Genomic DNA, 143,361 nt, shown 5'->3' on the forward strand with positions numbered 1-143,361 from the left:
CAGTTAAAAGATAACCCAAAATAAATGTGACACGCATTATGCACGTGCTTAATGTTGGTTGTCTTCTCCATTAATATCCTTTTCAAGGATTTTAGGAAGACTTAAAATCTTCCAGACCAATTTAATTCTTTGCGAATTCACAAACATTACCAAACTTCAATTCACCAGGTCTAATTAAAGAACTCATCGTGAAAATGAAATTCGTGAGGCACTGGTTAAAAAGGTTGCTACCATGCAATTTGAGGCAGCTCGTCAATTATGCAACGCCATAAGGGTGAATATTAGGAAATATAAATCCCAAGTATTCTGGTATGTGAATAAGTGTACTCATTCTCCTGATACACCTTTAGAGGAGAAAATTGCCGCCATTGGACCTGGCTTTCCTTTTAAAATGCAAAGCTAGAAATGCCAAATTATTTTGGATCAGTGCTATCCACTCTTGGATCATATCATTTTAGTAGATACAAAACCCAGAACGCTTCCGTTTACTTCAAGGTATACCTTCCATTTGTACTGGCCTTTATCTAGCAAACCTTTTAAAGGTTGGATTTCAGGAGTGAACGCAAAAGCATGGTTTTTGTGCATGCAACCTTTTCATGACAAATAATGGACCAAGAACAAGATACTGTATTTCTTGAGACTAGCTTATTATGAAAGTATTCCCTTTGATGGAGCTATATCCACTGCCTTGCTGGTTTGTTGGGATGCTGCCATCAATTGTTTCTTGTTCAGATGGGGACCAATGACTGTAACATTGGCTGATATTGCCTTTATTACTAGAACTTCTCCAACGGGTAAATATGGGATTGACCTCTCTATCTTCTACCATGTGAAGGAGTATAACCAGCTATACAGTCAACATTTGTCAAATTTTCGCCATATTGCTAGTCCTTCTGCTAGTGCTAGCAAGTGTGGCTTTCAAAGGTTTGTTGATTTCTTCACCAATAAGGATCCTAGTGAAGCAATAACTCCCCAAGAGGAGGTATTGTTCCTCACTTTTGCACTCTCCAAATTGATGATGTCAGGGCTGGAGGAGTGGTAACATTATGGCTACCTCTAGCTGTTAACATCTCCTGTACTTCTGAGGAAGTGATCTTATTAGCTCCTGTTCTCCTAGGACAACTTTATAGATGCCTCTTTAGGAGTAGAGAATCCTTCAAAGATTTTGTAATCTATACCTTTGAGCCCCCTATATTCTCTACTGATAAGGGATTTGGACCCTTGTGGCTTTTGACTTGCTGGGGCCACATATATCTTTCCACTTTGATGGTGATCAACCCTTCTTCTACTTTTGAAGCATCCAAGGGTTAAGAGGAAAAGAACCTTTCATTTGATCCTCTTTCATTCCTCTCCAAACTTGAAGACTGTAGTTGTTATTGTGAAGTAAGCTTCAATCTTATATCTCTAGATGAGGTTTGGTATCCAAGTTTACTCTTCTCGTACTTCTTGGTTTTACCAGACAACCCTAGCATCTGGAATATCTTCCCAGGTAAACCGGTTGTTTCTATTGAAAAGGACCCTTGCGCCTTTATGCAATGTCTGCTTGGCTGCAATCCCTAGACATTCACTCTAGTTCCCTAGGGAGTGGGAACTTTTGGAGTAGTGTCCTTAGGCCCAGGGATTTGATAGCAGCTGAATCCAAGTACTTTGGCTTTAAAAACTATAATCCATAACTGGTAGCTTGAAAATTTGGATTGATCCAAATATTAGCTATGCCTTATTTTCCTGACCCGCAATGATCCTCTTATGTCAAAGGGTCGTTTCAAGGAAGGCAAAGCCCTTCAAAGCAACACTCTTAGCCTTACCCTTATGTCCATTACTCCTTGGAGATGGGTCACTAATACCGTTCGAGGCTTCCAAGTATGGTGGGATCATGTGTTCCAAATGATCAATAATATGATGATGCTTTGGCGCACTTTGAGGATCAACTCTTTTTGGGTTGTAGGTGATTTCTTTCCATAGTCATTTATAACTTTTAAGAGGAATGAATATTACTTATTTCTTCCTTAAACCTATTGTTGTTTTTTCAGCAAAGGCTGGCATAAAGAAGTTAAGAGTCCATGGGGGAACAAAAGTAAATTCTAGATATGGCAGACTATACTGGACCATTGTAAGCCAACGGATTCCCCCTCCTGTGTCTTCAGGAGATGAGGATGATGCTTCCCATGATCAAGGGATTTCCTATAGAGATGTCCAAACTGTGGAGGACATTCAAACCATGGGACCAATGGAGCAGTTTGATCCTTTTAAGAGAGCTGCAAGAAAAATAGATAATAATTGTCTCCCTGACTTCAAGAGCACTCCATCCCAGTAATTAGTGGAGCAATCTGAATTTGTTTAGAAAACTACCAAAAAAGAGAGATATTAGCACTCCTGAATCCTTGAAGCATTTCTATAGGAAACATCCTAAGTTAGAGCATCTTCTGAGGTCCAACATTTTAACATCTCTTCTGATGAGGATGATGCGAAGACCATATCTCAAATCTTTCCCAAAATCAAACTACATGGAGGTAAAGCATGTATGTATACCTTCTTCCACTCTCTTTGCAAGAAGTTTGATTTCTTTGGAGCGTTAACCTGTTTTTATTTCAGGTTCTTTTGGTTTCAAAGAGTCGAAGAATCTTAGTGATCCTTCATTTGAGAAGTCATCAACTCTTGACTCTACCAATCAACCTTCAGTAGATATTCCTATAACAGTTGATCCAGGATTAATTCTAGAAGGTGGTTCTGCTGATGAACCCACACTAGTGGAAAATATCTCATCTGGGAAAAAAATCTGATGCGGCCTTCTTACGGAGCGCATCAGATTAAAAAACTGATGAGATTCTCTTAAAATTCGATGTGGTTCCTAGGACCGTATCAGATTTTTTTATTTTAAAAAAAAAAAAAAGAAACCCAGTCCAGTCCTCGTGGCCCAGTCCGCTCCTTTCCCCTTATAAACCCAGCCTAGTCCGCTTCTTCCTCTTATAAACCAGCTTAGTTAGCTCCTTAACCCTCTCATATCCAAACCCTAAAAACCTCTCTCATAACCCTCTCCCCTCTCTCTCTCATAACAGCGCCTCTTCCCCCTCTCCTCTCACAGCCCAGTCATCAACATCGTCGTTCTTCATCAACTCCAACCAAAAATTCGTTATTTTCATCATCATCAATTAGATCTCGTTTGTAATAGCCCGCACTTTCGAGTTGCTAGCTAATCACACTTAACATTTATAAATCTCAATTAACACTTAATAACCTCGAATTATATTCACTTGCAGCGGAAACATAATCTATAATATGATCCTGGACCTGTGGGTCAGAACCCACAACTCAATAGCCTCAAACCAGATATCATACTATAAAATACTTTACTCGATTTCCAAACAAAGAATATTTTATAGTATGATATCTAGTTTGAGGCTATTGAGTTGTGGGCCCTGACCCACAGGTTCAGGATCGTATTATAGGTTATGTTTCCGTTGCGAGTGAATATAATTCGAGGCTATTAAGTGTTAATTGAGATTTATGAATGTTAAGTGTGATTAGCTAGCAACTCGAAAGTGCAGGCTGTTACAGGTGGTATCATAGCATGGTTGTTTGAGAGTTGTCGTGTTCTTCATATCATGACATATGAGTTTAAGAAAGATATTTGGGATTGTTTGACACTAGTACAGAAAAGGCAATTTGCGTCGGATGTGAGGCGCCTATTTGCGTCGGACCCGGGTGCGACGCCAAAGCCCTCGACGCAAATGACTCAGATACGATCTGCGTCGTATGCAGAAACGACGTAGATCTTTTATCTATTTGCGTCGCACGTTGTATACGATGCGACGCAAATTCCTCTTCACAGTCCACAAACTACAAACTATAAGGGGAATTTGCGTCGCACATCGCACAGAGTGCGACGCAAATCATACAAAAAAATAGAACCTGCGTCGCACAGTACTGAATGTGCGACGCAAATTTGTAATTTTATTACAAAAAGAAATCTCATATTCAAATAAAAATGAAATACACAGAAGTAATTTTATATACAAACAAGAAATACAAGAACAAAACCATTGATGCATTAATCTGAATCCAAAGAAGTACAAGAATGAAATGAGCGAGGAACGCAAATCTGAATCGAAATTACAAGAAAATACAAGATTGTTCTAACTAAATCGAATTAAGGAGCGAAATATAAAGTTTGTTAGTGCTCGTTGCTATGTCTCGTGAACCACCAAAACCGCATTCTAGATCTGTTTGTGGCTGCTGCTGCTACTGTTGTTGTGGGCGCTGCTGCTGCCGCTCTAATTCAATCTTCCTCCTCATGCTGCTTGTGTTTTTTAAACGAAAAAAAATGAAAAAAATGAAAAATGAAAAATGAAAAAAATGAAAGGTCATCAGTAGAAAGTTTTTAGTTTTTAGATCTAAAAATGAAAAAACGCATTTTTTAGATCGAAAAATTAAAATTGAAAATCAAATCTAAAAATTGAAAAAAAATAAACCTAAACGAATCAGCACCGAATGGCGATTTTACTAAAAAACCCTAAAAAAATCGTACCTATGTAGTCGCCGTAAAAAAAAAGAAGACACCAAAGTTGTGCGACGTGATTATAAGACGAATGGCGATTTCGGTAGAGTAACTTCCTTACTTGCGATGGCGATTTCGGTAGAGTAATTTTTCTATTTGTTGCTCTCCTTTCCTTCAGAAACTTCTGCTTCGTTATCCTTGTGAAACCCAAGCTCAGACATGTCTTGCTTTGCCATTAAAATCCTTGTTGTTGTCGTTGCCGGAGTTTGACCCGGAGAAGACGGACGGAGATGGCCGGCGAACAAACTGAAATCAAGCGACGAACGCAGATGGCCGGAGAAGACGAACGCTGCACACCTTGGCGCTGAGTTGAGAGAGAGAGAGAGGAGAGGGAGAGGCCCTGAGTTGAGAGAGAGTGAGAGAGGCGCTGAGTTGAGAGGCGTGTGAGGGTTTAAAGAATTTAGGGTTAGGTGGGCGCGGATGGATTATTATTTTGGAAGCCCAATGTGCGTCGGATGGAGGCCTATGTGCGACGCACATTGGGCTTAAATCTCCAAATTGAGAAGCGCCATTTGCGTCGCACGCCTAGCTAGGTGCGACGCACAAAGCTAATCTGCGTCGCACTTAGATACAGTGCGACACATATAGCTCGTATGCTTATATGAATATTGATGTTTTGCGTCGATTGCTCTTTGGCCTACGACGCACAAAGGTAATTTGCGTCACTTCCTTGTCTATGCGACGCAAATGTGGGGACGCAAATCATGCTTTTTCTACTAGTGTGAAATTGATTTGGGTTACTAATAGTTAAGAATTGAGGATTAGATTGAAAATTAATGGTTAAGTGTTGTGAATCGAAGTTGAAAAAGTAAATAGTACTTTTGGGATTCTATCTTGTTATATGAGTGATGATGTGAGGAAATCATGTTATAGGCGTAATGGAGAGTTTTGATTGAGGCTTAGTGATTATAGAATTGAGGACTCGTTAACCTTTTGAGGTTGTAGAGTAAGTTATGAGTATATCTACTTCGAGTTTTTCTAAAACGTTTTATGTGATCTATTCATTTTGGAATACTCTAAAGTTTTTTTTCGTTTTTAAATCTCGATGACGAAATTTCTTGTAAGGGTGGTAGTATGTAATAGCCCAAAATTTAAACAGCTTTGATTACAGGTTAATTATATATTATTAGCCTGATTATCTAAATTTTTGGAAATTGCTTTAAGAAATATAAACTATGGTAACTTTTATTTCTTAGTTTACATTTGAGTTTTTAAAGCAACATTGTAGAATTATAATTGTGAACCTAATTGTTTATTAAAAAGAAAAAGAGAAAAAGTTTTCATGGCTTAATGTGGACAAGCCACAAGTTCACCTTGTTAAATTTTTAGTCTTTCCTCCAACAAAACTTGAGGAGCCCAAAACCCTCATTTACTTCTCCTCTGTTCACGGTGGCTCTTTCCTCTCTCCATCCTCTCTTCTTGCGTCTCTTTTGACCTGCGATTCACAGTCCAAAATCCGATGTGCACCTCTCTAACATCCTTAATTTCGGTTCATGAATTGTGGGTGTGTGTTGTTGTCTTCATTTCTCTCTCCTCTATTTTCATCAATCTGTTGCTGCAATTTTCTCCAACATGCAATCCAAATTTGCTCCTTGTTTCTTCATCAAAGTTGTATATCTCTTCAAGTTATTGAATTTAGGCACAAAAAATCACCCAATTTGGAGTTGTGAGCTAAAAGATATGCCCTTTGCAAGTTCAGCACTGCTGATGTACTTTGTATTGCGTTGCTGCCGGGTTTGCTTTGTTTACCAACGTTGTTATTGCTAGGTTGTTGCCTTGTTACTGCTATTGGGTACTCTCATTGACAGGAGTAAGCTAAGTTTTCTTCCTCCTTTTTCAATTTCACGAATTCAAATACCTCATGTAAATGGGTTCTATTTCAATTTTCTGATTTCATGAATAAATTGAGTTATAAGTCTTGCTTTTGATATGCAAAAAATCAGTTTGTGGTAAATTGTTAAACTTAAAGACTGAATCTTCCTCTTTATTTAGTGGATTAAAGCTAAGAATATGTATTAATTCTTCTTATGTCATTTTATAAAATATGATTTTTGTCAATTATGTTGTTGATAAAGTTCTCTATAAATTCAGACTTGGGATTAATTAAAGTTAGAGATTAATATTGTTAGATTGGTTTTAGAATAATAGTTGATTATTGTTATTATTGAGGCATGAAGTTAGCTTGTAAGGATGTGTAATTAGTTCATAAAAGAGTTTAGAAAGTATACGATAGTCAATTTATTTTTTCTGAATTGTAGTGTTTGAGAATGATTGTTAATTATTGGTATTGTTGTGAGGTGTATTATGGTTATCGATCTTTATGGAGCTTGGATATTGAATATAAATCGAAGTGGTAATGAGGATCAAGTGAAGAGGTACACACAAGTTCTTCCACTTTCGAACTATATTATTTATATTTTCGATTGATTTTATAAGTTATATAAGTTGATCTTGATATGTTTTCACAAGTTAAACTTGTATTGTATTAGAAGTGTGATTTGTGTATTACAAGACTTGTGAAATACATGTTTAGGAATTTTAAATCAAAAATAGAAATGAATCATATGTTAAGTTCTACTGACTAAATTTTTCATTATGAGTTGTGGTAATTTAAGTTATTTTGTTTTTGAAATTCAATAGTATAAATTGTTCAATAAACCACTTCTGAAATATGTAAGTCGTGGATTTTTGGTTACAAAAAGGAGTTTTTGCTATTTTTTTCAATGTATTCGTAAAATTTGTTTTTCTATGTTAGTGAGCTATAAACTCAGGGAAATGGATAAGTTTTCGGAGCTTAATTATGATTTAAGTTAAATTCGTATACATATAGATACAAGTATATAAAATTTACAAAAAGTTCGATTATGTTAAGCTACTGAGAATCTGAATATATTTTGTTAATCCAGCGATTCTGATTTGAGTTCTGTACATAACCTTGCATATGATTATAGAAAGATAAGTTCTTAACTAAGTTATTTACCAACTTTAAGAAATATGAATTTGAGTGTTGTAAAATATGAGTTTGAGAATTTGGTTACAATGTAGGATCTTGGAAAATGTACATGTGAGTTTTGAGAGTTATGGACTTAAGTTCGAAAACACTTAACCATTGAGACTCGTGGAACAAGTTATATCTTCAAAGAAATACAATTAATTATATGTGTTTATGGACTTGGGAATTCAAGATAAAATGGGTGTGGAATGAATTAGGTACATGAGTTCTATTTAAGAAATACAATTGTCACTTGAGGGTATTATTAAAAGTAGATTCTTATCATAAGAGTTATTTTGATGGCGTATTAATAAAGGTCGAATTGTGTCATTCGAAGATATCTTCAGGAATATTAAGGAGTTTGGTTATATGAGAATGAATATTTATCTTGACATGATTGATGGATAAAGTGGTTGTTGAGAGGTTCTAACTAGGAATGAAAATGTTGTGTGATGGACTTAAATTAGGAGATAGTAATATGAAAGTGAATTTCAAAGGTCAAATATTGTTCTAAGGGTTGATAAAGTTGTTACAAGAGTTCTGTGAGTTCATATAACCAAAATAATTATTACAGATAGGAGATATATTGAAATTGGGAGGTAAGATTTGAAATGTGAATGTCGTATTAGTGAAATAAATGACTAAGATTGGATTGTGGTTTAAAGGAGTATCTACTACAGAGATATGATTATAATACTCAACTGATGAGAGATCATACTCGAAGTTGGGTCAAGGAAAAATATTAGAGGTACAAGTTTCTTTATTTGATAAGTAAGGTTATATAACTGGAAGTTGGGAAAAATGTACTCTAGTGTAATAGAGAGCTTGGGAATTGGTGACATGCGCTCACAATAAAACGTATATGGTGTTAAGAATAGTATGAATATTGAGTTCAAGTACTTGGGAAGTATGATTATGAAGTATGAATTTAAGATTGATTAGGACAGTTTGTTTATGTATTTGGAATTCTAATCCTCAGACGAAAAGTTGCATCATAAAATATTTATTTATGACATGAAAATACGAAGAAGTGAGATATTTTTTACTTACAACAATAATCGTAGGTGATTTATATAGTATAATATGGTCACAAGAGGTCCCAGGTATTATAGTAAAAAGATAGAAACACGAGTTACATTCCAGCAACATTGAGGTAATGTATTGGGGATACGAAATCCGTCAAACTTAAAGAATCTATGTCATGAGAATTTTGAAGTCTATAATACAGTTGCTAAAGGTTAAGGAAGGAAGTTCAAGAATAGAGGTTTGAAATCGTGACAATGAGGTGCAGTTGTGAAACCATGATCTAGGAGATGTTATAATTATAGGTTATGAAGATAGAATATTACAGGTTATTCGTACTTGGTGTTTGGTGTCGGAAACATTTAGGCAGATTATAAAGTTTTTAAGAAATATATATTACATTTGGATTATGATATGGGTTTTGACTGCAAAAGACATTTGATTTAAATACGTTTTATGCAGATTATTCTCTTTTAAGACATTTGTGGCAAGCAAAATTATTTTAAAATTTGAGTTGGAGTTGTAATAAAAGTATTGAGATCCAAGAATGTTGAATGTGTTATTTGATTCCTAATTCAGTTCTTCTATAAATTGCAAAGGAAGTTTTAAGTTGTTATATACTTCTGAGAATTGAATATGTAATACGATATTTGAAAACAAGGATATAAGTTTGAAAAGTATATGTTTGTGTTACTAAGGAAAGAAGTATTATGTTTTAGTTTTGTTTTATGGGTAAAGTGAACAATATTTGTGGAGCAAGTTGCTCATTAGGTGTTATGAAGTGAATATTGCTCCTTTGTGTAGGGTCATGACCTAAAAGTCTTGCAAGACGAATATGAAAGGTGGGAAGACATCCCTCAAATGTCTAGAGACATGGCTTATGCCCCTCTATATTCGTGTTCTCTTCCCTTATTATGTATGTGTGTGTGTTTTAAGAAAAGGTTTTTGTGAAAATTAAAGAGAATTCTTTTCGCAAATTTGTACTTGTAATTTTATTTTGGATTATGGTACTAAGTCATAAGCATATGAAAACTTATATATCGAATATTAAAGGAAATTGTACGAGAATGTAATTGAATACTTAAGTAAGTTTTGCATATATCCACATATAAATACTAATGTTAGGTACATTACAAGTTCTTGATATTATGGCTAGGGGAAATACCTTATTGATTGTGAAGTATTTTGATTCTTATGATTTGAAATTTATTTGTTTAAATAGATTTAATTTATGTTTGAACTGCTTGTTGTAATATTTTAATCGATAACTTAACAGTGTTTTAACTATTGAAGCCACTAAAAAGAATTTCTGGATGAACAATATGTACTCGGTTTCACTTATCTTGTTCTTGGAACCTGTCCTAGAGTTCAATGTTAGTGTATTTGCAGGTTTTTCTTGAAGCCTCAGAGTGGATCAGAGTGAGAGTTTAGTTAGAAGATTGTAATTATATTAGTGATTCAGAAGTTGTATCTAGAAGTACTTAAGTGTTTCTATGAGAATTAAGTATTTTATTATTTGGGATTGAGTAAAGTATTCTATAATTTGATATTTATTGGTTAATTGGTTTCACGTTGTTATGTTGTGGGCCCTGACTCACAAGTCCATAGTCGATTTGTAAGGTTATGTTTCCGCTGCGAGCAAATATTTAATTTGAGGTTTATTAAGCGTTGATTGTGATTAGTGAATCTTAAGTGTGTTTAGCTAGTAGCTCGAAAGTGCGAGATGTTACATATGGTATTGTGATTGTGTCACTCGCTTCAACGAGCTCGGTTTTGGAATTTCAAAAATTGAGGAAGATGGTAATCTCTACTATATAAGGGAAGAGTGAGCTATGTTGTCCCGCTATAGATTTACTTAGTTGTCAATCAATAAATCAACTACTACTAGAAAAAGGAGAAAAAGAAAGTCAAACTCAAATATAACATTAAAAATTAAATTAAATGGGAACGCAATCAAGTTATAATTGAACCCAAAATAAAAAAAAAAACATTGACTTTAAGATTTAGTACATATATGCTGAAAAAAAGTAAAAAGGAATATTACATTTATCAACTATCTTATCAATCAATTCATAAACACAATCAAACATTACATCAAAACGAAAAATTGGATCAAATAACAAAGTGAGATGAATTACTTAACACAAAAACTATGTTAATACAACATAAAAATTCGTAAATAAATTCACGAAAAACATTATTGTATCATTCATCAAGTTCAGTCTTAAAAACCTAAAAAAAGAGTAAGTAAAAAATAAAAAAGGATTAAGTAATTAAGGCTTAACATACAAAATTTAGCCAACAAAATGTCTAATATTTAAATTTTTACCTTTATATCTAAAAAGACTAGAATTTATGTTTGAAAAAAAAAACTGACACACACCGAATACATAATTTGCTAGTGTATTGAAATCAAACGAGATCAGTGAAAAGAAAGATATAAAATAAATATTACTGCTAGTCCATTTCTAAATTCCAAGTTAAATCAATTAATGATTCCTCTTATAGGACAATTGTAGAATCTTGCGTTGTCTTTTACTTCATATGTGTACAAGTGTGGGAATAATTGAGTGTTAACCTGTTGTAGGTTAACCTGGCATTCAATATATATAGTGTACATTACAGACCTATGACTATAGTAAAGTACCATTCTACCCTTTACATAATAATATTATCCCTTTACATATAATAATATCTAATACACCCCCTCAATCTTTACGGGGTGAAACGACGGATAGATTGGTATGATGTTTAGTAAACAAGTCAGTAGATAGGCCCTTAGTAAAAATGTCTGCAACCTGAGACTGAGTAGGAACATGTCGAACAATAAGTCCTCCCTTGGCAACCATTTCTCGAACAAAGTGATAGTCAACATCGATATGTTTGCTACAATCATGATGAACTGGATTAGCAGTGAAATAAGTAGCAGAGACATTGTCGCAATAGACAATCACAGGACGACGGAGAAAATGGCCAATGTCAGCAAGAAGTTGCTTGAGCCAAATGGTTTCTGCAGCTGTGTAGGCAATGGCCCTGTATTCAGCTTCAGTGGAGGATTTGAAGACAGTAGGTTGCTTTTTAGAATGCCAGGAAATTAAATTCTTCCCAAGAAAAACAGCATAGCCAGTAGTAGAACATCGTGTGTCAGAACATCCTGCCCAATCTGCATCAGAATAGGCAATAACAACAGTAGGAGAACTGTTGTTATATAAATAAAGTCCAAAATCCAGAGTGCCCTGCAGATATCTGAAAATTCTTTTCACAGCATGAAGGTGAGTAGTACGAGGAGCATGCATAAACTGAGACACCATATTAACAGCATAAGCAATATCAGGATGAGTCATAGTTAAGTACTGCAATGCACCAAACATACTACGATAATCTGTGGGATCAGCAAGAAGTTCTCCATCAAGCAGAGACAATGTTACTCTAGAGACAACAGGAGTGGTAACTGGTTTAACAGTATGAAGATGGAATTTACGTAGTAAATCAGAGACATACTTATGTTGAGATAAAAATAAACCAGAGGGAGTACGCACAACCTGCACACCTAAGAAGTAATGAAGATCCCCTAAATCCTTCATAGCAAATTGAGAAGAAAGAACAGAAATGAAATTGGCAACAAGAGGAGGACTACTACCAGCACTACAAGAAAATAGGTTTTGGGCAACAAAAATATTCGTCGCCCAAAGGGACAAGTTCGTTGCACAAAGGTTTGGGCAACGAGATTTTTGCGCACCAATTTCGTCGTCTTAGGCTCGACGCCCATTGTATTTGGTGCGTCGAAAATTGTGATCGTTGCCCAAACCACATCTTGGGCATCGAGTTACATTTGTTGCCCATAATGGTCTTTTGTGCTACGAGCCGTGTATCCGTTGCACATTTATGGGGACAGTTGGGCAACGAGTTTCTTAAATCGTTGCCCATACTTGACTGACTTTTGGCAACTACTTAACTTTCGTCGCCAATATCACTGAACTTTGTGCAACAATTACTATTTTTTGTCGCCCATTATATTTTTAGTCTTACATGACATGATGTTTTGGGCAACACCAGTTTCGTCGCCCAAAATACTTTAGGCTACGAATTATTGTACATATTCTTCAATCACGCGCTAAATTGAAATGACAATGTGCGAACCCTATTTTGTTGCCCAAATTGGTATGGACTACGAATTATTGTTATCGTGAATCTATAAGATTTTTTCCTGTTCGTATATATTAGATGAACCTATTAAAAACAAAAATATGAGATAATAGAAGAAGTATTTGTGGAATAACAAATTGTATATAATCAAAGTACTACAAAAATAATCTTCAAATTTGACATTCAATGTAACTTGAATAATTCAAAGTAAATCTAAAAAAAAAAACTAATTAGCAGTACCCATAATCTACGAAGAAATTCACATAATCCAAGCCTTATCATAGTTTTCCTCTGCTAATTTCGGAAAATAGTCACGACCCATTGTTCCTGATAAAATAAAAAACGTTATAATTAGATACCCATGTGATTAAAAAATGGGGGGAATTAATGATCTTGTTACTCTTTCTCCCGAAAAAATATATAGGTGCACCGATATAACAAGTATAACTACAATGGCAATGAACTGGACATAGAATCTAATGGGTAAACATGATATAAGAGCGTAAGGAAATATCTGCTCCAATAACACAGCTCATCAAGACTCACAAGAAATATTACAGTCAACAAAGTTACATATAGATGTCATTCATTCACTAAGCCCCACAGTCCTAATTTATGAAATTTCAAAACTGGTATCATGAAAGTATGGTTCAGCACACATGTGACTTTGAAATGCGCTATATTGACATTAGGCTATCCAAAAGCCAAATCCTCATATTTCATACACTCTCATGCGAGCAATCAAAATAAAGATGACAGAAGTTGTGCAGCTCCTTGTAACCAGCCAAAAGTTAAAGGGCATGATAAGCTTTACCAATCCAGTAAAAGTCAAGTTGTAACAATAGAACATTTGGTACAGATATAGAATGATGGAATCCTTACAAACTAACTGCATGCCTAACATAGGTGAATTAGAGTGCTACATAGTGATATCTAATAGTCCACATTACCTGGTACTTAACTACAATCATGCCAAAGCAATGAAAAACTTCAAGTCTGACAAGAAGGGGATTCCTCTCTAACATCAGTAATTTTAAAAGAGAAGATAATGTCATATTTTCCTGATGAAGTAACAATTTGTCATAGAGCACGAATACCACAGCTAAATTTCATGAATTGATCAATATTAATTAAGAAATTACTTTAACTATATATCCTCCAGAATTTGACAATGCATCTCAAAAAATATGTATGCCTTTCTTACATTATCTAATTACTAGTAGTTAAAAAAACTAATAGATGTTTATCCCTTAGAGAAAGGTGAGAGATGCTATATACCCACGATGCTGACATGACATTAAGAGAGATGTTTATACCAGCAACGCAGTCAAGCATGCAAGTCAAAGGCTAGTTGTACAAGATAACTATTTCCTTAGAAAGACCATCTGTTAAAGACATCACTCAAGCTCCAGATGGTGGAATAAGTGGCTCAGGTATCTGGTAACAAAGAATTTAACTAAAAGGGAACATGTGTGCGTGTGAGCATGATATTTTTGTAAGTTTCTTAAAGTTAATGTGACATCATACATACAAAAAGCTACGCAGCAAACAGATAAAGGAAAACAGAAAACTCAAAAACAGAAAGGACTTGTTCAGGTGAGGAGATAGACATGGAAGAAAGATGCATATAAGGATTACAAAGGATAGTACAGCAAATTCAGTTATTATCAGTAAAATTTCAGTCTTTACAAGTGGAAAAAAAGTTCTAATCAGGAAAAGAAAAATTACCAGTTTTAGTCAGTATTATTTAATAAGATAGTTTCAACTCAGTAAAAATCAGGTGAAGAGATAATCAACATTCAGCTTCTTCATAGCAACTTTGATGAGCTTCAGTTTACTTACCACCTTATACATTGGGACCCTAGTAACCGACCTATCCCAACAAGATCTTATAATCTTATTATTATAGATTTCAACTACTACATAATATTTAGTAGTTTCTTGGGATCTCCTTATATTGCAAGTTCTGTAAGGGTGGTGGCAGTAAGGGGGGTTTGTAGGGGGGTGGCAGTAGAGTGAGTGTCTACATGGGGTGGTGGCAGTAGGGAGAGTGTCTGCAGGTGGGTGGTGGCAGCAAGGGGGAGTGTCTGCAGGGATATCCTGTATGATGAAACAAAGGGTTGCGGATAGCAATTAGCATAATGACTTTCAAGAGGTACTATGTGCAAAACAGAACCTGGTAATTCATCTTAGAGTTGTTATGAGACGAGGGTACATGTATTATGGGACTTGCTAGTGCTTTGTGTCATGTGAAACTGGTCTTATTCTCTTGTTCTTAGCTTGCTGTAGAATTCGTCTCAAATTCAGCGAGTTGTTTCAAAGATTCAATACTCTTGCTTATATGACTTCTAACTAATTCATGGCATATGGTAGAAACTAGAAACTCACTGTCAAACTAGAAACTAAAAAAAACGTTCAAGAAATTACTCCTCAATCAACCTCAGAAAATCTTTCAAGATTCAATTGGTAAAATCTTGAACTATCAACAACAACAAAAAAACTCCACAGCTTCACAATCAAGCGATTTACAAATATTCACAAGAAACTCCACACAAATCAATCGATTTCACATAAAACATAATAAAGATACATAATATCTTTCATATCTTATATATACTCATATTATCTTAGAGATATCCTTCCTCATCTCTTCTGATCTTGTATCTTTGTTTATCTTGTATATCTTGTATTATCTTTACTTACTCTATTAGTCTTCTCCTTTGTACTATATATTTTTACATGTAATGCTTCTGAATATATGAAACTCAACCTTTACATGGTATCAGAGCAAGCTTTCCCCGACCTCTAAACTGATTTTTTTTTTTCCCTGCCATTCGCCATGCCGTCCACCACTATCCCCAATGCTGCCGAACCCGACCACCCTCTCACGGTTGTCAACCTTTCCGGCATCATTAAGCTAACCTCCACCAATTATCTCTCTTGGAAGCTTCAACTCCAAGCTATCCTTCTCGGCTACGGTTTATCTCACTTTATTGATGGCACCCATGAACCACCTTCCCCCACCACCACAACCACTACCTCTTCAACCACCACAGAAACGCCTAACCCCAAATATACTACTTGGCACCGCCAAGATCAACTTCTCTTTGGTGCCATCATTGGCACACTTGATCCCTCTATCGTACCCTTGGTGTCTCGTGCATCCACTTCTCATGAAGCATGGGATATCCTTGCTAATACCTATGCTCGGCAATCACGTGGCCATCTCAAACTACTTAAAACAAAATTCAAAAATCTCACCAAAGGTAACCTCTCCATATCCGAATATATCAATGCAGTACGCGTTTGTGTCGATCAACGTCTCATCCTTGGTGACACGGTTCTTCCCGAAGATATTATTGAACAAGTGTGTGATGGTATCAAAGATCCCGAATATGCTACGGTTATCAATGGTGTCCATGCTCGTGATACTCTCATCTCCTTTGATGAGCTCCATGAGAAGCTCCTTGTCCGTGAGATAAGTCTTGGTCAACAAACTCCTTCCCCTACTCTTCCCGTCACGGCCCACTCCACCACCACACGTCCATATCATTCCCCTGCTCCTCCTAGTGCTCCCCACCATGCTGCACCTACTGCCCTACCCTCCTCTAACTCACGTCCCTCTTATGCCTCCACTTCCAAGAAGCCTACCAAGGGCTACCAAGGTAAGTGCCAATGGTGCATATCTTTGGTCATTCCCTTCATCGTTGTCCTCAATTTCAAGAAAAATTTCCTACTGCCAAACCTACTCCTCCACCTTACTCTAACTCTTCCCGTAGCCCTCAAGCCCACCTTGCTACCACTATCAACCCCACGCCTAACTCTACTCCTTGGCTCTTAGACTCCGGTGCTTCGCATCATGTCACGCATGACCTCTCCACTCTCTCTCTTCATCACCCCTATGATGGTCCCGAAGAGGTTGTTATTGGTGATGGTACGGGTGTTCCTATTACTCACATTGGTGCTTTGTCTTTAACTCTTCCCTCCTCTAAATCATTACTTTTATCCAATGTTCTTTGTGCTCCCTCTATGTCTCGTAACATAATTTCCATCTCTCAATTATGTGCACAAAATAATTTGCTAATTGAATTTTCTTGTGATTCTTTTCTTATGAAGGATCGTCTCACGGGGGCACACCTTTTTAAAGGACCTACCAAGCATGGCATCTATGGTGGCCTTCCACCGCTTCCGCCTTAGCTCTCTCCACTACCACAACTTCCGCTCTTGATTGGCATCACAAATTAGGCCACCCTTCCCTTGCTATTCTCAAGTCTCTTGCTTCTCGTTTTAATCTTAATGTATCTCATTTTAATTCCTTTAATTGTGATGCTTGCCATTGTAATAAGAGTCATAAACTCCCTTTTAATAAATCCACTTTAGTTTCATCTTCCCCCCTTGACATCATATATACTGATTTATGGTCATCGCCAATTTCTTCTATTGATGGTTTCAAATACTATGTTATTTTTATTGATCATTTCACTAAATATATTTGGTTTTATCCTCTCAAATACAAATCCGATACTAAGCCTATTTTCATTCGATTTAAGGCCTTAGTTGAAAAATACTTTGAGACTCCTATTAAAACCTTATATTCTGACAATGGTGGGGAATATGAAGCTCTCACTAATTTTCTTACAGTTGATGGTATTTCTCACCTTACTTCCCCTCCTCATACTCCAGAGCACAATGGTTTTGCCGAGAGACGTCATCGCCATATTGTAGAGACGGGTCTCTCTTCTTTCTCATGCAGTCTTCCTCTTGAATTATGGAGTTATGCTTTCTCCACCGCTACATATCTCATAAATCGCATGATCACTCCCACCCTCTCTCACAAATCCCCTTATGAATGCCTTTTTAAGACTTCTCCAAACTACTCCAAGTTACATAGTTTTGGATGTCTTTGTTATCCGTGGCTTCGCCCTTATAACTCTAACAAACTTGAACCCAACTCTCTTCCTTGCATTTTCATAGGCTACTCAAAATCCCAAAGTGCATATTATTGTTTGGATCCTACAACTCACAAAGTATACACTTCCCGTCATGTACGATTTATTGAAAATGCCTACCCCTACCCCACCCTTATTAATCCCACGCAACACTCCTCTCCTATTCCATCTCCTGACCAATGGTGTAGTATCACTCTACCTCTTGTTGACTTTCCTTTGCCTACTCCTACACAAACTCATCCTACCCCTCTACTTACTCCTCCCTCCACTCCAACTCCTACACCTCATGAGTTGCCCAGCCCACCTCCATCTCCTAACCCCTTGGCCTCGCCACATAGCTCTCCCTCATCCACCTCTCACGCTGACTCCATCTCTCCTCTCTCTACTAGCAGTTATGAACCCACCATTCCCACTCCCTCCTCCACGTCTCTCCCACCAACTTCCCCATGTCCTCCTCCCCCTCCTTCGAGTATTATCACACGCTCCAAACATCACATATATAAACCTAATCCTAAATATGCCAACCTCACAACCCTCACCTCAAAACATGTTGTTCCCACTACTGTTGCCCAAGCTCTTAAGGATCCTAAATGGAAACTAGCCATGGATGAGGAGTACAATTCTCTCACTAGCATGGGTACATGGCACCTTGTTGAACCACATACTGCTAAAAATATTATCAAAAGTAAATGGGTTTTTCGGGTTAAATATAAACCCAATGGTGATGTTGAGCGTTACAAAGCGCGATTAGTGGCTAAGGGCTTCCAACAACGTCCTGGTATCGACTATACCGAGACCTTTAGCCCTGTGGTAAAAGCGGCAACGGTTCGCACCATTCTTACTTTAGCTACTACAAAGGGTTGGTCACTTCGTCAATTGGATATCAACAACGCATTTCTTCAAGGTACTCTCCATGAAGAAGTTTATATGGTACAACCTCAAGGGTTTGTTGATCCCTCCGCTCCTCAAGCTATATGTAAACTCAAAAAGGCCATTTACGGACTCAAACAAGCACCCCGTGCTTGGTACACCGAGCTTATGAATTTTCTTGTTGGTTTTGGGTTTACACGCACAGCATCTGATTCTTCCCTTTTCATTCTTCATGGAGCTCATCCTATTTATCTTATCGTCTATGTCGACGATATAATCATAACCGGTCCTAACCATGTTCACTTGGATGTGTTTGTTCAAAACTTAGCTCAACGTTTTGCTTTAAAAGATTTGGGCACATTATCTTACTTTCTTGGCGTTGAAGTAATACCTACTGCCAATGGTATTTTCTTGAGCCAACGTAAGTATATTTGTGATCTTCTTGACACCATGGGAATGCTTAGTGTTAAACCTGCCACCACACCTCTTATAGTCACAGTTCCTCTTCTAGCTAGCTCCGGAACTCCTCTTGACACTCCCAAGGATTATCGGGCTGCTCTTGGTAGCTTGCAATATTTAACGCTAACTCGTCCCGATGTTGCGTTTGCTGTTAACAGGTTGTCTCAATACATGCATTGTCCCACCACAGAATTGGCTTGCTTTAAAGCGTCTATTACGCTATCTTAGTGGCACTATTGATTATGGTATTAATATCCTACGTGATTCTCCCTCTTGTCTTCATGCATTTACGGATGCCGATTGGGCGGGTAACAAAGATGACTACACTTCTACCATGGGTCATATAATTTTCTTGGGTCGCAATCCTCTTACCTGGTGCTCCAAGAAGCAAAAACGTGTAGCTCGTTCGTCTACCGAGGCCGAGTATCGTGCTATTGCCCATACCACTGGTGAGCTCTTATGGTTGAAGAATTTATTTCATGAAATGAGGCTTCATATTACTCAACAACCTATGCTCTTCTGTGATAATCTTGGTGCTACCTTCCTCAGTTCTAATCCGGTTTTCGACTCAAAAATGAAGCACCTAGCTCTAGCTTTCTACTTTATACGTGAACAAGTTCAAGATGGTTTATTGCGTGTGGTTCACGTCCCTACAGGTGATCAACTAGCTGACTTCCTCACAAAGCCGTTAACTCGGCCTCGCTTGGACACATTACTTCTCAAGATTGGCATGACTAATCGCTCGCCACTCTTGCGGGGGCATAATAAAGATACATAATATCTTTCATATCTTATATATACTCATATTATCTTAGAGATATCCTTCCTCATCTCTTCTGATCTTGTATCTTTGTTTATCTTGTATATCTTGTATTATCTTTACTTACTCTATTAGTCTTCTCCTTTGTACTATATATTTTTACATGTAATGCTTCTGAATATATGAAACTCAACCTTTACAAACAAACCTTCCAAATCTAGTGCGATTTAAGGAAATCTTACCAAAACAGACAAAAAAAGACTTCGCACAAAAACCTCAGCAAGCAAGAACTTGAAAGTTTTTTTTACCAGAACACCAAAAACTTCACACGAATATTCAGCAAGCAAGAACTTGATATGATACCATGTTATAAGAAAATGGTCAATTGTCAAGCAAAAAAAGTTCTTTACCTTGAATTATTAATATGAATTCGCTAGCCTCACTGTTATCTCCGGCAGCGACCCACATCACCACCTGCGTAATTTGAAAAAGTTAGGGCAAAGCATAAGAGGGTAACAATTGACCATCATAATTGAACTTGTCACTTGAGAGACGTCCAGGTTCTCGTTAGAAGTCACCAATTCACCGGGAAAAAACCGAAGAGGAGGCACCACTGAACCACCGTGAACCGAAGAGAGTGAGTTGAGAGATATGAGCAGTTGAATGTGAGATGAGGGAACGTGATTTTGGAAGGAACGTGCTTTTGTGGGAAATTTTTGGAGGGAGTTATTTTTCCGCTATTTTTTTGTTTGGTATGGACAACGAATCTTAAATTTAACTGGCCCATTTACTAAATAAGGGCAACAAAATACATTCTTTTGTCGCCTAATAAAAGAATTGGGCAACCTAAACTTATTTCGTCGCCCCATTATGAATTTGGGCAACAACAAAAAGTTTAGTCGCCCCATAATGTACACTAGGGCAACAAAATCAACTCGTCGCCCTTGTTTTCGATTATGGGCCACGAAATTCAGTTTTGTTGCCCTTTTGTTTCAAATCCGTCGCCCAAAACCTATTTTCTTGTAGTGCAGTAAGGACAATGTCATCAACATATAATAGAAGAATAATGAGATGACCACGATATTTGAGAGTGAACATAGAAGTGTCGCAACTGTTGCACTTGAAACTAATAGATAAAAGAAAGTTGCTAAACCTGGAGAACCAAGCTCTAGGAGCCTGTTTCAAACCATAAATGGACTTATGGAGACGACAAATATGAGTAGGTTTAGATGGATGAATAAAACTCAGAGGTTGACGCATATAAACCTCTTCATTAAGGAAACCATGAAGAAATGCATTTTTGACATCTAACTGACGAATAGACCATTTAAGAGAAACAGCAATAGTAAGAACCAAGCGAACAGTAGTAGGTTTAACAATAGGACTAAAGGTTTCAAAGTAATCAATACCTGCCTGCTGATGATTGCCAAAAACAACAAGTCTGGCTTTGAACCGCTCCACAAAACCGTCAGAATGATATTTAATCCTGTAAACCCACTTACAACCAAGCAGATTCTTATCATAGTCGCGAGGTACCAACTCCCATGTGTCATTTTTAATCAAAGCATTATATTCCTCTAACATAACTTGACGCCAACGTGAGTCTTTAGAAGCTTGTTTGAAATTAGTGGGTTCAGACTCAACAATTTCAGTATTTAAGTTCATTAAGACACGGGGTTTAGACACTCCATCTTTAAGACGGGTAACCATGGGGTGGTGATTTACAACAGGGGGAGACGGACACGGGGAGGGGTTGGAAGACACAAGACTAGAAGGTGTGAGAGGCAATGTGGGGCGAAGAGACACGGACGAGAGAGGAGGGCTAGCATCGGCTGGTCCCTCGACACGGGTAGACGGGGGCGTGCGGGGCGAGAGGCTCATGGCAACAGGGGAGCTGGGCGACGAGGCTGCTAGGGATCCAGCATGTTGGACAGCAGGCGTCGCTGGGGACTAGCCGACGCAAGACGCACATCAGGCGACACTGGGGAGGGGGACTGACCTGCCAGCACGCCATGCACTCGCTCGACAGCAGGCAAGGCAAGAGGCGTAGGGGAAGGAGACGCGAAGCTCGGGGGAGCATGCGGGACAGAAAGCGACGAAGGAGCAACAGTGGTGGGAGACCAGTCCTAGGTCAAGACCAAGGGGGAACTATAAGGGACAGGGGATGCAGAGCCAACTAAAGCACGATATGGAAATTTATGTTCATGAAAAAGAACATGACGACTAGTGTAGACTTTTTTAGTAGTAGGATCAAAACATCGATACCCTTTATATTCCAATGCATATCCAATAAAAACACAAGTTTGCGATTTAGGTTGCAGTTTGTGATTTTTAGAGTTGAGAAACAAAGGAAAGCATTCACATCCAAATGTTTTAAAAAATTGATAGGAAGGAGGACGATGAAATAATTTTTCAAAAGGTGAAACACCCCCTAAAATCGAGCTCGGTAATCGATTGATAGTGTAAGTGGCAGTATATGATGCATCAACCCAAAATTCCGCAGGAAAGTCAGAAGGAATAATTGGTAGGCGTGTCGCGCACCTATCAAAAGTAATTACCTAACTAACTTCCTAACTATGTAGCAGAGCAAGTCAGGGTCGAATCCACAGGGACAAACAGTATCAAGCACTAGATATCTTGACTCAATTTAACTAAACGAGTGACAAACAATGATGAAAAAGGTGTTGACTAAGACTAACACTAAACTACGATAATTACTAAGAACACACAAGATATAATCAATTAATTAAAACATCTAGAATTAAGCATCACCACTAGCATGACCAATACATGAACAATTTCCATCCCAAATGATATATCAAGAATTCAAGAGGAGTAATGCACCCTATAATTACCAAAGATCTCTCCCGAGTACCAATGGCTACTCTAAACAAGCAATCAAACCTATTCCCATAGAATCATGCAAGAAAGAGGCATTAAGCATAGCATCACAATTAAATTCCTAGCAATCCCATCTAACTACCCATAGAAGATATTCATACCATTGATTGGATCAACAAAACCATCTAGATTCAATTCCCATTGAAAATAAGATATACGGAGTCAATTCAAAATCACCTATCCCTAGTATGATAATGAGCATAAGAACAATCCAATCAAACAAGAACAATTGATCATATAAACTCGGGATTAATGGAGGAATTCACATATTAAATCATTGCTAGGGTTTTACTTAACCCTAGATTAATAGACTACTCACTCATAATTGAGATAACAAAGCAAATAATGAACAAATTAAGAGACATAATTATAATGAAAGGAAAGAAGAGATTAAGAAAACTTAGTCTTTACTTGAAGGAATCAAAGCGTAGTAATCAATGTTCAACAAAGGAATAAACTCAAAAGCTCTCTAAAAAGTTATAAAATGTATTCTCTAGTAAAAAGGCGTAATTTCTAATTCTAAGAAAATAGGTATTTATATGTCTCATAAATCTGGCGCAACACGCGCTTAAAACGCTCAAAGATCGTCTTGCCCGACCGGTCGGGCGAATTTCGCCCGGTCGGGCGGTCGTCAGGTATTATAATCCTTCGTCGCGCCTGACCGGGCGCCTTTTAGCAGGTCTTCGTTCGCCTCGCCCGACCGCCCGGGCGGATTTCGCCCGGTCGGGCCCGCAAATGAAATCTCCTTGGCTCTTTCAATCGTCTGAAATTGACTAAGTAGAACTCGCCCGACCGCCCGGGCGGATTTCGCCCGGCCGGGCGGTCGTCAGACTGCACAAAATCTCAATCTTTAAAACGCCATAACTTCTTCGTTATTCGTCGGAATTAGGCAAATGACCACTCGTTGGAAAGCTCATGAAATGTAGAATCTAACACAATTGAAATCACTCTATTTGGATTTGTATAACTTGAGATATAATCAAAAGAGTGGACTGGAGTCATTTTTCTACTTCTTTTATTATTCGCTTTGCTTTAAAAGTCTTCCAACTCAATGCTCGTGCTCTCGAAAGTACATCATCTCTTGTAGTGATATAAATGAGTAGGAAATGCACTAAAATATGCAAATTCCTACAATGATCAATCTGAAAATACAAACACACTACAAGGAGCACATTAGTACTAAAAATGGCTCCGAAGAGCGCATTTAAAACCAATAATGAGTGAGGGACGGAGGTAAAATCTCTGTATAAAATAGACATATCAATAATCATAGTACGAGCCATTTCAATGATATGACGATGTTTGCGTTCTGCAACACGGTTTTGAGCTGGAGTGTGGAGACAAGATTTTTGAAAAATAATACCATTGTCAGAAAAATGCTGAAGAAGAGGAGAATTGTCAAATTCCTTTCCTCCATCACTTTGAAATATTTTAATTTTGCAATTAAAAATATTTTCAACCATCTTTTGAAACATAAGGAATTTGAATAAACTTCCGATTTTCGACGTAATGGATAAATCCAGGAATAGCGTGAAAAATCATCAACAAACACAACATAATATCGAAATAATTGATTTGACAAAACAGGAGATTGCCAAAGATCACTATGAATTTTATATAATGGATATGTAGAAAGATGTTCAACGGAATCAAAAGGTAAACGATGTATTTTTCCTAGCTTACATCCTACACAATCATCATGAAACTTAGAGGTACATGTGATGTCTTTATTTGAACATAATTTCCTATAATGCTAGAAGATGTATGACCCAGACGGCATGCCACACGTCACCCGACTCCTTATGGCTAGGAAAGCAGGAACTGAAGCTCAGGAGGGACAATGCTGGGTGAGAGGGTAGACACTTGCTTACTGGTTCCCTGAAGCAGAACTTCCCCCGTTATCTGGTCCTTAACATAAACAGAATTTTTATCAAAACTCACAACACAATCATTTTCATGACACAACTTGTTAACTAATAATAAATTATGTTTTAAACTAGGGACATGACAGACAGATGATAAACGGAGGGGACGACTTGTAGTTTTTAAAGTTAAATTGCCAGTACTTTTAATTGGGAGTAAGGTACCATTACCAACTACAACAGAACTAGACCCAGTATAAGGAGTTTTAATAGAGAACGTACCATCCTGAGGAGTCATGTGAGATGAGCTCCCGAATCCGGGTACCAGACTGAGTCATTAGCTTCACCACCAACGACAGTGCAGCTAAGGCGCGAGTGACACTTTCTAAGGAGGAGGGAACAAAGCTAGTATTGAAACGCTGGGGACGGTAAACAGCTTGGTGACCTGGAAACCAACACAAACCACATGTATCGGAAGTAGGGGTAGAGGTAACATTGTTACTATTTGATGGATTACTCCCTGCAGACGACAAATTATTAGATAAATTCTAGCAAGGCATACTATAGGATGCAAGTTAGAAAATTACTTATACCATTTGAGCGTCTCCCGATTACCATTGTTGTTGTGTTTCCTCCAGAGCCACGATTATTACTGTTTCCACCATTCCCACCATTATTATTCCGAGCATTGGTGTCCCCATGATTATTATTACCACCTCTGTTTCTGTTATTCCTTCCCCGATTTCTCCCTCCAGAATTATTCTAGGAGGAGGAATTTGAACCAGTACCAGTAGATTTAACGGCAAGTAATGCATGATGGGATGAGGGTTCAGATGCATCCTTAGAATTGATCAATCTTTGTTCATGCAGTAGCAACTTGGGACGCAAATCATCAAAACTAATTGGGAATGGATAATGCAGGAGGGTAGTAACTATATGATCGTACTCAGAATCACGATCTAATCCAAAAAGGGTATACTGCACTAAATCCTGGTTCGACACAGGACATTGAATAGCAGCGAGGGAATCAGCAATCACCTTAATCTCACGTAAATATCCATCCATGGTTTGGGAAGCAGTCTTTTTAATACGAGTTAACCGACCCTTTAATTCCATCGATCTGGCCATACTAGCATGTATAAATCTATTGTAATCGAGTCCAAATATCCACATGGTATGTAAATCATGAACATCCACAAATACATCACGTGATAAGGTGGCAAAAATCCAGGATTTAACTTGTTGATCAACACGCAAATATTCATAAAAGTGAACATTGGGAACAGTATTACCAGATTCATCAATAACAGTGGCAGGAGGAATAATAGCAGTACCATCAACAATACCAAGTAATTGATGTGAAAGTAGCATGCAAGTTATTTGCGTTTTCCATAATAAATAATCTTCAGGAAAAGATAAAGTAATCGTTACCAGATTCGTCGGATTAGGGGCTGATAAATGGGGAAAAGAGGTTGGTGAGTTGAATCCCATGGTGATGGCTGCATATGGGTGACCGTGAGGTATGTGCGCCGGCGACGAGGAGGTCACGGCAGGTGGGGCCGAAACCGGCAAAACCAAGGCTGGGGCGTCGAAACCAGGGGAAACCGAGGCTGGCGCGTGAGGCTCGACGAAGCCGGCGAGGAGAAGGACGCCGGTGAGAAGCCGGCAGCGTGAAGGTGCTGCGAAAAAAAAACGAACCAGCTTTAGGTGGGAAACCGACAGCAGCATCGGCGAACGTCGGGGCGACGAGCGACGTCGGCGAGGTGGTCTGGGCGCCGGAGAAGACGGCCGGCAGTGGCGGCGTCTGTAGAGACGGTGGAAGACGTGGGCGTGAAAGCCATGGCCAAGATTCAAGAAACTGCCGAAGGAAGAAGAAAGAGAAAAAAAGAAGAAAAAAAATGAGTTTTTTTTTTGTGTTTTTCTTTTAGAAAAACCTAGGCTCTTTCACGTAAAAAAAAAATTGAGGCTCTTGATACCATGTACAAGTGTGGGAATAATTGTGTGTTAACCTGTTGTAGGTTAACTTGGCATTCAATATATATAGTGTACATTAGAGACCTATGACTATAGTAAAGTATCATTCTACCCTTTACATAATAATATTATCCCTTTACATATAATATTATCTAATAATATGTTAGCCAAATAGCTAGACTCCATCTTAGCAAGGGCCAAGATCCCCGTCAAAACAAATCCCCGTAAAGAAAAAAGAAAACAAATCTCACACATAATTGTACAACTTTATAAATTATACATGAACCTTAAACAAATTGGCCCTACGCACTTTAAGCCTGAGGCTATTGCTAACATGGTGGCAAAGCAATTGGCTCACTGGCGACGATCCTGTTAACATCTCAATATCTCATCGACGCAAACAAAAAACATAAGCAAAACGTGGAAACCGTAGCATTAATTGAATGGCGACGACTAGACTTTGCAAGATTTCTTATCTCTAAACTTAAAAACCCTATTAGTAACAGCTCAAAGCAATACGATCAGAAGCTATATTTAACATTTTATCTGATATTCCTTAATCTGTTTACTGAAACAAGAGCTTATTTTAATGAAGTTTCTTACATGCTAATCAAGAAGAACGCTATAATTTAGAGCCATAAAACATTACTCTTTGTTCCATGATATAGTGCTCGTTTTATTTTGGGCACTAAAATTAAGAAAATCATAATTGTAGTGTAAATGTGTAGGGAGTTGTTTACTTTGACATTATTGTTATTAAAAAATGAAAAAGAATTGAGAACATTAAATGGGATAATATCGCAAAGCCTATATATACACTAGGTGTATGTGGATCACACATATACTAGGTGTATGTGTTGCTACTAAAATTTATACCTTGTATATGTTTAAAAAAGAAGGTAAAAGTAAAATAAATGTAATTAAGGGTATTCTTGAAAAATGAAATTTGTTGTCAAAAAAAAGAAATTTATCCTACCAAAAAAGTATTTTGACTTCATATATACAGAATATAGATGTATTCTTATATTTCTTATTTTTTAAAAAAATTAAAGTAATATAATAAAAAGGTGAAGTGTAAATGTCATCTAACTTAGTTGGAAACAGGGGTATTCCATATTTACAATTACGTGATGTATACTTCATTATAGTTAGTCGCTCATGGATCGAACGTCTGGCTAGGACGCTCCATGTGGCGAACGTCCAGGCCATACGTTCGCTCATTGCCCTAAAAAATTTCCACTGCTTCCAGGTGGGTGGTGGATGAGGTGGCGGTAGCAGTGGGTGGTAGGTGATGGCGCGTGGTTGCAAGGGGTGGCAGGTGGTGGTGGGTGGTGTGGAAAAGAGGAAGGGTAAAACAATCTATAAAAATAAATTTGAGGCAATTTTAAGTACTTTTGAGGCGATGTTTAACAATTCTCTTAAGGTATATACTATTAAATTTCACGTTGGTCAATACCCAACTTTCATAACAAGACCAGATTGGATCACTATACCACGCGTGAGTAGCGACATCAGATACATTAAGTCATTCGGCAAATAATTTACCAACTCAAAGAGAAATGTGTGTATCAGATTATCGTTTAATTTGTCTAAAGGACATTACGTACAAACTACGGTAATAGAGTACACTACAGTATTTACAAATAAATCGCAAACTTTAGATGGCAATCTTTCACAAAGTCTATATGAATTACAAGATGCAAATCAATCCTTGTGAATTGAGCTCAACTGTATTTCTAGAGTATTGTGATTGTGTCACTCGCTTCAACGAGCTCGGTTTTGGAATTTCAAAAATTGAGGAAGATGTAATCTCTACTATATAAGAAAAGAGTAAGCCATGTTGTCCCTCTATAGATTTACTTAGTTGTCAATCAGTAAATCAACTATTACTAAAAAAGGAGAAAAAGAAAGTCAAACTCAAATATAACATTAAAAAATTAAATTAAATGCGAAAGCAATCAAGTTATAATTGAACCATAGAAAAAGAAACATCGAATATAAAATTTAGTACATATATGCTGAAAAAAAGTAAAAAGGAATATTACATTAAAAAACTATCTTATCAATCAATTCATAAACACAATCAAACATTACATCAAAACGGAAAATTAAATCATATAACAAAGTGAGATGAATTACTTAACACAAAAAAAAACTATTATAATACAACATAAAAATTCCTAAATAAATTCACGAAAAACATTATTCGATCGTTCATCGAGTTTAGTCTTAAAAACCTAAAAAAAAAGAATAAGTAAAAAATAAAAAAGGGTTAAATAATTATGGCTTAACCTATAAATTAACCAATAAAATGTCTAATGTTTAAATTTTTACCCTTATATCCAAAAAGACTAGAATTTATATATGAAAAAAAAATCTGGCACACACCGAATACATAATTTGCTAGTATATTGAAATCAAACAAGAGCAATGAAAAGAAAGATATAAAATAAATATTACTGTTAGTCAATTTTTAATTCCAAGTTAAACCAATTATATTAATGATTCCTCTTATAGGACAATTATGGGTAATACTACATCTACCCGGTGGGTAGTTAACCCACTAGAAATAGAGCATTAAAAAACTATTAGAACTGATGAGTTGGATTCCATTATTTAATTATTTCTATTAGTTGTGGGTTGTTGACCCACTGGACAATTATAGAATCTTGCGTTGTTTCCAAGTTAAACCAATTAATGATTCCTCTTATAGGACAATTATAGAATCTTGCGTTGTCTTTTACTTCATATGTTAGCCAAATAGCTAGACTCCATCTTAGCTTATAACATCTCACGCATAATTGTACAACGTTATAACTTATACATGAACCTTATACAAATTGGCCCTACGCACTTTAAGCCTGAGGCTATTGCTAATATGGTGGCAAAGCAATTGGCCCATGGCTCACTGGCGACGATCCTGTTAACATCAAAATATCTCATCGACGCAAACAACAAACAACAGAAACCAAAACGTCGAAACCGAAGAATTAGGAATGGTGACGACTAGACTTTGCAAGATTATTTCTTATCTCTAGACTCAAAAACCATATTAGTAACAGCTCAAAGCAACGATCAGAAGCCATTATCTGATAAGTATTTCTTAATTGTTTATCGAAACAAGAGCTTACTTTAATGAAGTTTCTTACATGCTAATCAAGAAGCATGCTATAATTTGGAGCCATAAAAAATTACCCTCTCCGTTCTATTTTATAATTCTCGTCTCATTTGGGCACGAAAAATAAGAAAACAATAATTGTGATATACATGCATAAGGAATTGTTTATTTTGACATTATTGTCATTAAAAAATGAAAAAAAAATGGGAACATTAAATGGGAAAACATCGCAAAGGCTACACATACACTAGGTGTATGTGGACCAGGTGTAGATGTTATTACTAAAATTTATACCTTGTATATGTGTTACTACTAACACTTATACCTTGTATATGTGTTACTACTAAAATTTATGTTATTAATAAAAAATATTACAAACTTACAATGTTTCGACAAATAATTGTGTTTTTAATGATTTGTTCTTTATCTCTGTTTAAAAAATCTATTTTACGAAATTTTCTTTGTTTATATTTGTATGATCCTTTGTTTAAAACTAAAAAAAAAAAAAAAATTGTAATTTTTTTTTAGATTATATATTAGCTTCATCTTATTCATCTTCACCATTTTTCTACTATTGATTTTTACAAAATTTTCTTGTCGCTTTAATTATTTAATTTGTTTGAAGAATAATAATGTTATATTTTCATCCCTGGTATGTAATAACATTCAATTTGGAATATAGTATTTTAATCCTTTATGTATTATGTAAATTCAAATATCGTTGAATAACAAACAGGTTCAAATGTTTCTAAAAGTTTTAAAAAAGGTAAAAGTAAAATAAATGTTATTAAGGGCGTTCTTGAAAAATGAAATTTGTTGCCAAAAAAAAAATTTATCCAACCAAAAAAGTATTTTGACTCTATATATATACACAACATAGATGTATTTTTATATATCTTATTTTTAAAAAAAAAAACTAAAATAAGGATAATAAAAAGGTGAAGTGTAAATAATGTCATCTAACTTAGTTGGAAACAGGAGTGATATTCCATATTTACAATCACATGATGTCTACTTCATTTTAGTTAGTCGCTCATTACACACACAAAAATAAAATTATGAAATTAAAAACAAATGATCCAATCATCAATTTCGTTTATTTCAACAAGGTAAAAGTTATTGTACATCCAACATCTAGGAGCATTACTTTGATCCAAAAAGTAGATATCGGATTAAGGCTATGTTTAGTTCACCTGAAATTTTCTGATTTGAACTTATTTTTTCTGATCTGAACTTATTTTTTCTGATCTGATCTGATCTGATCTGATTTGATCTGGTCTGAACTGATATGATTTACAAGATCTTAGCTTTTATAAAATATATTATTACTATTATATTATTACTTTATAATTCATTATTATGCAATACATTATAAGATCTTCTCTATAGTATTACTATTATATCATTTTATTTCTATTACAACTTTTACACAACTTTTATTAATAATAATAATTATTATCATTGTTATAAGAACAACAATAATAATTATAATCATAATAATAATTATTATTACTAAAAATAATTATATAACTCAAGTCATTAATTTATAAGAGCACTTATACAATTTTTCACACTTTCCCTTAAAAAAGATGTTTCACACTTGAAAAGTCGGCAGACTCAACTCTTTTTTTTATGTAAAATAAAATAAAATATACAAATAACTATGACTTGCACATAAAAAAAATAGCGTGCAACTTCAAATAGCTAGAGAGATTTGAAATTCGGTAGTAAGAGGTGTACCGAATCTAAATTTATAATTTGTATCTCACACTTAGCTTATTTTGAAATGTAAACTGAACTTAGTAGTTTCGTTGTCATGGATTTGAGCTATCATATTATATATATTTCTTATTTTTGCGTCAATCTTATGTTCTCAACACGTGGCTTTTAATTTTCTATTATTTAATAACAACAAAATAACATAATATAATGATAACAATAACATTTATAATGGTAACAACAAGATTGATAATAATTACCAATATTAATAATTAATAAACAACCATAATAATCCTTGTGAACAAATGTACTTAAATAATAATACTCCCTCTGTATTTTTTTATCTTTCTCACTTAGAATCTTGACACTATTCACAATTAGAGAGAATCTTTTAGATTTTTCTCAATATATAAGAAAAAATATAGTCATGTGGGGTCTTGTTTGATTCGTCTCAATGAGTATTTTATTAATATTCAATTAGTATAATTTTTACTAATATGTAATGAAAGATATTTAATAGTAATAATGAGTTTTTAAATATAAGCATGATCTGATCTGAACTGATTTGGTCTGATCTAATCTGATCTGAACTTATTTTTTCTGATCTGATCTGATCTGAACTTATTTTTTCTGATCTGATCTGATTAGATCTGAAATAAGTAAAAATAAGGTGAATTGAACATAGCCTAAAAAAAGTTCTACTCGCCAAAATCCCTATTTATAGAACATAGTGCATAGCCTGGGACTTAGCATGTACTCATCAACCTATCCATTTGTTTGCAATAATGGCAACCTCAGAAGCCACAAACACAAAAACTCAAGAATTATTGGAAGAGGAGTCCAAAAAGCTAGAACAACTCACCCTCCCAAAAGATCAAATCATGTGGTTTGAATATCCAATGCAACTTTATCAAGGTTTTTGGCGCCTAAATATGATTTCTGAGATGGTTCCTGCATTCCAAACCCAATTTCAAGCTCTTGATACTGATATTATCTTAGCCAGTCTGCCTAAAACTGGTACAACATGGTTAAAATCCCTCCTTTTTACTATTGTCAATCGCAAGAAATTCTCTGTGTCTGTTAATACTAGTATTTCTCAACACCCTATTCATACCCAAAATCCTCATGAGCTCGTCCTCCACTTCGAGTTCGAAGTTTACAAAAATATCCACAGAAATGATCAACCAGACTTAACTAAAATACCCATTCCTCGACTTTTTGCTACTCATATACCATACTCATCGGTCCCAGAATCGATCAAGACTTCCCAATGTCGAATTGTTTATATTGGTCGAAACCCTTTAGACAATTTCATTTCATTCTGGCATTTTTGTCTTCAGTTTGATGAATGTAAGAGCATTAAGCCAAGTATGGAAATGATGGAAGAATATATTGGTATGTATTGTAAGGGCGTATTCCCATTTGGCCCCTATGAAGATCATTTGTTGGGGTACTGGAAAGAGAGCATGCAAAACCCACAAAAAGTGTTATTTTTGGAATATGAAGGACTTAAGAAAGAGCCTAAAATGCAATTGAAAAGGTTGGCTGAGTTTGTAGGTTTCCCATTTTCGGAAGAGGAGGAGAAAGGTAATGTAATAGATGAAATAATAGAGTTATGTAGCCTTAAAAGTTTGAAAGAAATGGAAGTCAATAAGAATGGTAAGTTTTATCCTTGGGTTGAGAATAAGGCTTTGTTTAGAAAAGGAGAGGTTGGTGATTGGGCCAATTACTTAACTCCTTCAATGGCTAAGCAAATTGATGAAATGCAAGAAAAGCTTAAGAAGGATGGATTTTCCTTTACATACTATCAAGGAAACCTATAATTTAAAGATCCGAGTTATACGTGTATGAAAACTCTCTTATTTGGTTTCTTCTAGTGTAAGAAAACTCTCATTTATGAGGGAAATGATTTCTTATGATAGTTCATGTTAGCCGATTTCAATATATTTTGGAACTAAGGCTTTGTTGTTGCAGCCGAAAGGGTAAATAAGTATTATGTTAATTTTGATTGTAAAAAAAATAACAGGTGTCTAAACGTCTTAGTCCAACTTGAGATAAGGCAACCTACTACTTTATAATTTTTGTTTGTATATTTGCAATTTCATGGCACTAAAATTATTCCTAAATCATGTACCTTCTGAAAATTTTGGATGGAGTCATGGATGAGAACTAATGCTTATACTACCGCCGTTTTCAAAAGTTTTTATTATTTTGACTAATTTTCTCTCATAAAAAGATTCCAAATTATAAAAATAACAAAAGAAAATTGAAGGAGTACCTTTTTCATCTCTTGTATGTGCAAGGAATATACTTCGGAAAAGCAAATCAAGATATGCTTTCATGCGCCTCTTGATAGCTAATTGAATTAGATGTATCGGATTCTCTATATATATGTTGATGTATGCACAAGAACCCCTTCTAAGCGCTTGTTTTTTCAAGTCATAGAGTAGAAAGAAAATAAAATTAAATAAAGTATTGAAGGAATGGCAATAATAATTATTTCCTTTATTAGATTATTGGTTCCACACTATCAAGATGAAACACTAATAGCTAATAAGTGTGGGATTGAGAAATGTAACATAATCAGCTCACATGGATAGGATTGATAGGATAACTATATCCATCAAATGAAAACCATTACCTCGCTCATCACTTATTAACGCATCCAACAAAAAATATTTATTTTCCAATACTCAAAAATCTTACAAATTCTTAAATATTCCCAAGAGCACATATAAATATGTGCTCCCAAACACATTTTCATGCATATTAGTCACATTTGTCAAATGAATAATGTAAATGTGTACAAATATAAAATGTGCACAGAAGTACTATAGAGACTTTGCAAAAATCTCATACCAAATAAAAATTTGAAAAAACTAATTAAAGGAGAGAGAAATAATGAAGCTTGTGGTAGATACTTGTCACTCAAGAAAAGATTTATGATTCATTATTCCATCAAAGATATTAGTTTACTATTTGTCATCTAATTTTTAACTAAGAGACCCTTGACGTTTTACGAAATGTATGAGGTACATCCCTCCGTTTTTAAATATTTATCATATATCTTTTAAGTTTGTATATTATGTACCGGATACCTTTAATAAAAATGACAGTGCTTATATTTATTAACTTCGATGATAACATGAAATCACTTAAGCTTCAACCTCATTCACCGATTAACTAATCACATGCGATGGTGGTGGTGGGGAAAGACAGAAGATTCGGTGGTGGTGGTGGTTGATGCATTGTTGCGGTGGAAATGGTGGTTTTGGGGTGGTCTCGAAGGGGAGGGTGTTGGTTTCAGGAGTGGGGGAGGGAAATGGGGTGTTTTCCCATGGGCAGGGGTGGGGGAGGCAAAAATATTTTCCGGTGGCGATGGCGGTGGCGGTGGTCGATGGTGGTGGTGGTGGTGGTGGTGGCGGTGGTCGATGGTGGTGGTGGTGGTGGCGGTGGTTGGCAGATGGGAGCTGTTTGGAATTGGGATATAAAATTCTTGGATAATTAGTGTAAATATTATTGTATTTAATTAAGCTCCTTAACCCTGTTTTAAGTATAGTCTCCAATTTTCTCTCTATATAAATATCTTGACTTTTGTACCACTTCTATTTAGAAACGAAGGGAGTACTAGATATTGATGGTTCTGGTAGAATATCACACGTTCCTTTACACACTATCAGAATTATACGTAGTATAAAAGGTTATATGAAGCGTTCGACTCAATTTGTACTAGAGGAATACTGTAATATACCAAATATGTATATTCATCTTTAAATATTTGATAAACTAGACTATACTCCATCACAGTTGGACGTTCAACATAAACAGTACAATGAGCTTAAAGCTATAAGTATTGGTTAACTTTGGTAACATTAATTTGTAACACATCTTAAGCAAGCTTCAATCACACATTTTAAAGACTTCTTTAACCAGTCTAGTTTTTCCCTCTTGTTTACGGAACTCTTGAATGAATTCCCCGAAAGTATAGCTCCTATACAAAGGAGGATGATTTTCATCAACCAACTCTGATATGGGGCTAACACAATCATGCTCATTCGGGCCAACAAACATAGCGAACGAAACCCTTTTCTTCGCCACATTAGTCACTGCCCTATGACGTACACTCTTATACCTGTCATTGCTTAGAACTTGCAATTGATCACCCACATTGATCACAAGCGAATTCGGAGAAGGATTAACATTAATCCATTTCCCATCTTTGAGCACTTGAAGGCCTGTTACTCCTTCCTCTTGTAGTAGTAGTGTAAGGATATTGAAGTCTGTGTGATCGCGCAATCCTAAGGTAAGCTCAGGTCTTGGACATGGTGGATAGTAATTTGCTTGTGCTGTGTATGTAGGATTTAAACTTTGATGTAGGAAGTCTTTGTGTAAACCAAGTCCTTGAGATATTAAGCTCAATATTTGAGTGTTAAGAGTGCCAATTTGCTTGGCATATGTACCAACAATTTCCCTGCAGTAAGTTGATCAGGGAACCTAAATATCAATCATAATGGTAGATTGGAACGCACATTATCAAAGTCCAACAAAGACCAATTCCAATAATCCAATCCAAAACAATTTGGGTTCTAAATTTGAGTCATCATTCAATCCGAACTTTATTATAAGTCTAATTGAATTCAGTAAAAATAGTTTTTATGAAAGTTCAAATTCAATCTAGTCTAATCTAAATTTCACATTCAGGTTCTTTTTCCGATTAGGCCTACATGAACCTTTGTTCTTAAAAAAATATGCTAGAGATACCAAAAAAAACTAATAATATATCATTTTGCTTTAATTATAAATGTCTTGGTTATATTGCCAAAATCATGACCATAAACTCTCCCTATCATGCATTAAAGGTATACTAGTGTAGAATCTTGTTTGCAATTTTTTTTCGGTATTGTTAGATTCTTTTAAACGTAAATTTTCAGAATATTAAATGTTCATACTTTTTTGAATATATACTAGAGATAATATGATCAAAGATGTATATTAGAAATTACGGGAAAAAAAACCATGAAACTCGTTAACATGTATAGAATGGCTTACGAATGGAGTTTGGGCCAAGGTTGAGTCCGAATTCAAAGTCAGCCCAAACATAATCTCAACTATTTAGCCCGACAAATTAAAGCCGATTGGGTTAGATTTCGGACTTTTCCTATATAGTCCAAAGAGATAGATAAAGCCATAGGCATGGAAGAGCAAGACAATAATTAATAATACCCCATAAATAATTGAAAATTTCCATTTCAGACCAATTCTCCCTCAATCTGGTGGAGGTCCTCTTTAACCTTGAACTGGTTAAGGGCTAAAGCGAATGTTACCCTTCACCTCAGACTTAGACCAGTCCAAAATTACTTCAAACATCTCTATTATACGGCAATTAAGAAGTTGGTGTCCATTTGAGATATCTTAAATGTCTTTTTTTAAAAAAAATATTTTACAATTTGATGTTAATATATTATTAATGTTATACATCTTTTTATAATTTAAGGGAAAAGCTATATTCATCCCGAAGGGCTGTATATAAGAAGCTAAAATGAAAATAAGTTGTATTAATTGATCATTTATTACATTGGTTAATGCAAAAATTTTCCATAAATTAACAACTTATTTCCATTTTAAATAGTGTATTTATGTTTGATATACAACTCTAGTATTAGTTGAAGAAAATAGATAACAAAAACTATAATAGTCAATTAAAGAAAATATATAACAAAAACTTTAGTAGTCAATTAAGAGGTGTTAGGCCTGTTAGCCAATTACCACACGCCTATGATATCTCTAAAATGATTACCTATTTTTGTTTTATTATGCCCAGTGATGATCAACTTTGAACATATTCTTCACTTATATTATTATAAACATTATTGTGGGAATCTTGTCATACTTTATAAAGTATAAATTTTAGCTTTTTATAATCTTTAGAAATGTAAATGATTACTATCATTTGTAATTAATAAAGAAATATATAGTCATATGAGATTTTTTTTATTTGTCTTTAACTTTTTATAATCTTTAGAAATGTAAATGTAGATACTTTTAACGTTCAAACAATACATTGACAAATAACAAAAAGGTAGAGTGTAACTATTATAAAGAAACGGAGGGAGTAAGACATACGCATACCTGTAACGAGGAGGATTCTGAGGTAAACTTAGAGTAAAACTAGTATGAACAGGATGCCAAGTATGGAAAAAGGCTTCACCCCACATAGAAATCTTCTCTTGAGTCTCTTGATCCTTAATAAAATACTTGAAAATTTTTCCATCTTCCATATGATTAGGTGAGACCAAGTGAGCTTTTTCTTCATATGGAAGTTGGAAAAAGTTTGTGATAACATCCAATACATCGTTGCATAACTCCATTGAAATCCCATGATTAATCACTTGAAAAAACCCAAATTCTTCACAAGCTTTTGCTATCCGTTGAACAAGTGCTTCATTATCTTCATTCATGTCGATGATCGGAATCGAATTCGAGTGAGGATTGATTGTGAAAATTGGTTTGTTTTCATCTGGGACGATGAATTTTGGTGTAAGTGAAAGAGGGTTCGCATCAGTTGCCCATTGAAAAGAAGTCATATTATCCAATTTTAGTAGGAGTAATATGAAAAAATGAAGATCTAAACAAATAAGGTGTTTACTTAAAATGCGAAGAATAGATCATATGATAGCTGAACCAATTTGATGTTTACTCTTTCCTAAATCCTAGTATGCATCAAAAGAAACAAACCAAACAAAAAAAAAGGAGAAAGATCAATTGAAAAATGATTAGCTATGAACTTACGAGTTACGACTTTATAAGCTTAGTTGACTTGATCATGATGGACTAGCAGTACAACTCGAATATATGCTATATTATCAACTCGACGTGATAAACGCTAATACAGTAGCTAGATTCTTTTTTTTTTAATGGGGGGAATAAAGTCTTGTTTTTTTTTAGGGGAATAAATTTCTTGTTCTTAGTAAACTTGTAAAGTGATCGAATTGGCCATATACAGTAGCTAGATTCTTTTTTTTTTAATGGGGGGAATAAAGTCTTGTTTTTTTAGGGGAATAAATTTCTTGTTCTTAGTAAACGAAGCGGTGGCCTCCTGTAGCTCTCAAAAGTCGTCGGGCCCAGATGGCTTTAATTTTGCTTTTGTAAAGGAGGCCTGGGACACAATTAGGGATGGCAATCCAATCCGAATCCGACCCTAGTCCGCTCCGATTCGAAGGAAAAACTCCGAGTTGACTCCGACAAAAAAGTAATCCGACTTCGACTCCGTTTAAAAAATCCGACTCCGAGTCGGAGGAGGGTCGGAGTCGGATCTCATAAAATAATCCGACATCCGAATCCGACTCCGACTTTGAGTCATTCAATCATTTTTTCTTATTTATGTAATGTATTATTTATGTATAATCTGACTTCGACTTTCAGCCAGTTGTATTATATAGGCTTTTCCCACAGAAAAAATAATAAAAAAATTGGAAGAAAAATAAGTCGGATCAGGTTCGGAGTCGTATGTTCGGATTTTAAGTCGGATGTTCGGATTTTAAGTCGGGTCGGATCTCGGAGTCGGATGTTCGGATTTTAGGTCGGGTCGGATTCGGATTTTCAAAGTCGGATCTCGGAGTCGGACTCGGATTTAAAATCCGACTTTCTGTAGGGTCAGAGTCGGATTATGCATAATCCGGTCCAAGTCCGACCCGTTGCCATTCCTAGACACTATCAAAGAAAATGTCTACTCAATGGTAGAAGATTTCTGGGGTGGCAGAGGGCTTCCGAAGGGCTCGAACATTGCTTGGGTTGCTCTAATTCCTAAAATCGACAAACCCGAAAGCTTCAAGGACTTCCGTCCAATCAGCATGGTCGGATGCTCTTACAAAATCATTTCAAAGTTATTAGCAAGGAGACTCCAGAAAGTAATGGCATCCCTCATTAGCCCTTACCAATCCTCCTTTGTTAAAGGAAGACAAATTTTAGACAGCGCCCTTATTGCAGGAGAGTTAATTGACAGTTGTAAACGGAAAAAAATTGAATCCACTATCTTAAAGCTTGATTTTCATAAAGCTTTTGATAGTGTATCATGGAGCTTTTTAGATTGGACGCTTGAACAAATGGGTTTCCCGGATCAATGGAGGTCGTGGATAAGGTCCTGCACAATGAATGTCGCTGCTTCTATTCTTGTAAATGGCTCGCCGACTGCCCCGTTTAAATTGAATCGTGGACTTCGCCAAGGGGATCCTCTCTCCCCTTTCTTGTTTGATCTTGTTGTTGAGACTCTCAGTCTTGTCATCCAAAAAGCAACGAGTAGGCATCTGTGGGAGGGTGTGGAAATCGGAAAAGGAGGTCTAAAACTCACTCATTTGCAATATGCAGATGATACAATTTTATTCTGCCCTCCGAACCTTGAGTATTTACTAAACATCAAGAAAGTTCTCATCTTGTTTCATCTTGCTTCAGGTTTACAGGTGAACTTTCACAAGAGTTCATTAATTGGAATATGCATGGATGATTCATGGATCAAGTATGCGGCAAGCTGCCTTCTTTGTAAAGTGGGCTCTCTCCCATTTACATACTTGGGCCTCCCGATTGGGGAAAATTGCTCTCGGTTATCCGCTTGGAATCCAATTATTGATCGCATAAACAAGAAACTTGCCTTGTGGAAAGGAAAACTTTTATCCATGGGTGGGCGTCTAACCCTCATAAAAGCATCAATGTCGAGCCTCCCTATTTATTACATGTCTATTTTTCCTATCCCCAAAGGAATTATAGAGAAGATAAACAAGATTCAAAGGCAATTCTTGTGGAGTGGAAGAATGGAGAACTGTGTTGCGCTTGCTTCTTGGAATCTCATTGAGCTGCCGAAATCACTTGGAGGTCTTGGAGTGGGGAATTTGTTTCACAGGAACTTTGGGCTTCTTCTAAAATGGGTCTGGAGATTCTTCATGGACCAAAAGCCGCTATGGAGGAGAGTTATAAAGGAAAAATATGAATATGATGGATCCTTCACCATCCATGACCTTCGGCCCATCCCAAAGGGCGGCCCCTAGAGGAATATATGCAACTTTATTCTCAGCCTCCCTGAGGCAAAAACCTTCCTAAAAGCAAGAATCAAAACTCGCGTGGGTAACGGCTGTCAATCACTATTTTGGCACGACATTTGGCTATGCGATGAACCATTAAAAATAGCCTTCCCTAGGTTATTCAAAATTGCGGCAAATCCAATGGCAAACATCGCTGCGCTGGGAAAGTGGGTTGGAGTTAAATGGATATGGGAGTTGGCATGGTCAAGGTCTCTAAGACCAAGGGATGTGGAGGAATGGGAATCTCTTCAAAAGCTGCTCGACACTACCATCATCTCAATCGACGGTGATGATGAACTGATCTGGACCGCTCACAAATCCGCATCCTTCTCCGTCAAGTCGGTCTGTTTGGAACTTGCCAAATCTCTATCTTCATCAAACCATGATGTAATTAAGGGGTTCTGGAAGGGTGTGTGTAATCCCCCACATTTTTAAAGGATTTTCATAAATATATTAAGTTATTTATGTAATTATATTTAAATCCAAATGAGTTTGGAAAATGATTTGACTTTTAAAATAGGGTTGACTATTTTAAAAGTCAACTAAAAATATTTTTCTTAGCTTAATGTTTGTAATATTTTAATTAAGCGTGTTTAAATAAGATTTAATTATTAAAAGCACATTTGAAAAGAAAACTTAATGAAATCGAAAGCCAAAAGTAATAAAAAGGGAAAGGATGATTTGATGACTAAAGTCCTAATAAGCCCATCTTGTTAGTCATCAAAGTTTTAATTATTGAAATTCCTTTTCCTAAGCCCAATAGGATTAGCCTATTTAAATATCTTAAAACCCAAATATTTTGCCCTACACTTTTTTTCTCTCTCCTCCCTTGCACGTGATTCCGATTTCTCTTCTCCTCGTTTTTCTCTCCTCTTCCTCTTGAGCGTGAGTTTCTTTTTCTCTCAAAAATCGTTTCTTCTTCGCTAAGTAACGTTTCTTGTTGAACAAGAAACGTCACGAATAATTTCTTGAAGCCAAAACCTGCTGCTGTCACAGCCGCGGCGCTGCTCTTCCTCCTCTTATTTTGGTTGTTTTTCTTTACTTCTCCTTTAAGATTCCATTAAAGTTCTAATTTTTATTGTTATTTTTTATTATTTGCATGTTCGATTTGAGTTATTATTTTATTATGAAGTATTATTTTCGGATCATATGTATAAAAGAAAAAATTTCAGATTTATTATTTTTAGTTTTAATCATGAAAGATGTGTTTTTAGGGTTTTAAATCACTGAAATGTATATTATATAAGTATGAATATGAATTTTGATTGGAATACGATTTTTATATGCATTTAAAATATTTTCAGAAGTTTAGAAAATTTTATAGTGCTGGAAATTCAGAAAGTTAATATTTTAAGGTTTTTAATGGTTTTTAATCACTAGAATAGTTGATCTATACTAGGGATTAAAAATAATGAGAGTTTAAATTATAAAAACGATTTTTAAAGAAGTTTAAAAGGGTTTGGGACGTTTTAAAGTTGCTGTATTTTTTTTAGTTCAAGTATTTACTTGATTTTTATTGTTTAGGCGGAGATTTCTTGTAGGGGTTTTAGGCTTAAAAGTGGCCTACCGTTGCGTTTATACAAGGTACGTACATAGTCTACGTGCTATATGGTTAGAAACATGCTCTAGGGATGTTTTTAATTTGTAGTATCATGTATAGGACCTTGTTGTTCATATATATGATTTACTGAGATGGCTTTACATGTTATTTGCTTGTATGCTACATGTAAACTAAGAATATGTTTAAGTAAGATTGTTTGTATGGAAGTTTGATGCAAGCAGCTAAGTTTAGTTTGGTATTAATTCGTGAGTGAATTAATGTAAGTAAATTGGAATCATGTGTTACATAGATCTTTGAGATTATTATTTATCTTATAAGAACCGAGGATCTTATTTGGTAATTTTGAGTTATACCTATATAAAGGTACAGTTTACTGTTGGCTAGGTTCAACAGGCAAGTTAGTAAAGAATAAAAGAAGTTAAATGCTAAGTTGTGAACACTTATTGATTCTAAGATTAAAAAGGAGTTTTGTGATGTTATGTGATTATTAGTTGTGAGTATTGTGTGCTTGGTTGGTGTTAACACAAGTATAAAATGAATGAACGTAAAGTGAAACGGAATAGGTTATAGACTTTAGACTGGTGCACGTCTAGAGTTGGACACTAAGGGTTGGAGTCATGGTGGTAGCCATGGCTTTCCTGGTTGGATTGATCACCTTTCTCTTTAGCTCAAAGGTTCCTCGATATCGAGGTCAATTTGGTTTACGGAGTCATGACCGTATTTCCTATTTCAGTATAGACAACTCGTCCCATAACTATTCCATTTAAAGAAGAAATAAAAGTTAGAGTCTAGTTCAGTAAGAGTCATCTGCAGTTGTTATGTTATTATTTTTATTCTACAAGTTGTGTTTAGTATCATGTTTAGGATTATTTTTTTTGATATGTAGTACTCAGCTTTGCTGATTACGTGCTTGTCTGTGTTTGTGATCATGACTTTGCCTATTGATCTGTGGTGATCCTTCGGGGGAGCAGAGTCAAGAAAGCATTGACATTACAGGTTCGAAGATGCATATCATTGGGGAATCTGGAATGGAGAGGCTTTTGTGGCATTAGTATTATTTAAGTTGTTTTCGTAGGAACATTTACATTTTAAGTTTGAGGTTTATTTAGTTGGTGTGTTAAGTTTGACATTGTCATCTGGTTTCATAAGTTTAATAAAGTTGATTTTTGTTTAATGAGTTTTCCGCTGCAACATTCTGAGTAAGCCGAAACGTTATCACACGGGCGATAATGCCTGGGTAATTCTCTAGATTTGTTATAAAGGTATTTTCTAGAAAGAGAGAATTATCGGGGTGTTACAGTGTGGTTCCACCCCGCATTGAATTATTCAACTGGCTTGCAATTCTTGGTAAAATAAACACAAAAGAGAAGTTGGTTAGGATCGGTATAATTCCCGAAAGCGAAATCAAGTGTGCTCTTTGCGGTGTGGTGGCTGAAGACTATAATCATTTGTTTCTCCATTGTCCCGTTGCAAGATCCTTATGGACGTGGTGGCTACGAATTTGGGATTTGAGTTGGGTGTCCCCTTCAAACCTGCGTGATGCTTTTGCTCAATGGCACTTTAAGCGCAAGGATTTGTTCTTCAAGAAAGTGTGGTTGGCTAGCTTTTTCATCATTGTATGGTCCTTGTGGAAGGAGAGAAATTCAAGAGTTTTTAATGGTGTCTCTCTTTCCCCTCAGCAGATTCAGGACCTTGTTCTCCTACGGCTATGTTGGTGGATAAGGGGTTGAAGGGACCCTTTCCCCTACTCTAGTGATGAAGTCCTAAGGAACCCGAAATGTCTTGCATGGGTTGCCTCGAATGGTGTCATTGGATCTGGCCCTCTATTGAAACCCCCATTATCATGGTCCCCCCCGCCAACTGGAATGGAATGTTGACGCTTCAGTTATGTCATCCCCTCACAAATCCGCCATTGGTGGAGTCTTGAGAGATCACACCGGGAAGTTCAGGTGCATGTTCTCTTCCCCAATCCCTCCTATTGAAATAAATAGCGCGGAAATATTGGCTATATTCCGAGCCCTGCAAATATCTTTGGCTAGTTCAAGCATTAAAGAGTATCCTGTAATTGTTGAATCGGACTCTCAAAATGCCGTGAGATGGTGTAATGAAGGCTCCGGCGGGCCGTGGAACCTGGCCTTCCAACTCAATTTCATCCGCAACGCAAGATTGCAATGGCTTGATATAGTGATTAATCACCAAGGAAGAGCAGCAAATATGGTGGCGGACTCCCTCGCTAAACAAGGACTTTCCAGAGAAGATGAATTCTTAGCGTGGATGTAGTCTAAATATGTATTCTCATTATCATAGGCTCCAAAGTGTGAATTACTCTTCTAAGTTTACGCTTTGTTTGAGCATGTATCTCCCCATTTGTATTGTTTTGTCTCCTGATTAGGAGCCACCATATTGGAATGAAATGGAACAAAAAAATTATCAAAAAAAAATATAGGAAAATTTTTTTTTTGGAGGGGAAAAAAGTAAGGCATAATTAGGGACAATGTGTCCATAAGTACACAAAGAAATACAACACTAGGATAATGATTTACCCAGCATTGTTCATAATCAAAAGGCACTACTCTAGCAAGATGGTGGGCAACATAATTACCACCTCTTTTAACATGAGAAAAATTAACAGAAAGGAAATCTGAACACGGAAAAATAATGCCCCACTTGGGCATGGGAAATAGGGAGGAAAATTGGGGTATAGTCCCTCTTATCTCTCTCCTCCCTTCCCTTTAATCCCATGTGTAATGTTCCCACTACTTTAATCTCCCATTCTTGCTTTTACTTAATTTTCAATTAATTTTTTTACTAGATAACCGCAATTTTCAAAAGTGTAACATGTAAAAAAAACCTGAAAAAAATATATATAAGGTTTTTTTTTTACAATTTACACTTTATTATATATATATATATATATATATATTATATATATATATATATATATATATATATATATATAGGTAGGATCCGCTGAAAACAGCTCTTAGTCTGAAAACTAAAAACAAGAGTAACTTTTACCACTTTGAGGATAACTTTACATACTTTAGGGGTAACTTTTACCTATTTTAGGGTAATTTTATTATATTAAGGATAAAGTTATATATTTCAAGGGCAACTTTATATATTATAAGGGTAACTTTTAGTACGTTTAGGATAACTTTATTATGTCATAATTAATTTTCATCTTTCTAGGATAACTTTGAGTATTATAAGCATAACTTTGAGTATTATAAGGGTAACTTAACTAAGGGTAACTTTTAACTATTTTTTTTTTTTTTTTGATAGTTTTATTGCTCAAATACCCAAAGAGGGCGAGAGTACAGCTCAGGCCATTCTCAAACATAACATCAGTACCATCAAAGAGCAGACTCTAGCTACAGCATCTAAGAAATCAGTGTTTCCATACAACAAATTCTGAATTACGAAATAGTAATTTTTCCCCAACCTTCTTCAACATTCATCTTCTTTAACCTTTGATATTTTTCCCAACCTTCTTCTCCAACTTTCATCTTCTTCACCTTTGATATTTTCCCCAACCTTCTTCTTCAACTTTCATCTTCTTCAACCTTCTCTTTCTTTCTCAACTCTCATAATCAGAAATCTAGACACCAAAAATCCATCGATATAGAGAGTAATCGAGTTCATCGAATCAAGGCATCATATAATACTGTGTTCGATTTATGCCCCAAAAATTAGGGATTGGTGCTTTATATACGATTGGTTCAATTAGTGCATTCAATTAAAGCTTAGATTTTAATTGCAATATCGATTTTCTGCAATTCGATTCAGGAATGAAGGTAATTTGGACTTAATTGAAGAACAAAACAATGGTTTCCCGAGGATTCTGATTGGAGGTGGAAGAGATGAAGCGAGTTTCAGAGATAAAGAGAACGCGAAACTCGAGGATTCTCCTTCGAGTAAGCAACCTCGATTAGAAGAAAGGTTTCCATTGACGAGATGGGAGCTCGTTGTTGCTATAGCAGTGTTCTTTGTTTTCGCCATTGGTTGGTTCAATCCACAAGTTTATCCATGAATTTCACCCAGCAGTTCTCTATGGTTCGAATTCAAGCATTAGAATACATGAATTCATCCGAAATGACATATTTTGCCTTTAAATTATGCACACCCACCATGAATTTGCTTAAGTTCCTAGAAATCAAATGGTGAGAGGAGAGAGAATTTGGGGGGTTTTGTTCTGGGGGGAAGAGGATCGAGAGGGGGGGTTATTTTGGATTTTATGAGGGGAGGGACAAAGAATTCCACCCCTTAGATCATCTTAGTAATATTATTTGATGGCTCAAATCTTCTGTTTTTCAGTTTTCACATTAATGAGTGTTTTCACAAGATCCTATTCCTACTTGCCATATATATTGAACAAGTTAATAATGAAATTGAATTAATCTGAAATTTCAATTAAATATTATATTAAGGAGAATAATTTCCTCTTAGTACCTATGTGTGAAAAAAATTTATTCAAAAATTAAATTGATAATATAACTTAATTGACACAATTAGAAGAAAAAAATCAAAATTTGAATTTCATATTAATAATTATACTCATAATATTCTAAAACCTAAATGTTGATTATTCTTATTATATAAATCAAACTCTTTTCAACGATTGAACCTAATATATATATTATTCCATTTTATTTGAGCATAGACTTTCTTCTAATGTATATTTCTTTCTCTCGATGTAACACCCCGACCTCTAAGCATCTTAATTAGGTTGATTAATCTTGATTATTAGCAGCGAAAGTACTAGCCTTTCATCGGTGCGTTACTGTCGTACTTTCCATTAGGAAAATACAAGGCAACATACTTACATAAACATATAATAACATGGAAACTTAGACGTACTAGATTATATTAATGTAAAACAGAGTTGATCTCTATTATATAAGCCAAGGGAGGAGGTGTGGTGTCCTCTTTTGAAGTGACTAAGATACCCTTAATGATCTATTAATGGAATGAAAAAAATTACAAATGCAAATCATTTAAAAATTCGCATTCCAACTTGCCATTTAAAACAAGTTTAAAATGGTATATGCATCAAATACTTCAATCAAAAATTAAATGGACAAAATATTTATACCTTATAAAAAAATGGCATATATAACGTGCACATGAAAAGTCTGAACATTCACTACCTTTGATATTCTTTAATTCAGTTAAACCAACTCATTATTTTTGTTCTTTCTGTTCAATATTCATTCACAAAAAATTAATGTTAACAATCACTTGCTTATAACCTTTTTATTTTTTTACATTAGCGAATTAATATATCTATATTCATCTAACTGTTGAATTTTTCACATTTAAATTTAATCATAAATAAAGTACGAATGGAGTATCTAATAGAATAACAAATTTTGAAATTAACGCACGCATCGCGTGCATATGAAAGCTAGTGTTAATTAAACTAAGTAACTACTTAAGTTACAAAAGCTATAAATGTTTGATTTATTCTAATAACATTTCCTCACTGCTAAGCCATGGCGTCATCCCCATCGGTACCTAAAACAGAAAAACAAAACGTCATGAGCCGAGGCTCAGTAACATACTACTCTAACAACGTAAAATTCATTTCAACTCATTTTATTTGAAAACAGGGAGAGGAGAATATCGCAAACATCATTTCGTAAACATATAACTTGATATTAGAAATCCAACCATTTTGAGATATTATCCTTTATAATCTTATATCATTTTAAATGTTAACTTGGCAAGTACAACATCATAACATCATAACATCATAATCATTAATCCGAAAGGCGACCACAACAGAGGTGACACTTGCGGTGCCCATAACATAAATCCGAAAGGCGGTCACAACAAAGGTGACACTTGCGGTGCCCATAACATATACATATCCGAAAGGCGGTCACAACAAAGGTGACACTTGCGGTGCCCATAACATATACATATCTGAAAGGCGGTCACAACAAAGGTGACACTTGCGGTGCCCATATCCGAAAGGCGGTCACAACAAAGGTGACACTTGCGGTGCCCATAACATACTGCCAAGAACCGTCTTTCACTTTCATTTATCATGTTTCGTTATTTTTATATTTAGGTGATAAAACATCTCTTAAGCATCATGAAGACCAATTCAGCATCATAAACATCATTTAGCAAAACATTTCATATCCCGCAATCCATAAGCATATATCGTCAAAACATTATGTAAAGCGTCATAAAACATAGTTGGAAGGGGAGTGCGGGTGTTAGCAGTAGACGTTACCTCGAGTCGCGATTATTATACTTGATAGCCGGGGGAGGCTTGTAATATCCCTTTTCCTTTCTAATCTATTCAAGAATTAATAAAGATGATTTATTAATATTTTATTCTAGATTTAAGCTCTACGATCCATTTCCATCATGTGTCTATGAATTACTAGAGTGTTAATGAAATTAATAGTTATGAAACCTTATTATCACCATTTATTACTTAAACTACTTCTTGAGTTTAGTAACTTGATTTCTAACTTATGTAAAAATATTTAATTAGTAATAAACATTACTTCTAAGATTCATGAAAATTCATGTTTAATGACTTGAAGGTGTGATTATAGGACTTTCATATTTTGATTAGACCTTTAATAGTAAAGTGATATTTAACTCATCGTTAAACTCTAACTTGTATTAGTGATATTTCCTACTAGTTAACAACTTAAAAGTGATACTCACCTCATTAAGCTAAAAAGTGGGACTATAATTATAGATTAAGCATACTAACATTATACTTAAAGATTCAAGTGTACTTAATTAGTATTACTTTATAATATATAAACTTAAGTTATAACTATGTGAACATGAAACTATAACTTAATTAACCAAAGATACCCTTTATATATTAAAGGTGTAATATTAGTGATTATGTCATAATTTATATTATACTATAATTAGGTTGTATAATTATTTCATAAAGTGGAATTTATAATATTAAGTTAATTAACTAAGTCCAAACAACTTGATTTATTAACCATATTAAGTTTCTATATTTGAACTTGAAAGATTAAAACTACACTTATACATAACTAAATCTACTACATACCATGTAGATTTTAAGGTCACAAAAACAAGATTATGAATCTAATTAATTTAGTTAATTAGCCCAACACATTAATGGGTCAAGTTAATTATTAAGCCCAAACTATAAAGAGCTAATAACTTAATATAGTTTTTATTTCAAAATAAGAAAAGGAGGGAAGGTATGTAAATATACCTTACTGTCAAAACAAGAGAAGGTAGAAGATGGACAGCAGGGGGGCGTCGGTCTGAGCTCCGGCGGTGGTCTCCGGGGGTTCGGCGCGCGCGGGTCATCGACGGTGCTGCGCGTGCAGCAGCGTCGCGCGAAGAGAAGAGGAGCGAGAGAGAGGGCGACGAGGAGAGAGAGTGCGAACGTGAGGGTGCTGACGCGGATCTCCGGCGGCGGGCTAATGACCGGCGAGTGACGAGGTGGGGGCGAGATTGTGCGCGGCGCAGGTGGCGCGCGCGGTGGCCGACGGTGGTCGGTTGTGGGGGTCGACACAGAGGGGAGAAAGAGAAGAAATTTGGGATTTTCCTTTGGGTTTCTTTTTGTTGCAATTTTTCCGGCGATTATTGACTGAATTTCTGTTTAGAGAGAGAAGAGAGGATGAAGGTTATTGTTGGTGGGTTCTTGATGTTGAATCTCCATGGCTATTTATAGTGGAGTTTGGAGGTTTAAAATCAGTGGTTGGGAGGAAGATGGTGAAGTAAATAATTAATCTGATTTTGTTAACTTGAAGAAGCTTTGGGTGAGGATTGGTGACAGATTTGACTGAAGAAGGAGAAGAAAGTTGTGATTGCATGAGTGACAAATGGACATGGTGGAGTGAGGAAGAAGACACCATTAATGGGGGGAAATTGGCCATAGCTTTGTTTTCTCTTTTCTCTTTTTATTTTGCAATCCAAAAATCAGAAATTTTTCCATACTAACACTCTTAAACGTGACTTAATGAAATTTTGGGTGAAATGTTGACATTTTGTACTTTAAGTGAATTATCAACTATATTAGCCTTCTTGTTTAACTCATGAAATCGTAAATTATAAATTATCGTCGTAATTTAAGTTGGTAAATTTTTATGTTAAAAAAAATTCTATAATCATTTTATCAAATGTTGCTTAATTAGTGGAAAGAATAAAATGTGTTCTAACTACATTATTATGTTAGTTATTCACTTAAATACGTTTAAGATTTTTAGGATATTACATCCTTACCCCCTTAGAAAAAGTTTCGTCCTCGAAACTTACATAGCATTGTCAAAAGGATAAAATCATGCATTCGTAAACTTGAACATTCATACATAAGATTTCAGAATCACATAGTTAAACACATCAAAGTAATCTATTCAAACAAGTGAGGGTATTTTGTTCTCATCTGATCCTCTACTTCCCAAGTGGCTTCGGATGACGTGTGATTAGCCCATAAAATCTTAACTATAGGAATTACTTTGCTTCTAAGTTGCTTTTCCCTACGATCAAGAATTTCAATCGGTTTCACTTCATACGACAGATCGTTCCTCAATTGCAAAGGCTCGTGCCTAATTACATGGCTTGGATCAGAGATGATGTACTTCCTCAACATCGATCTATGGAAGACGTTATGCACTCGATCCAAGTCTGTGGTAAAGCTAATCGATAAGCCACTTCGTTGACTCGCTCCATGATTTCGTACGGACCAATATATCTCGGGCTCAGCTTACCAGACTGTCCAAATCTCATGACACCTTTGCTAGGTGAAATTTTCAGAAAGACATGATCACCCACCATAAATTCTAGTGGCCTTCTTCGACGATCCGCGTAACTCTTTTGTCTACTTTGCGCAGTCTTGATCCTAGCTTGAATAAGTCGTACTTTTTCTGTCGTCTCTTGTATCAAGTCAGGCCCAATCATTCGTGCTTCGTCGATGTCGCTCCAACAAATAGGTGTTCTGCACATGGGATGTAGGTTTGAGGCTGAGTTCGTATCTTTTTCTTTCTGTTTCTTTCTTTTTTCCTTACTTCCTAGCTTTATTCAATTATTCTCCCGGTTCTTTCTGCCTTAATTTTTGTTCTTCCAATTTTCTATTTCTCTGATTTTCCATCCTTGTGTTTATTTTAAAATTATCTTGTTTAATTTATTGTCCCTACTTATCTTTAAAACACAATTACTTTTACTTTTTTTAAATAAAAAAGTCCAACTATAATTTTTATTCAGTTCCAAATTCATTCCTAACAATTATTAGATACAACATTTTTTTAATAAATTAGTGTACTAATATTAATGTTATTTGATGTCAAATCTAAATTTCTCATCATTGTCCATTGTTGTAATAAAATTATTTGAGGTGTACTAGACATACTACATTACTACGTACGTCTAATTAGTAGGTGTAAATGTGTAATTGATGTATCAATGAGGTGCCCTCAAATTTAAAATTCTGAATCCGCTTCTGTCTGTATATTAATATAAAATTCAAGGTGATTAACTCGGCCAAGCCCATATATTAATACTAGTACTATCAAACATCATCACAAATTCACAATACACCTCCAATGAACACCAAAGATGATATTCAACAACTGAAATCATCCCTCCCAAAAGAGCTATGGTTTAATTCATACCCCATGTATTTATACCAAAATTGTTGGAACATAATTCTAGATTCCACAATTGCCTGCCAAAACCATTTCCAAGCTCAAGACACAGATATCATCATAGCTAGCATCCCTAAAACAGGCACAACATGGCTCAAAGCTTTACTTTTCTCAATCTTCAACCGCAAAAATCACCCAATTTCTGAATCCCCTTTACTTAAACACAACCCCCATGAATTAATCCCACAACTAGAATCCATAATCTATGAAAAACCAGAAAACCCAAATCTTAGTCTCCTTGAAATATGCCCAAAACTTTTGGGCACCCATCTCCCTTTTCAATCACTACCCACTTCAATTAAGCACTCTAATTGCAAGATTATATACGTATCAAGAAACCCTTTTGACACTTTTATATCATCTTGGTTATTTTACTTGAACTATGATGAGAATGAAAGTGTAAAATCTGATATGATAGAGGAATATTTTGGCAAGTTTTGTGAAGGGAAATTCCCATTTGGCCCTTTTGAAGATCATGTAATTGGGTATTGGAAGGAGAGTTTGGAGAGGGCAGAAAAGGTATTTTTTGTCAAATTTGAAGATTTGAAGGCAGATCCTAAGGTTGAGTTGAAGAAATTGGCGGAATTTGTGGGATGTCCATTTTCTGTGGATGAGGAGAGAGAAAATGTTATTGATGAAATTATAAAATTGTGTAGTATTGACAAGTTGAAAGAAGTGGAGGCTAATAAAAGTGGGAGAGTGTATTCTTTCATTGAGAATAAGTGGTTTTTTAGGAAAGGGGAAGTTGGTGATTGGGTTAATTATTTGAGTCCTTTAATGGTGGAAAGGTTTAAGAAAATCATGGATGAAAAATTTGCAGGTTCTGGGTTGGAAATCTAAGTACAGATTACTGTGTGTTTTTGCATCATTTTGTTTGAAATGTACTGTATTTGATTTGGTTTTCTTGATGATGTACCAGTACTAGCAGCCCCACCCCACATATACTCTGTATATAATGCTCAGCAATTTGAATTGGTATTGCAGTGAGAGTTTTGCTTGAATGTTTTGATCCAAGTATCCAATCACACTAGGGAATAGGGATGGCAATGGCGCGGGGTGTTATTCAAATAGTATAGCTTTACCCATATTCACTTAACAGAGCTAAATTTTGATCTTGTGCATATGTGTGTTTTTAAATTTGTAACTCGTGACTTAAGTACGAATATATTTTTGATCTGCATTTTCCATTTTTAATTAGTTGCAACTTGCCTTCTTCTTTTAAGAAGTTTTACAATAATTGCTTAGGTCAATAAGTTCTGATTTTGTATCTCAATTTCCATCACATGAATCTATAATCCCTATTTCTATATATCTCATCATTACATGAGCTCCTCAAATAATTGTGTTTTCACTGTGTTATTATTTTGGAACAAAGGATTAGTAGTTCTTAGGACTTACGATGCATGATTCGAGAAATTTAGGTTGAATATCAATGAAAAATAATATTATTAAGGTGACAAACTGACAACCGATGCAAGAGGACAACTTCAGATAGAGATCCTTGGAGAGCCAATCTAGTTACAAAAGCAATAAAGTATGGATTATGACATTAATCTTTCAAGTTAAACTTCACTTAATGACTTGTGGTTGAAATTGAAAGTTCAAAGGTCGATAAATCACTCTTTTTTCTTTGAAGAAGTAAGTAAAAATTGACAAAGGAACTGTCAAGTAACTCAAGTCATGTATAACATACATGCCAAAGAGGATGGTCCACATGAGAGAATTCAAATTCACAAAAGTTACGACAGTTAAAATTTAGAGTACACACTACACAGTCGTTGTTCAACACTAGTATTTTATGTAGTAGTATGTTTTGGCACCGCAAAACACAATTCAACAACCAAACCATCAATTTTCTACAATCAAAATACAAAATGCTACTAGCTGATCACACAATACATATTTCATTTTCATTTTTTCAAACTTGTAGTTTGATTATGATCTATTGATTTATCATCAGTTTGTAACACACAACACTAATATGATAATTTTATTTAGTTGATAAAATGGGGAAACCCAACTGAACTAACACCTCACACAGGTACAACCAGTCGAGTTTGCAGGTCAGACTCATTAGAGGAAATAGGATGGTAAGGGAAACCTCACCCTAAGGAACATTTAATAGGATTTGATCCCGACCAAATCTTTACCAGTAGGCCAAACCTTGCTTGGTACAACACTAATATGATGCGTGCAGTGGTTCGTATTGATTATCCAATTACTACAGCAAAAGAAAACTAAATGAAGGCAACAAATAAATGAATTATATTTGCAAATTTCACTACCCTACTATTCCTACTTCCCTACTTCTTAAATCCAAATATAAAGTAACATTACTATATAAAACAATTTATATATATGTAGCCAAATTCAATAGAGTAAGATTAGATAAATTCCAAATAATTTTTACGACTACAAATCACTATACCATCATCCATCATCTAGGATAAAATGCTAGAGGAACCAGCTCCGACAAGGGAGTTCCAGTAGGAGTAGGACCCACCGACGTCGCAGGCGAGTTCCGGCAAAGAGGACATGTAGGGTTCATCTTAAGCCATTGATCAATACAATCAACATGAAAACAATGGTTACAATTAGGCATGCATCTTACAATTTGTTTAGGCTTATACTCCGACAAACAAATAGAACATGGACCATTATTGGGCTTAGGGAGCCTCTTGCTCTCTCCCAACACCACCTCCGGATACAATACTCCCTTCTTGGGCTGCATGTCCCGGCCCACCTTTATCATGACCGGGCCGGGCAGCCCGGTCACAACGGGCCCGGGCCGTCTTGGGTCTCGACCGTCGGCGGCATCAATGCCATCGACGTCGTCATTGTCGATAGTGACGCCGCCTCGATGCCTGGCGCCGGATGACTTGATCCGGACGCAGGCGTACGAGGCGAGCATGATGGTGGAGATGAGGACGAGGATGCTGACGGCGATGGCAATGCCATAGCCGAGGCCGACGCTAGAGGTTGTGATGGTGGGGGGAGGTTGGTGTGGGATTGAAGGTATTGGTGTTGACATGAACTACTCATGAGAGTTATAAAAAAGAGAGAGAGAGAGAAATAAATGTGTAGTAAGGATTTGATAAGTTTGTTATGTGGGAGTAAGTGTAGGAGAAGGTGTTTGTTTTTTTTTTTGTTAAATTTGTGGGGTTGTTGAAAGAAAGAGAAAAAAGAGTGTGAAAAAAGGAGAGAGTATTTAAGTGAAAAGGGTGGGAGTATGAGGAGGAAAGAGCAGGTGAAGTAGGTGTGCATGGTGCTTTGCTTAAGGCCCGCCGGGCTCCACGGGAAGAATTAATATGAGAGAGGTAGAGAAGCATTGGAGTTGGTGTTTTTCAACATTTTTGCAACTTAAATATAGTGTATGTACTACTTTTAATGTGGGTGGGTTACATATGTCATGCATCATTCATGATTCATGCATGATGCATGCATGCATAAGAATTCTCTTGATGGGTGGAAATGGAGATCATGAGGATTTCCAAAAAGAGATAAAATGGGGATTAATATGAGACATGTAAGCAAACTTTAAGGGAAATCAAAGGAGGGAAAAGGGACAATTATATGATCATTACATACTACCATGATCATCTAATTTGTGGGTTTATGCTAGTTTTGCGATTTCAAATAATGGAGTACTACTTAACTAAATACTTTATACTTGTAATTTTGTTTTTGGTAAGTTACACTAACTACTTTCATGATTATTTCTCTAATTGCCGACAATAATGTGACCTATATTAAGAGTCTAAAACTGACTCTTCTTCTTTTCTTTTTTATTTTAGAGAATGCATGTACTAAGTAACTCTTATTTTGGATTATTGGTTTCGATTTCTCATCAATAATAATCTTTAGTGACTATTGAAAAGCGTCTGACTGTGTGATATGTGTCACTTTTCTTCACGCAAAAGGTCCTCACATTGAAATTTCTCTGTAATGAAATTATAAACTTACAACCTTGTATTGCAAAAAATATGGAGCTCCTACGAAGGAGTCAACGATATCAATAATGTTCATTTACTACTAAAAGTAATTTATTAATGAATTTATCCCAAATTATTAGATAAGAAAAATAAGAAAGTAAAAGTTGAAACTTAATATCATGATTAGATTTTTTTGTGCAAAACACAAGTAAATTAAAAAATCACTACTCACAAATCCAAATTAAACCTAAAAAAAAAATCACCCGAGTTATTAACTATTTAATGGTAAAGGTAGAGTTCTTTGTTTATCAACAAAACGATTTGTTATATTCTCGACCCATCCGAACAACTAAAAAGACAAGTTTGTATAGTCCCTGTTTGGCGCTAACATTTTAGGTAGCGGGTAGCGATTGGTCAAGATCAAAATCAACTTAAGAAAATACGATTTTTCACCATATACCCCTGACAAATTTTATTTTGCACCATACACCGTCGCAAGTTTCAAAATTCACCATATACTCTCTACTTTTCAAAAAAAAATACATCAAACTACCCTTTTGACTAAGGGTGTTAGACTTTCATTACTCATTAACCCCTAATCTATCTCATTTTCTAACCCTCATTAACTCTCCTAAACCCTAACCCTAACCACTAAACTAATAACCTAACTGTAATTTTTATAATAAGGAAATATAAAGAATAAAGTTGAAAGCATTTTAATACTATTTAGGGGAAAAATATATAATTTGGGTAAGCCTGCAGTTATAATTTAAATATACAAACTACTTTTGTACCTAATTATATTAAAGTTTTATAATGTTTTATTTTCGAAATAAATTAAATAATAAATCGGAATTTGATTTGGAAAAAAATCCTATTAAACCAAGGTTTGTCATGCTATATATATGAGAGCGAAAAAAAACCCTAAGTTCTAATCTGTTGTTTCCTTCTTGATAACACGTTTATATACTCGTTTTCATGTGATATATTTGTGTGTTTCCATCATACTTTCCCCATATATTTAATCTTTTAGGGTTATTATTCTTTATTTTTCGCTATGTTCTTCTCGGGTGTGTTTGTTTTGTTTTTGTAGGATTATGGCGTGTATTGCTAGGATTATTGGAGTTGATTGGAATTTGCACAGAAGCTTGGATGATTGCGAAGCATTCAGATTGATTGATAGCTTTATTCAGCGATGCTTTTGAAGACCTATTGCAATATGGCATTGGTAACTCATAAATTACCGTGCCTAAGAAGCAACAAATTAGACTTTTGATAGCAAGAGAAAAAAAAAACAGCATAAACCGCCACCCTTTGGCTGTCCTTTCAAGCTTACCGCAAGGCGATACCGGTGTCCAATTTTAATATTACGTAATCCTAGCTAGTTTCATAGTGTTTTAGGAATCCAAATCATAGTCGAACTCCTTGTATTTTGATAGCATATAAATAGGTCTTGAATAGAAATTGAAGGGAATTTTTGGAGAGAGATATCACATGGGATTTGGAGTTTTTACTTGGGTTCTTCACGTTTCATCAACATTATTCCTCATTTTTCCTTTATTCTTTGTTTTCAACATTCAAGTTTGCAATTTCATCAATTAATTCAAGTACTATTTTCTCTTCTCTATTCTATTATTATTATTATTATTATTGTTATTATTATTATTATTAATCATGCTTTCTTGTAATCTTTATTTTGTTTATTCAATCATCATGTGTGAGTAGTTTTCTATTCTAGGGTTAGGTTGAACCCTAACATGAATTGATACATGTTTAATTCTCAATTCTCAAACCTTGATTAATTTATGATTCATTTATTTTAGGGTTGGTTTTAATTATCAGTATATGACTAGAAATAGTTTATATTGAATGTGATTATTTTTCGAATCTAGAACCCTAATTTAAGCTAAAGGAAATCATGAAAATAGTTTATGGAATTTATTAGGATGTTAGGATTCTATGTCTAAAATCCTTAATTTGCATGACTTCATGAAAATAGGCATGATTGCATTGTTAGGGAAGCTATTGGTTGATCGAAAGAAATCCTTAGTATCATTAGGCCGTGTCAATCTTATGAGTTATCTATTAATTAATTAAGAGAAAAAGGATTGTTTGTGGCATTAATTCGTGTTAGTAGGGATACTTAAACCTAGATGTCTTTAGTCCTTGATTCATTCTCGATAATTTCATTTGCTTTAGTTATTTAGATTAGTTCATCATCACTTTTTTTGATTACTTTCTTAGTATTATAGAGTCAATTTAACTACTTTGAATCAGTTAGTCTCTTGGGATTCAACCCTTACGTTACTTGCCCGACTAAATTAGTCAGGAGGAATAGTTAGGTTATTTTTATTAGGTACGCGACACACCTTTCACTTCTTCTCCTCCCTCAAAGTTTTTCTTTCTCCCCTCTTCTTCTCCCCTCCCTTGAATCTCGTCGGCCTTCGAGGAGGTTGTACCGTGTGTGTGGTGTGCGACGCGAAGTATGCTATCGGGTCGAGCGAGGGTGTCGAGTGTTGTGCGGCTAGCGTCGAGCGAGTTTGTGCGAGGTTGCGTGTATGTGTGCGGTTGCTGTGGTCCAGCAATTGTGGGTGCGACCATCCGAGTGAGTCGAGGGTGATGCGGTGTGTGTGTGCTCAGCGAGTGTGAGACTCGAGGGAAGGTGTCGTGCGAGTCGAGCGAAGGTGTCGACGGGGCGTGCGAGCGAGCATTGTGCGTGGCTCGAGGGACTGTGCGAGTCTCGAGTGTTGTGCGAGCGAAGCATCGAGCGAGTGTTGTGGTGCTGCTACCAGAGTTCCTCGTGTTGCCGGTGGTTGTCGTCGCCGATGGTTGTCGTCGCCGAGTTGGTCCGGTATAAAAAAAAATTATTTATCTTCTATTATATATATATCTTGGATTAAGTTGTAATTATAAATAAAGTATAGAAACCAGATTTATGATTATGTTTTAGTTCTTATGTTAATTTTATTTCTCAAATCTGATTTTTATATTACTTGTACATATATAATTGTTTAAGTTTTGTGTTGTAAACAAAACATGATATAAGTTGACAAAAATCATATTTACAAGCATATTATTAAGTCCTAAATATGTTAGTTTGAATAAAGTTTATGAAAAGAAAGTTTAAACAACAAGAACTTTTATTTTAATACTCAAAACATCATATTTTTACATAGTTGGATAAGCTGAATTTTATTTTAATAATATCAAGGACTTAGCACTGAAATACTTTTATTATTTCGATTAGGTCTCAATTTCATAAACGGAACGTTTAAGTAGTCAGCAAAGATTCTCCATTAAAAGGTAATACGTACACGTACTAGTTCAATTGGATATGTTAGTATCATGTTTAGGTTATGTATTCTTTCATGTGAACCTAGAGATATGATACAAAACAATTGTATGATTATGATTGATGAGATTGTTTGGTAACATGAAATCGATTGGAAATCTGTATGTATTATCCTGGTTGTATGATTTGTGAATTGATTGCATTATTATTAAAATGCGTAATTTTATCGTATTACAAGCATGAAATGAATTAGATTGGAATCCTATGATTTATTGTTGTAGCAAGGATACTGTTACAAGAGGTTGTCTAAACTAAAGAATTAAGCATGTTTAGTGATTATTGTATGAAATATGAGAAACTATAGTCATGTGGGATCTTATTAGATTCGTCTTGATATGTAGTTTAACAATAACAACTTTTCACAATTTTTTAAATTATAACTATATACAGATATTAATAGACAAAGATGTGCTTTGGAGACCGTATAATGTCAAATAAAGTAATATCACATTTACTTTGAAACAACCTAAATAATAGTATTTTATTTATTTTAAAACGTAAAAATTATTTTTTTAAAAAAGATACATGACATATTTAGATGGATTAAATTTGTATTCCGATATTGACCATCATGTGCCTTATGCATCATTTTGGTTACCCCAATATTTGCTCATTTCCCGCAATTATGTCCATTTCCCTCGTATTTTCGTCACAATTTCCCCTCTTTTTTTTTTTTCCCTTCTCTCTCATGCGACACATTTGTTTATCTGTTTTTTCATTAATTGCAACCATGAACGTATTGAAGTTGCATAGCAAAGTAAAAATCACCTACATGCTCTGAAGGAGATGAGAGAAAATTGCAATGAAGGGTGGCAAAGGATTTTTTAAGATTTACCGTTTATATCCCAGCTGTTCTTCAAACACCAGCCCATTTAATTTTCAGGAAAGTAATTAAGACTCCATTTAGAAGGCGTAAAATATTATTTTCTGGAAAATTATTTTCCTCTCTTTTTAATATTATATTCGTTAGCTTACAAAGGAGTGTAAAATCATTTTCCTAGGAGTAAAATTGTTCTCTAATGATGAAAAAATCATTCTCCCTTCAAAATGAAAGGAAAATTGTTTTCCTTTCTTTTCATTATCTCTCTTGTACACTCCTCTCACTATCTCCTTACTTTCACTTTCATGATCCTTTTGCTTCATCATTTTTCTGACATGAAACTAAACAACGAAAAACTAATTTTGAATTTGTGTTTTCCATTGTAAATTATTTTTCATAAAAAAGTTTTACACACAACAAACGAAGCCTAAGTTTAAGCTTTTTGATATATCTCTTACTACATATTTTTTAAAAAAAGTTGGCGTTTTGTTCATATAGGTTATTTTTGTTCTCCAACTAACTATAACTAGGGGTGAGCACATCCGAGTACCCCCGATCGAAATTCCGAACATTGGACCCGGGTCCAGTCAGAATCGGTTCCTAAAATTTGAAACCAGAATTGAAATTGGTTGGACCAGGTCCTCATTTTTTGGAATTGGTCTTGGAACCAGTTGGGACTAGTTCCAACATCGAGTACCCAGTTCTCTGAAAGTGCGATGTAATTTGGATTTTAACTAGAGGCGACTTTCTAGATGTGGTCTTGGAATCGTTAAGAACCGATTTTAGTATTGGGTATCTGGTACCCAATGGCATTCAGAAGCTAAATTATTTTTTTGTACGTTAAGCTTGATAAAGACTAAAATGAGAATCATACCATATATGTATTAGAATCCTTTGATATAATTTCGGTCAAACATCTATTGACAAGCTAATACTCCCTCCGTTTCCTAAAGATCTTCCCACTTACTGTTCCTACAGATACCAGGGAAAATCAAGTTGTGTGGGGCATGGTGTGAGTAAAGTAGGAGAGAGAAAGGAGTTAATATAAATAAACAAATAAAAATGGGTTAAAGTAGGAGAGAGAAAGGGAGTAAAATTAAATTAATAATGTAATAGTGGACCATATGATAGTGACATGAGAGGGTAAATAGGGAAATTTATTTTGCCAAATAAGGAATAAAGCAAAAGAGAGAAGATCTTTTGAAACACCCTTAAACGGAAAGAGGGTAATACTAAATTATTCATCATACATAAAAAAAATTCCACTAGATACTTAGTTTGAGACCTGGTTTCATCAAGTATCTAGATTTACCGGGTACCCAGTAGGTAATGAGTCCAAAATTTTATTATCCAATATTGGAACCACTTGCAACCGAGTCCTTAGATTTGGATCCAGACTCGATCCTAACAAAATCAGTTCCAGTTCCAGTTCCAAACCCATAAGGGCCAAGCAGTTCTAGGTCTGAGATCGGGTACCCAACTCACCCTTTACGATAATGACGTGTTTGGTATGTGAAAAACAGATTGTGGGGATAATGGTGAGATCGGAATAGGATATTAATGAATGGGATAAAAATAATCCAATCCTATTAACTCAACAATGGATTTTTGTGTTTGGAATGGTTAAACTCTCTTTCTTTACTCATCCTTATCCCTTCAACCAGCCCTACAAGTTTAAGGGTGCATCCTCCTCAACTTAAAAAATTAAGTTTCATGTCCAATAAGTTCAAATAAGTTCAGATAAGTTGTAATAAGGTCTAATAAGGGCAATAAGTTTCAATCAGGTCTAATAAGGTCGAATAAGTTTCAATCAGGTGCAATAAGTTCCAATCAGGTGCAATAAGTTTCAATCAGGTCTAATAAGTTCCAATAAGTTCCAATAAGGTCTAATCAGATCCAATAAAGTCCAAATAGTCAATGTTCAATAAACATCTGTATTATTGTACATTATTTATTATTCATAATTTCATATCACTATTAGTTGATTATGTTATTATTAGAATTTTAATCAAAGTAGCACAATGATTATATAGTATTATACTTGTATTAATGTCTATTATTTTATTAAATATTTGTATTATTGTCTATTATTTTATTATTCATATTACTATTAGCTGATTATATGTTATTATTAGAATTTTTTATTAAAGTACCACAATGTATAGTATTATACTTGTATTATTCTCTATTATTTGATTATTTATATTACTATTAGCTGATTATATTATTATTAAATAATATTATAATTATAGTCAAATAATTAAGGTTAACAATAATAATCATTATAATTACAATATTTTGTAATTCGTCTTTAAATAAGGAGTTAATGCATTCTACTACCTTCAAGTAAATGAAAGTGGAGTGAAAATTTTTCATATGTGCCAATTTTAACTTGTTAGCAATAAATGTTAATCAACTTTTGATTTTCTACTAGTGCTTTATAAAATCAAAACAAGACTATTAGATATATTAGTGGTGAAAGTTATGTATAGGCAAATATATAAATAGTAATTTTTTTTTGTTAAATTAATTATCATAAGAGATAATTAATAATTATTATTTTCTTAAAGGACGAATTTTAATAATTATTACTTCATAATAAATTTTGAGGGGTAGTATTTACGTTAGTTAGGGGTAATATTTATGTTATTAATAGTCAATTTTTTTTGTCTAATAAGGTTAAATAAGTTTCACTAGTAGAATAAATGTTATTTGCTGCGGTGATATTGCTGCGGTTTAACCTATACGCAGCAATATAACACGCAAAAAGAAAAAAAAAAGAAATTGACAATATTGTTGCGGTTCCTACCCAAAACCGCAACAATAGATAGTAACGAGACAAATTTTCAAATTTAATTAACTACTTTGACGAGCTATATTGCTGCGGTTTTATAAAGAAACCGCAGCAATACATTAAAATATTAATATTTTAATATATTGCTACGGTTTCTATAAATTAACCGCAGCAATATAGAGGCCCATTATTATATAAGGCCCAACGAAGACGGCACCCTCTCACTAAACCCTAAAAAAACCATGCCCCTCTCTCTCCTTTCACTCACACGCGGTTCCTCCCTCTTCCTCTCACGCCGTTTCATTCTCATCTCCTATCTCTCTCTCTTCACTTTCTCCTTCCTCTCTCACCAACACCAACGCTCTCATCTCCTTCTCCTTCTCCAACTCCCTCACTCAATTCCTTCTCACCTGAGCCCTCCATCGTCGCCGTCGAAGAGCAGCGAATATACAAAGTCGAAAATTAACGAAGACGAAAAGAAGGCTCGCAACTGATTCAATCCTCGTAATCCCTCCATCGTCGCCGTCGTTGTCGCCTTCGGCCCGCCGGTTACCAACCAAATATACGAGCAGCAGCGAAGAAGCAAAGACGAAAAGCAGACTCGCAACTTGTCAGCCCTCCATCGTCGGCGTCGCTAAACCCTCCATCGTCGCCGCCTTCGCTTCATCACCGGAACTCGGTTAGATTTCATTCGTTGCTCAAAAGTTCGCCAGATTTCAAGTACTCGTTTTGGGTCGTCATTGGTTGTGTTCCTCCAATTTGTTGGTTGTGTTTGTTGTTTTAGAATTTCTACTGTTATTATGTACAATTTGTAAATTTTTCAGATTTGTTGGTTGTGTTCGTTGTTTTCGAATATCTACTGTTATTATGTACAATTTGTCAATTTTTCTGATTTGTTGGTTGTGTTTGTTGTTTTCGAATTTCTACTGTTATTATGTATAATTTGTCAATTTTTCAGATTTGTTGGTTGTGTTCGTTGTTTTCGAATTTCTACTGTTATTATGTACAATATGTCAAGTTGTAAGTTTTTTTTTTTCATTTTACTTTTTAATTTATTGTATTATTTATGTAACTAGTTTTTTTTATCCTTATATATTAATAATATTCATATCATTTCATTTTCAATTCATATGCAAATTTTGTGGATAGTGGATTTGTTTGTTACTGGATTTTTATTTTTCAAATGTGATTGCAAAATGGAAAAAAAAAAATTTTTTTGGTTACCAGGACCTATTGCTGCGGTTTCGGGCCCAAAACCGCAGCAATATTACTTTTTTATACAAAAAAAGGTAATATTGCTGCAGTTTCTGGCCCAGAACCGCAGCAATATTACCTTTTAGGGCCATATTATTTCACCATAATTTTTAATATTGCTGCGGTTTGGTCGTTAAAACCGCATCAATATTTCTTTATATTGCTGCGGTTTAAAACCGCAGCAATATTATTAATACCTATTGATGCGCCCTTAATTGCTGCGCCCTAATCCGCAGCAATAGGGCACTTTTTAACCGCAGCAAGTAGCCTTTATTATACTAGTGTTTCAATAAGGTCTAATAAGTTTCAATCAGGTCCAATAAGGTCTAATAAGTTTCAATCAGGACCATTAAGGTCTAATAAGTTTGAATAAGGTCAATAAGTTCCAATCAGGTTCAATCAGGTCCAATAAATTGAATCAGGTCCAATCAGGTTTAATAAGTTCAGTTCAGGTTCAATAAGTTCAGTTCAGATAAGTTCAGGGCCAATAAGTTGAAGAGAACGCACCCTAATTGTTGTTAAGTGAAAATGGCACGGGCCTTATTTGACAATCACACGCTGCTAGTCAAATTACCTGGTTTGAGTAGTTTATTATCAAAGCGTGGATTATGCACCAAGGTGCACAATGCTCATTGTGCACCCAAAAAGAACATATCATTTATATAAAAGAACACACGAGTTAAAATTAAAGAACGTGTAAATTTATATTTATAAAAGAACAAAGGTTATAATGAAAAGAACATATAATAAATGAACATCTACACTCAAGGTAAAAGAACATATACCTTTTAAATTTAAATTTGAAAAAAGAATCTTTAGTTGCAAAATTTTAGGAAACAAATAACAATAATTTTTTAAAATTACAGACTCTAAAAATGATAAAACGACGTAGTTTCAAAAAGGGTTCACCATGCTCTACATGCACTTGGGTGCATGTACTTATTTGCGGTTTACTCCCTCTATTTTTTTTATCATTCTCACTTTCTTGTACACGTCTCCCAATACACTTCTTTGAACTTAAATATCTTTCATTATATATTAGTAAAAATTATAACGATTGAATATTAATAATGTACTAATTGACACGAATCAAACAAGATCCCACATGACTATATTTTTTCTTATAGGTTGAAAACAATTGAGAAGATTCTCTCTAAGTATGAATAGTGTCAAGATTCTAAGTGAGAAAGATAAAAAAAAAACAGAGGGAGTATTGTGTTAGATGTCCGTGCAAATGTGTTTAGTAAATGCTATTTAGTCTTCTTTCTTTTTTTACAGGAAAAGTTTTTATACCCAATATCAAATGCAACCTTTTCTTACTTAACTGTTTCATACTCCCTCCGTCCCAATTTTGTTGCTACATTTTGACCATAGGCACTTTCACGTCGTAACTTTGACTATCTTTTACTCCATGTACATAATAAAAAACATAGTCATGTTGGATCTTGTTTGATTCGTCCCAATTTGTATATTCCAAATATATAATTTTCTCATATATGTAACTCAAGATATTGGTGTTTGAAATTGCATCTCGTAAACTGTGAAAAAACAAATGTAGCAACTAAATTGGGACGGAAGGAGTACTAATTGCAACATTATTATTTTATTTGGCACATTATTATTTTATCATTTCTCACCTTGCAGCTATGGTACATATCTTTATTGAAAATAATAATATAGTAATCATCCCATCCCATCCCATCCCATCTGCCCATCGCCAATTATAGGACTCACATGTACCTATAACATAAAAATATTTATATCTTCTATCAAATCAACTTTAATAACAAATTAATCAGAATTTATCTTGTATACACATGTTTTAGATCAAAATAAATAAGATGGAAAAGAAAGTATCAATGAATTTTATATTAATTAATGTGTTAAGTTTGAACAATTTATAAAGTAATTAAAAAAAATATCCTCTGATTATGTTCCACAACTCGAGAGTGGCATGTGTCAATGTAGACGACCTGTATCTGATTGTAGGGTAATATTTTGTCAATGTCAACCTGAATTTGAGTTTGGGGGTGAAGTTTTGTCAATATCAACATAAGTTTTGATGGTTTTGTTTGAATAGTGTATTCACTTGAGGCTATGATGAAAGCTTGAATCTCATTAGATTTCTATATAGGCCATATTCTTTGAGGTTTAAATAAATTAACTGAATTGAAACCGTGAGAGAAAAATAGTCGAACTGAACTAAAGTAAATTGAAGTGAGCTGAATTATATTGAACTGAAACTGTGTCCAAAAGATCAAGACCTTAATGTATTTAAGCATTTGACACAAATTAAGTTGATGTGCTAGTTGACTACTTTCAATTTTCAAAGAGATTTTCATATGCTCTTGAAAATATTGAGTTTTTGGTCCCTTTAATTGGAGGAAGATAGATCTATTTATTAGGGGCGAGAGACCGCCCTTCATGGACCAAATATTTTTGGATGTGGCATCATCTCATGACTTGTAAATCTTTTTTATTATTTTGGCCATCTAATTATCTTATCTGAACTAGTGACATGAACTGGCACAACCAATTATAAGCCATATTATATCAATTTAACTTGGATTTTCTTATTTAGGTGGAATAAATTAATTGAATGAGCAAATAACATCAATTACAGCTCAAGATAACCAAAATATTCAAATGTAACCCACTAATAAATTGTTAATAGCTACACTCATGTCCCACTTCATTTATTTTCTAAAACTCTTTCCCACAAAATGTTGAAATTAATATGGGATGGTTAGAATAGTTACTAGCTTATTGGCATTTTGTTAGAAAATGACCAATGAGAATTTTAAAATAATTTATTGACGAAGGCTTTGTTATAGAATGCTTGGTAATGGTAGTAAATTTGACCACCTTTAGCAGATAATAGTTCATTCGACACTAAATTCACAAACATCTCTTGCAAAAATTTCATATTAACAAAGTTTACAAATTATTCTTTTGAGCTTAAATCTCCTTTTCGATCCTCTATCAACTAAACATTATGATAAAAAAAATAGACTAGTAGAACTTTTCATTTAACCTTTTCTTTAAGCCTATCTTGCTTAGTAATCCAAAGCCTATCGAATTCCTACTAATTCGATTTCGATCTAGGTCAAGCCTTAATTAGAAAGGGGAGGGGAAAAGTCTCCCAATATATGTTATTACGTCCCCGAGCCTCCGACCCAAAACCTTGATTAAGTTAAAACAACTTCCTTACCAATTAATCCGAACACTTAATAATTTTTTATTTTATCTCGAACCTCTCATTTATCCCCAAATCACTCTCATCCATTTACAACCCCTTTTACTAAACCTTTCAAGTTCTTGCTCTTCATTATACTATCAACCAACGTTACCTTGCTTTTTCTTTTGTCAAAAAAAAAAAAAGTAACTCACCCACGGCCCAACTGAACCAGGTCCAAATAAAACCAACGTAGGCCTAAACAACCCTAATTCACATCGCCTCCATTTTCCCATCTCCTCTTTAAAAACTCACACCAAAACTTGAAACCCTCAAAACCCTAACCGGCGCACTCTAGGAGAGAGAAACTGCAAATCATCCGCCGCAACAACTTCACTCAACACCAACCATGGGTAAGTAAATCCACTACTTTATCTTCTTCAAAAAACTTCATTTTCTGAATCGAAAAACATCAGCTTAATCTTAAGCTTTAATGGCGGATAATAATAATCTGATGATTTCATGATAATTATACTACAGGTAAGGTGCACGGATCTTTGGCACGTGCCGGTAAGGTCAGAGGTCAAACTCCCAAAGTTGCTTCACAAGATAAGAAGAAGAAGCCACGTGGACGCGCTCACAAGCGTATGCAATACAATCGTCGTTTCGTTACCGCCGGTATGCGTTTTACCTTTGCTATTTAGTTTTTTTTGTATTTAATAAGTAATTATTGTTTATGTATTGTTAGTTGTATTTTGTAGCAAATCAATGTTTCGTTACTTTTATTGGATGATAAAAGTATATTTTGTTGAAGTAAGTTTATATTTGGATCTAAGTTTGTATAGGTTGATTTTGTGTTAGTTAATTAGTTGATGATAATGCGCCAATTTGCAGAGCAAGGTCATTAATTTAGAATGATGCTATCTTGCATTGAAGGTTGGCAATATGAATCATAGGCGATTCTCCGTGCCTTTCGAACTTTGTTTGTGTCGATTGCGGCCTCGAACAAATCGCTACATTTTTGTTTATATCATGTTTTTTTGTGTTTTTTGATCCATGACTTTTTGTTTGTTGAATATAGTAGTTAATTATGATATTGGGGGATAGATGTGTTTGTTACTTAGCCAATTAGCAGAGCAAGGTCATTAAAATTAGAATGGTGGTACATTGCATTGAAGGTTGGCGATATAGAATTAGAGCGATTCTCCGTGCCTTTCGAACTTGTTGCTTGTGTCGATTGTGGCCTCGAACAAATTGCTACATCATCCTCTTGTGTGTTTTTTGTATAGGTGTTTGTCTTTTAGTTTTATTTGGTTGCAAATTGGTTGTTGTTTTATTAAGTTGATGTTTGTCCTTAATTTAGATCTTAGACGGTAGTTTAATGGGTGCATGTGTTGGTTGTAACTCGCCAATTTGCAGAGTAAGATCATCAAATTACAATGATGGAAACTTGCATTGAAGGTTGGCAATATGAAATATAGGCGATTCTCCGTGCCTATCGAACTTATTGCTTGTGTCGATTATGGCCTCGAACAAACTGCTACATTTGTTGGTATCTCTTTGCTATTATTACCATTAATCCATAACCATAATTGAAAACAATCTTCTTCTTTGTGCTTCTAAAGAGTACTTCCTTTTTAGTTGTAGTCTGCACTTTTAGGTGTATATGATATACTGAGAAGAAGCTGGGCAGGGTTTTTATTGTGAATGGCTGTATCAGTGCATAATAATTTATGAAGTTTGTTTGTTAAACAATCCTGAAATTAAAATTTGAAAGTTAATTTGTTGGGATATAAGTGTGTTCATTATTTGTAGTTAAGAAAATGCCAATTTGCAGAGTAAGATCATCAAATCATAATGATGGAACCTTGCATTGAAGGTTGGCAATATAAATATATGGCGATTCTCCGTGCCTTTCGAACTTATTGCTTGTGTCGATTATGGCCTCGAACAAACTGCTACATTTCTGTTTTTCTGTTTGCTATTGTTATCATTCTCATAATTGAAAACCCTTATATCCTCTTTGTGCCTATAAAGAGTGATTCCTTTTCAGTTTTAGTCTACCCTATTAGGTGTATATGCTATTATGGATGAAGCTGAGCAGTTTCTTTTGTTTTAAATGGCATTTATTCATGCTCAATAAATCATGAATTATTTTCTGGTTAAATACTGCTGAAGTTGCACGTTAGGAGGTAATTTGCTTGGGGATAGACGTGTCCACGATTTATAGTTAAAGAACGCCAATTTGCAGAGTAAGATCATCAAATTAGAATGATGGAACCTTGCATTGAAGGTTGGCAATATAAATACAGGGTGATTCTCCGTGCCTTTCGAACTCATGCTTGTGTCGATTGTGGCCTCGAACAAATTACTACATCTTGCCTTTCTTTTTTGAAAGAATTCAAGCTCTTTGTGTTTCTTTAGATGTATCTGCTAAAGTTTGATATTTTATTGCTTTGTTATCCTATTCTATGTAGCTCATCATGTTGTTTTTAATTTCAGTTGTTGGATTCGGCAAGAAGAGGGGACCAAACTCATCAGAGAAGTAAAAGACCCAATAACAAAATGTGAAGTTTTGCAGCATCAGACTTATTTTTAGGATATTGAATCCCTCTTTCTTTCTAGTATTGATGGTTTCTCAAGTAATGTACTTTGTGTATACTTAAATCACTATTATTTTTTGGTATTCGTGGGCTTTCTTCAATTCTGCTGTTGGAAGTTGGAACACTGTTTTCATGTACTATGATAGTAGTAACAATTTACTACGTGTCAATATTAGTAGTCTTTACCGTAACAATTTACTACGTGCCAAACGTAGCTTAAAATTATTGGGTGATCTGTTTTCTCATCTCATAAGAGGAATACATCAAAGAAAATGAAACAAATTAAAGTTAAAGGAGGACTAGGAGATGAAGATTGAGCTCTTGTACGGTGGGCATGTTTTCACTTGCAATATACTCCGTATGTGCTTTGTAGCGTTTACACATATGCTGCATTATCAAGGTGTACCATCTGATTTTTTGATTTGGTGATTATAAGCTACCTTCAAATCGTTAGTCATTGTGTAACTTCAGAAGCTGTGCTAGATCCAATTTTAGCCGAAACTGCGAATTCAAATATGCCAAGGTGGTCATGAATGATGGCTGCGATGTGAGTGACGCATATCAACCAATAGGAGGCACTTTCCATTGCACGAAGAGATAAGCTGTCTAAGTTGGTAGGGCGTAAAACATTTTCCTAATAAATTATTTTCCTCTATTTTCAATTTTACATTGTTTGGTTTGTAAAAAAGTTAAAACCATTTTCATGTCTAAATGGGGGAAACTGTTTTGTATACTTATCTCTTTTGTAAAACATTTTCCTAATAAATTTTACATTGTTCCTTATCCTTATCTCTTTTGTATACTCTTTCACTATTTCCTTACTTTCCCTTTTATTTTCCTTTGATGTCATCATTTTTCTTACATGGAACCAAACAACGAAAAACCAAATTTTATTTTTCATTGTAAATTGGTTTCCATGAAAATTATTTTACACTGAAAATGTTTAACATCCAACCAAACGGAGTCTTAAATCCCTATTAATTTTTGGTGTTCGTGAGCGTTTGATATGATGTTGTTGGAACCCTTAGTTTTCCTATCTTATGATGATAGTGACGACTTATGTTTCAATCTTAATAGTAATGACCTAACTTAGACAACTTAGCTCAAACCTAATTTTAAAAAAGTGGGTTATCAGAAAAGTGGATTAGGAATTACATGTTTGTCGACATAATTAATAAATTTCTCTTGCTTCGAGTTGATTAACTCATGCATATAGATGCTTCCCAAGATAGATAATACATTTCAGTTGATAAAGCACTAAAAGAGCTCTATAGTCAATTATTGTTCTAAAAAAAAAAATCAAATTGTGCATTACTATATTTATAGAGAATTGTGTTTGATTAGTTTGAAACAAGTACATGTTGGTAATCAGTTTTTAAATTGGTCGGATAGGGTAACCTAAATATGATCATTAGTAAACTTGACACAACCATATTAACTTGATAAGTTAATTACCTACTTATTGCACTTAAAATTAAAAGTTTTGCTATTTAACTTGTTTGTTTTAGGGTAAAGTTGGGAAATAATATGTCCAATACCTTGTCACTCAAATCTTGTTTCAACTTTGACGATGATGTTTCAATTTTCAACACTCATTTAAAGTGAGTACTACGTCTAGAGTTAGGTGTACTTAAGAATATAATAACCTTGTTTCATTTATGAGCATTAAAAAAATAATTATTTAGTTAATAGTCTGCTAGATGTAGATTTGACCCATTGAGTTTGCTTTGTGAAACAACATTATTAAATAACACTTTGTGCCAAAAACAGATTTACAATCCATTATTTTTGCCAAAAAACTAACCCCTTGATACAACCTACTCCAAGATTCCAAATAGTTTGATGATGTTGGATAGGAGAAGAGGTAGCTATCAAGTATTTTCAACTAAGCGGGCGTTCATCCTCAATACAAGGTACAACCAATTGGAAAAAGGCACCTTTGATGCTAACAATGATGAAACAACATACTTCGTTTCCTATAGAAAAATATCACTACTTTTTAATCTTTTGTATGTTTGGCTTACTTGTGTAAAAGGACTTGGGTAGGCACCAAATCTAGAGCTGGCAAAACACACACTTCTGACTTCTTAGACCCACCATTCACCAATGTCCAATAAACTCAAAAGAAGTATAACAACTACTAATTCGCATCTTTGTGGCTTATTCTATCCCATGCACCAAGTTTTTCTTAGTGCAACCGCGGAAGCGTGAATACTAGAAATTCATCATTTTTAGAATTATAGACCTTCTTTTCCATTTCTTGAGGTAAAATTATAGGCTTTCTTGTTGTAACCCTATTCATTCTTTTTTACTTGCTACGTTTGCATTTAACATGACTAGTTTTTCTTCTTATATATACTAAGAAATATTTAGAAGATTCAGTTTAATTGTGAATATGGACAAGATTTCACGTAGGAAGTACAAAAAAATTGCAGAGGAAGTACTTTTTATTATTGAAATTGATATGGTATAATTTTTTATTTAATCGAATACTTAATTTTCTTGGCCCCTAAAAGAAATTTCTTCAAGATCTGCCACGGGCATTCAGCATGTTATTAAACCAACCTTTAGCCATTAGTATACACATGCTTTTTTATTACTAATATGTAAAAAATTGATATTTTCAAAATAAATATTGAGATAAATATAATGAAATTCACATCATAATTATTTCATTCATATACTAATAGAAAGATCAAGCTTTATGGACTTTGATCGTAGAAGAGGATTTGTAATTTGTAATTTGAGGCAAAGGAAGTGACTTTTAATATGCCAAAAGTGCAAGAATTACCCAGTTTGCATAAGGAGTTATCTATGGCCCTGTTTGGCACTAGCGTTTGAGGTAGCGGTTAGCGGTTGGACAAGATTGAAACGCTACTTAAGAAAATTACGAGTGTTTGGTAAGGTAGTGGTTGTAGTAGCGGGTAGCAGTTGGAGTAGATTATGAGTAACGGTTGTGGAACGTTACTACTAGTAACGTGTGAGATTTAGAGGTAGCGGCCTAGCAAATAAACCCTATATATTAGCATAAGGTAAAATTATTAACTAATTTTTTTTATCTTTTACAATTCCAACAACTACTTTCGCCAAACACTTCTAATTAAATAACTAATTTAATCGCTAATCGCTGAGAGCTACTAGTAGACAGCTAGCAGCTACCCCCAACAGCTACCGCTAATAGAACCGCTAACAGCTACTAGAACCTCTAATTTTGCCAAACATGCCCTATTAATATCTAGTTTGTTGGTATTTTGACTCTCTCAGTTAATACTATATACTAATTCTATATACCTGACTTAGCGTTTATATATCATATAAGACACTCAATTAGGATTTTCATTTGAAAATTGCATAAAGAAGTCCTCTGCAACATTGCAAGTAAATCTAAAGTGTAAAACTTTGATAAAAAAAAAGGAAGCTAAATTTAAAAAGTATGTTGATTATTAATGTTGCAACTAAATTCTTAATGAAATAGTCTATAACAATAATTATTACATAATCTAGAAACATATGATTTATAAAGGGTAATAACATTAACCATTGTTTTCGTGAAGCGAATCAAGTTGCGGATATCTTGGCTCACAAGGGTCACTCGGTTTCCTCTTTACCATCCGAAAAGATGTGTTAGGTTGGTCCTATTATAGGAACTAGCCTAGTTTTTTTTTGTCCTTGTTTCAAGAGAGAACCCACTCTTGAAATTCAACCATATCAACAAATGCTACCAATCTGGCCCGACCTGATCTGACCATCAAGTACAAAAAACCAGTAGAGTTGAATTAAGTATTTCCCAAACAACCAAACAATTTGGCGTTAAGAGATCCAACCTAACACTTTTAACTATACAATATATAGTAAAAAAAAATCCAATTTAATCCGGCCCCAATTTATAATCACCTTTAATATCCCTATATAAAATAATCAACAACTAGAGGGTATCTAGATAATCATTGTCCTTATTCCAAGATTGAGATTGCAATGTGTAGCAACAATATGAAAACAAATTTGATGTAAATGAAAATAATATTACAGGATGGATCCACGTAATAACAACATCCCTTGCCCCCCTTCCGTACTCCCTCAATTGTTTCTCATTAAGAACCTCCCCAAACGTAAATTGACAAGTTCACCCACCATCACATATAGCCGCTAATTTCATTTTCTCTCCTACATATTATAAATGTCCCTACCAAAGTATCAATATCATCACATTTTATTTTGGTTCCATTTAGATTGGATCCTTTTGGCCCGACTCGCTTTTTGGGCGGGTTTTAGGTAGAGTTTTTTGGTCTGTTGTCGGGCCCGGCCTGGTCTAATTTTTTTTTACTTTACGCCGGCTTTAGGCAAGTTAAAAATGACTTTTTTGTCTATTTTTGATCAGTAAAACCGGTTCATTTTGACCTGAAATAACAGGTTTTAAATACGAAATTTTAGTCCAACCCGACTTCATCAATGAACAAATTTTTTTAAACGCGACCCAACTCGACCCATAATCAAGTTCCATCAAATAAATCTCTGTTTTCCTTATTTTCTCTCTCCTCCCTCAACTTCGGGTCGTTTTATAAAATTCCAACACCCCCTGACCCCCATAAAATCAACACAATCAACTTTTCCTATTAGATTCCCCGCCCATTTCTCTCTCCTCCGTTTTTTCGTCCCTAAATTCCTTCGCCTTCTTCCGCAGTATCCTTCCATAATTTTTGGAGCCTTTTTTCTTTTTCTCAACTCTAATTTTTGTGGGTTTTCAGGTTAGAATCTTTCTCTTCATTTTTGTCTTTATTTTTTGTCTTTTTCGTATGAATTTCTTTTGCCTTGCATGTAATTGTAGGTATGTAGTTTTGATTTTTGATTGTTGGGTTAACGGGAAAATAGGAAAATGACAATTGGGAATTTTTTTGATGTGGGTTTAATTACCATTTTCTTGATGATTTGAGATTTTCTTGTATGAATATTATATTAATTATTGTTTTTTTTAATATGGGTTTAATACTCCGTAAGTTATTTGATTGCAATAGTTTTGCATGCTTGCTAGTGTTGTACTTTGAATCTTAATGTCTTTCTTGATCTATAGGAAAATTATATGAAGTTGATGTATTAAAATATATGTTGGGATAATTTAATAATATTTTAAATGACTATGTTTTTCCTTACGTGTGTAAATCACTAATGAAGGTTGTCGAAGCAAAGAATTGTGAATAGTGTAAAAGTTAAACCGTTTTAATAAATAACGCGGAGTTAGTTTGTTTTGCCGAAATACTTAGACAATTGACATTGATTTAGATGTATGTATGGGTATATTAACTTGAAAAAGTATGATAGTATGTCACACTTGTTTGAGATGTATTGGGATCAAAATTTTGTTAGATGTAGAAGTTACATAAAATAATGGGAGAATCTTGATAAAAGAACATGTTAGTCATTTTCATGTGCCACAGGTCTTCCATGCAATGATAGGTGTTTTCTAGCTGTATTACTTTTCTATATTTATATGGTTGAGTGTTCTTTTTAACTTCAGAACAGTTAGTTTGTAATTTAAGGTATATATAGTATGGTTTGATATTCTGAGATGCTTAGCTCTACTTTAATGATTTTGGACTATTGTTGGGTATTGCTAGATGCTTAGCTCTACAATACGATGCGACCTTGTTTTGACACCATGCACTCACTATTATGTTTGGTCTCACTACTTTTGAACTCCACTCGACCAAAAACGGAAAGAGATTAGTCTACCTCTATTGACGGAGAAATCAAAACGGGATAGAGGAAGTAACATGTCTATCACCTAATGTAATTAACCAAAATTTATGTTTTTTCTCTCTTTTCTAGCCCCAATCTTCAATTTCCTTTTGAAAGCATATTATTTTCGTCATTTTATACTTGATGAGTTAGTTAACTAAAATTTTAGGTACTTAGGTGTTTTTTCTTAAGGTAAGTAGAATGTGGGGGTGCTGCTACTACTTTTTAAGGAAGTATTGTTCTCACAAAAGATGCTTTAGGGGCTACCACAACTGTACCTATCACAACCTCTATTGTCCTTATTAATCCCCTTTTTTATGTCAATTTACACACATAGAGCATGTTGTCTTTTAGTAAATGGGCACAACAAGGTTAAAAAATAGAAGGCACTATGTTTTTCAATAATAAAAATTGTATTTGGCTAAAATTTAGTTGTCTAAGTTTGAGTTAGCTAAGGATAGGAAAATAGTGGACCCCACACAAAAGGAGTTACAAAAATGTCCCACTAGGCTAATGAGAGTTATGAGACCATATTTTTGCTCTCTAAAACTTTGCCAAATAGCCATATTTTTTTATCAAAACCTTGGTTGGGGTTTAATCTTTGGAGTTTGGACCAACTTACCCTGCTTATGAGCTATGACCATAGAGGTGTTATGTTTAAGCTATGACCATACTCAACATTTCTTTCTTCTTGTAATTGTAATAGTCTGAACAAAGCTCCTCAATTTGCTCCTTTTCTCCTCTGACCTCTAGGAAGTTCTGTGATGTCAGACTAATTATCCCTTTTTTTTAATGGTATGAGATGCTTCTAGATATGTTATTGTATCTATTCTACCTGCTGTCACATACCTAGGACTGTTCCAGAATGGCTTAATTAACATCAAATGTTCATGATCACATTTACACTTAATAAGAGTTTTGTGTATGATTACTTTGCGTGCGTATGTCATGGAAAATGTTGGCTGATGTTGAGAGACATTTGCTAATGGAAATGAAACTCATGGAATTAGAAAGCAGAAATGAGAGTAGACATACTTTCTTCATTATTATCCTCCACCTCTCTTTTTCTTTTTCTCTTTATTTCATTACTTTCTACACTGTCAGCCCGATGTCTAAGATAGTTATGTGTATTGAATTCGATTATATAACTTGAGGGAGTTTTAATTGTTTGTTCTAAGTTCATACCCTTTACATCTATTAGAACTCATAAACAAATACTGCTGCAAATTACTTACCAACATAATGAAGTGCTAGGAAAGAAGGCTTTGTGCCGTATATCTGGGTATTGCTATATGCTGATGTAGGCCTTTTCTATCCAATTAGTCTCTTATACAATAGATGCTGCTTACCTTGAGAAAAAAATATTGCTTTTCTTTCTCTATGAAGCATATTGGTTCCCTAGCTTTGCACTTGTATATCTAGCTTTTTCTCAAAGTCCAAGTTAGCTGGAGAAGGTGTTACTAATTTGGGAGATTTACTACTCTTTGGCACATCCAAAAGGAGCTATTGCACATAACTTTCACAGAAGATGCCTCTGCAGTTACCACAATTATACCGATTAGAGGTTTTATTGTCCTTCATCTGCCGTCCCTCTTTTGTCACACATAGAGCGTGTTGTTTATTAGTAATAACTGGTTATTATAAATTTTAAGACAGAATGCTCTATATTTAAGCTTCGCGGCTATCTAGCTTTTCTAAATGCAAACGCACTTGCTGTTAGTAATAGTACTAACAATGATGCCATTTCCCTTCTCTAAAAAGATCTCTTACTATTTGTTGGAGTCCACAGTTTTGTCACGACGAAAATTGAGAATTGAAAATTGAAACTGCTTTCAAGTTGTATGGATGGTCAACACAATCTTCCAGAAAAAAGGCTGTTATAATCAAATTTTTTGCTTCTGGAGGAACAGGGTAAGGCTGTATATAGGTTCTGTCCTACCATACCCTTAACCTGCAGAGTGAGCTATTGTCTTATTTTATGGAGTAAATGAGTAATTGCTGTTACTTATTTGAGAATTTAGAATTTTTTCAGTAAATGTTGTCCTTTTTGTGGTAAGCACTTCCCCCCCTAGAAAGCAGCATCTATATATACATATATATACTATCTATGTAGCACGGGTGCTTCTTCTAGGTCAAGTACCCGTACCCGCACCTGATACGATACGTATCCTGTATGGGTACACGTACCCATTCCTAAAATTTTGAAATCCGTACGTTTTCTGTCCCCGTACCCGAATCTAAACCCTTATCCATCTCTGTGCAGCCTAGCTTCCTATATTCTCGTTATTTGCTAGGATCATCTTCATTATCTAGTATTCTAGCTTTACTGTATCCTGAATGAGATTGTACTTTGAATGCCAGGTAAAGAAGTCCTGCTGGGTTATAATTGTTGTCTTGATACCGGGAAATATTTTCTGAAAAGTCATCAAATTGAAATTATGGGTGCCGCAGATACTCCCAAAGTCAACCAAGAAAATCCTTTGCCAGCAGAGGCGAAGGAGATGCTTCAATCAATAGCTTCAAAGTGGAGCGATGTAACCGACTCAACTGCTTTGCAAGTGATCCGATTAAAGGGTGCGATGACCAATGAAGTTTATCAAATTAAATGGCCAACCAAGGCTGGAGAAATGTCTCGGAAGGTCTTAGTAAGAATATATGGCGACGGTGTGGGCGTCTTCTTTAATAGGGAGGATGAGATTCGGACTTTTGAGAGCATGTCAAAGCATGGCCAGGGGCCTCGTTTGTTAGGGCGTTTTTCAACTGGGAGGATTGAAGAGTTCATTCGTGCAAGGGTGAGATTCTGATTAACTATTATATGACCCCCCTTGAACGGTCTTTTCCAAAGTAATTCCACTTGCATGTTTGTAAGGGTTGCTTAATGTTCACCGTAGAAAGGTAGCTGCAGTAATATTTTGAACTGTATCTGGCTCTTGATAATTCACACAAATTTTTGGGAACTGCAAGGTGATCCATTATGAGTTAAGCCCTGCCCTATATTTGGTGTATGTCCATCTTGTGTCCCGACAATTTCTTGCATGTTCCCTTATTGTGCTTGAGCATGTATGGAATAGAGGGGAAGAATTTGACAAGCTGGCATTGTTGTTTCATAAGAATATTCAAGTAGATGTGTCAACCACTTGTACGTGGTGGACAATCATAGATAGAAGTTTGGGTTTCCTCAGGGTCTGTTTTGCCCCATATTCAAGGGATGTCTGTCGGAGATGCTAGCAATAGAAACACCTCTAGATAGAGTTCCCTCTCTGTTTATTAGGAGTTATTTTCTCGGAAATATATCAGCAGCCTAGCTTTATATAGTTATATTAAAATACTGGTTCTGGGAAATTTCACATCGACCTATACATAATGGTTTAGGGGTTAATAGTTTTGTCCTGAGAAGACGATGGCTTTAAATCCTATTTATGATGCCATATTGCCAATAATCAGTAGTAGGGAGTTTTCTTTGCTGCATCGTAGAAGAATATTTTTTTGCGGTTTGATGTGCCTCTTTATCCCTTAATTTTGGAATTTCAGACGCTATCAGCATCTGATCTACGTGATCCAGATATATCTGCTCTTATAGCTGCCAAACTGAGGGAGTTCCATTACCTTGACATGCCTGGAGCAAAAACTATTACACTCTGGGATCGTTTACGGTACTCTATTGTCTAATTTTGCTGGATAATATGTTGCATTGCGGGTTCAGCATTGTAAATTGTTTGTTCCTTACAACTTCCAGAGATTGGTTGATTACAGCTCAACGACTCGCCCGCCCAGACCATGTTAATGAATTTTCCTTGAATGCTCTAGGGGATGAAATCTCTGAACTGGAAAAGAAACTTTCAAGCAATCAACTTGTAGGATTTTGCCACAATGATCTGCAATATGGTAACATAATGATAGATGAACAAACAATGTCAATAACTATCATTGTAAGTTTGCTTGTCCTAAGTGGTGATCTTCAAATATTGTCTATTGTCTCATATTTTTAATTTTTTCTACACCCTTTACTTCTGATGTGAATCCTCTTATATTCTTAATGTTTCTTGCTGCTATAGGATTATGAATATTCTAGCTACAATCCTGTTGCATTTGATATAGCCAATCACTTCTGCGAGATGGCTGCTGACTACCATTCAGAAACACCTCATCTTCTGGATTATAATAAATACCCTGGTGAGTGCTACCTCTGCTGGAATTCTTTTATCTGTGATGTTATACCTGCTGGATTTCTGCTACAAAGGCTTGATTTCCGTCAGTTTCGATTTTGTATTTAATTTCTTCCCTCCATTACTTCTGTTACTAATACAGTAATACTTTATTGTTACTCATGTATCCCCTAAATTAGTTTCATATTTGTTTGTGGAGTATCCCGGTAAAATCTCAAATTTTATTTTTGTCATTCTCCAATTATTACCAACCACTGCATTGTCATCTTAATGACTGCAGGTCTGGAAGAGCGTCAAAGGTTTCTGCGCATATATCTAAGTTCATCAGGTATTTATTTCTAATTCCTGAATTGTCTTCTTGATCAATTATATTATTTGACTCTGAAATTATTTTTTTTCATTCTTTCTACTGTATAGTAGATATATTTGTTCATCATATGTCAGATTCCCCTGTGGTTAGTTTCAGGGTGTTTCTTCACTACTTAGCTTTTAGAAAGTATTGTACCTCAGTCTTATTGATTTCTTTTGGCATTTCCAGTTCTACTTTTTTCTATGTCCAGGACGTCCTTCAGGGATGGAAAATTTGAAGGGCTAGAAATTATTAAGCGTTGTTTCTTTCTAGTGTTGAGTTATCACTTATCTGTATATGGCCAGTATGCAAATACAGCTGAAGTGAACTTAGAAGTTAGAACCTTAAAGTACTTGTCCACTAATATGGGGTTGATGACATTTTAATTCAAGCATCATGAGATTATTTGTACATGTTGGTTATGCAGGATGCCAACCCAAAGATTCTGAAGTGGAACAGCTACTTGAAGAGGTTGAGAAGTATACTCTTGCAACCCATTTGTTCTGGGGAATTTGGGGAATAATATCGGTACTTTATCATCCTTCTTTTTACTCTGATTTTGTCATTGGGTTACTATGATAAGTTCTTTTTACAGGAGCAATATGTATCCCTCTCAAACATTAGTTCCCAAACGTTATTATGACCCCCTTATACTCCATGTCTATGTTGACCGATTTTAACTCATTAATGCTTTTAGTTTTACTTCAAAGTTCAGACACTTGCCTCTTTTTTAGTTAGGAAGATATGTATAATCATATGTACCTACACATTTTCGAAAGATAAACCAGTTTATGTGGAGACCACCTCTTAACCTTGAGGGGTCCTATCGAAGACACCTTCCTTTCTTATCTTAGGAGTTAAGCGATGAGTTGGGTAAGCTTCTTAAGGGTATGGCTTCTCCGGGGCGAGTAAGGACACCCAACCAAACGATTGGTAAAATGGGTCTCCTTTGGTACAATCTCCTCTTCCGGGTCTATCCTGTACGCTTGTTTTCAAAAAGTATATTGTTAACAAAGCGCTGAGTCACCCATGTTACCCTATATGGAGGACTAAGAAACATAAGTGTGCAAAATGGTTCTTTCCAAGTTGTGGAGTCATTTTTGCTTTGCATTGCTGCTGCACTAGAATCTTCGCTCATATATCGATCAACTTTATCCCTCTTTACACATCTACTCTTACATTTTGCTGGAATCGTTTAGACTTGAATTATGAATATTGCCTAATGTTGTCGAAGCCTTTTTATTCTTTTTTTAATATTATAGTAGCTTATCCTTGCCAGTTGCCCCCTTCTCCTGGAGCTATTGTGACAAAGTGATTAGTGAGTAGTAATACCCTTGGGCTTTTTTTGGTTTGACGGAAAAGCTTTCCATGAAGCGCAATCAAAAATTTAATTGTCTTTGTCCGGTAGCTCACTTGAAAAGTTAAGAGGAAAGGTAAAATGAAACTGCTGGAAGAGGGTGATTGGGATAAAAGAAAGAGGAAGTTAAGGAATAGGGAAGAAAACAGTTTTCCATCATTGGGAAAATCACTTTCCACTTTTTACAAACCAAACAAAAGAAAATAGAAAACCAATTCTCCAGGAAAACCAAACTCTCTCCAACTGAGTTGACAATGGCCCAATAGTGACCGATCTCGGTCTTTTGTCCTTGTGTGTGCATACATTATTATTTCTCTGTCGACTGATTCGATATGTATCTTTTTTATACCCCTGATCTCCAGGATCGTGTAAATGACATCGAGTTTGACTACGTGGAGTATGGAAGGCAACGGTTCCAGCAATATCGGCGGACGAAGCCTAAGTTACTGGGTACTTGACCTGCTGCTGGTATGCGCATGGTACTCTGCTCAAATTACTAGCAAGATATTATTTATTCTACATTATATTTTAGGAAGAAACAAAGAGGCTTATTTACTATCTGTGATATATGATGATATGAATCTCTAAATTATTTTCTTCAGCAGCTAATTTTGATATGTTCCAGAGAATTTCACTCCATTGACTTTTGACTCATTGCAGGGAGATGGCATGAGTAGTATAAAGAAGATAAATCAAGCAAACTGTGTTGTCCGTGGAATGTGCTGATGGTAAAATGTACTTGAAGCCTATAAAGCTGAGTATACTTTTGAAGGTGTTCATACTTCGTAGCCTGTCTTGGATGAACATAAATAAAACTATGTTATATTTTAACTAGCTCCCAAGTCTTGTAATGGTTTTGAATAGTACATATCTCTGTCTAAGGGCTGAATGAAAGTACTTTGCCACAATCTGCTATGTAATTTTTGTAAATCTTTTGCTAATGTGGTAAAGCTTGCTGCTTCATAGTTTGAATGGATACCCTTTTTCAAAGTCCTAAATTAGCTAATGAATTGAATATCTGATTGGTGACGACCTTACCATTGTGCCTACTGCCTACTAGTGATAAATGGCACGATTGGTAACTGAATTACAAGTTTTTTTTTTTGGTGAACATGTATTCCTTTATGGACTTCCTCCACTGTGAAACAACCTCGTCATAGCCTCATAGGAAAAGGGGGAATGACTGACTCTAGCGTAAGCACTTTGAGCGGAGATTTCAAAGAGAGCACCGGATCTTTCCTCGTTGCTCTCCTCTTGTACGTTCACGATGTCCTTGGCAGCTGCTAGCAACACACAATCACACACTTTGACGACGTATAGTGACCTTTAACTTACTTTTCCAACAATAGCTCCTCTTTTTCTCTCGTCCTTGATTACGGTTGTCGTAGAAGTAAATCTGTTGGGTATTTCTGGTTAAGTTTGAGTCCCCACTTATCCTGCAACTTTTTTCAGTTCGAATATGAAATGGGGCTCAATAACGGACGAAGTCAGTTGTTCTGGTAGTTCTGTTCTTGAAATGCCAGCATCTAAAATATTGAGTGTGAAGAGAAGATAGGGAAAAGTTCTAAGCACGTCAGAACTTCTACAAAATTCCAACTGCATCATGCCAAGTTTTTTTTTTTATTTGAAAAAAGAACAAAAAGAGCAAACAAAAAAAAGATAGAAATACAAATCTAGTTAATACCTTATCGTAGAGGAATTATGTACTGCTATATAAAAGATCTCTCTCATTCAGTCATACATATGAACCGTACAAGCAGTTGCTTTACATGGGTAAGAAAATTGCAGGCTTATACAATTATACAAAAGAAAAACAACACCTGATTCATCTAGGAGGCGTTCTCTGCATTAGGAACAGAAGGTTCTAGCTCAGCTCTGGACTCTACTGGTACTTCTGGAACTTCAGGGGTCGAGTTTTGAGACTCAGTGGCTGACAAAATTTCATTTTGGCTAGAGTCAGTGGCTGGGGAATTTTCACCTTGGCTAGACTCAGTGGCTGGGGAATTTTCACTTTGGCTAGACTCAATGGCTGGGGAAGTTTCACTTTGGTTAGATATGGAAGCTTGGATGATTTCAGCGGGTTTGAACTTGTTCAAATAGTAGCTTAGTGCTGGTCCAGAGTACACAGTTGTCTGCATTTGGGGCGGATTTTTACCAACCTGCAGTAGAATTGATGCGGCACCTGCAACACAGAACAGTCCTAGAAACGCGGCGATAGCTGACGTGTTCTCTGCACCATCTGAAGAAGAACCCGCAGTTCCTGAGCTGATAGCACTTTCTGCCACATATACCGTTGGCTGCAGAATTTTCATAAAAGTTAGCCAGTAGACACACTAAGCATAATGCAGAAAATGAGTTTGTAAACTTCATAGAAATAGATTTTTAAGTAAAAGGTCCATAAGGTTGCAGTTTTAAGGTAAGATAGGTTGCTATTTTCCTTTTGAACAAATACTAGAAGCAGCTCATGCGTTCTTATAAAACCTGATCTCAACAATTGCTCATAAACAAGTAATTTTCCCTCTGTCCACAAATTCTCTCTACACTTTCCTCCTCCTGCTTTCCCATAATTTGGTTAAAAACGAATACTCTCCCTCCACTACATGAATCCTTTCTTTTGCTGCATCAAATACTTTCTCTTGCTTTTCTTACTCACTTTCCCCTTTCAAATTTTTTATTCTAGTTATGTTACGATTCAGGATCTCTGTGCCAAGTCCAAGTGTGAAGAACATTGAGGGACAGTTTTTTCAAAAGCAATGCAACACTCCGAACAAATGAGAAAAGTACTTAAGAGAAGAAAGTCTCCTGCATCATTTGTAACTTAAAGATGAAGATGGAATATAATGATCATAATACTATGGAGTTTCTGTAACTTCTGATACTAAATTACAAGCAAGAAAGAAGACATGGTGTAGCAAAAAACCACTAACCTCAACTGAATATATATTTGTTTGACCAGCAGTGTCTTTCTCTATATAGCCTGTCCAACCCTTTTTCCGTGGTGGAAATGTTCCCACCACCCTTGTCTTTTCTCCAGCTAACCATTCCACACTGACCTTTCCCACCTGTTATTTAAAAAGTACCCAAGAAAATGAATTATCACTATACTGACAGCTTATTTCCACCAAGTTTCAGCTCAAGAATGACAAAAAAGACGGGAATCCTTCAACATTGTATAGGAGACACCATCACTTCGAAAGACAAAATTGAGTTCATTGTGCAGAGATGTTCCGACTGAACAACCAGGATGCAGGGAAAAGAAGTACAAATTTTAGCTCAATAAGGCAAAGCTAATGGACAATGATCCAAAAAGTAGTATAAGCAGCATGGTGATTACTTACAGTCAAAATTGATCATCAGAGTTGACACAGCAAAACATTACACTATCGTCTCTTATTTATTTAGGAAGCAGGTTGATGTAGAAAATCAACTATACATCCAAGAACTCCAAATGAGATCAATAACATGAAAACCCATCCAGTTTGTTGGAAGAAGTTCCCTGTTGATTTTGCACCATTGTAGGGCAAGCCCTACTCATATGGAAACCTTAATTTTACTTCAGGGGCTGGTATGACAACTGATCTTATGCTAGTCACTATTTCGCATATTTCTTGAACGTTGCCATATATGTCCCGTTTCCTGTTATCCAATAGTAGCTAACCACTGAGAATAAATCAGCTTTCTTTTGAGTTTCAATTGTAATTTCCCACTTTTGACCCTTCCTAGAATAAACAGCTCAAGTCCTAGAGCAGTAACCAAATAGACTTGAATGAATTATATCAAAGCTCAAGCTCGTCGCGCTCATAGCTCGAAAAGAATGGAATTCAATTAGCTAACTGGTCAAACTTAGTGGTGAACTTCATAGAAAGTTTATGTGAGGAAGGTCGTATGTCTTTACATTCAGGTTAATGATTTGTAAACTATTTGAATTTAACCTTTGGTTTATTAGTGGTCTTCATCTGTCTTTTAACATTTATAGACTCTATAACACAAAAATTAAAACATAATTCACAAACTCAGCTAGATTTAAACATAATCTAGCCATGGGTTTCTTAGTGGACCCTGTGTGCCTCCGCGCGTTTCGCACCTTTTAAAACTAAGATCACAGGGAAAGCTCAAAGTCTCAAACTGTTATTTTTTTGTTTCCTCAGCCAATTTTGCGGCACTAGATCGGAATCAGTTGTATTTTGCATACTTGTTGCGCAACAAAATGCTCATGAATTAGAGAACTAAGTTCAAATAGTTGTAGTCACATCAAGCGGTTCAGGCCAAACCCATAATTAATCATGGTTAAATACTTAAATATATCCAAGTATGAAGGAATTCTCACTAGATTCCGTCCATGATTTGGTTATAACTAAAAGATACAGGAAGCAAAAGATTCACATGTAATTCTAATAGTCCACCAATTTGGAGAATAGTTTTCTGCCGAACATGCTCGGTTCACCAGAGAACTAACAAGTTTTCCATCCAACCTTTGTCTTGATGAAAACGTATAAGTAACTTCCTTGAAACTACTACAGCACTACTCACAAAATACACCAAGTTGTTTACTTGAGCCCGTGTATGATAAGATATAAAATTGGACTTCCTGTAGCAAATCAAACAATTTTGGGCACTTCCCAGGAAATGAAAAAAACCTCATGAAAAGTGCAATTCCTAGGAAGTGTGAACTCTTAAATTCCCCCCACTTTAAAGGTTGCATCCTTAAAACTATTTAATAAATAGGAAACAAACAAAACGAACTTCAGACATCATCATCTAATTAAACTCTAATAACTTCCAAAGACAACTCTACAATAATTTTTCTACAACAACAGCCACAATAAAAACTAATAACTGGGAACTCTTTCCAAAAAAAACCCAACATGACATCCTTTCAATAGCAAACTGGAATTGAACAATAAACACAAAAATGCAACATTTGTGAGAAGAAACGTTAACATTGTACTTCCTCCTTTTCTTTTTAAGTGACACACTTCTCCCTTGTATGTGAGAGCTTTTGGTGAGAAGTGTGACTCAAAAAGAAACGGGAAAAGTATAAGAGACACCATCAGTTTAAAAGACAAAATTGAGTTCATCGTGCAGAGATGTTCTTACTGGACAATCAGGACGCAGGAGGGGAAAGATGTACAAATGTAGGTCAATAAGGCAAATATAATTGACAATTATCCCAAAAGTAGTATTAACGCATCATGATGATTGCATACAGTCAAAGTTGATCATTAGAGTTAACACAGCAAAACATTGCACTATCATCTCTTATTTATTCAGGAAGCAGGTCGATGCAGAAAATCAACTGCATATCCAAGAACTCCTAATGAGATCAATAACATGAAAAACGCATTCAGTTTGTTGGAAAAAGTACTCTGTATGACAAGTGACTATTCTTATGCTAGTCACTATTTTGCATATTTGTTGAACATTGCCATAACTCGTGTTCTATGTACCGATTTCTGTTATCCAATGGTAGGTGGCTACTGAGAATAAATCAGTTTTCTTTTTGAGTGAATTGTAATTTGCCACTTTTGAGCCCATCCTAGGATAAAACCAACTTCAGTCCTAGAGCAGTAACCAATACAGACTTGAATAAATCATATTGAAGCTCAAGCTCGTTGTGCTCATAGCTTTTCTCCGAAAAAAGGGAATTCAATTAGCTATGAACTTCTTAGAAAGTTTATGAGGAAGATCGTATGTCCTTAGTCTTTACGTTCAAGACGTTCAGGTTAACGATTTCTACAGTTTTTTGAAGTTGTCAATATAATCGAATAAAATAATTTTTGAATAATTCATTCTAATCATTTGCTATAAAATAGAATATCAAATTCAATTCAAATTAGATTACTAGATATCGCACCTTAAGACGAAATACATATTTAATTACCAAAAGAATCAATAATTTCCCAGAATTTTTTGAATCAATCGATTTCTTAAACTATTTGAATTTAGCCTTTGGTTTGTTAGTGGTCCTCATCTTCTTTTTAACATTTATATAGACTCTATACCACAAAAATGTAAGATATAATTCCCAAATTCAGCTATATTTAAACATAATTAGCCTTGGGTTTGTTAGTGCCTCGGTGCGCCTCGCGCCTCTTAAAACTAAGATCACAGGGAAAACTCATAAGTATTATATTAATTTTCCTCAGCCAATTTTGCGGCACTAATCGAGATCAGTTGTTGTATACACAACAAAATGCCCCATGTATGGCAAATGAAAAAAATTTATTTCATGCAGCAAATCAAACAATTTTCAGCCATTCTCAGGAAAGAAACCTTATGAAAAGCGCAATTCCTAGGAAGTGTCAACTCTTGCATTGCCACCACTCTGAAGGTGCATCCTTAAAAATACTTCATAAACAGAAAACAAACAAACCGAACTTCGAAAATCATCATCTAATTTAACTCTAATACCTTCCAAAGATCAACTCCTCAACAATTCTTATACAACAACAGCCACAATAAACAGCTACTAACTGAGAAACTCTTTAAAAAAGATATCCTATCAATATCATAATTACCTCCCTTATTCTATGGAGTTCTCTTTACTACCATCTATGGAATTGAACATTAACCACAAAAATGAACCATTTGATAACATCCATGACTCAATACCACATTTATTGTCGAATTTACAACCACACAATGTCATCAACACAAAAAAAAAAAACATTCAAAAATCACAATGATCATGAACTACAAAAATTTATGTTATCCCCCATAACATGACCTTTCTTTTATTTTGCAAAAACTCTTTTCACCCCACAAAAGTTAAAAACAATATTACAATCCCAAAACACATCCATAACCAAAAAAAATCCAAGCTTTAACGCAAATTAAACAAATACCCACTAAAACCCATATCAAGACTTAACGTAAAATGTGAAAAAAACTTTTAAAAAAAAGAGTGAGAGAAATTAACCTCTTTATCAGGGGCACATTCTTCATCATTGCAATCCTCGGCTTCATTAGAAGAAGCTCGAATTTTGAATTTGGAAGCATCAATTCGCCCAATTTTCCTACTAAAATTATTAGTCTTGAATGAGAATAATGAGCTGCTGCTGCAACTATTTGCTGCAACTGATATTACTGACCTAGAAACACACGCCATTGATGATTATTGCTTCCCCACCTTGCTGGAAGAAGCTAGAGAATAGAGAAAAAAAATGTGGGTAATATGCAAATTACTCTACTTCTAATCAAAATTCTATTTTTTTTTTTGTGGGTTTTGATGAGAGATGATTTATGAGTTTTTGGGGAATTTTCTGAGCTTTTTTTCTGAGGATCAGTGAGAAGGGTTTTTGTTGGGTGCTGGATTTTGAGTGAGTGTTAATCTGTGATGATGCATAAGCCACCTAGTCAGCCTTGTCTGGTTGCCTAACAAAGCTTCAAGTAACGATCAATTTGAGCTTCAAGTCTACAAAAGCAAACATTTTGTAGTACTTTTTTTAAAGGATTTTTTTTTCAAAATAAGTTTTTTTCATTATGTCATTTTAAATGTAAAATGACATATTTTATGTTAGTTTTTGTTAAATAATAACTTTAAGGACTATGTTGAACCCTAGTTTTGATAATGACAAAGAAACAAAGGAACAAACTAAGTAGTGAACTAATGAATTATTTAAGTGTATGGTGTCTAAGGTATCAATGCAAGGAACTGGGAGAATACAAAGTCAATGAAGAAGTCAAGAGAGGATTTCAAAGGCTAAGTAAAGAAGTTTCTATGTTGATACTGGAGCAAGCATTGGATCAAGAATAATAGAAGCTAGGCGTTTTATTTTCTAGTTCCAATGTAAAGGAACAAAGAAAGAATGGTAAGGAACTGTGGCAGAATATTTGAGAATGAAGCGTTTGTTCCTCTGTAAGGAACAAACTCAGTGGCACTTAGTAAATATGTTAAAGGAACTGAACTAATATAAGGAACTAGACTTAGGCGTGTACTTAGTATAACGATTAAAAGATAATGGAGTAAGTCATGCCTAGATTATAGGAAATTAGTTATTTCTAATTTCAAATGATAAAATCAGTTTTAAAAAGAAAATCTGTTTTGGAAAAGATTTTATTTTTCGGAAAATAAGAAAATAAATATCCGGTTGTTAGAAAGATTTTATTTCAAAGATATTATTTTCTTAAAGATTAGAAATTCAGATTTAAAGATAAAAAGAGTTTATAAAAACTGATTTTCGGATAATGTTGAAGGAACTCCTATTATTTAGGAGTAATGGCTGCATTTTATCCACGTTCATTTATAGTTCATGGGATCATGGGACATGATGTAAAACGTGTTCCTTAGGGGAAGGAACATCATGGGTAAATGGATTAAAACGTGTACTCTAACATTAATCCCACGTTCTTCATGATTAACACTATAAATATAGAAGTCTAGATAAGTTCCAAATTGTGTCTGACTAAGTAATTAAGTGAGTTTAACTTATTAAGTGTCAGTGCCTTCATTCTCTCATAATAGCCATTTGTTCTTTGCCTTCTTACTCTAATTCCACTAAGCTTATTTCGATCAATTGTATTTTGGTTTTTGGGGTAAGGGAACTTTGAGTGAAGTTCTGTAAGAGAAAGGCTTTGAGTGAAGCTTGTATGTGTGAGAAAACTTCGAGTGAAGTTGAGAGGAACTGCTGTTAAGGGAACAGTGGTTCAGGAACTTGAGTTTAGGAACTCAAGGTAGGGCTCGAGTTAGAATTAGGTTGTAACAGAGTTGTTTGGCCTAATTAGTGAAAGTGTTGAGTTTAAAATCCCTAGTGGTCGAGGTTGTTTCTTCTTGTTGGGCCCAAGAAGTTTTTCCTCGTAAAAATCCCTTGTGTTCCTTTAGCTTGTTTATTCGTTTAAGTTTTAATTTCCGCAAAAAGTTACGTTTATTTCTACACCTACAATTCACCCCCCCTCTTGTAGTGTTCCTAGGGTAATAACAGACTATTTTGTTTTAAAAAGAAAAACAACTTTTGGTCGGATTTTTGCTAATTTGTCAAATTTCGGTGTTTGACTTTGGGTTTTTCTTCTTTTGAAATATCCGGTGCATGCTTTTGTTTTACCTTCCTTCTTTCTTCTTCTCTGATCTCGATCTTTCTTTCTTCTTCTTTGATTTTGATTTTTCGTTCTTTCTTCTTCTTCTTTCTCTTTATTCTTCTTCATCTCTTTCTTATCCATTCTTTAAACTTTAGGCCATTTTGAATAAGTTATGATAAATATAAAAAAATTTGGTTAAAATAATGTAAGTTGTTTCCGACGATTATATACAAACTTAATATACTAATAAGATAATAAGTTGCTTTTAGTCAAAATAAGAGTGCGCTCTCTTCAACTTATTGACCCTAAACTTATCTGAATTGATCGGAACTTATTAAACTTGATTGGACCCGATTCAACTTATTGGACCTGATTGGAACTTATTGGACCTGATTGAAACTTATTGAGCTGATTGAAACTTATTAGACCGTATTGACCCTGATTGAAACTTATTAGACCTTATTGAACTTGATTGAAACTTATTAGACCTTATTGGACCTGATTGATACTTATTTGACCTTATTAGACAAAAAAAATTGACGAGTAATAACATAAATATTACCCCTAACGTAAATACTACCCCTCAATCATATTTTCATAATGATTATTATTGTTAACCTATTTGACCATGATTATAATATTTTGCTAATAATAATATAATCAGCTAATAGTAATATGAATAATCAAATAATAGACAATAATACAAGTATATTACTATACATTGTAGTACTTTAATAAAAAATTCTAATAATAATGCAATAAGCTAATAGTAATATGAATAATAAAATAATAGACAATAATACAAATATTTAATAAAATAATTGACAATAATACAAGTATAATACTATATCATTATTGTGGTACTTTAATTAAAATTCTAATAGTAACATACACTAGTGGAAAAATGAAGAAGGGCTGCGCTGAAAAAGGCATGTACGGCTGCGCTTTTTGACAGCAGCCCTTTCAATAGCAGCCCTTCACTTTTTAACATTTTTGACATTTTTTAACTCATAATCTCACATTTTTTTGAAATTATACAGAAGAGAAGAGAAACGAAACGAAAATGAAAATACTAAACCCAAAACAAAAAAAAAGAACGAAACGCAAATGAAAAAAAAAGGAACAAAAACTAATATACAGAAGAGAAGAAATTATAGATCTGAAAATACAAGAACATTAATCAAAACAAAGATGAAAATACAAGAACATTAAACAAAACGAAGATGAAAATACAAGAACATTAATCAAAACAAAGAGAAGTATACAAGAACATTAATCAAAACAAAGAGAAGTGTACAAGAACATTAATCAAAACAAAGATTAAGAAATTATAGATCTGAAAATACAAGAACTACCTCCAAACATTAACCTAATAATGTTTAAATACATAAAACAAAACCCTAATACATAATTAAGGGGGGAAAAAATCTAAAAAACTTAAAATGCCTATTTGGAGGCTTAAACGAACTCGGATGGCTTAAAAAGCCTAAACATCACGGCATAGCAGTGAGTTTGACTCGTTGGCCCGTTCTGCTTCCGAAAAGGAATCACAATAGGCAATCGGACTCCATCGGCATGATTCGTGCAAATCATTTCAGGGTTTTTGTCGCGTTTGTCGCATTTCTGGGAGTTTTTGAGAGAGAAGAGAGGATGAGAGAGAAGGAGGAAAGGGAGGAGGGTCGTGAGAGAGGAGAGAGAAGGAGGAAAATGGATGAGGGACGTGAGAGAGGAGAGAGAAGGAGGGATAATATTTTTGAAGCCCGCTCAATATTTGAAAGCTTGGGATTTTTTTTATTTTAATTTTTTTTAAGAAGGGCTGCGCTTTTCCTTCACAAGCGCAGCCCTACTTAATCAGAAGGGCTACGCGCAGCCCTTCTGAAGTAAGAAGGGCTGCGCTTTTTTCTACAAGCGCAGCCCTTCTGTTATGTAGGGCTGCGCTTTTGTACAAAAGTGCAACCTTTCACTAGTAGGGCTGCGCTTTTATCAAAAACGCAGCCCTTCCTCCGCAGCCCTTCCTTTTTTTCCCCTAGTGATAATCAATTAATAGTGATATGAATAATAAAATAATGGACAATAATACAAATGTTTATTGAACATTGACTATTTGGACCTGATTGAAACTTATTGCACCTGATTAGAACTTATTGGACCTTATTAGACCTGATTGGAACTTATTGCATTTGATTGGAACTTATTGGACCTTATTAGACCTGATTGAAACTTATTACCCTGATTGGAACTGATTGCAACTTATCTGAACTTATTGGACCTGAAACTTAATTTTTTAAGTTAAAGAGAACGCACTCTAAGTTAGGGTGCGTTCTGTTCAACTTAAAAAATTAAGTTTCAGGTCCAATAAGTTCAGATAAGTTCAGATAAGTTCAGATAAGTTGCAATAAGGTCTAATAAGTGCAATAAGTTCCAATAAGGTCTAATAAGGTCCAATAAGTTTCAATCAGGTACAATAAGTTCCAATCAGGTGCAATAAGTTCCAATCAGGTCTAATAAGGTCCAATAAGTTCCAATCAGGTCTGATAAGGTCCAATAAGGTCCAAATAGTCAATGTTTAATAAACATTTGTATTATTGTCCACTATTTTGTTATTCATAATTTCATATCAGTATTAGCGGATTATGTTATTATTAGAATTTCAATTAAAGTACCACAATGATCATATAGTATTATACTTGTATTAGTGTCTATTATTTTATTATTTATTTGTATTATGTCTATTATTTTATTATTTATTTGTATTATGTCTATTATTTTATTATTTATTTGTATTATGTCTATTATTTTATTATTCATATTACTATTAGCTGATTATGTTATTACTAGAATTTTTTTATTAAAGTACCACAATGTATAGTATTATACTTGTATTATTGTCTATTATTTGATTATTCATATTGCTATTGAATAATATTATAATCATGGTCAAATAATTAAGGTTAACAACAACAATAATAATAATAATAATAATTATAATAATAATAATAATAATAATAATAATAATAATAATAATTACAATATTTTGCAATTCGTCTTTAAATAACTAGAGATAACATGTTTTCGTTACTAATAACTATGAAAGATATAAATGTTATCAATTGATTGCTTCATTATCATCACTGGAGTATCTTTCTTTATCGGAGTATCTTTCTTCATCTTCTACATCATCCTCTTCAATTAATACGTTTTCTTCATCAACAGCCAACCATATTTCATCTGCAATTTTCGCCCGAGTTGAAGCTACTGTGACTTTGAACATTTTTTTCTCTTTCTTCTAGTAACATTCAAATAAATGAAAGGTGAAGAAAGCTGAAGAAATGAATGAAGGAGTTGTTGTTAGCAATAAATGTTCAGCTTATTTTCATTGATTAGGAAAAGGAGAATCAGGCCCATAATCAAGCCCTTTACAATAAAAGTTCACTGCCTTTTGCTCAGCTTAAATTAGTAACTACTAGAATTTTATAAAATTAATTTTTTGATTTTCTACTAGTGTTTTATAAAATTAAAACAACACTATTAGATATATTAGTGATGAAAGTTATGTATAGGCAAATATATAAATAGTAATTTTTTTGTTAAATTATTTATCATAAGAGATAATTAATAATCATTATTTTTTAAAGGACGAATTATAATAATAATTATTCCATAAAAAATTTTGAGGGGTAGTATTTACATTAGTGGTAATATTTATGTTATTCATGGTCAATGTTTTTGTCTAATAAGGTCAAATAAATTTCAATCAGGTCCAATAAGGTCTAATAAGTTTCAATCAGGTCCAATAAGGTCTAATAAGTTTCAATCAGGGTCAATAAGTTCCAATAAGGTCTAATAAGGTCAATCAAGTTCAATCAGGTCTAATAAGTTCCAATCAGGTTCAATCAGGTCCAATAAGTTGAATCAGGTCCAATCAGGTCCAATCAGGTTTAATAAGTTCCAATAAGTTCAGTTCAGGTTCAATAAGTTCAGTTCAGATAAGTTCCAATAAGTTCAGGTCCAATAAGTTGAATAGAACGCACCCTTAAGATAAGTTTTGATATATAATTTTACACAAAGCTAGTTGAGCATTTTTTGATAACTAATGACAAAATCAGTTTGAATAATATAGTTTCTCTTGTCTTAGTGCTTCTCTTATCATGTTTAATGATAATTGATGAAATCAAGAGTTAGGGCATGTTCTCTTCGGCATAAAACAATTGGACTGAACTGAACTGAACTGAAATAAATAGTGATATGTGAGAGTAAAAGTATTGTCAAGAGTAGAACTGAACTGATATGAACTGAACAGAAAATAAATTGGGGAGAACAAGCCCTTAAGGTTTAATGTTTTAGATACATAATATGAAGATTATAACTTATTTTCCTTGTTTTTAGTAAGATCTTTCCAAATTAAGATCATGTCTGATTCAATATTTTTGGATTCCATAAAACAAAAGCGCGGTTGTCTACTTTTATTTCTTATTTATTAGATCAAACCCCTCTTCAGCCCATTATCATTACTCGGTGGTAATGGATTTCTCTAACTTGTTACCTTCTCCTTCCCTCCACTGACATCCCCTTGATTCCCTTAAATAACAACATCTATTTTTAGGTGTTATGTTTACCTTTCAACTATGGTATCTTTTAAAGACTGAAAATTTGACTTTTTCGAAATTCATATCAAGTCAAAAACCGAAAATTTGACTTTTTTGCCAAAAATAATATTTTTAATATTTTTTAACAAAAACTTAAATTTAAATTGATATATTAAAAAAAAATTTAGTGAGATACATGCCTACAAAATACTCTATCACCCTGCCGCAAACTTTTTTTTTCGAGATTAATTTTAAGGGCGTTGTGAGTTGTGACTCTTGAGCATGGTGTTCAGTCACCAACTCACCATTTACGGGCTTTGCTAAATAACGCCCTAATATTTCCTATTTACGCCCTAAATACAGTATTTTTATACCGTATTTATATACTTGTATGTCTTTCTCTCTCCTCTTTTGACTCACCCCCATCTTCCTCCATTTTTTACCCATCTTCCTCCACTTTCTCTCCCATCTTCTTGACTCACCACTAAACACCAATACCACCACACAACCACCGCCGCACCACCACCACTGCACAACCACCACTGCGCTACCACCACCGCCGCACTACTACCCGACACACCACCACCGCATACCCCACCATCACCCCCTCTCTGTTTTTTGTTTAATATACAGTGAATTTAAAAAAAAAAAATTTAGGGAGGCGTCCACCATGGACGCCCCACCATCCGTGGAGGCGCCCATGGCAGGCGCTCCACCACATGGTGAGGCGCCTGCCATGGGCGCCTCCACCGGTGGTGGGGCGTCCATGGTGGACGCCTCCCTAATTTTTTAAAAAAAAAAAATTCAAAAAAAAAAGAGGCGTCCACCATGGACGCCCCACCACCGGTGGAGGCGCCCATGGCAGGCGCCTCTCCATGTGGTGGAGCGCCTGCCATGGGCGCCTCCACGGATGGTGGGGCGTCCATGGTGGACGCCTCCCTTTATTTTTTTTAAAAAAAAATAATGAAAATGCAAAAAACAGAGGAGAGAAGAAGGAGAGAAGAGAGGGTGGGGTGTGCCGGAAAATATTGCTGCCGGAAAATATTGCTGCCGGAAAATATTATTGCCGGAAATAATGCCGCCGGAAATATTTGCTGACTTGCTGCCGTTGAGTTCCTCACTCTCAATTTCCTTCGTGACAGGGGGGTGAAGTATGAGAATGGAGGGTGGAGAAAGTAAAATAGTATAAATACTTAATAAATATAAATACAGGGCGTTAGTAAAAAATAATAGGGCGGTGTATAGTAAATGAGTTTACTAATCACAACAAAAGAAGGCAAGGAGCTCGCCATTTCTGCAACTAAGTCAAAACACTGATCAGCTTTTTCGATTCTTTTCATTTCATTGCTGGGAAAATTAGAAAGAACAGCATTCATGGCATTCAGAGTAGGAATTCAAAGAACTTTTCAGAGAAAAGCTAATGAATGTCTACATAATTTCAGAAGATTCACCCATGATTATGCGCTTACTATAGACCCAAAAACGTCTTCCCCTTTAACTCTACCCGAAACCCATACCGATTTCTCCTGCCAACTTCCGGGTTTTTCCCATGGCGGCGGATCCATGGACCTCATGGATGATGTTTCCAAAAAGAGGGTAATTTTTTTTTACTGCTTTGATTTTCCATATTTACAGCTCTGTTATTTTTCTTTGTGATTTTTGGTTTCTGTGTTTTTTTGTTGGGATTAAGAAATGCAGTTTACTGTTTAGGGGTTTAAGGTTTAGCAAGGGTTTATGTCCATCATTTACTCTGTTGGTAAAATAATTTGATGCTTCTTCCAGTATTCATTTTTGTGCTTGCTCGTCAAAAAACTGTTTGCATGATTGATTTAGAAGTACGCTATATATGATGCTCCTACTATGTATACTTTTCATGTTTGCTAATATTTTCTTTTTGGTGGATTCATGTTTGCTAATATTGCTATACATTAAATCTTAATACTTTTTCCGTAACAAAATAGATGTTACACTTTCTAAATATTGTTGTAACTAAATAAATGTTACACTTCCTTTTTAGGCAATAATCTCTCTCCTATCACATGGATCCCCTTTTTCTTTCTCTCTATCTCTGTCCTCTTCATAAAAAATGCATAGACAAGTGTATTTTTGAAAGTGTAACATTTATTTTATTACGGAGGAAGTATCATTATCTGTATGTAAAAATTATACAAAGCTTTAAATAATTTGAAATATATATGTTGGGGGTAATCTAACAAGATCGCGAATGACTATGTTGTTCTTAACGTATAGATCACTAATGGTGGTTGTCAAAGTGTAGGAACAGGGTAATGGGTTTATATAGGTTTTGATCCTACCGTACCCTCAACCAGCAGAGTGAGCTATTGTTTTATTTTATGGAGTAATTCATGTTAACTATCTTAGAATTTAAAAGCTTTCAGTACATTTTGGGGTTTTATCTGATAATGGTAGCAAGCAGTACTCGACTTTCTGTCATCTTTCCCCCCCTACTCCCCTAGAATTAGAAGTACATTATATAAATATATTGTACTTCGTACTTAGTTTTTGAAACCTTTAAATTATCTAGTACATCTAGGTTGATTGTATCCTGAGTCAGATTTTACTCTGAATGCCAGGTAAACATAGTCCTGCTGGATTAAAATTGTTGTCTTGATACTGGGAAATATTTGCAGAAAGGTCACCAGATTCAAGTTATGGGTGCCATAGATACTACCAAAGCCAACAAAGAAAATCCTTTGCCAGCAGAGGCAAAGAAGATCCTTCAATCAATAGCTTCAAAGTGGAGTAATGTAGTCGACCCAACTGCTTTGCAAGTGACCCGATTAAAAGGTGCGTTGACCAATGAAGTCTACCAAATCAAATGGCCAACCAAAGCTGGAGAAATGTCTAGGAAGGTTTTAGTAAGAATATATGGCGAGGGTGTGGATGTCTTTTTCAATAGGGAAGATGAGATTCGGATTTTTGAGTGTATGTCAAAGCATGGTCAGGGGCCTCGTCTGTTAGGGCATTTTTCAAATGGGAGGATTGAAGAGTTCATTCGTGCAAGGGTGAGTTTTTCTGATTTACTATTTATATTGTCCCTCCCGACTGTTTTTTTCCGAAGGAATTTCTCTAGCATTTTTTTAATGTTTGCTTAGAGTTCGTCAGATAAAGGTGGCTGCGGTAATATTTTGTACTGTGTCTGGCTCTTGAAATCTGTCTCGTTTAGTTTTCTATATAATGCTCACAAAATTTTGAGAACTGCAAGGTGATCATTATGAGGTTAGAAGCTCACGATATTAGTCATAGCCTTGTCCTATATTTGGTGTATGTATACTTTGTGTCCTGATAATTTCTTGAGATGTGCCATTGTTGTGCTTGAGCACATACGGAATTATAAAGAGGAGAAGAATTTGGCAAGCTGGCATTGTTTCTTCATGGACAGATATTTAAGTGGATGTGTCAACCACTTCTTAGATGGTTGACAATCATAGAAGTTTAGTTTCCTAAGAATCTGTTTTGGCCCATATCAAGGGATCCTTTTGGGAGATGCTAGCAACAAGAAACACCTCTAGATAGAGTTGTCTCTCTGTATGTGTGGAGATTTTTTATTCGGAAATATATCAGCAGCCTAGCATATAGTTATATTAGAGCAATAGCTGTAATCTGTACCAGTCTTCGTTTGCATTTGATTCATCTTGTATGCCTTTTGTTATATGCTTTAGGAGAATAATGGGGGTGTGTCTATTGTTGACATATAATTTGTGCTACTGGTGAGAAATTTCACATTGACATGTACGTAGAAGTATAGGGTCTAATCATTCTTTCCTAAGAAGATGAAGCCTTTGTACCCTATTTAAGAATGGTGATTATAACTGGTAGGGAAGTTTACTTCGCTGCTTCATAAAAAAAGAATATGTTTCCGCTATTTGATTTTTCCCTTTCCCCCTCAATTTGGAATTTCAGACACTATCAGCATCTGATCTACGTGATCCAGATATATCTGCTCGTATAGCTGCCAAACTGAGGGAGTTCCATTACCTTGACATGCCTGGAGCAAAAACTATCAAACTCTGGGATCGATTACGGTACTATTCTGTCTTTTATTAGTTTTTATTGAACAATATCTTGCACTTTTGGTTTGGCATTTTTCATTGTTTGTTCTTTAAAACTTTCAGAAATTGGTTGAATGCAGCCAAACAACTATCATCTCCAGAAGACGCTGAGGCATTTTTCTTGCATGAGCTAGGACATGAAATCTCTGAACTGGAAAGGAAACTTTCAAGCAATCAACATATTGGACTTTGCCACAATGATCTGCAATATGGTAACATAATGATAGATGAACAAACAAAGTCAATAACTATTATAGTAAGTTTGCTTGTCCTAAGTGGTGATCTTTAATTATTGTCATTCATCTCATATTTTTATTTTTTCTATACCCTTTAGTTCTCATATGAATCCTCTTTTTCACTTAATTCTTTGCTGCTATAGGACTATGAATATTCTAGCTACAATCCTGTTGCATTTGATATAGCCAATCACTTCTGCGAGATGGCTGCTGACTACCATACAGAAACACCTCATCTTCTGGATTATAATAAATACCCTGGTGAGAAGTGAGCACTACCTCTGGTGGAACTCTCCTATCTGTGCCGTTATACCATTGGATTTCTCCTGCAATGGCTTCATTTCCCAAAATTTTGTGACTGGATAAAAAATTTTCGCTCTCCATGGCATTTGCTACTAATACTTAATCAGTTAATTGTCACTCCTATAGCCCTTAATGTATTTTATTTTTTTGCTATCGCAGATAACTCTCACATTTTTCAAGTAAAATTTTCTTTGTCATTCTCCTATATGTGATCATTTTTTAGTCTTGACCAACCTCTGCATTGACACCATAATTTTTGCAGGTCTGGAAGAGCGTCAAAGGTTTGTGCGCATATATCTGAGTTCCTCAGGTATATCTACCTAACTCTTTTCAGTTAACTTCTTGTTTATTATGTAATTGGACTCCTGAAAACTTTTTCTCTTTCTACAGTATAAATCTCTTCACTAGATATTTTTGTTCAACATATTCACTTGTCAGAATCCCCTTTGGTTAGCTTCAAGGTGTTTCTTAACTACTGCAGCTTATAGAAACTATTTTACCTCGCTTTATGGATGTATCTAGGCATTTCCACTTCCGCTTTTTTTTAAGGAAGTTCTTTAGGGGTGCATTGAATGTACTTGCAACATATGGCAAATTTAAATGGCTAAATTTTTTTAAGCTGTGTTTCTTTGTAGTGTGAAGTTATTTGTAAATGGCCAGTATAAAAATATAGCTGTAGTTAATTCAGAACTTTTATGTACTTGTCCCCTGATATTGTGTTGATGACATAATAATTCAAGCATCATAAGATTATCGGTGCGTGTTGGTTATGCAGGATGCCAGGTCAGTGATTATGAAGTGGAACAGCTACTTGAAGATGTTGAGAAGTATACTCTTGCAACTCATTTGTTCTGGGGAATATGGGGTATAATATCGGTACTTTCTCATCCTCCTTTTCCGCTCTGATTTTTCCACTAGGTTACTATGAGAAGTTCCTTTTACAGAAGAAATATTTATCCCTTTCAAAAGTTAGTTCCCAAACATTATTATGACCCACTTTTTACTCCATATCTATGTTGAGCGATTTGAGCTCCATTAATGTTTTTAGTTGCACACTTCAGACATTTGCCTCTTTTTAATAAGAGCAGAGGCATAAGCATACACACGCCTACATTTTAAAAAATAAAAGAATTTATCTGGAGCACACTCTTAACCTTGAGAGAAATATGCTGTTGTTGATGAAGTGCGGAGTCATCCATGTTAACCTCTATGGAAGACCAAGGAACGGGTCTACTTAGAAGTCTTGAGGGGGCAATAAGAGTGCGCTGAATGGATTCTTTCCAAGCTGTGGATTCATTTTGCATTGCTGCTGCCACTAGAATCTTCTCTTGTATCTCGATCAATTATGGCCAACTTAAATATATCTCTTGTATTTAGCTGAAATCCTTTAGACTTGAATTGTGAATGATACCTAATGTGGACGAAGCCTTTCTTTTCTTATGCGTATTAAGAATAGCTTCTCCTTGCCCCCTTTCCCTGGATGTAGTATAAGTGATTAGTAAGTAGTAACACCCTAGAGGCTTTGTTTGGTTTGACGGAAAAGGTTTTCCATGGAGAGACAATTGAAATTTTGTCTTCCTTTGTTTGGTTACTCACAAGAAAAGTTAAAAGAGGAAAGGGAAATTGAAGATATTGGAAGAGGATGATGGAAATAAGAGAAAGAGGCAGGTAAGGAATAGGGAAGGAAGTGGGAGTTGGGACATTACTTCCCTTAGAAAGGGAAGTGTTTTCCATTATCGGGAAAACTACTTTCTACCTTCACAAACCAAACAAAAGAAAATGGGAAAACCACTTTTCCAGGAAAAGCAAACACACTCTTAGTTGTTAGCGATAGTGGCTATGATCTCGGTCTTTTATCTTTGTGTGTCCCGACTCCCAATATTATCTTATTCGTATGTTGCTTGATTCAACATCTGTCTTTTCTTACCCTTGATCTCCAGCATCATGTAAATGAAATCGACTTTGACTACTTGGAGTATGGAAGGCAAAGGTTTCAGCAGTATTGGCGGACGAAGCCTGAACTGTTGGGTTCTTGACCTGCTGCTGCTGGTATGCACATGGTACCCTGCTCAAATCTCTAGCAAGGTATTATTTATTTTACACATATTTTAGGAAGAAAGAAAGGAGGTTTATGTATTTCTGTGACATATAATGATATGAATTTCTTAACGAAGTATTTTCAGCAGCTATCATTTATACAACATATATATCATCGCATTTTTCATTCATAAAAAGCCATTTACGTTAAGTTTGATATAGACAATTTTGTCCATTGACTTTCGACTCGTTGCAGGGAGAGGAAGTCGGATAAAGATTAAAGAAGAGAAGTGAGCAAGGTGCATTTTGGCTGAGGAAGGTGCTGATGGTAAGCTCTGCATCTTTTTTTGTAGCAAAGAGCTAGAGATTTGAAGCCGGCGAAGCTGAGGATACTTTCGAAGGAGTTCTAACCTGTCTTGGAAGAACATTTTTTTTTTTCTAGCACCTAGTCATGCTTGGTGGATGAACATAACATGTAAACTTTAGTATTCTGTTTTGGGTACGTATGTTCAAGTTTTATAGAGTACACTACAAGTATAATAATTTGTGTATGTAGATGTATCGAAACAAATGCTGTATTATAGGTGCTGTGTAGAGAAAAAGAACAGAAAAACAAATAACCTAGTTTTCTTGAATGACTAGTTTCTTTTGTACTCGTATTTTTATTAGTTATACAAAGAAAAGATACTACTACAAAAAGATCCTAATTTTTTTTGCACAAGTAGTGTCTTTTAAAGTACCAAAGGGCAACAAAATTGCAAATAATTGGTTCTTGGCTTCTTGCCCTTCTTTCTTGATTGGATTTCAGAGGATAATATAAGATTAGGTAATCAAGTGTGTGTTAATTTTGCTAGCTCTAACGTAGTATAACATAGTAAGTGCTAACGTTGACATAGCCAAGTTAACTTGAAAAACCAATAAATTAGAAGCACATCTATCCCAAATCAAATCAAAAATTAATTTGAACCTAAAATAACTCAAGGTAAACCCAAATGACTTGAAAAACACTTGTGATGATCCGATTGATTATTGAACATGATCCGAACTCACAATAAACATGACCAATTTATTTCAAAATAACCCATACGTGAAGTAATCCTAGTCGACTTGACTAGAAACTTGAGATGGCTAGTTGGAACCGAACTTGACCCAAATTCAAAGATAATTAGGGTAACCGCAATTGAATCTGAGAAGAAAACAAAGAAAGCAGCTTAATTTACACATGGTTAGAGTCTAAAGAATCATTTGTCTAAAAGTATCCTATAAATTACTTTTTTTTGCGAAATCCTCATAAAAAAAGTTGTCAAAAACTACCTTTTAAATGGTTTTTTTTTTTTTTTTTTTTTGTGTGAAAGCCAGAATATTTGGTCAATTCCTCAATTTCGGTAAGAGGTAATCTTTCACAAAATAAATCCTTTTAAAAAGGTATTTTGACAACTTTTTTTATAAGTTAGTTTTTTGCAAAAAAAAAAAAAAAAACGTAATTTATAATTATATTCTGACAAAATCCCGAAACTGACCCATATCCAACTTGAAACACAAAAATAATTGGATTTCACCAAAATCAAGATAATCTCAATTAAAAGTCAACACCCACCTCAATCCCCAACAGAAAATTTGACCCGACCATAATACCAAATTCGAGATAGATCACTTGACATCACATGAGAATTTAATATGACTACATGATATTAACTAGGGGTGCTTATCGGTCAAGTCGAACCCAAACTCTTGTTAGCTCGGCTCGTGTTCCTTAATTTTATTCGAACTCAAAACTTGACGAACTGAGTTGTGATCAAGTTGTGCTTTGACCAAGCGTTGATCTATTATTATCTTTACCTTACTCGTCTTTTTTTTTTTTTTTGGAGTTATTCTTAGAAAATAAAACTATTAATTTATTATTGTGTAACTTCTAAAATAAATATATTTATGTATAAATATATAAAACATTATTTACATATATATATAAAGTAATTGAGCGTGTTCACGAGCTTTTCGAACCGAGGTTGTTATAACTTAGCTCAATTCGTTCAAGTCCAAGCCAAACTCAAATTTTAGTCGAATAAGAACAAGTGAACTTTGACTAAACTTTAACCGAGTCGAGCTCGAACGGTTCACGAATAGGCGACACTATTATCACCCCCTAGGAATGATTAAGTTTGCTTTGCATATCAATGCTTCAGTCTTTCAGACTAGTTTCTCTCTCGTCTTCTCGTAAACCCACTGGCCACTACAACCCAATAACAAAAGAGCTCGCCATTTCTGTAACTACTCAAATTTACTCTTACCTCTCTCGATTAATTTCATTATTCTTCAGCAACTTTTTTGGGGAAATTAGATAGAAAGGTATTAATGGCATTGAGAGTAGGAATACAAAGAAATTTTGAAAGAAAAGCTGATGGATTTCTGCATACTTTCAGAAGATTAACTCATGCTTTTGCACTTTCTCCATCATTCACCAATTCAATCGACCCAATTTCATCTCCCCCTTTAATTCTACCCGAAACAGATACAGAAACCGATTTCTCCTGCCAATTTCCGGGTTTTTCTCCTGGCGGCGGATCCCTTGACCTCATGGCTGTTCCCAAAAAGAGGGTAAAAATTAAAAATGACTGTTTTTCTGATTATTTCCCATATTTTCACTTTTGTAGTTGTTCTTTGTGATTTTTGGTTTCTGGGTTATCTGATTTTTAGGAATATGGTTTACTGTTTATGGGTTTAGGGTTTAGCAAGTGTGATACATTGTTGGGTTTATGTCAATTATTTGCTCTTTTGGTAAAAAGTATTGCTGCTTCTTCAAGACAGTATTTGTTTGCTCACAGTGTCAATGTGCTTATATGTATTGATTCTTTGTCTTTGCTCGTTTAGAAACGTGTAATGATTGGTTTGGAAGTATGCTGATTCGACGCTCCTAGTATGTGATAATTGATGCTCTATTTTGATTCTAACTTGTGGACTTCTTGTTGTTGGGTATTACTTGTATTTTTGAAATTTGCTGAATCCAAAAGAGGGATGGTAGCTGATTGTGAAGTATTTCTATGTTTCTTATTCAATTTTTGCCTGGCAGTGAGAGGAGTGAAAGAAATTATGATTTGTGTGATTGCATTTTCTGATCTGGTAGTAGTTTTTGCTAGCAAAATCCTTAACATATCGTGAAAGTTTGAGAGAGGATGAAGTCAATTAGTGCGTTAAATTGGTGCAACTTTTCTTGCCTGGTCTGGAAGCTGGTTTAGAGAACTATGTTACTCGGACTCTTCAATATCACTTAAGTACCATTGTAGGATCTTCATACTCTGACACTATATGGACACTTGGACTCTTCACTTTGGAAAAAAGAACATGGAAATGTTTCTTAAAATAGCAATTCTGTCACTTTGGTGTGTACTTGCAAGTTGCAAGGCTGTAAGCATGTCCTACACGACTATATGAGTCTGAATAACATAGTTCATTATTAATGTGGTTAATGGTTGCTAATTTTGGTTTTGTATGTTTCTTCTTTTGTTTGTTGTTTTCACTTTTCAGAGACATCTCTTTTTGAGTGCTCATTTCGGGATTGGTCATACAAAGGGCTAAAATTAATGTAAGATTGTAGTTGTGTCTTCTAACCGTGTGCTGGTTGTGATTGCCACTAGAAATTGCGACTGGCACACCAGGTGTCAGTTTGCGACTGTATCTTATCAGTCATGTCATGTCCCTAGTCCCTACTGAGTTCTGTAGGCATATTTTTTGCTAGTTGCTACACATTGGTTTTCAATTAAAGCCCAAGGTTTGGCTGTTCTGTGAAAACATGTTCATTTAGAGCTTTTGTTGCCAACTAAGAAGTTTTGATGTCCTTATTTGACAGTACTTTGATGTTGTTTGTAGAAGATAATTTTGGAAGGTGTATGGATAAAAGATGTTAGCACCTACAACTTTGGCCAGTTGGATGGAATACTTATGTGATTCATCTTTGCTTGAGCAGGTTTCACGTCACAAGAGAGGCATTAGAAATGGGCCAAAGGCTTTGAAGCCTACTCCTGTTATAGTCCGATGCAAGTAAGACTTTTCATCTAATGTATATCAGAATGTTTGATGTTTGGGTTTGACAATAATTTTCCTAATCTACTGCAGCATGTATAAACTGCATAAAAGAGACGGAGTTTGATTTCCTTGTAGATCTTGTATAGTTGAGTGGATTACAATTACCAATTAAAGTCATTCCTCTTACAAACATTTTCAACCTAGTTGGAGAATGAGTTATTTCTATTTTGATATCATATCCATAATCCAAAGTATGAAATATAGTTGTTTTGCTGGTTCTATCAACTATTAAACCACAACTTTTGCTTGTTGGCTTTGTAGGGCTTGTGGTCGTGTGAAATTGCCACATTTCTACTGTTGCAGTGGCCGCATGGATCCTGGTGAGAGAAGCGATGCAACCAATTGATTGAGCTCTTTGCTTTTAGAATTATAGTTTCCTTCCAACCCTCCTCCCCTCTCTTGAGTGAAACTTGGATTTGCTCGAGGCTAATGTGCATGGAAATGATGTTGCATATACTTAATTTACTTTTGGGTATTCCTTTTTTGGTACTCTAATGAAAATTACCTGAGTGCACCACTCTTATTCAGTTTGTTTTCCTCATGATATTGCCATAGAATTGTGTACTTGTTGCAATTGGAATTCCCTTCCAACAAAAATGAAGGAAATATCATTCCTCCTGGCTTATTTTTTGTCATCCTTGCTTTTTAGTATGTCCTTATTGTTCTTTCTTTTCTGGTAAGGTTTTTCCCACTGTTGCACCAATTGTGAACCACACTCCAAACTAACTACACTAATGTCGTTGCTCTATCACACCTATAACACAACGCTGTCCCCTTCCTGTTACCTCCAAAACTAGTCTGAACCCTCATTCACCATTCAAATCACCTTAGCGTTAAGCTTGCCTCACTTTCAGCCACGAGGCAGTCCTTTGCAGCGCAACACTTCTCCCATTTTTTCTAGGGTTTGTGGTGAACGGTGGTTTATGTGGTGGATGGAGAGGCGGTTTTGTGGGTGAACAGTGGTTTGGTTGGTGTGGAGGCGACAAGGTGTTATGCGGTGGTCGTTGGGTGGTCACACGGTGGTGGTTGGGCGGTCAGATGGTGATGGTTAGGTGGTTTGGGGTGGTTGAGTGGTTGGGTCAAGTGGTGGTTGGTTGGTCAAGGAAATGGTCAATGTGAGTCAAAGAAAGGGTAGGTGAAACCTTAAGGGGGGGGGGGGGGGGGTAAGAGAGTAGAGGATTTTGGGATAAGGAGAGGGTAAAGGGTTTCATTAAATGAAGTAAACAAACAAGGGAATCAAGTTACTTGATTCTCTTACCCCTTTCAAAATACCTCTAACCAAACACCCCCTTAATGATTAATTGTAGACGCCCTAAAAGAGTTGGTGGTTATGGTGGCGTGCAGGAAGGGGGGTGGGGTGTCGGGGGAGGGATAATGAGGACAAGAATGATGGTTGGTTGTGGTTGGTGATGGTTGTTGACAAAGGAATGGTGGTTTGGCTAAGGGGCATTGATGGCAGGAGAGAAAAGTCATTAATTGAAAATTAGATCAATGCCACCCCCCTTGGCAAATTCATCTCCTTCCTTAGATGAAGTCTAGTATGCCTTGGCATCTTATTCCAAGTGAAACAAAACGGAAGCTAAAATAGACAGAGATGGTATATATTTCTCTCTTATATCCCTTGAAAAATTGACGTGTCAGTTAAACTTAAACAAGGACATAATTAGCTTTTTTCCCCTAATTTATTTTAATGACACCTACTTATCTCACTCATAGGATAAACTAGAACTTTGTAGGATTTGCAAATTCTTAGGTGTTTTAAAGGACACATTATTTTCCCTCACATAAATAGCTCAAAAGATCATGGATAGATCTTGTTGAGCATTTTTTATGTCACTGGAACCACCTTGTTCTATGTATATAAATGACCAGCTGTGTTAGATTCGTCTGAACTTGGCATCGGAACTTAATGTTTTAGAGGTAAGAAAAGAGGGATACCATTTGTGGCTCAAACCGCCGCGAGAAATGCTATTCGTACAATGGTGGAGCAAGGTGTGCAACGAGCAGAAGCCACGATAAAAGGTCTTGTTTTGAAGAGAGTTAGTTGCGTTATTAGGTTGTCAATTGTCATTCTCTCTTTTCTTTTCTTTTTCTTTTTTTCATTGGCAGTATCAATCAACTTCATGAAAATTTGGAAGGTAGGTGCCTTTTTTTTTTGAAAGCCATTCATTAAGCATCAATTTGGAACAACATGAAATTTATATTTGCAATCTTTCACTTTCCATGAATTTCAACTTCCATAGTAACCGTCTCTCCTTATAAGTGAAAAAATGAATGGTGGTTTAATTAAACTCATCCCCACTCCCATTCTTCACCTGTAGTCATGCAAGCCATTGATGTACCGAGTTCAACCATGAATAGCTTTTTTCGGTATAGTGTGAGAACATTTACTCCATACTCCCACTCCAGTATAGTGTGATTGCTGCAAGTGCACCTCAATGACGAATTATTTGTAATGTTACATTCTCTTCAACTTCTTTTTAAACGATTTGTAACAAGCAAAACTAATATTAGTACATTTCAAAAACACTAGAGAATCAACACAAAGGAAAGAGCAAAATCAACAAGATTTTGTTGAATCCAAACTTCTTAGTGTCAAGCTCTTACCACGCTTTCTTTGCAGAGAGATTAGATGTTACTCTTTGTATATAAACTTGTACAAATTTCCAACTTAAAAAATTCCAACTTGATGATTAACACTATCATTTGAAACTTGAACGTTTCATGCCGTTTGTTCCTAAACTATATCAAATCCAAATTAGAAGAGAACTTGATCATTCTCAATAATGAATGTAAATGCAAGTTCATCTAAGTGCGGAGAAATCATAGAGCAAATAAATTCCGGATGATGTGATCATGTTGTTTTTGCTACTGACGGCAGTGTTCTTAAGAGAGAAAGAGATGGTTTGCGAACAGTATGAGTAAGTAGAATCATAAAGCTCAAAAGAGTCAAAGCACCAGCCTGATGAGCTGTGCCAAGAGAAACTGGAACGTACGACAGTAAAGTTGATATCCCCAGAGTAACCTGCAAATAGAAACATGTAATTTTGATGAAAAAGAAACAAAAGGATCATCTAACTTGCACTTTAAGAATCCTTCAATCATGCAATTCTCAGAACAAGAAGAAAATAGTCCAGGCATAGTTGCACATATGCAAGTGCAAGCAAAAGAAGGTGCAAAATCACCTGTAAACCAGTCAGACCAAGAGTACTCCCAATCAAAGATTTCACAGCAGGATGGATATCCAGCTTCCTTGTAGCCCACCAGAAACAGCAGACCGATGCCATAGTTGCAGTGGCTAGAATACGATGATCCAGCTGCAAGACATTGTAAGACAATGAATCCCAACACTCAACTGATTTCAAGATCATGTTCTTCATAAAGTGAATTAAAATTTGATCAGATATTCATCAGAAATTTATATATTCATGATTATATACATCAAAACTAAGGGACTCTATGATAAATAAGCAGACTGTAATACAAACATTATTCAGTAACGGAAGTTCAAAGCTTCGCATTCTAGTTTCAACAACAACTACAACGAAATAGTAATTTGCTAAGGTAGGGTTTGGGAAGCTAGGTTGCACATAGATAGATACGAGTACGGGGACGGAAAATGGCTACATGTACTATTCTAAAACTAATAGAGGGCTGTTGTTGGCATCTGTGCAAAGAGATCCATTTAGGGCTTCACATACCAGTTGTTGGCACTGAACAATGTTATCATCAAATAATTAGACACTTAGATTACTGTTATCTCATGTATCGTGCAGTACGGAAGACACACTATGCAGTTACACAAGTTACAAGGATCTAGTTATGCTGTGTACCTTATGCAAGAACAGAAATCGATAATGAGGTGCATTAGAAGGAGCCCAGCATTTAGGAAAGAAGGGATCTTTCCATTCCCCACTGTCTAAGATAATTTGTAAAGGATTATAAGAACATTCTATATTTTGGCTGTCTGAAGTATTCTATCAAATTCAGAATTGTCCACAATTCGCAATCCGAGTTTGTTTGAATTACCCTTTTGTCTTTTATGATTTCCTGATTTCCTCTTTATTGGAAGGGGGGGGGGGGTTCAGGGCTGGCACTTGCAGGTTAGAAGATCTGAAACTAACAAGACACAATTGGTCTCAGATGAATAGGAAGTAATTTATTCCAGGACTCAAAAAGATAATTTGAGATGCAACTCAACAGAAGTAGAAGAGCAAAAAGAAACAAAATTGAGCCTATTGAGTGCAACTTTGTCCCTGAAGGCCTCAAGATAACAATAACAGCCAGTATTAAACAGGAAACACTAGTTAAGCAGTCTTCTTCCAAATGAAAGAAAATTACAGGCGACGGAATGGTTTGGTTTAGTGTCGAACATTGTACAAAGTGGAAACATGAAATCCATACCTGCACTGTAGATGTATTTTCGAAGAAATTTCGCATAATTGGCTTCATACTCAAAACATCATCTGGGATCCAGGTGTCACCCATCTTAGGAAAGGTATTAAACGCACGACCCTAGTGGAAAACATCTTGTCAATCTTTGTCATAAAGCATAGAAGATAAGCCAAATATATAAATATATATGCAAACTAAATGTGGAAGAGAACTGTCATACAGCATCATTTCCAGCAACAAATGCTCCTGAGACTGCAGTGACACCAACAAGAAGACTTAGAGGAATGGCAAGTCTCTTAACTTTTGCTGCACCATTAACCCATGCTAATGATTCAGCTGGTGGTTCAGGCATCACTACAGAGAGAGCAGTCCAAAGAAGACCACAATATATAACAAAAGCAGAGGTAAGGTGAGCTGCGAGCCGGTAAGGGCTTACTCTTGGCTCAGCATGTTCTGATGCAGGTTCCTAAGGAAAGGAAAAAGTATTGGTTATTATGTCAATTTATAATCTTGGATGCATGGAATTGAAGGCATCCCTGATTAAGTTTGCGCGCATTACCTCAAGACCACTTTTAACCATCCACCAGCCAATTAGCCCCTGCCCAGCCCCAAGCCCAAAGAGAGCCGAAAGCCTTAGACCAAGGCGTGGGGTTATAAACCCTTTACGTAGGAAATATGAAAATGGCAAAGCAAACATGATACCAAGTGCCCTTCCCCACATGCGATGTGCATATTCCATCCAATATATGAACTTAAAATCTTCAAGATTCATCCCCTTGTTTATACTGGACAACAATCGATAAAAGCAACAAATAAAATTCAGAATATGTGTACAACACAAAAGCATGTAAACTTCAAATTGCTTGAATTGTAAGTGTGAAAGCCTTCATCACAAAGCACTTGTTGCGTATACAAGCTCAATAGTTTGTTTATACTATATAGCTAGTGCCATAAAATAACCAGAAGGGTGAACACTAACCGCTTATACTCAGGGGATTGCTTATATTTCTCAAACTCAAGTGCCCACTCATCCTCCGACATCGGAGGAAGGTTCCCGGTAAATTTCCAATCAGTCATTGAGAGACCAGAACGGGTAAGCCGAGTAATTCCACCAAGGATCACCATGCTAAACACCCATGCTGCCGAGCCAAATAACCATATCCCAACCATCTTCCTTGCATGTGGCCCGGCAGTTACTAATAGTTTCAATCCTGCTTTCTCCGCAGGAATTGAAGACGCTGTGCACATACTCCTCATCGAGTGTCTATAGAATCCCTGTAATTCAAATATCAAATACAATACAGTATCAGGATTTCGAGGCAAAGACGTCTTGCTCATAGGCATAGCCGTGGAAGCTAAATTAAAACAAAGACCTTAGAAGATTTCTCATCCAATAGCACACAGGCAAAAGTTATTCTTCCTCAGTCCCAAGAAGACTATCACATTTTCTAAAGAAAAGTACTACTCATTACTCAAATTATAACTAACCATACTTGCCAAATCTCACAAATTGACGACTTTCGCAACAATAAATCAGGATTTTCCTCCTTAATTTCACTCCAAGAATTGTTAAAATGGTATTATAGTTGAGAAAGTACTAGAAAATATCAAGCTCAACTCCTTTAATATACAAATTAATGCCAACATCTATCATCATATTGGTAACGAGAATACTTCACTCCATTGCTAATATATGAACTTTATAATCTTATTTTCTTCCCAATAGATGAAAAAACTATCTGCCATCTCAAAAACAAGACATTTTGATCCTCCAAATCACCCAAGCAAGCAGCACATAAATCAAGTACACAAACAAAGAGATGGAAAATCCCCAAAATCAGAATAAAACAACAAATTTTGAGCTCCAAAATTACCCACTCAAAGAATTTTCCATGATCCAAGCAGGAAACAAGATATAAAAAACAAACAAAAATCTCAACAAGCGAAGAAATTGACAAATTTCATCAAAATCAAATTGAAACCCAGAAAATCTAAGCTGAATATTAACCTTGGGTAAACATCGAAAGCCAGAAATGGCGGCATTTCTGGCGGTGATAGAACCAACATTAGAGGAGAAAAGTTTGAAGCTTTCATAGGAAGAAGCTTTGCAACTGGTATTATTGAATGAATTCTTGATATTAGTGTGAAAGATGGAATTCAAAGCTTTGTGTTTCTTGAGAAGCAGTGATGCAACTCTGTTCATTTCTCTGTGTTTTTCACTTTCTCTCTCCTGGGCTCAAGGGTTTAGTGGCCTCGACAATGAACACGAGGGAGGTTTTAGACTTCACTTCGCACATAGAAATTAGAATGAGTTCTTGGCCTATGGGGTTGGGATACACATATCGCTTATGTGCACCATTTGCTCGTAACCGGTCCTCCTCAGTCCTCTCTCACTCCTTTCTTCTGGGTCCTTTTTCGATCTCTTGCTGATATAAACTAATTTTATTGAAATTATTTTACTAAATTTATTTTTAATAAAACTCTAGAGTATTAAAGTTATATATTATAAGTAAATTTTTTGAAATATATTTTTACTTGGAATCTAGTTGATATTTAGATGACTAGTATATCATATTTTGATACCATATTATTATATTGATTGACTATTACTCCATCCTTTCTTTATTAGTTTACCCAGTTTGACTTATAACACTATTCATCATTGTTAATTTGACCATCATTTGTGCTTTATATATAAGAAAATATAAGCATGTGGTATATCGTTTAATTCGTGTCAATATGTAGTTTCGAAATATCAAATTTTTATAATTTTTACAAATACATAATTAAAGATATTATTACTCAAAGTTTTACATCGATAAATGTGAAAAGTCAAAACGAGTAAACTAATAAAGGACAGAGGGAATATATCATATCTTGGTTGAATCTTATCATATCAAGTGAATGTTATATTATATTACTCTAGGATTTTATTAAAAATAAATTCAGTAAAATAAGTTCAACAAAATTAGCTAGTTTTTTTTTTTTTTTTAAAAAACGGCTTATATTAACAAGAGATATAGAGAGAAAGGACCCCGAAGAGAGTGAAAGGACCCAAAAAGAGGGAAATTTTATTACCAAAATGTCTTGATTATGGACAATGGTGCACATAACCATTATATAACCCTACTTCCTCTGTGGCTATGTGCTATAATTTCGGTTGTATCTCATTAACTATAGTGAACATCGTGCTCATGGGTGGGATCCAAAACATAGTAACCAATTTTATAGAATGACTATTGCGTCAATTCAAAAGAACATAGCGCAACTGTGCAACTCTAATGTTCTTTTAAAATTTCCACAATATTTTCTCTGTCGTTATTTTAAATCAATTAACAACATTATGTTCAACCAATAAAATGAATATATTTTCATTATTTAATAATGTGACCTGAATTTAATAATGAATACAATCCATCTAGTTTCATTGAAATAAATTTACTAGTTGAAGTTGACTTTTATCAAGTGTTTGTAATTTTACTAATGAATTGATGTATTTGATTTGCTAATTTAATTTTTTTTTAAAATAAGTTTTACTAAATGAAAGCGATTTATGATATATTAGTATATTGAAGTATCGATTAAAATTGATTTCGATTGAATATTACTTTTAATAAGTTGAAGAGGATAGGATCTAAGTTTTATTACCCCTAACTTATTTTTAAACAACTTATTTGATTTTGGTTGACCTTCACTTTCTTTTGTTGAACTTTGTTTATATGAATTTGACTTATACTTGGTAAAACTTATTTTAATAATTTGAGAAGAAAAAACCTTAGTTTCAAAATCTATCCATATGATCGAAGTGCGGCTCTAATATCTATCTACACATTTTTATAATCTTATTTAAAAATATTAATAATATGTAGTTGGTAGGATTTGAACACATAACTTTTGAAATAAAATGTGAGAGTTCAAACTTTAACCACTAATACACTACAATTTCAATGCTTAATGTTTCAAAGTAAAAATATAAAGTCTTATAATTATATGTAATCATAAAGACATAGACAAACCAATTGATCTCTAACACTTTTATTAAATAATAACACTCTCTTACCCTAGTTTCATTGAAATTGTTATTTTTATCCCCGATTGCTTTGAAGTTTTTTAAAAATAATTTATCATGTCATAACGTCCATTTTTCAATTTTGCACTAGACAAAATATTTAAAAAAACTAATAAAATCAAGTATGAGATTTATGAATAATAATATTTCTATTCTATATGTCAAGAGTGGTAGGACAACAAAAAATAGAAAAAAAAGAGTAACTACTTACTTTAATTAAAAAATAGAAAAAAATAAAAATAAAAAGGGAACTACCTAATTAATTAAAAAAAGTAAAAAAAAGATAAAAAAAAGACATTACAAAAAGAAAACGATCAACAATTCAAAAATCCCTAATTTATTAGACATAATTAAAAATAATAATTTTCTAGATAATTTCACACATATTGCGTGCATATAAAACTAGTATTTGATAATTATAACTTACTCGGATATTGTAGGAATATATAGATGCATATAGCAAAATTTCAGGAAATAATTTCCTAACATCTACCATAGGATCGCAAACATAATCAAACACATGAATCATTCAATAGGGATTAAATATCAAACCTTTGTAGCGTGATCTTCCTGTTGTATGCGAGCTTTGAAGATCCGAGAGTCCCAAGCTCTAATCAGTCCACGAGCACCAGTTGAACACCAACTTTTGCTATAACGGAAGAGCATAAACTCTCTTTCTTTTGATGATATAGGCGTCGGTTTAGAGGGAATAGATTTAGGGTTTCACTCTCTTTCTAGTGAAAAGAAACTGATTAATGAATTGATCACCTAAACCCTAATATTATATCCTATATATAATAGAAGAGTCATAGGCTAGTTAGGGTAACTAATTTTCCTCCTATTCTCCTTTGGACCGGCCCAATCCTAATCATAAATGGATTTGGATTTCTTTGTCCAACTTGTGCTACAATGTGTGATGACCTCATAGGATTAATCTATTTTAGTTATAGGCTCAACCAATATTGTCCTATTAAGCATATATATTCTCTAGCAAGAAAATAAGATTACTAAAATAATTAACTTTATTATATTCATAATATCATTCCTATTTATATTTAGTAATTGCCGGAATGTCTAAGGACATATTCCTTCAATCTCCCACTTGTCCGAAGACAAGAGCGCAATGTTAAATTCCTTAAGTCACTTAATTTCAAATTTGATAACACAATGTTATTCTCAAATTTATGTTCCTTGATCGTTGAGTTCGAACGACTTAAATAAGGATTAACTCTTTAATCCTATTCCGCATAGCCATGCAATTTTCTAGTTCTCGCTCATCAAAAAGCCCAAGCACCATTCCTACTAAATAGGAGGACTTAGTTCTTGTATGACCATAACTCCCACTCAATTCTTAGTCCACCTGATCACTGCCTTTATAACCTCCTTTTACGCCGCGGCGTTTAACAGTGTCAAAGTTAAACTAATTATATTGTGGTTATTAATACATACTCATGTCTAAGGAATCCACTAAATATAGTACTTTGATTCTACTTTTAGAATTTAATTAGGTCAAGTCTCAATGTATCAACTAAACATCCATATAATCAATTAGACATATCTTGTAATACTCCGTATTTTAGTAGTAATTTCGTATTAATTAAGAAAATATAAAGAATTAATAAAAAGGTATTTTAGTTTATTTACAAATTAATAGGAATAAATTATTATTAATATGAAATTGTTAGGCATTTTCGGAGTTTTAAAAGAGTAACCTCATCTTCACTTGACCTAGGGTTACTACTTTTTGAAGGGAGTATAAAAAGAAAAGGAGAGGGAATTTCAGAAAACCCTAAACCCTTTCTTCTCCCTCTCCTCAGCCGACTTTTCTCTTCCTCCCCCTCTCTCTCAGCCGATTTCAACCCCTTCTCTCTCAGAATTTTCCTTCTATCTTTCTCTCTCGGATTCCTCTCAAACTCTCGCTGAATTTTCCTCTCGCTTCCTCCTTCTAGTCGCCTGCGGTTGTGCGAATTCAGGCGAGGGTTTGGTGCGAAGGGTCGAAGGTTTCGTGCGGGTGTGTCGAGGTTTTCGTTTGCGGGTTTCGTGCGGCGTGTGTGTGGTTCGTGTGTGCGAAAAAGGGTGTTCGAGAGTGTTGGTGCGAAGGTGTTCGTGGTGGTGCGAGTTCCGTCGAGCACGAGGGTGTTCGAGAGTTTCTTGTGCGAAAAGTGGGTCGAGTGCTGCGACAAGGGGTGGTGTTCGAGGGTTTTGTGCGCAAGAGAGGAGTGGTGCTCGAAACTTTGAGCGATTTCCGTCGAAGGTCTTCGAGGGCTGCGTGAGGCTATTGTGCGCGTGTGTGGTGTGGTTTTCGGTCGCCGGAATTCTTTCGCCGGCTAGTTCTAGCGGTATAATTTTTGTACTTAACTTAGTATGTCAGTTTATTAATTATTTTTATATTTACAGTTTTTCATAATTACGTACGTTGTATTTTTAATGTAATTAATAATTAGTAAGTAAGTTGTGTAATAATTTTTGATTGTTTAACTAGTTAAGTTATTGTTCTGTTTTAAGTTAAATTCTGGTTAGGTTTGTAATTGGAATAAGTTGAAAGTAGGAAAAGTGTGTCTATTATTAGTTACAGTTATTATCGTTTCATGGTGACCTGTTTCATGGAACCTGACTTTGGGACTATGACTTACCTTTTGGACATGGAACTTACCTTTTGGACATGGAACTCATTCTTTTGGACATATGACTTACCTTTTTGGACATATGACTTAACTTCTGGACATAAGACAGGTTGGACTTATGACCTTTTGGATTGGTAAAATAGTGGACTAATGTTACTAATAACTTAGTTATTACTCACTAACTCTGACTTCTAAAAGACGTTAAATTCACTAGATTAGAATTATAACGAAAGTTCTGGAATAAGGTTTTAACTATGTTTAATTCGAATCGTTAGTCGTTATGGTCTTAGTACGTAGTAGTTGTTAGTGTTATCAAGGACGTAACACTAAAGCTTGTTTTAACGTTTAGGTCCCAATTTCATAAGCGGCTCGTTCTATTAAGTCAGCGAAAATTCTCCGCTACAAGGTACGTACGCGTACCAGTTTACTTTCAAAGCTTAGTATCATGATTAGGTTGCAGTTCATGTTATTGGAACCTAGTACCATGATAGGGAACATTTGATTGTGATTGTTTGGTTAGACGTTTATAACGTGAAATCAATATGATGCATTGATAGTTGCATTGAAATGCGAAGTTCTATCGTAGTGTAACATCAGCATTATTAATCTGATCTATAGAGTAACGAAGTGTTACCAGAGATAAGATTGAGTTTGGTAATTAAGAGAGCATGTAAATGACTCCTTAAAGTTATAAAAGAATGTTGTGTAGTAAAAGAAGATTATGGCATATACTTGTAGTTGGATTCCCTACAAGTATAGAACAATGGGGGGATGTGGGACTTGTCCTACACTCCTACGCAGGCCTACTGTGACGACAGTAGTGTCCTTATATTTTGATAACTCAAGTAGGCGGAAGGTTCCGTTCGATCTTGGGGTATGCATACTAAGGTGATGGGTGTGAGACGGAACAAAACCGTATTTGCATTTCATCTAATAGACCAAGTTGTCTATTAAGGATTCAGTAGCCCGTATGATTCTAGTAAGATGACGGTGCCCGTTCGATGCCAAATAATGAAAGATTAAAGGATGTGAGATAACGTAGTTTCATATAGCAGTTGTAATGTATGCATCATTTATGTTCATATAGTTTCAATGGTTCATTACGTACTCAGCATAGCTGACTCTGTGTGTTATTATGTGTTTGTTGACCTGTGATGAACTTGACACTTCAATGGGGAGCAGACTAGGTGAGCTGGTGCTGCTGCATGATATCAAGTATAAGGGGGCTAGTCTGTAGTTTGAAGTTAAACTTTTGGTTTAAGTATTACTGAATTTTAAGAACATTGTTAAATGGTTTGAGTTTGAATAAGAGGGGTCATCTATGATTCCCGAGTTGTAATTTACATTTTCATTCCGCTGCAATTTGGTTTTGAGACAATGAATTTGAGTTACCGTATTTCTAATTATGCCTTGCGTTCCATCGCGGCGGTAACACTCCCAAAGTCGATGCGACGTAGCATTTGACGTGTATGGATTTTGGGGGTGTTACATATCTATGTCTCCATAGCCCATGGAACTGCGCTATCAATTAATTATACACAAGTCTATAAAAAAAATCACTTATGTCCAATTTAGTGATTTAGACTAGGGACTTCAAATAGATTGTGATTTCTGTTCACTTTATAGTGTTCCATTATCAAAACGTTTTCGATAATCCTATTTGAAAACACAAATTATTTGGACATTTTATTTAATAATACTAAAGCAAACAATTAAATAAGAAACGAATTTTTATTGATAAACATCCAAAGCATAATAAATGTCTTTACAACTGTAAACATGAGGTAAACAACCTAAAACCATTCTCCCATATGCTTAATCCCCATAGACCTAGTATGACACTCATGTTTAGATTGAGCAAGTGGTTTAGTAAGAGGATCTGCTATATTATCCTCAGTATGAACCTTGCTTACTTTCATATCCTCTCTTCCAACGATTTCTCGAATAAGATGGAATTTCCTAAGCACATGATGCTTAGACCTTTGATGTGATCTGGGTTACTTAGACTGAGCAATGACACCATTGTTGTCACAATACAACTCAATGTCATTCTCAATGCTAGGAACTACACCAAGCTCACCAATGAACCTTTTGATCCAAACAACTTCCTTTGTTGCATCAGCTGCTGCAATATACTTAGCCTCTGTTGTAGAAACCGCGATGGTACTCTGCTTAGAGCTGTTCCAGCTCACAGCTCCTCCATTGAGACAAAATATGAAACCAGATTGAGATCGGAAATCATCATTTTCACTCTAGAAGCTTGCATCGGTGTATCAGTAGTAAGCAACTCACCATCTCCACCATAAACCAAAAAATTATCCTTAATCCGCAAGTACTTAAGGATGTTTTTTTGCTAAAATCCAGTGCACATCTCTTGAATTTGACTAATATCTGCTGCATATACTCAAAGCATATGCAACATCCGGTCGAGTGCATATCATGGCATACATAATGGATCCTACTGCAGAAGCATAAGGAACATTACTCATACGCTTGACCTCATCAGGACTCGAAGGACACCGAGTCTTGCCAAAGTGTATGCCATGTTGCATGGGAATGAAACCTCTTTTGGAGTTTTCCAGCTTGAACCTTGCAAGAACCTTATCAATATAAGTCTCTTGACTAAGTCCAATCAACCTTTTAGATCTATCTCTATACATCTTTATTCCCAATATGTACTCTGCCTCTCCTAGATCTTTCATAGAGAAACAATTTTTAAGCCATTCCTTAACTTACTCAGGCATGGTTTTATCATTTCCTATCATAAGTATGTCATCCACATACAAGACCAAAAAAGTAATACTACTCTCACTTAACTTCTTAAGTACACAAGATTTCTCTTCATTTCTGAGAAAGCCAAATTTATTGATTGCCTCATAAAATCCGAGGTTCTAACTCCTTGATGCTTGCTTTAGTCCACAAATGGACTTCTTAAGCTTGCATACCCTTCCTGGATTTTTTGGATCTTCAAAACCTTGAGGTTGTGTCATGTACACATCCTCTTTCAAGAACCCATTTAAGAAAGCGGTTTTGACACCCATCTGCCATATTTCATAGTCATGAAAGGCAGCAATCGCAAGGATTATCCTAATGGACTTTAGCATGGCTACTGGTGAGAAGGTTTCATCATAGTCAATACCATAAATTTGCTTAAAACCTTTCGCAACCAACCCTGCTTTGAAAACACTAATGTTTCCATCCTTCTCTGTTTTCAACTTGAAAATCTATTTGCATCCAATGGGTTTTGCCCTATTAGGCAAATCAACCAAGTCCCATACTTGATTTTCAGGCATGGAATCCATTTCAGATTTCATTGCCTCAAGCCATCTTTCGGAGTCGTGACTATCCAAAGCATCTTTGTACCTCACTAGGTTGAGTGACTTTGTATGGAGTATCTCCAAGCGGGACGATATGAGGTACGTGAATTAAATGCACCGCATCCTGAGCATTTTCATGCCGGGTCGCCTCTTATGAGGTGTTAACCTCATCCATTTGTTGCTCATCTCGAACTTCTTCGAGATATACTTTTCTCTCACTTGTTTTTCTAGAAATAAACTCTTTTTCCAGAAAGAAACCATTATGAGCAACAAACACTTTGTTTTCGCTTTGGTTGTAGAAGTAGTATCCCTTAGTATCTTTTGGATAACCCATAAAGAGACATTTATCGGATTTGGGTGAAAGCTTATCAGATTGTAAACGTTTTAATTTTCACAACCCACTTAGACAAGAGAATTTTGGAACGTCTCCAGTCCACATTTCATATTGTGTCTTTTCAACTGCTTTAGATGGTGCTCTGTTAAGTGTGAATGTTGCGAGCTGTTTCAAGCGCAAATCCCTAGAATGAAATAGGAAGATTAGCAAGACTCATCATGGATCGAACCATATCAAGTAGAGTTTGATTCCTTCTTTCAGAAACGCTAACTGTGGTGTTCGTGGTGGAGTCCATTATGAAAGTATTCCATAATCCTTCAAATGATCACCAAAAAATTCTTGATATAAATATTCACCACAACGATCGGATCGCAGTGCTTTAATTTTCTTCCCAAGTTGGTTTTGTACTACATTATGGAATTCCTTCAATTATCCAAAGGATTCCGACTTATGCCGCATGAAGTAAAAAAATCCAAATCTGCTTACATCATCGGTAAAAGTAATGAAATAATTGTACTCTTCCCTAGCCAAATTACTCATAGGTCTACACACATCCGTATGTATGAGGGCTAAAAAGTCATTGGCGCTTCACTTGAACCTGTGAAATTTGACTTTGTCATTATCCCCATCAAGCAAAACTCACAAGTATCAATTGAAAATGATTTGAAAATTCCATCTTTATGAAGTTTCTCAATACACTTTGAGCTTATGTGGCCTAATCAACAATGACATAAGTATGTAGGGTTTGAATCATTTGCTTTATGTTTCTTGCTGTCTATGTTATAGATGTGGGTTTCTAAGTCTAGCACATATAAACCATTTGATAACTTAGCGGAGACATAGAACATATCATTCAAATACGCAGAACAATAATTGTTCTTTAAGTGTAAATGAATAACCTTCGGAATCCAAGATAGGAATTGAAATAATGTCCTTTGTGATAGCAGGAACATAATAACAATTATTAAGTTCTAAAACTAATCATGAAGGTAGAAGTACACTATATGCTCCCACTGCCAATGTAGCAACTCGTGCTCCATTGCCAACGCGAAGATCTACTTCTCCCTTTCCCAATGTTCTATTTCTTTTGAGGCCTTGCATATTCCAAATAATTTGCGAACCACAGGCGATATCGAATACCCAAGAAGCAGAAGTTGCTAAGTTAACTTCTATAACATACATATTTGAGCTAGAAACTCCTTTATTTTGATCTTTTAGATACTTAGTACTCCCTCCGTCTTTTTTTATTTGCTACAAGCACTTTTTCACAAAGACCAAGGAGGGAGTGGGGACCATTGACATAAATGGAATTAACAAAAAAGCAAATAGGTAAATTGTGGGACCTATGTATTATATATGGAAACATTTACAAAATCAAGAAGGGAGTGATGGCAAATTTGTAAATAAAGTGTGGGACCTATGTACTATATATGGAAATATTTGCAAGTGTAGCAAATAAATTGAAACACCCCTAAATGGCAAAATGTAGCAAATAAAAAAAGACGGAGGGAGTAAATCATTCAATATGGATTAAATATCAAATTTTTGTAGCGTGATTTCCCTGTTGTATGCAAGTTTTGAAGATCAGAGAGCCCCAAGTGTTGCTCCTCTCATCAGTCCAAGAGCACCAGTTGAACACCAACGTTTGCTAGAACGGAAGAGTATAAATTCTCTTGCTTTTGATGGTATAGGCGCCGGTTTATAAGGAATAGATTTAGGGTTTCACTTTCTCTCTCTAGTGAAAATAAACTGATTAATTAATGAATTGATTACATAAACCCTAATATTATGTCCTATATATAATAGAAGAGTCATAGGCTAGTTAGGAGAACTAATTCTCCTCCTATTCCCCTTTGGACGGCCCAATCCTAATCCCAAATGGATTTGGATTACTTTGTCCAACTTGTGCTACAATGTGTGACCTCATAGAATTAATCTATTTTAGTTATAGGGTCAATCAATATTGTCCTATAAATCATATTTATTCTCTAACAAGAAAATACGATTAATAAAATAATTAACTTTATTTTCATAATATCATTCCTATTTATATTTAGTAATTGTCAAAATGGCTAAGGACATATTCCTTCAGATATGGCTTGGACCAAATTCCTAGTTAGAACTTACTCACTCCGTTCTATTTTAATTGTTACCCTTATACTTTTCACGCATGTCAATTCAAAACTTTGACGATATATATCTCTAGTTTTGTATTTGTAAAAATTATAAAAAATACTCCCTCTGTATTTTTTTATCTTTCTCACTTAGAATCTTGACACTATTCACAATTAGAGAGAATCTTTTAAATTTTTCTCAATATATAAGAAAAAATATAGTCATGTGGGGTCTTGTTTGATTCGTCTCAATGCGTACTTTATTAATATTCAATCATTATAATTTTTACTAATATGTAATGAGAGATATTTAATGTAGAATAAGTGCATTGACAAACGTGCAAAGTCAAAGTAAGAAAGATAAAAAAAATACAGAGGGAGTACATATTAATAAAATACACACTAAGATGAATCTAACAAGATCCCACCTGACTATGTTTTGATTCACGTATAAATCATAAACGAGGGCAAAATGTAATTTGTTAATAGTGTAAATTATCAAAGTGTAACCATTAGAATGAGACGGAGGGAAAATAGAACGAGCTCCAGCCTTTAGATATCGGGCGGAAAACTAAAAGAAAAAATGTTATTACTTATCCATCCGACAATTTTTTTGTCTGGCTAAGGAAGCCTAACTTCACTCCCTCCTAATTCTAAAAAGAAAAAAATAATATCAGTGTCTGAGTGAAGCTCGTTTTCAAGAACCAAAATTTTGGGTTTAGAAGGTAATCTCTCTTCCCTCCAAAGATTAGTTCTATTTGGCTGGATAATGTGCTTAATTTGTCATATAATTAGCAATTTCTAAAGTATAATTTTAGCATTGGTTAATACCAATTTTACTTTACTGTGGGTATTTGTCTCATTTCCCTCAATTTGTTGGGTTTTAAACTTGTTGTTTATGAAGAAATTATGTCTTGCAATTCAATTAAAGGTAATTGTCTGTTTTGTTGTTTTTTTACTTCTGATTATCTACTTCGAACTGACTATATCAGGAACGTATATATATTGGAATAAGAATTTATCAGTACGCCATGGTTGCAATCTCGTCTTCGATGTGTGCACTGAATTTGATATGTGCACGGAAGAATCAACAGTTACTTCACCAAAGATTTTGTCAAGATCATGATGCTATTACAATGCTGAATTTGGCTTACTCAGGAAGATTTATCACGCTTAACCAGATTCATGGTGGCAGGAAGAAGGTTTCTGTTTTCGCAAAGCCGAGCAAATCTGAGGAACCAGTCCCTTCTTGGGCTAAGCCTGACTCAGATGAGCCACCGCCTTGGGCTCGTAATGAGGGCAAGCAAAATGAATCAAAGGAGGGTGTTGAGGTCCCTTTCTTTGTTTATTTGCTTGCCTCAGCTATAACTGCTATAGCCGCGGTAAACCCCTTTGCGCAAATCTATTATGTACAAATTATGCACTATACCAGCATGTGCTCACAGATAATGTGACAACAATATAGTAACAGAAAGTAAGAATGAAAAGGATATTGAGTTTAACTTTTCTATTTCAATTACTTGGTACGTTGCACTAAATAATTTCCCCTGGTTCCCATTATTGGATAATATTATATGTAAATGGATAATATTATAGGTAAAAGGTAGAATGGCCGTTTACTAGTCGTAAGTTGTATTGTAAACATTACATATACTGAATGCCAGGGTTAACCTACACAAGGTTAACACAATTATTCTCCACACTTGTATATCCATGTATATCCATGTTTATTGAAGTCTGAGGAGTACATTGTTGAACGTTCTCGTATGTTATGTCTATGCTTAATAGATCCGTCGTTGGTTGAAATGCAGATAGATTTATTGTACTTGCTGAACGTTCTCGTATTTTATGTCTATGCTTAATGGATCTGTTGTTGTTTAAATTGCAGATAGGTTCCATATTTGAGTACGTGAATCAAAACCCTGTTTTTGGAGTTTTGAACTCGGATAGCATTTTCTATGCTCCTTTGCTGGGATTTTTTGCTATCACTGGAATTCCAACTTCGGTATGTTTTGCTTATTTGGAAAATATGCTAATCGTGTAAACTGAGATTCAATATTATCCGAAGTTAATGCTGTATGAATCTTTGAACATTGCAAACATCCTATGCAGGCTTTCCTTTGGTACAAATCTGTTCAAGTTGCTAACAAGGAAGCTGAAGAACAAGATAGGAGAGATGGTTATCAATAGGGCCTGGATGTTTAGGGCTTTCATTTTTGTTTGATGCACCATTCCTGAATCATTCTACTGTTATATTCCTCCATGATGTAATTAGATCAACCTCAGCTGCTTCCCGAATTTCCCAAAAGAAAATATTTACAGAAGTGAAGTGATTACCCTGCCTATGACTTGTTGGGTTATTAGTCTTAAATCTTATCCATGTCACTCAACTAATTACTCAACGGCGACAGGGTAACCTATGTCAATAGGTGATCAAGAAGGCTCTATATCATTCTTATTAAGGTACATCCCATTTGATTTATCTTCTATGTGATCTAAGAAAGATTTGGCATAAGAATAAAGTTAATGGGTGCCCGAATGATTTTGGTCATTAATCCATCATATATAAGATAGTATTACTTTCTTATCTTCTTCCCTCTATAAATAAAAGGCTTTTCTGATCAGATTTACAGAAGTATTTTAGCAAAATATTCAAAAAACATTGTCAATATGTATCCTACAGATGCATAAGATAATCACTATGAAGGCTATTAGTAAAATAATCAAACAATACTTCACTAGCAAACCCCCTTCTTCTCCAGATTCTTTTGAGCTTATCATTGAATTGAAGGGGGAGATGGACTACGTACCAACCAAATCTTTGAGGCATGTGAGATTTACCTTTGCAACAAGCTTACTGACTCTGCCTATGTACTTTAAGGTATAGTGTCTATGCAGTTATTTTAGACTTCAAATAAATCTTTGTAACCCCTCTTCTCTATAGATTGTTTTACTCGTGTGGATGCCATTTAAGTAACTAGTTGGTAAAGTTTCGCGAGGTGGTAAGATTAAATATCGTCTATATCATTGTGCTTAGTTGCTCTATAACACCAAAAACATTATAACACTTTTTTACTCGTCATTCTTGTGTAATAAGTACAACGCTTGCCTTTTCTAAATACAGATATGGTTATGTTTGTTGAAAATACTATTCATCAAGTTTTTGAGGTGATCGTAATTTAGGGTGTGCTCACTTCACTTGAATTCTTTTGAACTTATCCGACTTGATTTGAACTTATTGGAACTTAACGAAGTTCATTTATATGGTGTTAAACCTTATATGAAATTAACTTATCCAAACTTAATTGAAGTTAACTTATCTAAATTTAATTGAACTTAGCTGAACTCCTTGAAAATTATCTTTTATAAGCTTAATAGAACAAATTTACAAAGCTCGTTACTATCGGAACTCAACTTTTATGGATGCGGGATAAGGCTTTGCTCCGATTTATGCTTGTCGTGGAATATGGAATGCTAGATGGGTCCTGCTGATGGTTATGAGGTGAAGGGTGGGTGATGGGGAGAATATCCTAGTCTGGTATGATGCTTGGATTCCTGGTACGCAATCTTGAAAATTTTTGTCTCCTAAAGGTGATACGAATGCTGATCTGGAGCTTGGTGCTTTAATTAATTCGATTAGTCGAACTTGGAATGTTGAACTTATTTCTCAATTATTTCTACCGTTTGAAGTCGAAAGTGTTATGTAGTGCAAAACTAGCAAACTTATATCACACTCCCAAAGATGGGTTCTTAAAATTGGAGACTTGTGCAACAATGATTGGTTCAAATCCCGAAGCAAACTCCTGACCAGCAACCTGCACAAAAGGGACCCACCCTGGAGGTTTGGGTGGTATTTCCCCCTCCGATGCTTAAGTCAGATGTCAGGATGTAAAGAACTTTTAGAGAGAGAAAGTAGAGAGAGAGAGAGAGAAGAATTTATGACAGAGTAACAGTACTATGCTCTGAAAAACGTACCTTTCACCCTGAAATCAAGGACTATTTATACTGTTTGAAATGACTGCTGTGCCTTGATGTCACCCTAATTTGGGAGCATCTGATTGGCTAATAAGTTTTGGGACACGTGGCAGCTGTTAACTGGTCAGTACACCTCACTTTCATAAAAGGTGTAAATCAGCTTATTGGGCCTAAGTACATTTTTGGGGCCAGAAGAAGGTCTTTTTAGTACTTTCAGAGAAACGTACTTTTAGGCCTGTCACCTTCAGGCCCTTTTGTACTTTTATTCCCCTGCATATGCCACATGTAGGGCTCAGATGAGGCCACGTGTCAGTACCAGAGCCGTTTATTTTTTAGGCTACAACATTTGCCCCTTAAAAGAGGGAGTTATTATCTTTTGGGCGCCAAGACGGTTAATCTTCCTCTTTTAACCGACCTGGAACTGCTTTCTCTTTTTCAAAAAAGAGGCGCCATTTTGCCGGTCTCCACAGGTCAACTTCCTATGAACAACGGTTACTTTTACCGGATGGGGGTCATTTTCACCCCTCTATAAATATGTGCCTTAGTCGCTCCTGAATCATTTTAACTTTGCTGAGAAATTTTCTAGAGAGAGAGACTCTGCAAATTTTTACTGAACTTTTTAGAGAGAAGAACAACCCCGTCCAAGCTCTTGCATTGTTGTTTTGCTCGTCCGAGGTTTCAAGTCATCTTCAACATTCGTCCGAATTTTCTTCTACAGGTATATTCTCAACTCTTTTCTTGATTGCACACATATTTTAAGAAAATGGATTCGTCCTCTTCCTCGAACAATTCCGGCCGCTCAAGGGTTGGTGCTAACCCTAGAACAGAGGGCCTAACTTCCTCGGCATCTTCTAGAGTTGGTCCTATCTTGGCCGGGCATGCATTCTTTATCTTTAGCCATGGACGGCAAAGTCAGACGACCCAGTCTTTACCTGTGCAGGGTAATCTGGCGCGCGTCAAGCAAACGGCTCGCATCAGAAGAGGGTGTAACCATGCCGGCCTCTAGCTCTGAAAGGGAGGAATCCACTGGGCGAATTCCGGCCGAAGGAGAACGAGAGACCCAAAGCGCTCGTCCTGCCTACCACACTCCTTCTCCTGAACATGCCGAGGAGGAACCAGAAGTCAGGGGCTCCCAGAAGCCAGCCCGTCCATACATAGGACGATCTCAGATGAGCCAAGGACGGCTAGCTCTTCTGACCCTGCTAGTGGCTCAGAGGAGCCATCAACCACTTCGTCTGAAATAAGACGGCGGCTAGGTCCCCTTTCTGACCCTAGGTTCATCCTGGCCGACAACACATGGTTAGGACGATTAGGCTCGGACCTTAGTCCTTTTTCGGTGGCAATGCCCATGCCTGGCTACCACTTTGTCTTCCCGGCCGAGAGGACACTATTTTCAGTGCTCCTCCAGGCCATTTTGCAGTTTATCGGCTGGCATTAGATGCCGGCCTGCGCTTTCCCCTTCACCCTTTCATCAGCCAACTTCTTCAGTATTACGGCATAGGACATAACCAGCTTGCCCCTAACTCTTGGCAAATAATCTTACCTTTCTGGCCGTCTGCAACTTAAAGGGAAAGGACCCTTCTCTGGCCGCTTTCACCCATATTCACTAGTGCCAAGGTCCCTAGGACCATTGAAGGAAGCTGGCTGAGCGTGTGCAATCGTCAAGGATTCTTGACGTCTTGGGATAAGACTTCCAAGATGCACTCATGGAAGGGCGAGTTCCTCTTCGTCCAGGCGCCCAATAAAGCGTGGCAAACCGTCTTCGGTATTTTAGCCGGACAACCACAAAAGCTGGACGGATGGCCTCATACCTGGAACTGGAGAGTAACTCTGCCGAAGAGATGGTGGAGTACTTCCGGTTTCGGAGTATACTATGGAAGATGTTTCTTTCAAAGGTCCGTCCAATTGGATTCCTTTTAAGGAAATGTTTTACCATGACAACTTCCTGGTCGCTGCCGGCTTAAGGCAGGACGAGGACAGAGGTATATCAACTGAGAATCTTCCAAGTAAAATTTCTAGACTTTTATCATTCTCCAACATTGTTTTTTTCCTCTTTCAGATTCAGCCAGGAGCAAACTAGGAAGTCTTGGATAGGAGATATGAGCTCATCCAGATTTGCGGACTCTATGGAAGGAGTACAGAAGTCAGGTGCCGAAAAGAGGGCCGACACTTGGTAGCTATTGTATATGTATGCATTTTTTTTTTTTTTTTTTTTTTTTTTTTTTTTAGCCGGCCGGTCTGCTACTTTGGAGGGTAACCCGTCAAGATGGTGCCTGGACGACTTGTCTACCCATGGGGCAATTCGTCCAGAGAAACACGGACGAGCTAACTTCCCAAGAAGCAACTCGGCTAGTTGAATTCTTGACGGCTTGCCTCTTAGGGGACAGTCCGTCTGGAGTAGCATAGGACGAGTTACTCATCTGAACAGCAACCCGTCCTGGTTGATATCTTGACGGTTTGCCTCTTCGAGGGGCAGTCCGTCTAGAATAGTGTTGGACGAGTTGCTTATTTGAGACAATTCGTCCTGTTGATATCTTGACGGCATTCTAACCTTTCTTTTTCAGAAAAATGCCCCAACTTCAAAAGCTCTGGCCGAAAAGCCGCGCAAAGAAACGGCCAGCAGGCACCAGTGAAGCCCCTCCCTCAAAAAGGCAAAGGGTTTACTGCTAAGAAGAGGAAAGACCACTCGGCCGGTTCCCAAGGTCGTGATCGACCTTCCGGCCAAGGAGGAGGCCAAAGAGAGCCAGCTGAAGTTGACTCTCGAGCCCTGGTGGCCTATACTGGTCCGGCTGAGCAACCCACACTTCCAACCTGACGAGGTTGTCATTCTGGACGACGCTGAACAATCTTCTCAAGCCGGACGCGGCTGTGGACGGATCCGCCTTTTCTGGGCCAGTGGCCCAACTGGTAGGCCAGATGCCGGCCGCTTATAGGACGGCTTCCCGTTCTTCTGGTGAGTCCTACTATTCCAACGTAGTTAGAACACTACGGGTTGGCGGGCGTCCGATGAGTCCGTCCAACAAACAGACCGTGGTTATTCCCATCAGGTGTACTGACGAGTCTAACCTTTCAGATAAAGGGAAGGGTCCTGCTGTTGTCGGCTCCCCTAGCCTCTCTGACGATGAATCTTCTCCAGCCTTTGGAAAGATGTCGTCGTCTGATCGTGAGAAGCTCAAGACGGAGCTGTTCAAGTGCTTTCCCGAAACTTATATCAAGGGGTTAAGGGGAGCATCGTCTGGGCATGTAGGTACATGTCTCAGCTTGCTGCCGAGGTACTATTCTTTCCTCTTGGACGCTTATGTTTTTACTTGGTCTTATTTACTTTTTTATTCCGTCCTGACATGCCTATCCTTTTATGTTTCAGCTTTTTGCTCGCAGCATGATAACAGAGACTGGGCGAAGGAGCTCAGAAAAGAGAATAAAAAGCTCGTCCATGATGTACGCGGCGCGACCATGCTCAGTTCTATGTCCAGCAAGAGGTGCTGCACAGCAAACCAAAGTTGCTTTGGAAAAAAGGTCGGCTGAGCGAGATCTCAGATCAAAGTCTACTTCTTCGGTTGACGGAGATGATAGACGAACGGGCTTCTTGGAACGTGTTCTGACGGACGAGAGGAATTCAGCATGACTATGGCTGCCGATTTTTTCAAGGAAAACCTCGTCCTGAAGGTCAAAAACCAAGCCCTTCGAACTGAGGTTGCAGAGACAATTGCCGGCGCCAAAGAGGCTATGAACACCATCATAGATACCTCAAAGAATGGGCGGTGAAGGCTTTTGAGATGATGGCCGAGGAGGAGGATATCCCCAGATATGCTCTCGTGGCTGGATTCCAAGAAGCCTTGCATAAGGCCACCATCAAGCAGAACCTCCCGTCTTTGAAGAATCCTCTGAGGATGAAGAGGGAGAGGACAATGCAGAGGCCCAGGACGAAGAGGACAACGATCCTCCTGCCGCCTAGTTCTTTGTTGTATCTTGGCTGTGAGCCACTTGTAATTTTTTACTTAGATGAATTTAGGTTGTAATCATCTTTTTATATTTATGGAAGCTAACTTTTTCAATCTCTGTTGTTCTATGCTTTACTGTTTTGGACGCATTGTCTTACCAAGTACAAAAGTAGTTCGTCATAACATTTTGGCCGATTATACTTACAACATTCATCAATGTTCAAGTATAAAAGTAATTCGTCTTAATATTTGGCTGGTCTAATCAACTCTTTTGGCCGATTTCTTCTAGTACTATCATTAAAGCCAAGTATAAAATAATCTCGTCAATCATTCTGATCTGACTCAGTAGCTCTTTTCTGGACGTTCATAACCAGATGCTCAAGCAAAGACTTGCTTTTACTTTTTGGATTTTAAGTATAAAAGTTTGCTCGGCCAGACCCTGGGTGTCGTTCGTCTTTGGACAAAGACTTAGTCATTTTATAAATTATGTCCCTATATGCCCCCCTTCTTGGACGAAGAGTTTTTATAACTTTTCCCTGTTCAAGAAGGAGTTAAGAAGATAATTTTTAAACAACTAGGACGAGCGTTTATGCCAGAAGCAACTCGTCCAGGCTAATATTCTGACGGGCTGCCTCTTTGGAGAGCAACTCGTCTGAATGATAGTTGGACGAACTGATTCTTTGGAAAACCTCGTCCATCTTTGTGAAATCATAAAATAACTTGTTCCTTTACTAAGGTTGTTATTTCGAAGTTTTGTGGCTTTTGGACGGACAGTAAGATACCTTTACTAAGGCGTCTTATTTCCAGCCGACCTTGTTCAGGAGATGTTTAACTCTTTAAGTAAACAATCGGCCAAATCTGACATGTTTTATCCGTTTAAGAATGATAACATGTTCAGCCGAACTCCCAATGAAAGGTGCATTGTCTTTTTGCTTTGGAAAATTAGTTAGCTTTTGACGTTAGTATGTAACTTAAGCAAACAATTAAAACAAAGTCATAGAGAAGTAGAATTGTATTATATGAAGTTTGCTTGACGGATAGTCAAGGTACATGTCTACATTCTACTTTTTCATTGTAATGCATTAGGAAAAGATTACAATTTAGCTGGGTGCTCTAAACAAAGTATTTCTTCAAAGTGTCAGAATTCCACGTCCTAGGAATAGGACGTCCGTCCAATCCTTCGAGACGAAAGGTACCATTCTGAACGACTTCGATTATCTTATAGGGTCCTTCCCAGTTAGGAGTAAGCTTGCCTAACTCTTTGGCTCGGCCGACCGCTTCCATCTTTCTGAGGACGAGATCTCCCATCTTTAGTGGACGTCTAGCAACTCTTTTGTTGAAGTCTCTAGCCATTCTTAACTTATATAGTTGCATCCTCAGCAGAGCATTGCCCCTGACTTCAGGAAACCAAAGCCGTCCTAAGAGCTGCCCAGTTAGCATCTTCTGAGTACATCATTACTCTTAAGGTGGGTTCCTCAACTTCAATAGGAAGGACAGCCTCAAGCCATAAACCATCATAAAAGGAGTCTCTCCTGTGGAATTCTTGGCCGTCGTCCAATTGACCATAAGACCAGCTGCAATTCTTCTACCCAAAGCCCCTTTGCATTGTCTAACTTCTTTTTTATCCCGGCCGAAAGGATCTTGTTAAAGGCCTCTACTTGCCCATTAGCCTGTGGATGAGCTACTGCGGCAAAGTGAGCCTTAACTCCTTGATCGGCCAACCATTGACGAAGCTTGGGCGTTTCAAATTGTGGCCCATTATCAAAGACGATGGACTGGGGCATGCCAAACCTTGTAATCAAGTTCTTCCAGATGAACCCTTTGACATCATTGGTGGTGATGCCCCTTAATGCTTCAGCTTCAACCCATTTTGTAAAGTAGTCTACAGCTACTATTACAAATTTCTTCTGGCCAGCAGCAATAGGAAAAGGCCCAAGGATGTCCATCCCCCATTTAGCAAAGGGAAGAGGAAAGAGAATGGGCGTCAAGTAATTGGACGGCTTTTGATGGATATTACCATGCTTTTGGCAACTATCACACTTCTTGGCATAGAGGAGTGCATCTTCTTTTAAGGACGGCCAAAAGTAGCCCGTCCTGAGAGCCCTTTCGCCAAAGCTCTTCCTCCAATGTGAGAAGCACAAGCTCCCTCGTGCAACTCCTTCAAAACGTCCAGACCTTCCTTTCGGCTGATGCATTTGAGAAGAGGCCGATTATAGGACATTTTTGTATAAGGTCTCATTCCACAACTCAAACCACTTGTCCCTAGCTCTCACATACTTGGCCTTAATGGGATCAAGAGGCAGACGGCCGTCTTCTTGAACTCAATGATTGGACTCATCCACTCATCATCTCGGCTGAGAAACAGCACTTCTCCGGCCTCAATGCTCTTGGCCGCCTTCACCTCCCAAAAGACTGTTCTAGGAACGTCACCTTCGGCCGAGCTGGCCAGTTTAGAGAGGGCATCAGCTTGATGGTTTTCTGATCTGGGCACCTGATCTAGGACGAACCTCTTTAAAGACTTGATCTCGTCCTTGACCAAATTCATATACTTGCTCATGGACGTCCTTGCATTCAAACTCACCATTGACTGACTGACAACCAGCAGAGAGTCAGTTTAGCTTCATTTCCAGGCCCCAGCCGCTTTACACATTTTTATGCCGGCTAAGAGAGCTTCATACTCTGCTCATTATTGGACGCCTGGAACTTGAATTTCATAGCATATTCAAACTTATCCCCTTCTGGAGATTGAAAAATGATTCCTGCCCCACATCCGTTGGCAGTTGAGGATCCGTCCACCATAAGGGTCCAATGACGCCTTCCTGCTGCTGGATCCTGGACGCTTTCTATCGTAGGCCGTGTAAGCTCTACGATGAAATCAGCCAAAGCTTGGCCCTTGATTGCCTTTCTAGGCTCAAATGTTAAATCAAACATATTCAGCTCAACAGCCCATTTTAACATTCGGCCAGAGGCATCCATCTTATGCAACACTTGCCTAAGCGGCTGATCTGTATATACAAGAATGCTATGGCAAGAAGTAAGGCCTTAACTTCCGGCTGGCCATCAGCAAAGCCAGGCCGAATTTTCGATGACGAATATCTGTTCTCAGCATCTTTAAGCACATGGCTCACAAAATAGACGGGTATTTGCACCGCGTCTCTTTCAGCCAATAGGACTGCACTTACCGCGAAGGGTGATACAGCCAGATACATACAACTTTCTCCTTCGGCCGGACTGATCAGCCTAGGCAGCTGCCGAAGATGTCTTTACTTGCTGAAGGCCTACTTCAGCTTCTTCTGACCATTCAAACTTGGCATTTTTCTTGATGGTAGCAAAGAAATGGTGACATTTGTCCCTGATTTTGAGAGAAACCGTCCAAGAGCAGCCAAACAGCCCGTCAACCTCTGAACTTCTTTGACTTTGGACGGCGAAGACATATTCATAATAGCCTGAATTTTGTCGGGATTTGCCTCAATCCCTCTCTGATCAACCAAAAATCCCAGAAATTTCCCAGCAACTACGCCGAACACACATTTTTGCGGATTAAGCTTCAACTTGAATTTTCTCAAGGTGAGGAAGGTTTCCCTCAGATCGTCCAGATGATCTTTCTCCTCTTTACTCTTGACGATCATGTCGTCTATATAAGCTTCCATATTTCGGCCGAGCTGCGGCTGAAATACTGTATTAATGAGCCTCTGAAATGTAGCCGGAGCGTTTCTTAGGCCGAAAGGCATCCTGAGCCATCCATACAGCCCTTTCTCAGTAAGAAGGAAGTCTTATCTTGATCATCCGGCCACATAGGAATCTGATGGAAGCCAGAGTAGGCATCCATAAAGCTCAGAGGCATGGCCGGCCGTAGAATCAACCAGACGATCTATTTTTGGCAACGGGAAGCTGTCCTTAGGACAGCCTTGTTCAAATCTGTATAATCAACGCACATCCTCCAAGTGCCATTCGGCTTTGGAACCATCACAACATTTGCTACCCAATCTGGGTAGTATGTTCCCGGATGAATTTAGATTTGAGCAGCTTTTGAACTTCCTCGTCAACGGCCTTATTTCTGGCCGGCCCCAGATGCCTCTTCTTCTGCCGAATAGGCTTTTGCCCCGGCTCAATGTTGAGCTTATGGACAGCCACCTCAGGGTCTATCCCAGGCATCTCTCTACAGCATAGGCAAACACATCTTCAAATTCTCGCAGCAACGCAACTAAGGCGTCCTGAATTTCCGACCTCAAAACTGATCCAATTTTCAATGTCCTTTCCGGACGCTCTGGATTCAAGCAGATCTCTACTGGACTTTCCACAGGTTCTGGACGTTCTAGTCCCAGACTCATTATAGCCATTATCTCAGATGAATGTTTTCTTCCTTAATAGCCAAACACTTTCTCTTCTTGCTAGGCAAAAGCATGGACGGAGTGCTTTCAGGAAAAGGCGACTCCTGAACCTTCTCAATTTCCTCCTTAAGCTCACTAATCTGGCCTTTAACTTTTTTGGCCGAATCATCTCCTTGTGCCCTTGGACACTCTGCTTTTTCCTTCCAAGATGATGGTTTGAGTGTGGTGAGATAGCATTCTCTGGCAGCTTGCTGGTCTCCATAAAGAGATCCAATCTTCCCACCATCGCACTCAAACTTCATCAGCATTAAATGGGTCACAATGACGGCCTTGATGTGATTTAAGGTAGGTCGCCCGAGAATGACATTATAAGCTGTCAAGTCTCGTACTACCAAAAATTTCACAAAAAGCGTCCTGGCCGCATCTTTTTCTCCAACTCTGACGGGCAAGGTGACGGTTCCCATAGGGTGTATGACCCCGCCGCCAAAACCAATTATAGGATGATTTACCGGCATCAAATCGTTTTTGTCAAACTTTAAACGAGACAAACAATCAGCACTGATGATGTCAGTTGAGCTCCAGTATCAATCAAAATTCGCCTAACCCTTAGATTGGCAATCTTCATTTCCACAACCAGCGGTCATCATGAGGCGTCCTAATATTCCCCCGGTCCAACTCGCTGACCACTATTTTTGGAAAAGGATCAGACTCGGCCTGGTTGGTGAGCATAACCTGGCTGAGTTCCCTCAAATAGTTTTTGTGGCCGCGATTTGTCGGACCTCCAGCTGCAAATCCTCCTGAGATGACCATCACTACATCATCATCCGTGCTATCTCCGTCCATTTTTCTTCCTTGACGGTTATCCCTTTTCTGAAACTTCCTTCCTGACGAGGGTAGGTAATTGTTCATCTTTCCTTTTCGAGCCAACTCTTCTAGTGCTCGCTTCAAATGCTTGCATTCATTGGTTTCATGTCCACAATCTTTGTGAAAGTGACAATACTTGCTCTTGTCCCTGTTACGATAAGGCGTCTTCATCTCGGCCGGCGCCTTTAGTTCATGCTGATCTTTTATTTCCATCAAAATGGAATATTGATCTTTGTTGAACTCTATTGGTTCAACAGAGGCCGCCGGCTCTGACCGCCTACTTCTCTTGGACGAAGTGGTCATAGTAGTCATGGCCCAAGTCTCAGCCTTCTTGGGCGGATTCTTTTTTGGCTGAACAGCCTCTTCCACTTTCTTCACTTCTGGCTGTTTTGCCTCAGCACAGACCTCTGTGGCATGAATGAATGCTTCAGCCTCCCTCAGTGCTTCCGTCAAAGTAGTGATTTTCTTCTTCACCAAATCAAACTTAAAACTTCCTGGTCTTAGACCTCTGATGAAGGCGTCAAACGCCACACCCGCATTCAAATCTTGGATCTGCAACGCCTCCAGATTAAACCTCTTCACATAACCTCTCAAGGCTTCCTTAGGACCTTGGATGACTTTACCTAGGTGCATGCTTGTTTTCTGTTCTTGCCGATTAGCCACAAAGTGACTGGTGAACAGAATACTAAGTTCAGTAAAATTATTCACTGAATTAGGCGGTAAGTTGTTGAACCATTTTTGCGCTACTCCTTTCAAAGTAGCTGGGAAATTCTTACACCAAGTAGCATCGTCCACCCCTTGGACATACATCTGATGCTTGTAAGCTGATAGGTGATCGTCCGGATCAGTAGTTCCGTCAAAAGGATCAATGGTAGGGAGCTTAACCTTTGGGAAAGGAGGGGACTCCATGATCCTGACCGAGAAAGGAGTGGGCCAATTGATCTGGAGTGCCGCCACCTCCCCTCAATGGGTATGTGCTCCTGACGGTACTCTTTCAAAACCGGATTAGATGAGGTGTTAGCTAAGGCTTGACGCCTGTACACCATAGGCTGCAAAACTGTCTTCTCTTGCCTGGGCTGGAAAGCGATGGACCACGGCTTCGCACCACTGTTCTGGACGGGAGCCTTAAGGACGGATCCTTCATATATGGCGTGGAGCCAGAGGCTGAACGCTGCTGTGCTGCCGCCCTCTTGGCCTCCAAGTACTCCCGGGCATCAGTCTCCATCATGTGACCAGTAGGAGGGATATTATCTGCTGGACGGACCACCACTTCCAGTCCATCTTCCTCCTAGAATCACTGACTGCGGCTGCTTTCCTTTGGAAGGCGGCTTAGTCAATTCTGGCCGAGGTGGCCGACTAGGTCCTGGACGACCCTCTTGGGATCGCCCTTTAAGTGGCGCAGCTGCCTCTTCTCTCGGACTCATCTGAAAAAATAGCATGTTGTTCTTAATCTGCTCTTCCATAACAGCGGCCATCCTGGCCTGGAAGTCATTTAAACATTTTCCAAATGACCAGCAGTCACTGGACGGTCAAGATTTTCTTGGATGACTGGAGTTACAGTCCTACCTCGAGTGAACGGCAGCATGGCCCTGATCCCTGCCTCGAGGTGGCCTCTCGTCATCAACGGTATCATCCACCTGAACTCTAAAACTTCTGTTCCTTGCCACATTCGAAGAGTGACAGTCCGTCATTGTTGCGTCTCCCCACAGACGGCGCCAAATGTTATGTAGTGAAAACTAGCAATTTATATCACAACTCCCAAAGATGGGTTCTTAGAACTGGAGACTTGTGCAACAATGATTGGTTCAAATCCCGAAGCAAACTCCTGACCAGCAACCTGCACAAAAGGGACCCACCCTGGAGGTTTGGGTGGTATTTCCCCCTCCGATGCTTAAGTCAGATGTCAGGGATGTAAAGGAACTTTTAGAGAGAAAAGTAGAGAGAGAGAGAGAAGAATTTATGCGAGAGTAACAGTACTATGCTCTGAAAAACGTACCTTTCACCCTGAAATCAAGGACTATTTATACTGTTTGAAATGACTGCTGTGCCTTGATGTCACCCTAATTTGGGAGCATCTGATTGGCTAATTAGAGTTTTGGGACACGTGGCAGCTGTTAATTGGTCAGTACACCTCACTTTCATAAAAGTGTAAATCATGATTGGGCCTAAGTACAATTTTTGGGGCCAGAAGAAGGTCTTTTTAGTACACTTTCAGAGAAACGTACTTTTAGGCCTGTCACCTTCAGGCCCTTTTGTACTTTTATTCCCCTGCACATATGCCACATGTAGGGCTCAGATGAGGCCACGTGTCAGTACCAGAGCCGTTGATTTTTTAGGCTACAACAGAAAGAATTTTGAGTATCCCATTAAGCAATCGGCTTCTGGAAAATGTGCTATGCTGGGATCTTGAAAAAATTGTTTATACTCAGTGAATTCCGCTTTCCAAGCTCTTATTAATGATAATTGGAGTCGTTCTATTGAGATTTGAGACTACCTCATATGCTTCTGATTTGTGGAATACAAAATTGAATGCTGAAGTCTGTCCTTGGGTTAAACTATTTGCCTTAAGAGCGTGTCGAGAGGTTCTTTCCACTCGTTTTGGTTTCAGTCGTAGCCTGCCAAATATGATGCAACCAACTGCATCTGTACATCTAAGTGTGCTGATGAGTCAGCCTTTCACGCAGTTCCGTCATGTAAGATGGCTCAGGCTATTTGGTTCCACAACGAGTTTGATCATTTGAAGGTTCAGGGATGTGGTTATGTAGCAGATTGGTGGCATAATTGTTTCAAGAAGCTGGTTGGGAAGGAACTGAACTCCTTCTTGACGTTGTGCTGGAGCATTTGGGGTGCTCGCTGCAGGTATGTGATGGAGAATGAACATCCAGATCCAGCAGCTATCATCTCATATGCTTCCAAAATCAGCTCTGAAGTTCTGGAAGTGTGTTCCAGCAAGCAGTGTGATATCGCTTTGATCATGTGGTTCACCCCACCAGCTGGAAGCCACCGGATGAAGGGTGGGTTAAGGTTAACGTGGATGCGGAGTGAGCTTGGAGAGGTTGGTTCGGGGATTGGAGTGATGCGTTTGTCGTGATTGGGTTAGGTAAGTAGTAGCTTGTGCTATTCAAACCAATGCCAATTGGGAGGCTAGGGTTGCGAAAGTCGAAGTTGTGTTTTCGGAAGTTCTAGTTAGAGGTGGCAAACGGGTCAAATGGGTCAGGTACGGGTTGGGTCAAAACAGGTCGGGTGATAATTGGGTCAACTTTTTGTTCAGGTTATGTTCGGGTGAGTTGGGTTTGTTCGGGTACGGGTTAATATCAGGTCCATGAGATTTCGGGTTAGATCGGGTTTTCAATCTCCCAAATAAACAAAACACATATAAAACTAATGAGAGTTAATTAAATAATTCATGGACAGTGGCTAAATTATATATAATATTTCAATACAATATTTTCCTTGAATTTGTTTTAAAAGTAGGTAATATGAAAACTTTTCGGGTCGGATTCAGGTTGTGGTCATCATTATCGGGTCATTTTCGGGTCGGGTAGATTCAGGATTAAGTAGATTCAGGTTCGGGTCATATTCGAGTCTATTTTGATTCAAGTTAGGTTTGGGTCGGGTCGGGTTATTTCGGGTTTCCAGTCATATTCAGATCGTTATTTTCAGGTGAAAAACGGATTTCGGGTCGGGTCAATTTTGCCAACTATACTTCTAATTACTTTCAGAGTTGGGCTTGCAACACATCATCTACTAGAGAGCGACATTTTTTTGGTTATTCAAGCTTTTAAAAAATAAGTTGAAGTTGTGTAGTTTTGTCCTTTGTTAAATGTCCCGAGAACAAAATTGCCTATGGTTTTAGCCCATTTCCAACCTTGGAAATTTGACAAATGTTGTTATGTAGATGATGTCCTAGAGGATGTTGTTTTGCTTGCTTAGCACGGTTTATCGAATTGATCTCTTTGGTTGGGTTTTCTGAAAACACACCCTTAGAGTCCTGAGTTTTGGTATGGATGCACATTATAGTTATGGAATCAACTCGATTATCAAATTCAACATTGATTACCATTCATTAAACAATCAATCTGTAGAGATCCTCTCCACGTGGATCAACCTGTATTTGTTAAGTTTATGCTAATAACAAACACCACGCACTTGTTATATTACTTGTTTGAACTCATCGATGCTCATTAAATGATGAATTTTTCACTAATTTTAGGTTACAGCAAGATCAAGTCATAATCAAAGCACAAGCAAATAAAAAAAATCACAACTTAGAATTTACAACTACTTAGTTATCGCCTAAGCATTAGGTAGTTTTTGTTAAATTTAGAAACAATACAGAAGGGACCTGGGTGACCCGAACAAGGAAGATGAGAGATTTGGTCCACTTTATAAACCCAAAGGAGGTTCTACATTAAAACCAATTGGTGATAGAAGGAGTAACTCTAAAGCTTATAAAGTTGTTTAGTCTATCCTCTTTTTCCAATGTGGGACACTCACATGTGGGCATCAATGGGATTCAACACTCCCCCTCACATGTGAGTGTCATTAGAATTTAGAGCTATCTGGAAAGGTAATCAGAATTGATCCTCTTAGGGGCTGGACATTATGTCGAGGTAAATTCTTATCCAATTGCTTGATTAAAGGCTCAAAATAGAAGAGACACCACAATCCGGAATCTGATACCATGTTAAATTTAGAAACAATACGAAACAGGCCTGAGTGATCCGAACAAGGAGGAGAGATTTGGTCCACGTTATAAGCCCAAAGGATGTTCCATACTAAAACCAATTGGTGATAGGAGGAGTAACTCCAAAGCTTATAAAGTGATTTAATCTCTCCTCTTTCTCTAATATGAGACACTCACATGTGAACATCAATAGAATTCAACAAGTTTATATACACATGAATACAACACTAAATTGCATTACTTATTGTAAAAAAAAAAAAAAAAACTAAATTGCATTATATCTACTTCAAACCATTATCACAAACTTTTAAATTACTACTAGTGTTTTCGGGCACGTGCAACGCACATTTTCTAATTGAGTAGCACTCCACTTAATAAAGATTATGATCATTTTCATTATTCCCATATTACTCATCTTTATACATTTGGTCCAAGTTTTCATAAGATTATATTAATAATTACCATAAATTCTGGTGGACACAACCCTTTAAAACCAATATTTAGTTATTTCTATTACTCAAGTAATCTAGAGTTTATATCGTATACCCTTTCAACTATCCACTATAAAGTATGTAATTTTGTTCATTGTTCTCCAATTGAAAAAACAAACAAAAACTATAATTTACCACTATAATTCTACCATAAATGAAGCTTAATAAGAGAATTGCGATCCCATAAAGATTTTGCCAATGGAAATCGTGAATATTTCTAGTCATAAAAATCAGTTCAAAAATATTATATTAAGAAATGTTATAAACTTTGTTGAAGTTTGAAATTAATTAAGCAGTACATATATCTGTTATTCAAGTGATTCCTACTTATCTAATGGGGTGTATAAATTGCATGTGTCGGTTGTCCAAGCTATTCAAATTGTTATGATGAGGTTCTGGTGTGGTCAAAAGGGGGAGGATAGGAAAATGTAATGGAAGAGTTGGTATAGTTTGTGTATCCCGAAATGCTTGGACGGACTGAGTTTTCACTACTTATCCATTTCTAGTGATGCTCTGGATAGACAAGCTCGGTTTTGAATTCAAGAGAAGGAATCTCTTTTGGTAGGGTGATGAAAGCAAAATATTATCGTCATTCCTCCTTCCTTGATTCTTCTTTGGACCATTTGGAAAGTTACTCTTCGAGAAGTATTTGGGATTAGAAGGCGTTGGTTAAGGAGGATCTTCTTTATAAAGTTGGGAATGGTCTTGACATTGATGTATGGAAGGATCCATGGATGATGGGTCAAAAAATGACATTCAAATCTGGCCGAACCCATCACTCGTTTTACCCATCACATGCCAATCACTAACTTCATTGCGGATTTTCGCGCATTTATTCGGGTCAGATTGATGGATAATCCACTCATCCGTGGGTAATTGTCATCTCTACTTCCAACTCCCAACTGGTCCTTTGATTTGGATTCCATCCGGTCCCTTATTCGGTCCAAACTTCTAGCAAATGCTTGTCATAATAACATGGCAAAAGTACATAAGCATAACTTTATAAAATCATGCCCGCCCATGGGCAACCCAACGTTATTAGATTTGTTTCGATATATGCTTTTAATTTTTTTTAATTACTATTAGTTAAGAGGTGTGAAACTTTGCATATTGCAATTAATATAAAATAGAGAGAATTGATGACATGCAAAATTTTGTATGCCCTATTTTTTTTTTTTGAGGGGTTTTGTATGCCCTATTAATGACATGCAAAACGGAGAGAATTAAAATTTTGCAAAATTAATGACATGCTTTTAAACTTTTTTTTTAATTACTATTAGTTAAGGTTATCTTTCTCATTATATTTCAACCAATGAGTGTATACCCTAGTTATTTTAGCCTATGTATTATGGGTTATATGTTTAAATCTCTCTTACTCCATTTTGTAATTTTGTATTGTCTTTTAATTGCCATAAAGAAAAAAGTCAACATTATTTCCTAAATCGCCTTTTATTTTTTATAATTAATCCTTCACTCGTATCGTAAATACTTTTACAATATTTATTAATTACATTAATAAAATATTTAACAATTATTGTAAAATCAAATCGTATTTCGTAATATTTTTTTTGTATCAAATTTTATACAATTTTATTTTAGGAACCCAATTTACATCATCAGTACCGGGCCTCCCAAAAGTTCAAGAAGACCCTACTTGTCATTTCTCCATTTGAACCAATGTCCACATATTAAGTACTTAAAGTTTAATCTTTTTTATCGTTAAGCTAAAACCTAATATTTAAAAGTTGATCCTGAATGACCCAATGATGGAAGTTAAAACAACCTTAAAAAAAAAATGGAACAAAAGTCATATTTTTTCCTCAAAAAAGAAAGGCTTAATTGAAACTAGTGTTGACTCGGGCGATGCTTCAAGTCAGTTACAATCATCAAATATATTATAATTCAAAATTTTCATAATTGAGTTTATTGACTTTTTGTAAGTTTCTTTCTAGAGCAAAATTGGAAATGGACGTTATGATTAGGGCTGGCAATGAGTTGAGACAACTTGCGAGCTACTCGAACTTGACTCGGTCAAAGCTCGACTCTAGATTTCCTCATTGGTTCTCCACCCAAAGAACTTTCTCTATAGAGTGAAGTGAGAAAATTAATAAAAAAAGTTTCACCCTTATATTTCTTCAATTTCTATGTTGTACTCAACTTTCTTAAGATTGCACATGGTACTTACCTTTTTTCATGCACATTACCCCTATTGCTAATTATACATCATTAATTCAGTTTATTTTTTATAATCTAGTGAAACTAATTTAATTTGTAAATTGTAAATATCCCTCAAAGGTTAAATTATGTATAAATTAAATTATTTCCACGAAAATTTAAAAAATATCAAACGAAATTAGCATGTACAAATAGCAATAGGGATATTGTGCATAAAAAAATATGTTTAAGGATATCATATAAAATTTTAAAAAAGTTAGGATACAATATACAAACTGAAACTCAAAAACAAGGATATAATGTAGAAAAAAAAAATAGTAGTTAACTCCAAAAAACGTAATATATGAACATTGGGCGGTACTGTTACCATACATCAAGAAGTTGTAGGCTCATTATTTCCATCAAAAATCAAAATAAAGTAGTTGTAGCTTATCATATAATGCTTTTGTGCCGTATCCTGGAACAACAGGACATACCGACATATAGGACGTGTATATTAAAACAAAAAACCGTTAATTGATTGAACTTAAATGGAAAAATATAGACGTACAATTTCA

At 36.0% G+C, this 143,361-nt stretch overlaps 12 protein-coding genes, 1 long non-coding RNA gene and 5 other non-coding genes across 26 annotated transcripts in view; 13 read left to right on the forward strand and 5 right to left on the reverse strand.

The window, feature by feature from the left end:
- The first annotated feature begins 31,348 nt into the window (after positions 1-31,348).
- LOC104887593 (cytosolic sulfotransferase 5) lies at positions 31,349-33,420 on the forward strand. The gene has a single exon (XM_010672257.4). The coding sequence runs from the start codon at positions 32,114-32,116 to the stop codon at positions 33,149-33,151; it is 1,038 nt and encodes a 345-aa protein (XP_010670559.1). The 5' UTR covers positions 31,349-32,113; the 3' UTR covers positions 33,152-33,420.
- Positions 33,421-35,066: 1,646 nt separating this feature from the next.
- Positions 35,067-39,050, reverse strand: LOC104887592 (flavanone 3-dioxygenase 2). Its single transcript, XM_010672254.4, has 2 exons — positions 37,458-39,050; positions 35,067-35,799 (listed from the first exon to the last, which is right to left on the reverse strand). Exons 1-2 carry the CDS (start codon positions 37,910-37,912, stop codon positions 35,229-35,231), a joined length of 1,026 nt encoding a protein of 341 aa, XP_010670556.1. The 5' UTR covers positions 37,913-39,050; the 3' UTR covers positions 35,067-35,228.
- Positions 39,051-47,261: 8,211 nt separating this feature from the next.
- On the reverse strand, positions 47,262-50,059 carry LOC125495114 (uncharacterized). Of its 2 annotated transcripts, XR_008968406.1 has the most exons (3): positions 49,189-50,059; positions 48,205-48,269; positions 47,262-47,477 (listed from the first exon to the last, which is right to left on the reverse strand). It is a non-coding gene; the product is annotated as an uncharacterized LOC125495114 (long non-coding RNA). The 2 variants fall into 2 exon arrangements; XR_007271803.2 differs by lacking the exon at positions 48,205-48,269.
- A 1,396-nt stretch (positions 50,060-51,455) lies between these two features.
- Positions 51,456-52,816, forward strand: LOC104887591 (cytosolic sulfotransferase 5). The gene has a single exon (XM_010672253.3). The coding sequence runs from the start codon at positions 51,521-51,523 to the stop codon at positions 52,460-52,462; it is 942 nt and encodes a 313-aa protein (XP_010670555.1). The 5' UTR covers positions 51,456-51,520; the 3' UTR covers positions 52,463-52,816.
- Positions 52,817-53,971: 1,155 nt separating this feature from the next.
- LOC104887589 (putative RING-H2 finger protein ATL69) lies at positions 53,972-55,231 on the reverse strand. Its single transcript, XM_010672252.4, has one exon. It carries the CDS (start codon positions 54,651-54,653, stop codon positions 54,060-54,062), a length of 594 nt encoding a protein of 197 aa, XP_010670554.1. The 5' UTR covers positions 54,654-55,231; the 3' UTR covers positions 53,972-54,059.
- Positions 55,232-67,203: 11,972 nt separating this feature from the next.
- LOC104887588 (40S ribosomal protein S30) lies at positions 67,204-69,746 on the forward strand. Its single transcript, XM_010672251.3, has 3 exons — positions 67,204-67,362; positions 67,490-67,627; positions 69,452-69,746. The coding sequence occupies exons 1-3, from the start codon at positions 67,359-67,361 to the stop codon at positions 69,496-69,498; spliced, it is 189 nt and encodes a 62-aa protein (XP_010670553.1). The 5' UTR covers positions 67,204-67,358; the 3' UTR covers positions 69,499-69,746.
- On the forward strand, positions 67,843-67,969 carry LOC125495352 (small nucleolar RNA snoR86). Its single transcript, XR_007271990.1, has one exon. It is a non-coding gene; the product is annotated as a small nucleolar RNA snoR86 (small nucleolar RNA).
- LOC125495355 (small nucleolar RNA snoR86) lies at positions 68,084-68,213 on the forward strand. Its single transcript, XR_007271993.1, has one exon. It is a non-coding gene; the product is annotated as a small nucleolar RNA snoR86 (small nucleolar RNA).
- On the forward strand, positions 68,368-68,496 carry LOC125495353 (small nucleolar RNA snoR86). The gene has a single exon (XR_007271991.1). It is a non-coding gene; the product is annotated as a small nucleolar RNA snoR86 (small nucleolar RNA).
- Positions 68,786-68,914, forward strand: LOC125495354 (small nucleolar RNA snoR86). Its single transcript, XR_007271992.1, has one exon. It is a non-coding gene; the product is annotated as a small nucleolar RNA snoR86 (small nucleolar RNA).
- On the forward strand, positions 69,200-69,327 carry LOC125495356 (small nucleolar RNA snoR86). Its single transcript, XR_007271994.1, has one exon. It is a non-coding gene; the product is annotated as a small nucleolar RNA snoR86 (small nucleolar RNA).
- Positions 69,747-73,986: 4,240 nt separating the features above from the next.
- On the forward strand, positions 73,987-82,147 carry LOC104887587 (probable choline kinase 2). 6 transcript variants are annotated; one of them, XM_048638233.2, is made up of 10 exons: positions 73,990-74,297; positions 77,075-77,196; positions 77,647-78,077; positions 78,817-78,938; positions 79,022-79,214; positions 79,341-79,458; positions 79,732-79,779; positions 80,228-80,328; positions 81,520-81,625; positions 81,818-82,147. In XM_048638233.2, exons 3-9 carry the CDS (start codon positions 77,724-77,726, stop codon positions 81,613-81,615), a joined length of 1,032 nt encoding a protein of 343 aa, XP_048494190.1. In that variant the 5' UTR covers positions 73,990-74,297; positions 77,075-77,196; positions 77,647-77,723; the 3' UTR covers positions 81,616-81,625; positions 81,818-82,147. The 6 variants fall into 6 exon arrangements, with proteins under 6 accessions (XP_010670552.1, XP_048494190.1, XP_010670550.1 ...); XM_048638234.2 differs by lacking the exon at positions 73,990-74,297 and adding an exon at positions 76,140-76,849; XM_010672250.4 differs by lacking the exon at positions 77,075-77,196 and having other exon boundaries at positions 73,987-74,297; positions 81,520-81,636.
- A 701-nt stretch (positions 82,148-82,848) lies between these two features.
- LOC104887586 (hypothetical protein) lies at positions 82,849-88,526 on the reverse strand. Its single transcript, XM_010672247.4, has 3 exons — positions 88,077-88,526; positions 84,085-84,219; positions 82,849-83,454 (listed from the first exon to the last, which is right to left on the reverse strand). The coding sequence occupies exons 1-3, from the start codon at positions 88,263-88,265 to the stop codon at positions 82,987-82,989; spliced, it is 792 nt and encodes a 263-aa protein (XP_010670549.1). The 5' UTR covers positions 88,266-88,526; the 3' UTR covers positions 82,849-82,986.
- A 7,133-nt stretch (positions 88,527-95,659) lies between these two features.
- On the forward strand, positions 95,660-102,062 carry LOC104887585 (probable choline kinase 2). Of its 3 annotated transcripts, none has more exons than XM_010672246.4 (9): positions 95,662-96,354; positions 97,410-97,784; positions 98,683-98,804; positions 98,895-99,087; positions 99,211-99,328; positions 99,633-99,680; positions 100,146-100,246; positions 101,311-101,455; positions 101,664-102,062. In XM_010672246.4, the coding sequence occupies exons 1-8, from the start codon at positions 96,133-96,135 to the stop codon at positions 101,404-101,406; spliced, it is 1,275 nt and encodes a 424-aa protein (XP_010670548.1). In that variant the 5' UTR covers positions 95,662-96,132; the 3' UTR covers positions 101,407-101,455; positions 101,664-102,062. The 3 variants fall into 3 exon arrangements, 2 of the variants coding, with proteins under 2 accessions (XP_010670548.1, XP_019103575.1); XM_019248030.3 differs by having other exon boundaries at positions 96,218-96,354; positions 97,353-97,784; XR_007270915.2 differs by lacking the exon at positions 101,664-102,062 and having other exon boundaries at positions 95,660-96,354; positions 99,211-99,335; positions 101,311-101,441.
- A 1,500-nt stretch (positions 102,063-103,562) lies between these two features.
- On the forward strand, positions 103,563-106,014 carry LOC104887584 (hypothetical protein). The gene is made up of 3 exons (XM_010672245.3): positions 103,563-104,002; positions 105,369-105,442; positions 105,749-106,014. The coding sequence occupies exons 1-3, from the start codon at positions 103,760-103,762 to the stop codon at positions 105,831-105,833; spliced, it is 402 nt and encodes a 133-aa protein (XP_010670547.1). The 5' UTR covers positions 103,563-103,759; the 3' UTR covers positions 105,834-106,014.
- A 2,023-nt stretch (positions 106,015-108,037) lies between these two features.
- Positions 108,038-112,264, reverse strand: LOC104887583 (cytochrome c oxidase assembly protein COX15). Its single transcript, XM_010672243.4, has 7 exons — positions 111,891-112,264; positions 110,862-111,157; positions 110,442-110,667; positions 110,103-110,348; positions 109,892-110,002; positions 108,673-108,804; positions 108,038-108,512 (listed from the first exon to the last, which is right to left on the reverse strand). The coding sequence occupies exons 1-7, from the start codon at positions 112,083-112,085 to the stop codon at positions 108,342-108,344; spliced, it is 1,377 nt and encodes a 458-aa protein (XP_010670545.1). The 5' UTR covers positions 112,086-112,264; the 3' UTR covers positions 108,038-108,341.
- A 10,642-nt stretch (positions 112,265-122,906) lies between these two features.
- LOC104887582 (hypothetical protein) lies at positions 122,907-124,711 on the forward strand. Its single transcript, XM_010672242.4, has 4 exons — positions 122,907-123,065; positions 123,333-123,722; positions 124,229-124,345; positions 124,453-124,711. Exons 2-4 carry the CDS (start codon positions 123,372-123,374, stop codon positions 124,528-124,530), a joined length of 546 nt encoding a protein of 181 aa, XP_010670544.1. The 5' UTR covers positions 122,907-123,065; positions 123,333-123,371; the 3' UTR covers positions 124,531-124,711.
- An 18,616-nt stretch (positions 124,712-143,327) lies between these two features.
- LOC104887581 (cytochrome P450 71AU50) overlaps positions 143,328-143,361 on the forward strand; it is a 2,566-nt gene continuing 2,532 nt past the window's right edge. Inside the window, exon 1 of the mRNA XM_010672241.4 lies at positions 143,328-143,361. This exon is cut by the window's right edge and continues 1,265 nt beyond it. The gene's annotated coding sequence lies outside the window, so the exon portion shown is untranslated.

Source organism: Beta vulgaris, chromosome 2, assembly GCF_026745355.1.
Source record: "Beta vulgaris subsp. vulgaris cultivar EL10 chromosome 2, EL10.2, whole genome shotgun sequence".
Lineage (NCBI taxonomy): Eukaryota > Viridiplantae > Streptophyta > Magnoliopsida > Caryophyllales > Amaranthaceae > Beta > Beta vulgaris.

What these genes read in the sequence shown, in the direction of transcription:
- LOC104887584 (XM_010672245.3), top strand. Translation starts at nt 103,760, where the DNA reads ATGGCATTGAGAGTAGGAATACAAAGAAATTTTGAAAGAAAAGCTGAT. An exon ending in TGGCTGTTCCCAAAAAGAGG is followed by an intron (nt 104,003 to 105,368) that starts GTAAAAATTAAA and finishes TTGCTTGAGCAG; the next exon opens with GTTTCACGTCACAAGAGAGG. An exon ending in CCTGTTATAGTCCGATGCAA is followed by an intron (nt 105,443 to 105,748) that starts GTAAGACTTTTC and finishes TTGGCTTTGTAG; the next exon opens with GGCTTGTGGTCGTGTGAAAT.
- LOC104887592 (XM_010672254.4), bottom strand. Translation starts at nt 37,912, where the DNA reads ATGACTTCTTTTCAATGGGCAACTGATGCGAACCCTCTTTCACTTACA. An exon ending in CAGAATCCTCCTCGTTACAG is followed by an intron (nt 35,800 to 37,457) that starts GTATGCGTATGT and finishes AACTTACTGCAG; the next exon opens with GGAAATTGTTGGTACATATG.
- LOC104887587 (XM_010672250.4), top strand. Translation starts at nt 77,724, where the DNA reads ATGGGTGCCGCAGATACTCCCAAAGTCAACCAAGAAAATCCTTTGCCA. An exon ending in CAATGTCAATAACTATCATT is followed by an intron (nt 79,215 to 79,340) that starts GTAAGTTTGCTT and finishes TTGCTGCTATAG; the next exon opens with GATTATGAATATTCTAGCTA. An exon ending in GGATTATAATAAATACCCTG is followed by an intron (nt 79,459 to 79,731) that starts GTGAGTGCTACC and finishes TAATGACTGCAG; the next exon opens with GTCTGGAAGAGCGTCAAAGG.
- LOC104887589 (XM_010672252.4), bottom strand. Translation starts at nt 54,653, where the DNA reads ATGTCAACACCAATACCTTCAATCCCACACCAACCTCCCCCCACCATC.
- LOC104887583 (XM_010672243.4), bottom strand. Translation starts at nt 112,085, where the DNA reads ATGAACAGAGTTGCATCACTGCTTCTCAAGAAACACAAAGCTTTGAAT. An exon ending in CAATCCCCTGAGTATAAGCG is followed by an intron (nt 110,668 to 110,861) that starts GTTAGTGTTCAC and finishes ATTGTTGTCCAG; the next exon opens with TATAAACAAGGGGATGAATC. An exon ending in AAAATACATCTACAGTGCAG is followed by an intron (nt 108,805 to 109,891) that starts GTATGGATTTCA and finishes AATGTCTTGCAG; the next exon opens with CTGGATCATCGTATTCTAGC.
- LOC104887591 (XM_010672253.3), top strand. Translation starts at nt 51,521, where the DNA reads ATGAACACCAAAGATGATATTCAACAACTGAAATCATCCCTCCCAAAA.
- LOC104887588 (XM_010672251.3), top strand. An exon ending in TCGTCGTTTCGTTACCGCCG is followed by an intron (nt 67,628 to 69,451) that starts GTATGCGTTTTA and finishes TTTTAATTTCAG; the next exon opens with TTGTTGGATTCGGCAAGAAG.
- LOC104887585 (XM_010672246.4), top strand. Translation starts at nt 96,133, where the DNA reads ATGGCATTCAGAGTAGGAATTCAAAGAACTTTTCAGAGAAAAGCTAAT. An exon ending in ATGATGTTTCCAAAAAGAGG is followed by an intron (nt 96,355 to 97,409) that starts GTAATTTTTTTT and finishes AAATATTTGCAG; the next exon opens with AAAGGTCACCAGATTCAAGT. An exon ending in GGATTATAATAAATACCCTG is followed by an intron (nt 99,329 to 99,632) that starts GTGAGAAGTGAG and finishes TAATTTTTGCAG; the next exon opens with GTCTGGAAGAGCGTCAAAGG.
- LOC104887593 (XM_010672257.4), top strand. Translation starts at nt 32,114, where the DNA reads ATGGCAACCTCAGAAGCCACAAACACAAAAACTCAAGAATTATTGGAA.
- LOC104887586 (XM_010672247.4), bottom strand. Translation starts at nt 88,265, where the DNA reads ATGGCGTGTGTTTCTAGGTCAGTAATATCAGTTGCAGCAAATAGTTGC. An exon ending in AATGTGCCCCTGATAAAGAG is followed by an intron (nt 84,220 to 88,076) that starts GTTAATTTCTCT and finishes TTTAAATAACAG; the next exon opens with GTGGGAAAGGTCAGTGTGGA. An exon ending in CAAATATATATTCAGTTGAG is followed by an intron (nt 83,455 to 84,084) that starts GTTAGTGGTTTT and finishes AAAATTCTGCAG; the next exon opens with CCAACGGTATATGTGGCAGA.
- LOC104887582 (XM_010672242.4), top strand. Translation starts at nt 123,372, where the DNA reads ATGGTTGCAATCTCGTCTTCGATGTGTGCACTGAATTTGATATGTGCA. An exon ending in CTATAACTGCTATAGCCGCG is followed by an intron (nt 123,723 to 124,228) that starts GTAAACCCCTTT and finishes TTTAAATTGCAG; the next exon opens with ATAGGTTCCATATTTGAGTA. An exon ending in TCACTGGAATTCCAACTTCG is followed by an intron (nt 124,346 to 124,452) that starts GTATGTTTTGCT and finishes CATCCTATGCAG; the next exon opens with GCTTTCCTTTGGTACAAATC.